We start from the raw sequence: 144,179 nt of genomic DNA on the forward strand, positions 1-144,179 counted from the left end.
GACTCAGCCCGAGACAGAATGGCTACATACAAGCAGAGAATCAGCAAATTCTACAACCGAAGAGTTCATGCGAGACCTCTCAAAATTAGAGACCTCGTCCTTCGGAATGCTGCAGCTGTGCTGAAAATCCAAATTCATGGGAAACTCTCAGCTACTTGAGAGGGACCTTATGAAATTTGTGATGAGCTTCAGTCTGGAACATACCGACTTCGGCAGTTGGATGGGGCTGAGCTGAAAAATCACTGGAATGCTGATGTACTTAAGAAATATCATGTGTAAACCCTTCGGGGCTGAACAATCTATGTAAGTGCATCTTCAGTTATTAATGAAAAGGCCTTAGAGCCACCATTTCTATAAATTTTGCAAGTTTTATTCTTTATTTTTCAGTCTTTTCCATTTCTCAAACAAGGGTCTTTCCTCAGCATTGTCTGAAACATCGCCCCCAAAGGCACTATGTTTCGTATTGCCGCTGAACCCGCCTAAAACGAAACACTGATCTCACCACCGAAGTATCGCCCCTCAGAGGCACTATACTTCAAATAGATCTGTTCTTGAGGGCAAAGAGGCCATAGACGTACGAGTCTGAGGTATTGCCTTAAATTGGCCCTGTACCCCAGATGGTTATTGTCTGAGACATTACCTTAAGCTGGCCTTGTGTCTCAGATAATCATTCTCTTGGATAAACAGAAAACAGGAAGAAAAATAGCAAAAATTACTAAGGTAAAAACTTCGTCTGTACCAAAGAGACAAAAGCAACCACCTTAGAAATCCGAAGACAGTGACTTCAGAATTCTAGGGGGCAAGGAGCACTCTGATTATCTTCATTGAAAATTTTGCGAAAAAATTTTGCTTAGAAAAAATTTGCGAGGTGTTACTTAGAAAAAATTTTGCGAATTTTTTTGAAAAATCAGAAAACGCAAAGAAAGGCTAAGCTACTATAACAAGGCAATGGAAAGAAGAAAACCAGTGCATATCATGAGAAAATACGCTCAGATACCAAGCTACATCAACCAAAGTGTTCAGAAATAAAAAGAGCAAATACTAATATCTGCAGCCGCCCACAAGCGAAAAATCACAGCTGTCGAACTACATACAACGACTCAAAACACAAAAACATATAAAGAGTTTGTACATCATGGCAAGTTGAAGCAAAAACAATCTAAGGCAAATATACAGAAGCGACAAATACAGAGTTAAGCACAGGTTGATCTGCAAGATTTTGTAGATAGCTGCCCGAGTTTTTATACTTCAGCAGAAAGATCAGGCTGAGCAGCAGCACTAGGACACTGGGAAGCTTTGACCCCAGCTGAAGAAGAAGCGGGATGAGCATGAGTCTTGTCAGACTCCCTTTTCTTGGCCTTATTTTCCTTCTTTTCAGCCTTCTCCCTTTCCTTTCTCTCATCCTCAGCTTGACGAGTAAGGATATCCATTTCAGCTTGGCTGGTATACACCATGTAAGGATTGTTGACATCGGCAGCCCAGATCTCACATTGGTCCCAGTTGATGTCCGGCTCAACATGATGGTCTAAACTCCTAGCCACATTGAAGCCATTATCATAACCCTCATCGTACTCAGCCTGAGTATAGATTTGGACCTCCAGCAGCTTCTAAACTTTGTCCAGCTTCTTTTGGACCTCTTCCAAACTTTTCTGAGACTGTACTAATTCAGTTGTAGTCTTAAAAGAGGCCTCCTACTACGCCTTCGGCTCATCCCTGAGTCGCTGAATTTCAGTTTCAAACTCAGTCTTGGCCCTCAACGACTCCTCTATTGCATCAGTGAGCCTCTGCTGAGACTCCTCACACAACATTTGATTCGTCTCTTGGGACTCCTGAATTCGGCGCTCCAGTTCTGGCATATCCTCCTCTTCATACCTCTTCACCAGGTCAGCCCATCAGTCCATCACCGGCCAGATGCATGTCTCCAAGTCACAAAGGACAATGCCAGCATTATGCTGAAACTAATCCCTCAAGGCAGTCACAGCCGCAAGATCCTCTTGTGCAGCCTCAGTCTTCATCTTCATCAGCTTGGCCTTGGCTTCAGCTTCCTTAACCCTCAGTTGAAGAACCTCAATCATCTCTACAGTAAGAGTCTGATTGTGCACAATCTGAAAATTTCAGCAAGGCACCAGTCAGCCAAGATTAAAAAAAAAAAAAAGAAGGGAGAAGAAGGAAAGAAAAGTCTAAGTACAAAATTAAGGTTACCTACATCAGCAGCCTTTGGTTCTCAATAGTTGAGTTTGGAACCCTTCAGCTAGGCTCTCCAATCCCAGCAATTGCTCGGACGGACCAGATCCTAGCCCTGTCTACCTAAGACAGAGCCGAAAGATCCCCGAAGTACTCCGTAGCAGCCTCTCTATTTTCGCCCCAGATAGTTCTTCGGACGTTCGCCGAGATGGTAACCAAGGGCGTTGAGAAGCCCATGTCTCTAGACTGGAAGGTCCGGAATGAAGGGATGGAGGACAAAGGATATTATTTTTGTTTAGTAAGGGCGTTCTCCTCCTTCATCTCCTCTATGGAGCCCATCTAAATTTCATCAAGGTTAATGATTTCCACCTCCTCAGCGGGCTGATTCACCAACAGGGCGTCAGCCTCCCGCTAAACATCTTCAGAAAAGGGGCCCTCGCTAGCCGCGCCGACCTCCTTTTCAGTTGCATCAGCGGTAAGATCTTCCTCGGCTGCATTTTTTGCAGCACTTTCTTTGCTTAGCTCCTCTGAACCACCCCCATTGGCTCAGGTGTCTTTTGATTAACCTCCACGTCATGTGTTTCGAGAGGTGACGGAGGAGTCTTGGGTGGACTTCCAGGAGGGGTCTTCGGAGGAGTCTTACTGTAGGGAATATTTCAAGCATCCCACACTTGAGCCCCACTGTGATCATACACTTAAGCATAGTGGCGTCCAAAGGGAAGGAAGCTAGAGTAAAAGAGTCGCCAACAAGTGTTAGGAACTTGTAAACCGTTCACAGAGTGAAGGTTACACCCCTTAACGATCTAGGAGATCGTTAACTCCAATAGGTCTGGAACCATGACTGGAAGTTCGGGGATGAAGGTACAAATCCAACCAAAAAGAGATTGAACATGCCCTAATAATAGGCCTCTACTTTATTCTTCTCGTATTCATGTGTGCTTTCTGACTGGCATACAATCAATAGATTAACCCTAAACCTGTTTAATCTATGTTGGTTGAATATTAATTCACAAGAAAAACTATCATTGGCGATCACTTGAATTATAATCATATTAGCCTAAACAAGATTATTAATTATCTTATTACGCGTGATTACAAGTACAAATTCCCTTTAAACCTGCAAGAGAAGGCGTGATCAAGCAATAACAAATAATAATCTACAATCATCATCATCTCCATCATAATCTCAACAAAGCTTAATAATAATAACAAGATCCTAGGCATGATACTAACAAGATTAATAACAAACCCTAGAATGTCACTAAACATTAAAGATCCAAGCTTTATCCTAGCATGATACTAACAAGATATAAAGAAAGAATAGGAAGCATCATAGAAACATGCATGATATTAGAAATATAAAAAGCATACTGGGAAACAATAATAATTAAAGCATGATTTCTATATCAAAATAACAACAATTGAAGCAATTACTTACTTCGATGCCTCGCATCTCTTTCTAATAACAAAATACACGCGTTAGTAACTTCAAGAAAAAGAATAAATCAAACAGTTAAATCAAATAATTGAAATAGAGATTAGGGACCAAACCTTCAGAAATTATAAACCTTTCATGTCTAGGGCGAAGGCAACTTCGAACTTGGCTAGGTGTGTCTAGAACTAATGAATGTGGAATTTTGTAAGAGGGATGGTTTAGAAAAAGAATAGAGAGGGAAAGCTTCTAGCTTTTAGAGAGAATAGAGAAAGAGATGATTGGTTGTGAATTGTTGATGATTGTTGATTGTGAATTCTTGATGATGGAAAACGGGGAGATATGACCCCTATTTATAGAAACGATAGAAAATACTTCAGTTTCTATACGGAATAAAACTGGCATCTGTCTCCAGGCGACAGACATCAGCGCTAAGCGACAGACATTAGCGCCAGGCGACAAACTCTGTCGTTTGGTGCTAATTAAAAGATAAAACGCGCTTTTTATGGAATCCTCTTCTTAATATGATTAAGCAGCAAATTCCGTGTTTATCAAATTAAAATCAAGTTTATCATAAAACACTTATTTTATTCCAAATAAAACTCTTTAAAATATAATTATCAATCCTAATACTATTAGAATTAAAAGGAACCTTCTAAATATTCTAGAAGATTAAAATCAATTCTAATAACTTTAGGAATAATAATTAATAGGCCCTCCTCTAGATCATTTGGCCACATATAAAATTCATTTCGGGCCAAATTTAGTTTAAGCCATAACTTCCTCATTATTCATCGGAATTGGGCTTATAATATATCTTGGAAAGCTCTTTTTGAGCCCAATCCAACTATGCCACTATTGGACCCTATCATGGACCAAACTAAATTGGACTGGCTATTTTCATAAATAGAGTAAGAAAAGAAACGTTTTCAAAAACAGAACGAGAGATATTTTAATAAAAACATCCACATTACTAGACTTTTCACACTTTCACTTCGTTCGATAATCAAATGACGTGAAAGATATTCATCACTGGGTTTGGTTTTGGGGAGACACATTTGGGTGTCTACAGAAGCCCCCACTTTGACTGAGTTTGGAGAAACGCATGTTTCGAAAACAAAAGTCAAAGTAGCGATAGGGACGGAGAATGATTCAGAACGTTATACGATCCTAAATTATTCTTGTAACGCCGATACCTGTAAACTAGCGTTAGTTAAACAGATAAAAGAGTTAAGAAATGCGTATCTTGCACCGTCGAGCACACATCTCTAGAGTAACCGATTTTGTTGCATTTTTGTTGGTGACGACCTCCAAAGTGCTTCGTGAACGCCATCTGAAGGAAACAGTGCCTCGCTATCTTCACTCGCTTGTGACAATTGTCCACAGTGCCTCGGGAACATCGTCGAAGGTGATTGTGCCTCGCCATCTTCAGGGTTATGGCAGTACCTCACCACGGCTGTGCCTCGTCGCTATAGACAATCTTCTCTTTGCTTCGGGACATCGTCGAAGACCGCTGCTTATAGCTATCTTCAATTGTGGACGTACCTCGCCGCTGTAGACAATCTCCTCTCTACCTTGGGACATCGTCGAAGACCGCTGCTTGTAGCCATCTTCAGTTTTCATGATGATAATCTTCTGAGGAAAATTATCGAAGACCATCGCTTGTTGATCCTCAGTGCTTTACTTCGCTATTTGCTTATTGTATTGATGCCTTGGGGGTGATGACAATCCTTTCTTCTTTAGGAATAGTTGCCAACACAACTCTTGAATGATGTACGACAATCCGATTTAGGGAAAGTTGTCAATGCTATGTAACAATCCATCCTAGGAAATGTTGCCACGATGAAGCGACAATCCGTATCTCGGAAATTTTGCCAAACTCCAAATTTGGGAAAAGTTGCCAATGCTTTGTAACAATCTGTCATAAGAACCTTGCTATGACTGACAATCCACGTCTTGGAATATAACTCTTGAAAGCAATCCACCTTGGAAATTTGCCAATATTATGCGAAAATCCTTTTGGGAAAATATTGCCACAATTGACAATCCGTGTCTTGGAACATTTGCAACAAAGAGTCAACTGACAATCCGTCTCGGGAAAATTTGCCACTACCGAAATGAATGACAATCCACGTTCGGGGAACCTTTGGCAAAATGTTAAGATGAATAGAGACCTACGAAAATCCTTTGGGAAATTTTTCCATAGGGAACTAGGTGTATGAAAATCCAATCTCGGAAATATTGCCAATGATTTGATGAATGTATGACAATCCGAAATTGGAAAAATTGCCAAATAGAGAATGAGCGCGACAATCCATGCTTGGAAACATTGCCAATTTGAGATGACAATCCAGTCTTGGAAAATTGTCGTTTTGGTGATGTGCTTCTTTATGAACCATTACTTCGGTGCTTGCGATGAGCCAATACTTAGGCGTTATAAGCTAAGTGAGACGATCATTTGTCAGGTCGATCACTTACTACTATTGTAATCGAGCCAACTATTAAATCATGTCAAACTGCTTATAAGGGCTAATTGGCGTACCAAGGAACCCAAAATCGCTGCATAAGGTCCACATAATCATTTATGGGGGCCACGCATCTTGTCGCCGCACCAGCGCATGCTGCTACGTTTTGTCGCTAGGATTTTGTTCCGTCGCCAGGCGACAGAGACCAGCGCCAGGCGACAATCTTGTCGTTTGGCGACAAAGTCGGTTTTTTTGAAATAAAAACCCCTTTATTTTCCATTTCCGCTGCTGCTGCTGTTCGTTGCTCGGTTTCGCTCCGAACCTTCAACTTAGTCGTTTCCTTTCAACCAAATCTACTCAAATCCTTTGCAAATTAAAGCTCTTCATCTCTAATTTACCAATCCATGTAAGTTTTGCTCAAACTCCTCTTATCTTGGAAGAATTTCATACGTTTATTATTCGCAGTTTTTCACAAAATCCGGGAATGTTCTTGCTCGCTTGTTCTTTGGAAGTGATAGCTTCCCATGCCTTGAAACTCTGTCGAAAACCCTATCCTTTAAGATTTTACCGAATCCAAGTTAATTTCCGTATAGATCTTTCATCTTAGGAAATTCGGGATTATGACCAATTACTATTTGATCAAAATCCGGATGCGCTCAATTAATCAGGCTGATCGTCAATCTAACTTCGATCAGGCCGACTCTAGTTGATTTGCTAAGCCATTTGCGTCCTTTTGCTTCAAATTTTTCGCAAAGGTTTCTCGTACCTGCATTTATATTTTGGACTATAGGACTTTGCTCATCTATTTTTTTTTTAGGGTTGACCTAAGGCTTAGTGTTGCTTAATTCATTGCATAATACACATATGACTTTTCATGACTCGGCTTCAAAGCGTTTTGACATACATGACTTGACATGACTCAAGGTATAAACTTGACTTAATGATGAGTCATTTCGTGTGACTCGTGTGTGCAAAGTGTCGACTTATGAGACTCGATGTGTACATGACTTATGTGTGCATTCGACTCGAAAACGCAGAAAAACAAAAATTTCCGTCATTTTTGTGGAGGGTACTGACTTTCCCCCAAAAAAGAAAGACGCAAAAAGAGAAGAGTAAAGTGTTACGATGAATGTCGAATGAGCTTTAACAAATGTATGTGTCGATGTCGTTTCTTAGGGTGTGTAACATCCTAGGCTATCTCCATGGTTGATTTTGGATGAAAGTATTTAGGTAACTTATGCACGGAGGCTAAGTACTTCATGACAAGGTATGCTTCCACGTTATGTTAAGATTTCGTGACAAAAGGTTCCTAAGGGAAGTATCATTCAGGCATGTATTTGTGACGTGTGTGAAAGTAATACTAAATTTAGGCTGCAAAGGCTAACGGTATGGAAAAATATTATTTCGAGAAGAGTCAAATGATGGTGACTCTTAGGCTGGGTAAGCTAATGATGTAGGGATCAAGCCCCCAAGTCTAGCTCTAAATGGAAAGGGATTAGCATAGGAAATTCCTTGATATGATCAATTATGAATGTAAATATGAATGCATTTTTTATTACGGCCACACCTCATTGTGAGGTTGCCCACGTATCCGTTAGGAATCAGGCCGAACGTAGCTCTAGCCGAACCTCGCACAAGTGTGTATATACCTTAAAGACGTCTTTTAAGGGCTGTAACGTGGTTAGGCGAAAGGTTGAAGAAGAAAGGGATAAAGGCTCAAGACCCTAGATAAGCCCCCAAGGTGTGCAACCTTGCTTTTGAATTTTTGTATTTGTATGCTCAAGGTTTCTCACTTTTTAACTCTTTTTTGTTTATATTTTTCTTTTGCATTTTTTATTTTTATCCAATTCTTTTTTTGATAAGTGTGGACAATCCCGATCATGCGGTCTATCACTCACTTGGCATTCATGTTTCTCAGGCACGGTACCGAGCACACGATAAGAGACGCAATCTGAGACGTGTTCATATCAAAGACATTGGAACACATGCCCTTTTGCACACTTTTATTATTTTTGCTTATTTTAATTTTTTGAAATTACTCAAGCTTTTAAAATTGCATAAGTTGCACACCGTCTCATCCCAAGGTTAAGTAGATTGGGTTGAAAAAATAAAGGTCTATCATAAGGCGAGGCTCAAAGTGGTTTGACAAGAAGCGATTGTATATTTGAAAGGTGAAAGGTGATATGATAGGCTACAAGGGGTTCCTCGAATCATTGGTATACCTTATGCTTAGTTCGACATGGTTTTTTTTTTTTTTTTTTTTTTTGCAATGATCATATGCAAGACAATAAATGCTCATTTTATTTAAAAAGTGAAGGGTAAAGATTTTACAGAATAAAATCTAAGAAAAATAAAAGGTATCTATGCTAGACTTATTAGGGAAAGAAAGAATAAAAGAAAATAGAAAAAAAAATCACGAAATCTTGTCGTTGAAGCTCGCCTCGTGTCTTTTGTTTTATTGTCACCCAGTCTATATGCCATTTAGAGGTGGTAGAAGCTTGTTATTATCAATTAGATATTGGATGACTTCTTTTAGCTTCCAACAGCTCTCAGTAGCATGACCCCTACCTTGATGGTATTTGCAGTGTACATTTGGATCCCAACTAGGCAACCTCTTCTCAGGTGGGGGATCTTGAATAGGTCCAATGGAAGTAATGAGCTCCTTGGCATGGAGTCGATCGAAAGCAGTATCATAGCTAATCCCAATAAGAGTGAATTCCTTTCTTAGTTGCTTTCTAGGTCCTTAATTATCCATAACTAAGACTTCATGGAGGTCAAAGGTACCAACATTGTTACTAGAGTAGGTGTTTTTGAAAGAAGAAGGATGGCTATTCCTCTTTCCTTTCCAGCCACTGTTGTTATTCCTACTAATCTTGGCCTTCTTGTTGCTCGGAGGAACATGAAGGAGATTTGAATCAATGAGGTCTTGAACACGATCCTTGAGGGCGAAACATTCTTCAATTGTGGGACCATGGCCTTTATGATATTGGCAATAGGATTTTGGGTCCCAATTGGAAGATCGTCTCTCAGGTACTGGATCTGGAATTGGACCAATAGGGTGAATGAGACCTTGGCCCTAGAGGTAGTTGAAAGCTTCGCTATAAGTCATTCCTATTGGTGTGTATTCATCAATGGCCCGTTTTGCCCTTGGCTTAGGAGCATTAAGATTTCATTAAATCCTTGGCGGGGGGAAAAGGAAAAATAGCGACCTCCTTTTTGTCCTTTCGGTCTTGACAATGAAAACCTTGTTCGATAACCATTATCCGGTTTGCTAGTCCTTCTATTGCACCCATAAGCTTGACAACAATATTGCGTAGTTCATGAACGTCCTCTTCTAGACTTGACGAATTTTCCCCGGTATTACTTAAGAAAACTTGTTCTTCACTGTCCATTATTACGACCCTTTCTCTTCTATCAAAGAGTGATACTTTAACAAAAAATGTTGTCTTAGTTAAACACTCTTCTCTCCTCAATCAAGTGCTGCGGAAAGGGAAGTTAGGGGTAAGTTTTTTTTTATTTTTGATTCAAGCTCTATTCAACATGCAACAGATGGGAAGAGAACATGGAAGGAAAAGAAGAATGATATGGATGAAAGAGAAATGCGGGAGAATCGGGAATAGAATAGACCCCCAACTCAAATGACGGAAATAACGACTCATGCATGAACCTAAGACATGGTCATAATGACATATACACAAAGTGTGTGCTAAGACTAGTGAGTGTGGATGACAGGTTTGACTCTTATATGAGACCATGAGACTATGTGCCTAGACTCAATTAAGGACTGAACATGATTACTGTCATTAATAAACTGATTAAACCGATTAAGCAAACTGATTAATTAAACTCGTCGTCAAGACTCGAGCTAAAACACGGACCATCGCCGGAGCAACAAGACTGTCGCCAAACGCTAAAGACCAGCGCCAGGCGACAATGTCGCCTGACGCTAATCATTAGCGCATGGCGCTACAGTCCAAACCTCTGCGCCATTGCTGGAACGTTGGTCTGGGACTGTTTCCAGTATTTTTACTCTAAAGGGACGAACCTAAAGTCGTACTAAGTCAAGTTTGATTAATTTATTTATATTTTGATCATTTATTTATTAATTAATTAATTAAGCAAAGTCCTTTAGTCATTAATTAGTTCATTTAAACTCATTCACAAGTTAACCAAACAGTTAGTGTAAACACATATAGGTTATGCACAAGCAAATAATGCACAAGTAGTCAAGTAGTCACAATATGATGCAATGAGTTTGCAACCTAACCATGGCTCTAGTTCTCTAAAGTTCGGGATATGGCTTAGTCAAAGAGGGTCCATGGTTATGAGTCCGGATGCACCGCGCGGAAGCCTTACCTTTGGAAGGGTTGGCGCGAGTGGATGGGACCCCGCAAATTAAGCTCGCTTCCACGGTTTGGTGAATTCAACAGACTCGGATGTGCCCTTCGTTGCCAGGAGCGTTCGATTGGGTAGATGGAGCGTGAATTCCCAGAGGGTTATGGCCACATGTAGAACACATATGGGTTTCAGATTAAAGGGAAAAACGCAATCAGGAAGTAAAACCGAGCAAACAGTTCTAGAAACTAGTCGAAACAAGAAGGTAGATTTCTGGCTCGGTATTGGAAGAATTCGGCGCGAGACAACAGTGCCTGTCACCAGATGATGGCACTGTTTCCAGGCGACAAAGTCATCGCTTAGCAATGGCGCTGTTTTCACAGCGCTAATTCCTACATGCCTCGGCAGCTTTTTGTTCTTGAATTATTCCAGTTTTTCGCAGCGTTATTTCGACTTTAGTTGTGAAAGATATTTCCCTAATTTCCTACGTGTAAAAATCCTATGTTTTTGACGCACTACATATGGTGTTTCCAATGCGGACCTTTTTATGCTTATGCCAATAATGTTAATCAAAATTACGTACATGAAATACTTAGAACTTTTCGAGTCTCATCCACTCATTCTAAATTATTGCCAAAATAAATTTTAGGAATTAGAATAGAAATCCTCCCCAGTGGAGTCGCCAAAAACTGTAGGGAATATTTCAAGCATCCCACACTTGAGCCTCATTGTGATCATACACTTAAGCATGGTGGCGTCCAAAGGGAAGAAAGCTAGAGTAAAAGAGTCTCCAACAAGTTTTAGGAACTTGTAAACCGTTCACAGGGTGAAGGTTACACCCCTTAACGATCCAGGAGATCGTTAACTCCAATAGGTCTAGAACCATGACTGGAAGTTCGGGGATGAAGGTACAAATCGAACCAAAAAGAGATTGAACATGCCCTAATAATAGGCCTCTACTTTATTCTTCTCGTATTCATGTGCGCTTTCTGACTGGCATACAATCAATAGATTAACCCTAAACCTGTTTAATCTATGTTGGTTGAATATTAATTCACAAGCAAAACTATTATTAGAGATCACTTGAATTATAATCATATTAGCCTAAACAAGATTATCAATTATCTTATTAAGCGTGATTACAAGTACAAATTCCCTTTAAACATGCAAGAGAGGGCGTGATCAAGCAATAACAAATAATAATCAACAATCATCATCATCTCAATCATAATCTCAACAAAGCTTAATAATAATAGCAAGATCTTAGGCATGATACTAACAAGATTAATAGCAAACCCTAGCATGTCACTAAACATTAAAAATCAAAGCTTTATCCTAGCATGATATTAACAAGATATAAAGAAAGAATAGGAAGCATCATAGAAACATGCATGATATTAGAAATATTAAAAGCATAATAGGAAACAATAATAATTAAAGCATGATTTCTATATCAAAATAACAACAATTGAAGCAATTACTTACTTCGATGCCTCGCATCTCTTTCTAATAACAAAATACACGCGTTAGTAACTTCAAGAAAAAGAATAAATCAAACAATTAAATCAAATAATTGAAATAGAGATTAGGGACCAAACCCTCAGAAATTATAAACCTTTCACGTCTAGGGAAAAGGCAACTTCGAACTTGGCTAGGTGTGTCTAGAACTAATGAATGTGGAATTTTGTAAGAGGGAAGGTTTAGAAAAAGAATAGAGAGGGAAAGCTTCTAGCTTTTAGAGAGAATAGAGAAAGAGATGATTGGTTGTGAATTGTTGATGATTGTTGATTGTGAATTCTTAATGATGGAAAACGAGGAGATATTAAAGGATTTATGTCTTCGTCGTGTGCAATTACTAGATATATAAATGGATCAAATTATGGAGATAATTAAGTTCGTACATTTGGGTCATCGTTTTATCATTGCTAGAGGTACTAACGATCTTTAGGCTAGTAAAATAGCCTAAAGCCCAATTGGACGGATCCTATAAGGTCACACAAAGGGTCTAGATCGGGCACGAGAGGACAAGGCCCATGATGGGCCTCAATTTCTAGTATGGCCGGCCACATGGAGTGGATTGAAGGGTTTTGGGCTTCCTAACCCTAGTCTAATTATAATATGATTATAAATAGACTAGGTGCCTGGGGTTTGCTAAGTAGTATGCAATTATCTGATCAGTGAGATCAAACCCTAATTAGCAAACACGAAACCAACCCCTCTCATACTCCTCTCTATCTCACGGCTCTCTCCTCCTCCCTTGGCGCCAGTGTGGTGGTTCGTGGTGGTTGTGGATCGTGGTGGTCGGTTAGTCCGTTAAAGGTGGTGATCGCGGTTTTCCTCAATCACTCGACCAATCTAGTATTGGTGGATGGCTCGTTCGAAGCTCGTGGACTAAGTAGAGGAGCAACGCTTGGGGCTATATTCTCTCCCTAATTTGTTAATCAAATTGCTACGTGGAATTCACGCTTCAAAGGTATGATTATGTGTCTTGTGTGTTATGCATGTGTTCTTGGGATTAGGTACTTTTATGAATATGATTCATGATTTTCCGCTGCGTAGTACCTATAAACTCCTACAGTAGTATCAGTTAGCCTCTTGCATGAACACGCTTGATCATAATAATACGATTATTTGATGTCCACGTTAATTTTATAATCAATTAAGAGGGAGAAATTAATTTAATTATGGTTCAATTGTTATATTTAATATGATTAAACTTTTGGAATTGATTAAATGTGATTTAATTATGCTCAAAATAGCCATGAAGAGGACCGAATTAAGCCCTAAAATGTTCGAAATTTTCGAACCCCCTAACCCTAATTCTAATTATTTTGAAAATTCATAGCCCTAAAATATGATTTTGTGCTTGATTTTTGATTTAATTCGATTTGTTTTATGATTCATAATTTTAATCGGATTGATTTATGCATAAAAATGTTTTGTGTATGATCATTGATTTAATTTTAAGAGTTAGAATTAAATTGGGATTAATTTTATGATGAACCCTAATTTTAATATTGAATGATGATTTAATTTTAATCTTTTGGACTGATTTAATTTAATTTTAATAAAAGTTATTTTAATTAAATTAAAACATAAAAAAAAAAAAAAAATTAGAGGCGACAGCCACAGCTGGGTGGCGTTGCCACGGTGGCTGCCGCCGCTGCTGGTCCAAGAGGGAGGGGAAGGGGAGGGCGGAGGGCGGAGGTCGGATGGTGGTTGTGGGCAGCAGTGTGCAAGCATTGCACGGCTGCTGCCACAGCTGCTAGTGCAAGCATTGCACGGCTGCTAGTGCTGCTAATTATTATTTTATTTTAAAATTATTTCAAGATAAATATGATTTATTTTGGATAAGATAAAATATTTTGAAAATATGATCTTTTATTTTAAAAGATAAAATCGGTTTTATTTGGATAAAATATTTTATTTTAGGATAAAATCAAATATTCAAAAGTTGTTATATTTGACATTATCCATATTTAAAGTTGTAAAATTGGTAATTATCGTAATTAAAATGGTTAATTATGGATAAGATTGATTAGGATATTCTTAGCATATTCCAAAAGGATAATAATTGATTTAAATAATGTGATTATCCCATAATTAGATTAGGATATAATTAATTTTAAAATTATTTGATTGGCTAGTAATTAGGATAGAATCTCCTAAATTTGTTAGGATAATCATGGAAGATTAAATATGATTTATCTTTCTAGATTAAAATATGATTTGATTCTATCTCATGACTAAATTAAATATATGATATTTTATAAACGGTCATGAATAATATATGATATTATCTAATTATAATTAAAATATAAGATATTTTAGGAAATGCGTTGCCTTAATTATGAACCATTCGATGTTGTAGTTTAGACAAGCATGTTGAGTGATTTATTATATGGCACTTTTATAATATACGATATTATGTTGCTATATATAGACTAGTATGGCCCATAGATTCTAAAATACGATCTGCGCATCGTGATGTATTTTTGTAATCTAAATACGGTCTGCGTACCGTTAAGTATTTTTGTAACTTTTATTTAAAGTAAATAGATTAGTTATTTAAATAGTGTTAGTCCAAAGAAGCCCATGAAGTGATGGCCCAAAGGAGCAAGGTGGATGGAGATCCATGATGATTCAAGTGGGAGCTTTTCATTTCTAGTGTTCTTAGGACTAAGGGGTCATACTATGTCATGTTTTATTGTATTAGTAGATGCGCTAGAGTTCACTATATAATCACAACATAAATGAATCTAGGTCCCAGAAATATTGAGATTGCTTTTCCAATTAAAAACCCAATGAAACCTTCAATTTTTATGATGGGTCATGCCAAAGCTGGGTGTCATATTATATCTTTGGGAAGTTGGGGTAAATCAAATTTTACAATTTTAATTGGTTATGCTCAACAAGGTTACCTAAAGAGTTTAGAACCTTGAAGCAAAGGGAAATAATTAACATGTGATGATTAATTATTCAACCAAGAGTTACAAGAGTTGTAATCAGTAAATAGTTTGCTCACCTTGAAAATGTAATGGTTGATGGTAGGGCCAAAGTCCGGTCAATTATTGCACGAATAAAGGGTCTTGGAATCACTTAAATTCAATTGGGATCAATTAATTATTGAATAGAGTGTTTTAAAGTTACCTAATGAATGCGTTTATGGAACTTTAATTTTAATTAAACATAATTATTAAACTTTGCCTTATTTTGACATAGATGGGTAGCCGTAATCACAATGACAACATTTACAATCTTCGACCATTCCTTGAGAAGGATAGGTTGACAGGAGAAAACTTTTCCACTTGGGAAAGAATGCTAAGGCTCGTTCTGAAATCTGAAGGTAGAGAGGATTTCATTGACACCCCATTGCCAGGACCTCTGCCAGAAAATGCAACTACGGCAGAAGTCAAGAGGCACAAGGAAGCTCATGATAGAGCTGTGCCTATCACTTACTTGATGATTGCTACCATGGAACCTAGTCTTCAAAAGCGTTTTGAGGATCAGGATGCGTACAATCATGCAAGAACTCAAAGCCTTGTTTAAGAAACAAGCAAGAGTTGAAAGGTACGAGCTTCATCGTGAGATTCTGGATTGTAGGATGGAGAAGGGTGCCATAGTTCATGATCATGTTTTCAAAATGATCGGCCTTATTCAAAGTATGGAGAAACTAGGGCACCCATATAGTGATGAGATGGCAACAGACATCATTCTCCACTCACTTCCAGAAAGTTTTAACCAGTTTATCATGAATTTTAACATAACTGCGACTGCAAAGACTATGAATCAATTGCACGCAATGCTGGTTAGTGCTGAAAAGCAAATCCCTAAGGAACCTAAGAAGGAAGTTCTTATGATTCAAAAGGGAAAGGGGTTCAAGAAGAAGGGGCAAAAGGCTAGTGCCAAGAGCAAGGGCAAGCAAGTTGCCAAGGCTCCTGAGAAGCCTAAGGCGAATCCAAAACCCAAAGCTACAAGTGAAAGTGAATGCTTTTACTGCAAGAAGAAGGGGCATTTGAAACACAATTGCCATAAATACCTTAACTTCCTCGAGAAGAATGGAGCATCAACCTCAGGTATTATGTTATAAACATTTTAACTTTCACTTAGGTATGTGATACCAAGTTGCAGTGCTTAACATTATTAATGTTGTACAGAAGCTGCAAAGAAGTGAGGCTAGCATGGAAATGGAGCTTGAAGGTGCACTAGAAGTGTTTGAGTGACCAGAAATAGCTTCATAGTCTTAATTTCTGAACATTTATCATGATTTTAGAACAATTTCCAGTTTTTGATGAGACAATTTTCAATGTTAGTTTGAATACTGATTTGTTTTTACGTGGCTTGGACAAATGTTGATCCATGACCAAGGTAATAAATTGTTTTCATTTTGCTATATATGAGTTATTTTGCTTTATGACATTGATATAAGTAGATCACAAAAGCAAAATTAGATGATTTAAAGTAAACTTACTTATAACAAAGTAAGATTAGGTCACATAAACCATTTTGCACATCCAAAGTTATATTGGGTGGACTCTTATTCTTGTATGATTATGAATCACTTGAGAATTAGAAGTCATGCTTGATAAGGTAAGATGACCAAGTTGCCTTTTAGTTGAAAGGGTAAAAGAGCTAAAATGACCTTTTGGAACACAAACATATGATGTATGTGGACCATAAGTTCAAGAATTAGCAAAGAGATTTAACAATTTTATTGCTTTTACTAACGATTTAAGTAAATATATTGATAATTACTTAATGAAGTAAAGCTTGGAATCATTGAAAAGTTCAAGAATTCCAAAATGAAATGTAAAATCAGTTTGAGATAAGCAATTTAACACTACAATATGATTGTTGTGATAAATATTTAACTCAAAATAAATGATCATCTAAAGGGAGTTGTTGAATTAGTTCACAATCGAGAAACATTACATTTAAAGTGTATGAAGAAAGAAGGAATCAAACTTTGCTTGCCATGGTTCGATCCTAGATTAGCTTTAATGATTTACAAATATCGTTTTGAGGATATGTATTACAATAACAATTGCAAATATACTAAACAGGAAACTTAACCAAAGCAGTAGAAAAGATGTCATAAGAGTTATGATTTGGAAATGTTCCAAAAGTTATCTTTTCTAAACAGGATTAAGGGTTATGAAATCAACATGACATAATGCACCCTAAATCAGACAATAGTTCTTCATGGGTTTTCTCATGGAAACTAAGAGGTATTATTCCTACAATCGCATAGAAACAAAGTGTTTGTTGCTCGCGATAGTGTCTTTATAGAAAGAAATCTCTTCCTACAAAGCCAAGTGGGAGTAAAGTTAGATCTCGATGAGATTCAAGATGAGCAAAAAATGGATGTGGATAACACCACATTAGAGACGAAGGCATATGAAATCAGCTAATTTAATTAAACCATGTGTCGAAGCAAGCTAATTCCACTAGCGAGGCTTCTATCGTCCCAATTTGAATGAAAGGCTTCAAAGAGTTGAAGAGAATAATTCTATTGTTGCTCATACCTATTGTAGGTTACTTGGGATCAAAGCAAACAGTTTGTTGAAATTCTGAGAAAAGGTGGATTTTAAAATTTTCCTATTAGAATGGTTAGAACCCACAACCTACAAACAAGCTTTGGATAAGTGCCAAATCAAGAAATGGCTTAAAGCCAAGAAATCCAGTATGGACTCCATGTCTGTAAAGATGTATTAGTCCATGATAATCTTACAAATAGGGTCAAACCTATTAGTTGCGTAAGCCTATTGGGATTCTTCTAGTGATTGCTGATTTCGATTACGAAGTTTAGCAATGGAGATCAAAATCACCTTCATGAAATGTTCTTGATGGATGGTATGATTATGATACAACCTAAGAGTCTTGAAATCCAGAAATCATATAAAATTTTGCAAACTTTAGAAATTCATTTAATGGATTGAAGTAAGCATCAGGGAGTTGGAACATTCATTTCGATTAGGCAATCAAACAGTTTGATTTCCTCAAAGAGCGAAAAGGAATCTTGTAGAGACAAGAAGTTTAGTGGGAGCAATTGGTTTGGTCATGTATGTAGATGACATGCAGTTCATATGAAATGACATATTAATGCTTGAATCAGTCAAGCAGTGGTTAGAAAGTTGTTTCTATATGAAAGACTTAGGAGATGTTCAGTACATATTGGGAATCAAGATCCACAAAATGAATCTTGAAGAATGATTAGAATGAATCGAGAGACTTAAGTTCATGAAGCAAGACTCTAAGAGAGGATGTTTTCCCATGTTTCATGGTAGTAGGCTCAGTAAAACTCAGTGCCTTCAAAAGCTAATAGAGTTGAGTTGTATGGATAATGTACCTCATGCTTTTGCAAAAGGGTCCATTATATGTTCCATGATATGTACAAAGTAAGATGTTACATGTGTAACAAGTTTCAAGTAAATTCAGAACAAGCATACTGAAAGTTGCAAAGAGCAAATCCTTGAGTACTTGAGAAGAATTAAAGGAATTTTTCTAGCTAATGGTGTTAAAAGTGAATAAGTTGTCAAAAAGTTATATGGATGCAAGTTTTCCAAACAGGCAAGATGACTTTAGATGTTGATCTAAATACGTTTTGTGGAAAAGGACAGTAAGCTTGAAGAGTTCAAACCACAGCACTGTTGCATACCCAATATCAGAATATATGCATGTAGCTACAGTAAGAGTAGTTAAGGAGGAAGTTTGGATCAAACTGTCTTGTGACTAAAAAGACACCTTTGCCAAAACAAAGGAGCAAGGGTCACATCACAAATCCAAACGAACAGATATGAGATATCACCTCATTTATGAGATCAATGACAAGCCGAATGTCGTGATCTGCAAAGTTTTATTATGAGTGAGAAATCACTAAACCCCTTCCATAGACTAAGATATGAGAGTCATATTAAAGACTTGGATTGAAGAAATTATGTAATTCAAGTTGTATATGTTTTGAGAAAGCATGTTACATAAGGAATGCATCAATTTGCAGAATTATGTTTAAAATAGAAATTTCATTTCTCTTATTTAATTATGGTTTTGGAAATTAAATAAAATGTCCAAAATAATTATGAATTGATGGGCTCATCAGGTTGATGACCTGGTGAACGAAACCCCACAGGTGAACGAAACCTCACAGGTGAACAAAATTCATATATTATTTAAGTTCCTAGTTCGAAATCTTTAAAGTGGACATAAATGATTTCAATGAATGGACAAGCATGTAAGGTTGATTGGATAGCGCAGTTTCATGGGCTATAGGAGCACAGTGATGCTCGGTCAATCACTTGGATATGCATGAATGATGCATGATCGAACTAATGACCTACTTTGAAGTTCAAGTGTAGAGCTTCCGGATATATTAGTGGATTCCTTTGACATGAGTGGAACATTGATTTCCTTCAATGGATGTTATGACTGTGGTACACTCAAACGTCTGCCCGTAACTGGAGATTATAAAGTGTGTTTCCCAATAATTTCAAAAGTTGAGTGGGAGCCTTGTTGCCACAAGATTGGATTGAGTCTACTTATTAAATTAGGGAATGTGTCATGGCTGCTTGAAGAGAAAGAATTCAGAAAATACGTGGCCGCGTTCAAATGCATTACTCAGTAATCATTTGGTTTTGTAATTCTAACTCAGAATTCAAGAAACGATTTGTAGATTAATATGATCTCGACATGTGATGCAATCATATTATCAAATCGACACATATTGACTTAAGGAATTTGAATATTACACACTTGTCTCAGACAAGTGGGAGATTGAAGCATTTATGTCTTCGTCGTGTACAATTACTAGATATATAAATGGATCAAATTATGGAGATAATTAAGTTCGCACATTTGGGTCGTCGTTTTATCATAGCTAGAGGTACTAACGATCTTTGGGCTAGTAAAATAGCCTAAAGCCCAATTGGATGGATCCTATAAGGTCACACAAAGGGTCTAGATCGGGCACGGGAGGACAAGGCCCATGATGGGCCTCATCCTCTAGTATGGCCGGCTACATGGAGTGGATTGAAGGGTTTTGGGCTTCCTAACCCTAGTCTAATTATAATATGATTATAAATAGACTAGGTGCCTGGGGTTTGCTAAGTAGTATGCAATTATCTGATCAGTGAGATCAAACCCTAATTAGCAAACACGAGACCAACCCCTCTCATACTCCTCTCTATCTCACGGTTCTCTCCTCCTCCCTTGGCGCCAGTGTGGTGGTTCGTGGTGGTGGTGGATCGTGGTGGTCGGTTAGTCCATTAAAGGTGGTGATCGGGGTTTTCCTCAATCACTCGACCAATCTAGTATTGGTGGACGGCTCGTTCAAAGCTCGTAGACTAAGTAGAGGAGCAACGCTTGGGGCTCTATTCTCTCCCTTATTTGTCAATCAAATTGCTACGTGGAATTCACGCTTCAAAGGTATGATTATGTGTCTTGTGTGTTATGCATGTGTTCTTGGGATTAGGTACTTTTATGAATATGATTCATGATTTTCTGCTGCGTAGTACCTATAAACTCCTACAGATATGACTCCTATTTATAGAAAAATAGTCCGGAAACGATAGAAAATACTTCATGTTCTATACGGAATAAAACTAGCATCTGTCGCCAGGCGACAGACATCAGCGCCAAGCGACAGACATTAGCGCCAGGCGACAAACTCTGTTGTTTGGCGCTAATTAAAACATAAAACGCACTTTGTACGGAATCCTCTTCTTAATATGATTAAGCAGAAAATTCCGTGTTTATCAAATTAAAATCAAGTTTATCATAAAACACTTATTTTATTCCAAATAAAACTCTTTAAAATATAATTATCAATCCTAATACTATTAGAATTAAAAGGAACCTTCTAAATATTCTAGAAGATTAAAATCAATCCTAATAACTTTAGGAATAAATAATTAATAGGCCCTCCTCTAGATCATTGGGCCACATATAAAATTCATTTCGGGCCAAATTTAGTTTAAGCCATAATTTCCTCATTATTCATCGGAATTAGGCTTATAATATATCGTTGGAAAGCTCTTTTCGAGCCCAATCCAACTACACCACTATTAGACCTTATCATGGACCAAACTAAATTGGAATAGCTATTTTCATAAATAGAGTAAGAAAAGAAATGTTTTCAAAAACAGAAAGAGAGATATTTTAATAAAAACATCCACATTACTAGACTTTCCACACTTTCACTTCGTTCGATAATCAAATGACGTGAAAGATATTCATCACTGGGTTTGGTTTTAGGGAAACACATTTGGGTGTCTACACTTACCCTCCTTCGGCTCTTGGATTTTGATGCCCCTAGTTGGCATCGAGGTGGTTCGAAATCTTCCAGGGAGCACAACTGCTCTCTTCTTCTTCGGTGGCTCCATCCCGTCGTCTGAAGAAGAACTGTCAGACGAAAGATCCTCGGCTGTGACAGGAGCTTTTCCTTCACGTCTCTTTCTGCCGCCTTCTTTCTCGTTAGACTACAGAAAGTGGGGGTGGGAATCAGGATAAGTAAAACAGAAGAAAACCTTAGGTAAAAAAAAATCAAAATATATGCTAAGGAAGAGTCTGGATGACTTACCGAAGTCTTCAACAAGAGCTCTTCTTCAGCAGCTTCGTTTTCCTCTTCTGCAACAGCGAAAGTCCCAACTCCACTTTCAAAAGCCTCGGCTACTGCAGAGACCTCAACAGATGTGGCAGCAGCCTCTTCTTCCTCAGGAGTTAGACGGAAGAAAGGGTCTCGCTTTTCCCACCAAGGTTTCAACTTTAGATAATCAGCAGTGGGAACGATCATAAACCTCTTGGCAAGTAGAAAGAGAGGGCGATCATTAGACTTGGTGATTTCAGTCTTGTTATTCGTCACAGTTCTACTGGCGTCAATCCCCAAGCTCTGATAGTCAAGACAAGAGTTGCCCTCGTGCAGCTCTGAAAAACAAAGATCAGATGGATCAGCAAAGCAGAAATAAATGTTGAAAACGCTGATAATTAAAGCAAATATCAAGAAAAATTAAGACCTCGGCCCCAGCCGAAGGTTCTTACTACCTCGGTACTTTCAGCTGAGGCCGAGGACAGCGAGCATGTGCTCCTTAAAGGCATAGTGGAAGTCAGGCAGCCAAGTCTCGGGCATATAATACATTCGGCCCGTTTCCCCAGGATTCCTCTTTTTGCCAAAGAGGGTCAGTTGAACGTAGTTGGGATCCCCGGCTGCCCCATCTTCTTCGAGGCCAAGACCCTTTATCTCCGGATCAGGCTCCGTCAAATATCGGGGAGCACCAAAAAAATTTCGGATGATCTAGATCCGAAGGAGCCCTGACCCAGATCCACTGGCCTCTCTAGTCCTTGTTTGAGGTGTCGTTCGGCCACATTGTGAGGTGCTTCCTCGCACTCTCAATTCGCCACCAGCCAGGACCATGGTCGCCATGGTCACTCTAAAGGTTCTACACGAGATTGTGCAGCTTCTTGAAACAGTGTAGGCTCGGCTAAAGGGCGTTGAACAGGCACACCCAAAGATATGTCATTATCCTTCGGATACTGAAAGGGGTCAACTGGCATAGAGAGATACGGTAGGAGTTCAACACCCCCGCAACAAAGGGGTGCAAGGGGAACCGAAGTCCGTACTGCAGCTGCCGAGTGTACACCCCCACATAGCTAGGGGGTGGACGATGAATTCTATCAGAGGCAGTGGGCATTCGGCACCAGTACCCATCCTCTTCCATGATGCCGTAGAAGAACTCGAGTTTCTCGGACAAAGCGATAGGTGGACCCATTCTCTACCCACCTGAACGTCATCACCCCAAAATTCTGCTGCACATCCGCCCATTCCTCAACCCCAGGGGGCAGTTCCTAAGGTGCAGCAGCCGAAGGTTCCATTCGGCCCGAGGTGCTAGTCTCCTCCGTTCCTCGAGGAGGCGCCGAAAATATCGACACGGCGCTAATTCTCGCTCTGCCAGCATAAGCGGTTGGCCTAACCCTAGAGCTAGGGTTTTGGCCACCTTGAGGGGGCCTTTCGTTCATCGGCCTGGCCTGCCGTTACTCAGGTTGGGGAACTTCCTCTTCCCCACCCCTCTCAGCATTCCTAGGCTGTCGTTCTTGACATTGAGCCATAATTCGACCACTCGAAAGTTCGAGAGAAAATTGGGAAAAAGAGGGGTACTTTAAAAGTCAAGGAAAACCGAAGAAAATTCGAAGAAAATTACCTTTATCTGAAGCGGAATTTGCCGACCTACAAGTTCGGAGCAACGAATTTTGGTTTTGGAGTCTGAATCTCAGAGAATAAGCGAAGAATTGGAAATCGAAAACTAGGGTGTGTGCGAGTTTGAGTATGAATTGGTGAAGAAATAAGGAAAGAGAGTGGATGAGTGGCTTTAATCTTTCCAGAAATGGAATTCTGAGAGTCTGCGCCACTAATATCCCACTAACTCCCCATTAAGTAACCGTTAAACACATTCCCTCCAAATTAACTACCCACTAATCCTTCCAACTTCCTTAATTACTCTCAAAGAAGCCGTTATTTCATTAATGACAACCAACTTCAAATTTTTTAAATTTGTTCAATAAAATCATTTACTTCCCTCCATTTTGCAAGTCAAAACCCAACCCGTCATGCTTCCAAATCGGGTCAAGGGGGCAAGTTGTTTGGGTCCAATTTAGTCCAATTGGGCCGGTCCATAAATGATTCAATCATAAGCCCAAGGTCCAAGGTTCAACTCTCCAATCCATGCCAAGTCAGTCAATGGCCCAGTCAACGTGGCCAGCCCACTTGACTCAAGGCTCATTCTCGCCCTTATGTCAAGGTATAAAAGCAATCAATCCTCTTTCTCTTCATTCATTCACTTAGAGCCTCAAGTAATTAATTCTCTTGCATAGCTTTCCCTCTCTAAACACTGTATTGATTTCGGCATCAGAGAGACCTTTCTTGACACAACCCCGGAGGCCAGTTTACGTGTGTTTGTTGTGCAGGAAATCCTCACCCCAGCTATCACTTGGACCGAGTTCAGTCTTCAGCCCACCAGAAAGGACCCATCCAAAGGTCCCATTGTTTTAACCCGAAACAACACGTGCTTAGTTTTAATCAATAGGACAAAATAATCCATGAGAACAAAGTTCCCTTTAGGAGTTGCCTGTAATTAATGTAAGACTAACAATTATTTGAAGCTTATAGTGTGCTTTCATAGTAGTTGATATTAACAAGTTGGACATATTAACAATTCCAACGCATGCTTAACATATTTCTTGGCTATTTATTTGGCTATAGGGTAATGCAGCTTTAAATATTATCCCTATCTTACATTTTCAAGGTTCCTCTTGAGGGAATTTGAAATGATTGAGTGGTTAGTTACTATCTCTATATGTTACACTATGAGTTTAGCATTACAAAGAATGTATCTCGATTTAACCTCATTTAAAAAAGCTTCATTTGAGATTTTAGAGCCTCTACAAGGAAAAATCTTGTGTAGACCTGGTTCACAATAAAATTATTGTCGACCTAAGTTTCATATGCTGACGTTATGTTGAACATAGTTACCCTAAATTTAACATAGTGATCCTAATTTTAATATAGTGACCTTTTTTTAAACATGTGTGACTTTGATATTATTGCAACCTGAATCGTACATGATGAGTATATTATATATACGATTTAATTTTCCAATTCACGGTCATTTTTGTGTTTATTTGAGCTCTACAAAGCTAATTTTATTACTAATATGCATTTGCTAGTGTTTTTATAGAGTTAATATTATTTGGTAGAAATTTACAAATTTACAGCAATTTCCGAGCTTTTAGAGCAACTACCAAGGTGTTGGATTATAGAGTGTATTTTTTTGACCAAATATTTAAAGCCCAAAACAGAGCTAGAGAAATTGAGTTCGGTGATTAAACGCTCTATTTATTAAAAAAAAAAAAAAAGTGCTTAGCCTGGAAGCCCAAGTGAAGTGGGTCAAGTAATGAGTTACAAAAATCAAGTGTAAACCTAGCTTAAAATGAAAGCAAATGTAGGAAGCCCAAGAGCAAAAGAGCCCAGAAACAAAGACCACCCAAGCGGACGGACCCAATCGGCATTTTTATTTATCGTATTCCATAATATCAACTTATTTATTTATTTATATATTTTTTTACCACGTAATATTGAGTTTTTTTTTTTTTTTTTTTTATTTTGAAACGGGATATGTAGTTGTATATTAATAAGGGAAAATTAGTGCATTGGTATGTGTGCGGGAGATTGACTACGTCAATTATTATGAGACGGAGGGATTAAATCCTATGTAACAATATACGAAGTATTTTGTAAGTTTATAATACTCCCTCCGTTTTTTCAAGTGTCCCATTAAATTGTGCGCAGAGTTTTAGACACAAGAGTAAAATAATATAAGCAGATATAGTTAGACTAAAAAATTTGACAAAGTAAGAAATATAAATGAGAAATATAAGAAACATAAATGAGATGCAAAAGTATTATATAATGATAAGAAGTCAAAAGGAAGAGAAATAATATATAATGTGAATGAGATTCTAAAATTGTCGTTTTTGGGAAGTGAGATAATTAAAAAAAATGGAGGGAGTATGTTACTAAAACTAGAGGTGATCAAAATACGGCTGGGCAATGAAATATCATGTCCAAACCTGGAAAAAGTGTTAAGACTTGTAGGGATTAAGCGAGCTATGTAGGCCTTTTTCAGGCTGGATTTAAGTTTTTAACTAAAATGTGTTTTTGGGCTTGCTCGAACCTAAACATTTTTCGAACCATGTTGATTCGGCTAGCGAGTCAAGCCATTGATAATCACCTTTACTTAGGGATGGCAATTTAGTCCGAATTCGCCCCTACTTCGATCTGATCCAAAGAAAAAAATCCGATCCGAATCCGAGAAATAATAGTCCGAATCCGACTTCGTTTAAAAAAACCGACCCCGACTCGGAGGAGGGTCAGAGTCGGAGTCTACTTAGAATCTGACTTATCCGATCCAACTCCGACTTTTCTATGTACTTATATACTACCTCCGTTAAATGTTATGTGCAACTTTGGGATATGATTTGTGAGATATAAAATAATCCAAAGTTGTACATAACATTTAACGGAGGTAGTATTTTTTTATTATTCAATTCTTGAATTTATAGGTCTTTGAAGTTGATTATATATAGGTTGCTATTGATAATTGTGTCAAAATTAAATTTAAAGTCGGATGAGTTGGAGTCGGAGGTTAGAAATCTAAGTCGGATCGGAGTCGGATTCTCGGAGTCGGACGTCGAAGGCGAAGGCGAAGGCGAAGGCGAAGGCGAAGGCGGAGGCAGATTAAAAATCCGACATCTTGTAGGGTCGGAGTCGGATTTTGCATAATCTGATCCGATCCGACCATTGCCATCCCTACCTTTACTAAAAACAATGATCAAAGTTTAAAAATATATTTAAAAAAGAAAGAAAAAAAATCAAACTCATCAATTATTATTCTAGAACGGAGGGAGTAATAAATCATAATTTAAAAGCTAATTAAGAAAACATTAGTCGTTGTAGCTAATCATTTAGACACAAACTAGCTGCAAAGGCTGATCCGATGCAACCTGTACGACTGCGTTGAGCCAAATTTTCCATAATATCTACTGTAACATATGATAATTATGCTTTATGTGGCTTAGTGGTTTACTGTCATTAGAAACTTCACAATTATTTGATTTAAATAGAAGGCAAAATTTGATACAGGGGATGACCTTATTAGAGATGCTCTTATAATGAACCACTAAAAGAATAGAGATAAAGTTTGTTGCTCACAAACCAAAATTTTCAAATCTCAGAACAAACAAATAAATCCAAAATCATTTTCTTATCCTCCACCGCCCCACCGCCTCCACCTTATCTCATCGTCGGCGACTGGCGCTCTTCGCCTAGTCGTCGTCGGCGAGTCTAGTTCTCCAGTCCGTTTCCTTTCTAGTTTTTTTAATTTTCGTTTTTGCTCTGTTGGTGAAGAATTCAGAGGTCCTCTTCGGTGGTATCATTTTATTGGGTTCATCGTCAAGTGTTTGCGACTAGCTTCAACAAATTAAGAACCAAAGGCTAGTCTTAACGCCGTCATCGAAAGAAATTTCGTAAATTAATTCCCGACGGTAAAGGTGAAGTTAAGGGTAGGGTTTCCTCGCACATCCAAGGTTAGGTGTAGTGAGGGGTTCGTTGGGTTGCCATTGACGATTGTTTTTGGTGTTGGGTTGGGTTCCTGCCAGTGAGGTTTGATCAGTCATTCGTTGCTTTTCCTCTGTTTTCTCGTCAGTTTGTGCACTTTTAGTTGTTTTTGGTTTTGCTTTGTTTTATTTATGTTGCTTTTGTTTAAGTTGCTTGTTGTTTGGGTTTTTGTTCTTAAATAATCCTCTTTCTCAGCTTGGTCATGAGTTAGAGTTCCTTAGAATAGTTCTAGCTTTGGAAGTTAACGAAGTGTTGTCGTGGTCTTTTGAGCCTTGTTGGTTGGTTTTAAGGGTTGTAAGATTAAGTTATCCCTTATTAGTTGGGTTGGTGGTCCTATTAGTAGCCTTGTTGGGGTGTGAATGTGTTCCCCTCGTAGTTAAAACTATTCTCCGAGGGGTGAAGTTATTTGCGCAGATGGATAGGTTTCCTTGCATATGGAATTTGCAGGAGGAGTGTGGTGTTGAGGGAAGAATTTGGTTTGCGGGTCTTGTTGCTTGGTTATGGGATGATATGGGCATTCATACAATTGCTATCACCCCTTTGTTAGTTTGGGTGATGACAAGGTCAGTCATCGTTGTTAATTCATATCTTGAAGGGGGCTACCCATCTTTGATGATCGGGTCAAGCAAAGTCCTCCATTTTCTTGCATTTTCTATTGGTAGAGTTGCAAGAAGAGAAACTGCATTTGGATGCATGGTTTCTCATAGAGTCGTTAAAGAAAATGACTCTATAGGTTGTGTTCCCAGACTCCTAGGATGCAGATGTGTTTTTCAACCCCTAGGAGTGGAATGGTGTTCTAGGTTCGTTCTTCAGCACCAGGATGCATATTTCGGGTTCTTCCGTCTCCTATCTATTTCCATCATGAGTTTCCTTCGCTGTCACTGCCAGTTCGGGTTCTCTTCAATGTTTATGATCTGTGCTCTTAGTCCATCTCGACTGTTTCAGTTAATTTGGCTTCTCTTGGTCCATGGTAGGGATGTGGTTCGGTTTTCTTGGTTGTCCGGGCTCAGCAGCTATTGGTTTGCTGCAAGACTCTTTCAGTGTGTTGTTTTCTTCGTTCTTCCTGTAATGGGTATGGTTATTAGTGTGTTTCTTTTAGGTTGTTTAGTGTTCAATTTTAGGTTGTAATACTGTTTTGCGTTAATAGTATCTTTTGTCAAAAAAAAAAAAAGAAAAAGATTAGAGATAACGTGAAAATGAATGAGAAAAACCAACACAAACCCCCTAACTTAAAAAAAACTAGCACAAACTAAAGAGAAAAGACTAAACTTACCTAACAAACCAGTTGAGCTGAACTGGAGTGTAGGGCTGGTAATTTCACCCGAACCCATGGATAACCGAACCACCCGATCCGATTAAATGGATGAAAACCCGACAAAACACGGATTTTATACGGATGATGGATGGATCGGGTGATGGATCGGGTCGGATTCGGGTGGAGCTTCATCCATCCATCACCCAACCCATCCATCCATCTACTTATATTTTTTTTACAAAATTTCAAATATTTTTTTACCTATTTGTAATACTACATAAGTATATACTTCATATATACTAGTAATATAAGTTAAACTTCGTATAATAGTGTGAATGTTGGAAAATTTAAATATTTTGTCAACTATGTATCAAATAATTAGTTTATGTATATTAGTATTATGATTAAAGGATGGTGTATTTTATTTCACCCATTATTCACCCGATCCATCCGCGGATGATGGATGGATTGGATGTGGATGAAGAATTAAATAGTGATGGATGGGTTGGATGACGGATGGATCGTTGGCGGATGGAGGTGGATTAAGCTCCATCCGATTCACCTCCGATCCATTGCCAGCCCTACTGGAGTGCAAGCTTCTGCAAATAGGCTCTTAAATGGGTTGTTGCCGGCGACAAGAGGAGCTGGAATGGCCGTCGACAAGCTGCCAATCAGGAAAGAAAAGTAGTTTGCTGCCTTCGTGGTTAGGATGGTTGGGAGTCTGCTGCCTTCCTGGTTAGGATGGTTGGGAGTCTGCTGCCTTCCTGCCAATCAGTAAAGAAAAAATTTGCTAACTATTTTTAACACTAGTCCTGTAATTCCATGAGTATACAAAACCAAGAATCATAATTACCACTAGCGATTAAAAAAAATGTACGTTGCAGATCAAAACACACGACTTTGCTTTCACATAAATTAACAAATTCAACTACATCAATGTGAATCAAACTACATTGACTACAAATTGGGAAAATTTTAAAATTAAGAATCCAAACAAAATCAGAAGCATTGAATTCACAAGTAAAGAACTTGAACAGGTATAATCTGCATTCTCTTGAGGGACTCAGGGGCTTCCATTTACGTTGCTCCATCAATGTCTACCTGCACAAAACTTCACAAACAACACTATGTTAGTATCAGTCAAAGTAAAAACACATTTACATAGAGCTATATACGAATGGCATGTAGCATAAAACAGAACGAAAATGCTAGAAATTCATCAACAACATTCAAACATTACTCCAATCAATTTGTTCAAAATATCAAACAAACTTCATAGCTTATAACAAGTCTATATTCACAAGGTTATGTCTGTCATGTTAATTTGTTGGTAAATTTATTTTCATCAACAAAGCAAAATGGAGTACTAGTAATTGACTTATAAAACTACATAACACTACGAGTTCTATGACAAAATTTTAGAATTATAGGCACGTTTAAAAAGAAAAAGGGTGTAATAAAACACTTGAGTACAGAGAATAAGGCTTCAATCAAAGTGGTATTGTGCCATTTGTCAGATTTTGCTTCCTCAACTTAAAAGAGGCATTTCCCCCTTCCCTAGCTACACTGCTGTTAAAGACTCCTAGTTAATCTCGATAATCAATAAGACAATCCAATTTATTTGGGCGGGTAGATTAGAAGTGTGTGGCTGTCTTTTAAGATGGTGCAAAAGTTATTAGTAGTGGTGGGAAGATCGATCTCAACCTCAAGTATTACGAGACATCAATTATAACAGTCTAACTCTGTTAGTACAGAGTATTAATTTGAGATAATTTAGTAACCTACTTAGTAATGAAATGACTCTTTCTGATACCGCCTAGAATTAAGGCTTTGTTTAGCACCGTAGTACTAAGATGGCAACCAACTAATTACAACATAACACGAGCAAAATTTACTAGTCTTCTAAGATGCATATCCAAATCTATACTAAGGGTCTGTTCTCATTGACTGAACTTAGCTAAACTGAACTGAACTGAGTTGAGCAGAACTGAACTGAACTTATTAATTAGTGATTTTTAACTAAGGATTAGTGATCTTTGATTATTTATTATTATACATATGTGTATATACAAATATAAATACTAAAATATTTAAGAAAAATATACTATATAATTAAAATATTTTTTTTTTGAAAAGGTCGAAGAACTAAACGATTATGAAAATGTGTATCAAAAAAATATAACCATTTGAACAATGAATTGTATCATTATTATTATTATTATTATTATTATTATTATTATTATTATTATTATTATTATTATTATTATTATTATTATTATTATTGTCATTGTTGTAATAAGAGGTTAAAAGAATGAAATTTGGCTTTATATCATTAGACATAAACTGAACTGAACTGAACTGAACTTATTAAAACTGAGCTGAAATGAACTGAATTGAAATGAACTGAAAATAAACGTATGAGAACAGGCCCTAAATGGGTCTTCTATCTTTTGGTGATTTTACTAATAACAAAATTTACTAATGATTGTGACAACAAAGTTATTTTAATGTTAGAGAATAGATATAAACTTGATAAATAAAGGAAGCATATAGACCTCATCACATTACATATCCCACTTCATGTTTTAACGTTGCAAGAGTGCATGCCAAGGTTTAAAACTTGACAAGTTTATAACAACTACCATCTACTTTTGTAAAGTAAAAACATCAATCAACTTCAGGTTTTTCTAACTTTGACATTAACAAGCAGATTCAAATGGCATTGGATTCCACATTTAAACTATATTAGACAAATGAACTTGACTTCTGATATACTAATGCAATCCTTCCATGAATTTTCACCATTTCAACCCATCTTATCCAACATTTCAATGAAAAGGACTAATACTGATAGGCTAAAGATGGCATCCGCGATATACATAATAAGTGGGGTATTAATGACTTACAACAACAACAATCAAAGTCTTAATCCCCAAAAAATTAATGCTAAGTAACATGTTAAGGAATTAAATGTAAGTAGATGGTAGTTGTTAAATTGTAAGTAACAAGATTAAATGTAGAATAAAAGACATAAAATACAGTAGTAAAAGATGAAAAAATTGATAAACTAGAACAGGTAAGAAAAAATAAATAAATAAATAAATAAAAGCTTTAGATTATTATCTATATTTACTAATAATTTATTTATTTTATATATAGATGGTACAAAGTCAAAGGTTTAGTAGTAAACAAAATTCATGTTTCTGTTGATGTCAAAGAGATTTTTTTTTTTTTATCTAATTGAGTTTATGTACGGCTCAACTTTTCCAAGCAAATGTATTGCTTATTTCATAATTCTTCATATCAAATTATATCACATCAAATCATTTTTGTAATTGTGTTTTTTTGTTAATGAAAATACTTTAAATACTTTAATAAATTGTAAATTCAAAAAAATTAATAAAATAAAATAAACTTAAATAACACATTCATACAAATTTAACATCTAATCTAAATATATTTCTTCTTAAAAATACCATATAAATAAACCATTTTGTCAAATTTGAAAATTAAATAGATTAGATTAGAAAATTCACATCACATCAAATTTAATTAGAAAAATTCAAATCAAATCATATCATATCAAATAAAATAAACAGACAAAATTAAAATAGACAGTGACAAGACAATATATCACTATTCATTAGAGATAGGGTCTACTTAGTATCATTCCTAATATGCAAGACAATACTTCACTATCCTAAACGGATATGGTCCACTAGTGACTAGATAAGAACAATAACCATCAAAACCTATCATCTTATTCAAACTTATGTTACGTGTTTGATGTCTCAGTTTTAGAAATTGTTTGGTTGCAATGGGAATTAACTTTTCATGATAATTTACAGTTTATGGGAAATTATTTCCTTCTTCAAATTCTTAGAAAATTGTTTTACTTTGTTTGATTGACATTAGGAAAATTACAATTCCTAGAAAATTTGAATGACCTAGGGGGAGGTGGGTAAGTGAATTCCCACATTATGTGGGAAATTGAAATTCCTAGGAATTTTTATTTCCTCCATTTTGCACTTTTTTGATTAACCAAACAACACATCAATAATGCATTTCCTAGGAATTTTGAGTGCCTACATAAAATTGTTACAATCAAACGAGACCTTAGAGTATTTATGTGGTTAAACTGCACCCAAGTCCTAACTTATTACTTCTCTAGTTCTCTCATGTAATCAATATAATACTTGTCAACTAATTTGTTTCAGTTGATTTTCCAATTGCCAATGATTTTGACGCATTCAATTTGCATTGAGTCACATTACACAAACATATACTCGTATTAGAGATAGCAATTAGTGGTCTAATAATTAATAACTCATTTGACCTTTGAAAGTCCTTATCACTTCCATATCTGGCATACTTAGTGTCTTGATCCAAACTTGGTGCCTCTCTTATGTCATCTAGCAAAAAATCTCAATATAATTAAATGTCTTTACAATGATTACTTGAGAGCATAATTATTATGTATATGCAGATCAAAATCTAGATTAAGTCACTTACAATTAGGCAGTGTGTTTCGTGTTAGGTTAGTTTCGTGGACAACTCTACTAGTTTCCAACTTTCTATCCATAATTCCAACCTTAAAAGTGCCATGTCAACTGCTATAATCATGATCCTAGGATCCTCTAGTATTTTAATATTTTAATAAAACCACGATCATAATTGTTAATTTGTTATATGGTTAATAACATAAAAGTTAGAGATCACTTAGAGAACATATTTATGAAAAATCTTTTGTGACATTAGTTTCACATGTCGTGTTCATACGTATTTTAAAAATCAAAGGAGTGCTTTCTATATAATTATAAAATTTATTCAATATTTTTATATTCGTCTTATTTGTTGTGATGAATGGTCATTTCATGATTATATTTACAAGACAGACTCCCTCGTTCGTGATTTGTTAGAATATTAATTAAAAAGAACATCCCACAAAGAGAAATGGTGGGGAAGAAGGCAGAGGAATCAAGTGTAATGAAGCCTAATAGAGGCCCCAGATAGAACCTTGAGAAAATTGGACAACCACCAGTTCAAAATGAACAGCTAAACAATGTAATCAAGATAAAGTCACTTTAATTCTTTCAAAGTTTACAAAGGACAAAGAAATGACACCACATACACTTATTATTCAACACTTTAAAAGTATAGTTTGATGGAATTGGTAGTGGCTGAAAGTTATTGGTTGGCCTATTGTGGGTACAAGTAAAACCTTAAAAGGATAGTGAGAATCTAAGGGCAATACAGGGGAAGTATGGAAACAAGAATTATACCCAAGATAACAAAATTTACTACAGCAAAACAGAAAAGAAACAACTGCTTGAACAGAAATAAAGAGACAATAAAAGCTGAAGTGACATGGGGATGAAGAAGAGCTTACAATAAAGGCATTTAGAATTATGTTACACAAGTAATAACAACCATAGATATGCCAAATTCCCAATTAGTCTAAGTTCTAAAGCACTTTTTTTTTTTTTTTTTTTTTTTGTCACAATCCTAAATATTCTAGGACTAAGACTTTGTTTTTGTAAATAAGTCCTACAATGTAAATTACATATGGGACTGAATGATTCAAACCTGTGACCTATCAAACACATTCCCTCAAATATAACCACTAAGTCGATACCTCATCAATGTAAATTCAAGGCATAATATTATAATAACACCTTGATTCTTCACTTAATTATCTATAATCTTCTCTATAAGAGCTGAGTCTTGGTAATGTCAAACTCTTATAAACATAACCAAGGGTCAAGAATCAAGATATTTCACTTACACTATGTTTCAACCTCTTATGTTGGGAACCTGACTCTAAGCCCAATGAACGACACTCTCACCATATAAATGGATACACGAAAGAGTTTGCAGCTACAAAGTTACAAACACATGCAAATCAAATCAAAGTAACATGAAAATTTTGTAGACTTACAACAATGGTAAACAACAATTTATCAAATTGAGGTCATACTGTCAAAGTGAATACCATTGTATAGACTATGAACATGCAGTCTAGTCTTTTTCATAGATACGAAGTATTTCATGACACTTTTTATTTTACAAATGATCTCCAACACGTGTTGTAGACCATAATTACTAGTCCCTTCTCTACAATTCTATAAAAATATAGACTTCCCAACCTATGCCTTGACTAAGAGTTCATCTTCAATTGCTATAGAAAAACATTAATCTTCAATTTAGGGCTCATTCAATATTAATATCTACAGCTTGTTTGACATCGTTTTTGGTTTTTAATTTTCTGTTTTTTTTTTTAAAAAAAACAAAAAAAGAAAACAAGAATCAAGAAAAAGGTGTTTCTTCTTTTTTATTGTCAGTTTTCAAAATATGATTTTTATAAGTTTGACTAATTTTTTATTTATTATATGACATATATCATATGGTTTTTAAAAAAACATAAAACAAAAAACCACTATAATGTCAAATGAGCCCGTTTTAGTTTTTTGGTTTTTTTTGTCTTTAAAGTCATATAATATATGACATATGTTATAAAATGATTCGAAACTAGTTTGACTCATTAAACTCATGATTATGAAGAAAACTGATTACAGAATAGTGAATAATACTTTTTATCATTTGATAATCTGATATGAGCTTTATGTTTCTCATTTGGTCTAAAATAAATGCTAAGAACCTTAAATAAAGTGAATTAAATAAAGCATTACATCTAATCCCCACTTTTGTCCCTATTTTTCACTCTATACAGGTACTCCAATAATTTATTTTTATTCTTTTAAGTTTTAATACTTTTTTACTTAAATATGTAGAGACAAGTCTTACTTTGACCACAATTTTTAAAAGGCGAGATTTGCCTCAACAACACGAATTTCTAACAAGGCGCACGTAACAACATGAACTTTGACTAATAACTATAACAACACAAATCTTTTCATTGGGTGCACAAAATATTATAAATGAAATTCAAAATAGAGATTTTTTTGAAGACAAGGATATAGATAGTCACAGTTGTATCTTGGCAAATATGCAAATTCAACTCTAGCTTATAAAAACACACAGCGGGAGTAATACTTTAAAATTGTCAAAAATCATCTCGGATTGTGTAACCTCAATTTGCATGCAGTAAAAATGAACATATAAGGTGTTTAGAGTCATTTTACTTGAGTCAATTTTAATCAAATTTGGCAAAAAATTTATCAAAATACATCAATTTACGTGCTATAAAATGTCTCTATTAAGGTCTTGTGTTAATTTGGACATGAAGGACTAAATTTGATGTCAAAATTTGCAAAAAATTAATAACTTTTTAAAGATTACGCGTCTTCAACAAAATCCACCTACATTGGGTTTCATTTATGATATTTTGTGCACCCGATGAAGAAGTTGATGCTTTTACGACTATTAGTCAAAATTCATGCTGCTGCATACAACTTGTTAAAAGTTCTTGCTATTTGGCCAATTTTGCCTTTTTAAAAATTTACTAGAAAAAAAAATGTGTGAAAAACATCCGCTTTAGATAACTACAATTAATTATTGGAGTACTTCCTTTGTTACAAAATGAATGCATCACTTTGACTACACACGGTTAAATGAAACATTATTTTTTTATTAACTTTATATTGTACAAGTAAAGCAAGTGAGTGGTTTATATAGGAATTTTTGTGAGAAACTATCAAAAGAAACCTAGATTTTGTGAGAAACTATAAAAAAAAAAAAATCTAGATTTTGTGAGAAACTATATAATATAAAAATGTTGTAAGAAACTATCTCTTAAAGGGTAAAATGCTGTAAAATATTACCCGTGTCGAATTCCATTTGTTTTCATTGTTAACCCACCTCAAAACATCATCGAAATCACCACAATGGTTGGCTTTCTTAGTAGTAACACAATTATAGGGTGGTTAGAGATATTCCAAGTTGGATGAGGTAGTTTCGAGCTACGGGATGGTGGATTTTGGGGGAAGTGCTAGTGGTTTTAGGGTTGGAGGGTGGTTTCAAGTGTTCAGGTTTTGTTGGTTTTAGAGATGAAAGCAGTGGTTTCGAGTGTGTTTTGAAATGGGTTAATGTTGGATTAGCGACAGAAATCCAGGCAGAGGTTGTAGTTTATAACATTTTAAATTTTACTTCCTCTATTTTTAAATACTTGCTTCATTTCTCCATACGCAAAATTTTAGGAGAAATTATAAAATATGAAGGTAGTGGGGTAGGTGGAAGAATAAAAAATTATAAAAAACAAAAATAGTTGAGAGAATTGAAGTAGAGAAATTATGAAATTAATAAAATATAATTTATGTTGGGTCCAATAGGTGAGAGAATTGAATTAAAAATTATAAAAACTTTCCAAATAAGAAAATAAAGCAAGTATTTAAAACGGCCGAAAATGGAGAGTTGAGCAAGTATTTAAAACGGAAGGAGTATTAAATAAGTAGTTTCTCACTACATTTTTTTATTAAATAATTTCTTACAAAATTTCTATTTTAGTAAATAGTTTTCGACTAAAATCCATTTATATTCACATATTTTACTATATTGCAACAAATGTCTTTTATAGCAAGTTACAAATATTGCAACGTTACCTTTTTTGTACATATTTTCTTTCTTTCTTTCTTCGTCACATGAGTCAATCTTTATTTTTACGAAAAATGGAAATAAATAATCCCACCTTTGGGTGGTTTGACAATAATAATCCCACCTTTTGATTATTACGAGATAATCCCACCTTGGTATGTATGTTATTTTCTTTTAATAGACCTTGACTTGTTGGTGACCTATTTTTATAAGTTATATGCCACTTGTTAGATTTTAATAGGTTCATTTTATTTTTTAAAATAATACAAAAAAACAAAAATTAAAAAAAAAAAAAAAGAACCACCACCCACCCCACCGTGAAAACCTAGCCCCTACCCGGCGGGCCGCACTCTTAGCCATCAAAAACGGCCAGCCGGCACCAAGGTTGTGTTTTTAGGGCGTTTAAAGAGGATTTTCGAGGCTGAGATGGGGGTTTTCTGTGTAGTTAAGGAGGTTGGGTAGGATTTTTCGGGCTGGGATGGAGTTCGACGGTGATGGTTGTGGTGGTTATGGAGGTTTTCGGGGTGGGATTTGGTTCAGGGATTGATTTCGGTGGTGGTTATGGTGGTTTCGGGGTGGCAATTAGTGCATGGGGGTGATTTTGGTGCTGGCTATGATAGTTATGAAGGTGGGATTTGGGTCAAGGGGTTCTGGCCGGCCGTTGGGGGGTTTAGGGTGGCGGCCGGCCGATTTTTGGTGGGGTTATGGTTTCACTATGGTTTCACGGTGGTTGGGGAAGGTTGTGGGTTTTTTATTTTTAATTTTTTTTACTTGTTTTTGTTTTTAATTTTTTTTTATTTTGGCCAATTTCTAGGCGACACGAGGCTTTACAAAAAATAAAAAAAACATTTAACCTGTACCTGTTTAAGAGGTTGTGGGTAAAAAGGTCTGTTAAAAGAAAATGACATATCAAGGTGGGATTGTCTCGTAATAATCAAAACGTGGGATTGTTATTGTCAGACTACGCACCGGTGAGATTATTTATTTCCATTTTTCCTTATTTTTATCTATTCTTTTTTTTTTTTCCCTTAAAATCCATTACCCATCCCCAAATTGCAATTTTTTGAGAAATTGAAAATTATAAGAAAATTTTTAAATTACCACCCAAAAATTTATCCATTTTCAAAATAACCATCCGTTTAAATTTTTATTTTAATTTACCACCTCTTAAATTAAAAAACTATTTAGATTTCCACCCATTTTAAAATTCCGGTGAATTTTTGTTATGTGGACCCACCCAACGGCAACTAACGGCTATGCCTAAGCATTACAATCAGCCTTGTTTTCACTCCACCTCTCTCTTAAACCAGTTTATTGAGTACAACACAACCTAAAACCAAAAGAAAACAACTAAAAAAACCAAGAGCTTGCTGTCTGAATTGCAACTACTACTACTACTACTGATTGTCTTCTTCCTGTCACCACTAAGAGTCATTGGGTGGGGTCCACATAAGAGAAATCCACCAGAATTTGTAAATGAGTGGTAATTTGAGTAGTTTTTTAATTTAAGGGGTGGTAAAATAAAATAAAAAATTAAACGCATGGTTATTTTGAAAATAGATATATTTTTTGGTGGTAATTTAAAATTTTTCCAAAATTATAAAGTCAACATATAACATATTTTAATGTTTTTTTTTTTTTCCAATGTATGTACTTCAGTGTTATAAAAATGTATACAAATAAAAAATTAAAAAATAAATAAAAATAAATAAATAAAATAAACTTGTACAATGTAAGATTATATGTATCCTTTCGAGTAAAGGCTAAGATTGTTTTTTCTTTTAATGATTGTGGGAACCGAAGGCATATCTTTGAGGACCTAGAAAGAGGACTATAACAAGACATCAAATTAAAATGGGTTCTAGGGTGTTAACTTTAAAATAAAAGTTTGAAGGAAAAATTAGTCAAGGAAAGATGTTTTAGGTTCAACTCAGTGTAGACGGCAGTACATCAAGGAAGAACCAAGCTATTAAATATTAATGGTGGCATCTGGGACATAAATAAAATTAGGTGCATTCTTGTAGATTTATTTTGATCTTGTACGCCCGTTAAATTGTACAATAATATTTTTATCAACCAAAAAATTGTACTCTGTAAAAATTTTGAAAAACCATAATGCATCACTTTTGTCGACCGGGCTATAGAAAATAAATATTGCTTTTTAAACGAGTTAAGCTAGAATACGGTTCCTCAACTTTAGTATTTATAGCATTTTGATCCCTCATTTTTCAAACGAAACAAATTAGTCCCTCAACCACCCATAACTTACTTTTTCGGTGGAAAAAAGATGAGTCACCAAAGTTTAAGGAATAAAGTGCCCATGTGGCAAAATATAAAATAATATTTAAAAAAAAGTTTAGAGATCTATCCTAATTAGCAAAAGTTTAAGAACCATGATTCATTAAATTTTTTATTTTTATTTTTTTTTGTCAGGTTTTGGGAATCTTTTAACTAACATTAATTTTTGTTTTCCATCAACATTAATATTTTGGTTATGATTTGCATTAATAAAACTATAGAATTTCCGAAAAAAAAAATAGGATTTTCCACCTTTTCTCACCCCACATCACCAATAACCTGCCACAAACACACAATCCCATCTCCACCAGTATGTAGCCTCACCACCGTCATTAATCAACCACGCAATCCAAACCTCCGGTTCGGTCGAACTATATTGCGCATGAGCTTGTATAAAATTAATAAAATCGGGAGGCCAAGATTAAATCACAAAATAAATCAAAGGCTGCAATTAAAAAATGGTGATTGCTGATGATCATTAATGAGGTGCAAAGTAGGGGATTATTTCCCCCAATTAGAGCAGCCAAACCGAAAGAAAAGAAGTGAAGGCTGACCCTTTTTTTTTTTTTTTAATTTTAATTTTCTTTATATTTTTTTTCCTCTTCCCTTCTTTCTTTATTTTTCCTTTTCCTATTTCTTTAATTCGAAGTATTTAATTTTTTTTTTGAAAGAAAGTCGAAGTATTTAATTTTTTAAGTCATTTTTAATTTTCTTCTTTAAACCTTTTAAGACATTTTTTTTAAAAAAAATGTTATTTAATGTTTTAAAAAAGCAAAAAATTTGGGTATGTTTTCTTTCATTTTAATCAAAATTTGTACATAATAAATAATAAATATTAGTAGCTGACCAAAAAAAATAAAATAAAATAAAAAATAATGATTTTTAATCCCTAAACAAATGCTAAATAGGATAAGTCCCTTAACTTTTACTTAGTTGGCAGCATACATCCTCAAACTTTGCTGATTTATAAGTTTCTCCACCAGAAATGGTGAGGCAAGGGTGGTAGAGGGACGAATTTGCCTCATTTGAAAGATAAGAGACCAAATATGCAACTAATGTCATAGTTCAAAGACCGTATTTTAGCTTATCTCCTTTTTAAACTATTAGAGAAATAGGTGTTACTAGTGTGATTAAATGATATTTACTCAATACAAAATAAATAACAATTCTTTAAAAGGTGAAAGTCGATTCAAACAATCTATAATTAATATACTCATTCAAAATCCTATTCAAGATGAAAGTCGATTCAAAAACTCTATAATTAATTAACCCATTCAAAATCCTAATCGAGGTGAAAGCCGATTCAAAAACTCTATAATTAATTAACCCATTAACAATCCTATTCAAGGTGAAAGTCCATTCAAAAACTCTATAATTAATTAACCCATTCAAAATTGTATCAGAGCACTGGATTTAACATGTGTAGAAGAACATACCAACCAATGACTAAAACAAGGTGGTTGCCAATTAATTACAAACACACATTGCAAACACATTGGGTATTTCAGACAAGAGTTTAATTGGGGAGCATATGTCATTGGGTTTCTAAATCCAACTCAAACCCCATATCTTCTGTGCAATTCTCTGTAAAGGTTTATTGGGTCACAAGGTGGATTATCAACACCTGTTTACTTACAATCTTATTTTAGGACAACAATTCAGCAACACAAATTTAAAATTCCAGACAACTAGCCGAATCCTAATCACCAAAATCCACGCATATAAATCATATAAGACAAACTATATAGTATAACAATAAGCATTTATACTTTGATAAAATACAACAACAATTATACATTACCAAATAACAAGAAGGTTTATTTATATTTTAATGATTACCAAAAAAGCTAAGCCTTTATTTTCACAGTACCATGAATTTATAATACGTCAATCCAAAAAGTAATAATGCAACAAGCAACTTTTGAAGGATCATATCAGAAAAATATGGCCCACAAGTGGAAAGTTTAGCAAAAGACTATCAATCAAACTGGTTAAATTTTACAGAAATGAAAAACAGTAAGACATTAAGATAAAATTTTAAAATAGGTTAAGGAAGGGTAGAACTTACAAACTGAATATGATTTGTGAAGAATTTTCAGTTCTTTCCTTTCCCCTTCTGGTCTGATAGCCGGTTTCCGTCACTGTAATAGAGCTGCAACCCTGGTGGCTGAAACTGCTGGTGGTGGTGGTGGTTTTCGATAATCGTTGGTGACGCGGAAGAAACTGTTGCATTGCTAAGGAAGAAGGGCAAGCTTGATCCGTCTGTAGTAGAAAACCTTTGGAGGTAAGGCAACAGAGACGGAGAATTGGACTGAAGGGTCCCCCTATTATTGAAACCAGCGGCTAAGCTGGGAGTAGGAGTAGAGGAAGAGGAAATGCTGAAATTTAAGTTATAGTCATTTCCTCCCCCACTCGCTCCGGGTGAGGCCGCTGCGTTTGCGACTTGTATTAGGTGTTGTTGGTCTGACATGAAGGGGAAATGCTGGTGTTGGTAAAGTTGATCATGGTGAGACTGATGCTGATGATTTTCCGACCCCCCAAAGGATGAAAGGGTCATCACTTGGGGGAGTGATGATGGATTGTTTCCCATTTGGATCTGACCTGCCCGAGATGAGGATAGGCCCATGAGTCCGGTCCCAAAGTAATCTGCCATAGGAGTTGTACTTGCAGCAGCTGCTGATGATAACCACTGATTGTTGTTACTGCCTCCTCCTCTTGAGTGTTTATGAAACAAATCTACTTCTGAATCTACACGGTGATGAGGCGAAGGGCTCGAGCTCGCTGCTGCTCCGTTGTTACTTTCATTCAGATTGCTCATACCTGCCGTCAATAACTGAGTGAAAGATGATGTTTGAGGCATTGAGCTTACATTCTGATGGTGTTGATTATGTTGATGGGAAGCAACACTAACCCTTGATGGTTCACCATCTCTTTCCTTATCCTTCGCCGTCCTCCTCTCCCTCGCTCTTTCCCTTGCCTTAACTCGGTTCTCAGACCGACATAGCGACAGACCAGATCCTTTACTTGTTTCCGAATTGTTGCTACAACACCCTGATTTTGTACTCATTTGTTGCTGGTTCTGACCATAACTAGGGTCACCATCTAACTCCACATCTGCTGAATCTACACCATTTAGAACAGGCTTACGTTCATCACTCAACTGCCTCGGAGTCTCCGGCGGAAAACTGCTAGTATTCAAAGACGGAAGATCGTTGATAGCATCTGCAGCCGCTTTAATCAGCCACTCAACCGCTTTACTTGGCTGGTCATACCCCAACCTGTCTTGCAGATCATAGAACTGGATTGCAGTAGTAACAGACAGTCTAACACGACGATCTCTTGGCCCTTTCGCCGTCAACACCTTACTATGACGGTCTTTCCCTCCACTCGCCCTTGAAACCCTAATTATCCTAGATGAAGGTTGCCACTGCCTCCCAAACCTGTTACTACTCCCCACTTGCATATCCCCTCCTACCCCTCCGCTGCTGCCGTTTCCCGTTACAGCAACGGGGTTGGTGGAGGTAGTGGTGGTGGGCACGATAGCCCGGCGGAGGTCTGTTTCCTCTACTTCATCTCCTCCTCGGCCGGCGTTGTCGTGCCCACCACTACCTCCCCCTCCTATCTTAGAAGTATCAATTCTACCATTAGAATTAACCCTAGAGTACTTGCAAGCTTGTTGTGAACTCTGAATCTCGTCCACCTCCATACCATCCCACTTTCATAATAACCACAAATAAATATCAGCTTTTTTTTCTTTCTTTTGCTCCTCCTTCCTACTTGCCTCTTTTCCTCCCAGCTGTCAGAAGTGTGAGCAATAAAAGTAAAAAAATAAAAGAAAATAGATATTTCAGTTTTTTTCTCTCTTATTTTTTTTCTTTAGAATTTTGAGGGTGGTGAGGCTGTTATTAGTATGTCCTATCTCTTATGCATTGATGACGATGTATCAGAGTTATTGTGGCTTTTTCTGCAACAAAGAAAAAAAAAAAGAAAAAATAAATAAATACATAGAAGAAAAAACATAAAACGAAAATATAAAAAATGCTTTAATCACAATTCAGAATTCAGTATGTACTGCTGCTGAAACACTGCTACAGTAAGCAGCCTCTTGTCTCTTTAAAGCAAGCTCTTTTTTATTTTTCTGCAGTGATAAATAATTAATCAACAAAATTCAAAACAAAAACTGAAGCACTTCAACAGCACACAATAACCACTAACCGCACTCGGTATTGTATGTTATTATTACATTACAACAATGTAAATTTATTATTTTCATTAAATGCAATAAAAAATAATTTCTTAAAAATAGAAAATGTACAAGTATTAGTACATTTTTAATAAAAAGAATGGAAATGAAAGTATAAAAAGGAGCGTCAGATACTAAGTTAACAATAATAATAATTTATAATAAAAATTCAAGCAGTACAAGTACTAAAGAGAGTGTAATAAGCTAGTATGAAGTTGGTTTCAAAAAAAAAAAAAAAAAAAAGGCTATTATGAAGTTATTTTTAGTTTAGACATAGGTAGATAGCTAAGTTAGTACAGTAGCTAGTGAGGTGTAAGTTGAGATCTGAAATTGTTTATAGTTAAGCACATACCTAAAACCAAGACTTTTTTATGCTCTCGAAAAAGCTAATTAACCCCAAAAAGCCTATTTTTTCTCTCCCTTTCTCTCTCTAAGCTAAACAACAATAATATTAATAACCTTTGATCATCATCATATTATCAAAGTTTCTTTCAGCTTTTTCTGGTTTAGATTGGGATTAATGGCTATGATAATTACTCATATTAATTTAGCTAGCTTAATTAGCTGTAAATATTTTTTTTTAAAGACGACAGTGACGACGACGAGGGCATTAATACAAGCTTTAAATTTACCTGCGTAATTACTAGCTCTCAGGTTCTTGGATCTACAACTTTCGCAATACTCTTTCTAACCTGTTGAACCAAAATTTTAAGATTATTATTTAGAATAAAGATCTTAATTAAATTTTAATATAAATGGGAATTTCCTAATTAAAATTAAGCTCCAAAAAATGCGGAAAGATAGAAAATAAAATTACCCAAATAAATAAAGCATTAATGTGAAGAGAAATCAGTTAATTCAGTTGTAATAAGGAAAATGAAGAAAGAAAGGGGAAAGAGTAGGGTTTGAAATTTGAATGTTTTTGTTGTGTCGGGAGAATTAAATTTTAAAATTAATTAATATTTTTTATTTGAATTAATAAAATGAGTTGCCGGATAATGAGTGAACAGTAGGAAAAATGAAGGAAAAAGAGAGAAAGAGAAGGTGTGTTTGTATGTATATGTATGTGCTCGAGGATCAATGCCCTAAGCTTTCCCCCATTTGAGCAACCACCGGTCTTATCGGGAAAGGACAGACGACACTTCACCGTTTCTACCCCCTTAAATATCTCTCTTTTACATTCCGATTTTGCCCTTTATTATGTTATTTTTACGGGTATTTCACCAAATGCCACTAATTACTTACAAAATTCACCAAATGTCATTAAAGTTTTCAAAGTTCACCAAATACCACTGACAAACAATACAATGACACCTCGTGCGACTAATAGCATATGGACGTTAGTTTTCCGTTAATGCAATTCTTATTTCACCAAATGTCATTACTTAGGAAAATTATTTCATCAAATGCCTTTACTTTTTAAAATTAATACACAATAATTATTTATTTTAATGAATAAAAATAATACTTTTTTCGATTTTCGTGACGAATATTGTTCCGGTAAGGTTTTGGGGGTCATTTTGACCCTTTATGGATACAAATTAAACTCGAAATTGGCAAAAAAAAAACGTAAATACCCTGTTTTGCATTTTTTTCCGAAAAAAAAAATTACGATATCGACATACAAAACGGGGCATATATGTTATTTTTTAGTCAATTCCGAGCTTATTTTGTTATCATAAAGGATCAAAATGACCCCCAAAATCTTACCCGATCAATTTTGATGGTTAAAAAATAACGACACGTTAATCAAAATATTTTTCAACACACAAAACGGAGCATTTACGTTACTTTTTTTGTCAATTTTGAGCTTAATTTGTACCCATAAAGGATCAAAATGACCCCCAAAACTATACCCGAGCAATTTTTGCCACAAAAATGAAGAAAAAAAATATTATTTTTATTAATTAAAATAAATAATTAAAATGAACCAATCATATTATAACACGTGTCAAGATTTAATCTTAATGACTAACGGAGTTAACGGCCGTTAGTCATTAATGTCATTTGGTGAATTTTTTAAGTACTCAGTGGCATTTGGTGAAATAGTCGTTATTTTTAAGATGTAACAATAGAATTTAAACAATTAGTGATGGTAAAATAAATGGCTTTTTGTCAAAAACTACCTAATACAACCTAAAATTTGTGAAAAACTACCTAATCAAAAAAATGTTGTAAGAAACTACTTTATAAAAGGTAAAATGTTATAGGGTACTACCTTTGGCCAAATTTCCATCGTTAATCTAATTTTAGGCGATAACCTACCTCAAAACACTCGAAAAACCACCAAAAAGGTTGCTTTCAAGGTGGTAAGGTTATTTTTGGGGTGGTTAGAAGATATTCCGAGTTGTTGAGGGTGGTTTAATTTCGTGATTCGGGATGCTGATTTTTGGGGTTAGAGATGGTGGTTTTGGGATTGGAGGGTGGTTTAAGCTTGGTGAAGGCAATTTCAAGTAGATTTTGTTGGTTTTAGGGTGAAAGCGGTGGTTTTGGGGTGTTTTGAGGTGGGTCAATGGTGGATTTCCGGCGAAAGTAGTATTTTACAACAATTAACATTTTGTTAGGTAGTTTCTTACAACATTTTACCTTATATTAGGTAGTTTTTTACAATATTTTTTTTATTAGGTAGTTTCTCACAAAATTTGGGCTTTATTAGGTAGTTTTTGACAAAAAGTCCTAAAATAAAATGGCAAAAAATTAAGTACAATGATTTAGAGCAACTTTCCCTGTTTTTTTTTCTCCTTCCTTTTTTTTTTCTTTAACGAAATTTTGAATTTACTACCAAAGAAATACAAATTGCTTTTTTACAAGCCGAACTTGTATCACCAAAAATAAAACAGTTTCACCATCACTATTTCACTAATATTAGGGATGAGCAAAAATTGAGGGCACTTAAATTAAAGCTCCTTACCCCGTTGCTATTGCTTTAAGACTTGTGTGTTGTTTTAAACCTTTATAGATATTGTGTTTGCCTTATTTTAAAGCATCCCCACCAAACTAAGAGACCCTCAAAAGACGCCCTCATCTCGTCGGTCCCGCTTGTGCCCGCTTTGAAGTATCTACTGTCACAAGCCCCGACTTCGCACCCGTTGTTGACGAGTGCTTCCTTGAGATACTTTTGGTCCGTGTTGCTGTGTGCTCACGAACCTCTCTCGTTCTACGCTTGTGTCCTTGTCGCCAATACACAAGAGCGCGCAACACGATTCAGTATCCGAACACTCGGACCGTGACAACCGGAACCTGCGGTTCCTCTCAGGTTCCAGATTCAGAACTTGTAGATCAGGTTCAAGGTAATGAAATTGGGAACCTGTTGTAACAGGTTTCAGTTTCGGGTAATAAAATTTTGGACTCGGAACCTGTAGGGTACCCTGTTAGTACAGTTTTCCTGTATGATACAAGAAATCGGAACTTATCATTTAAGCCCAAATATAAAACCCCTATATCAAAATTGTATAAAAGTCGTCACCTATCTCTCTCCCCCATTTAATTCATTTTTCATCTTAATCTTAAAGGTTTAATTAATGATTTTAATATAATAAGTATTTGTAATTTTGTATTAAATATTCTTGACAATCAGTGTTGAGTTGTTATATTTTTAGTACTGTATTAAAATTGTAAGTTTTTGCTGCGAACATCCATTTTTATTTTCAAATTTTGTAATAATTTATCAAGTAACTATTAAGCTTACAATGAAAGACAAGATACCCTATTTCGGAACCGGAACCGGAACCTGCAGCTTTCGGTTCAAGTTCCTAATTTTCTAGGAACCTGTTGAACAAGTTCCGGTTCCGGTTCCTTTTTTTAAGAACCTGTTACAAGAGGTTTCAGTTTCAGGTCCTGAGATTTTTACAGGATACCCTGTTACGCTCACTCCTAATTAATATATTCAATTTAGAAGGTCCTGTTCTTTTGAGCTTCTAGTAGAGATTTTTAGGAACTTGTTACAACATGTTTCGGTTCCAAAGGTCCTGAGATTTTACAGGTTACCCTGTTACGCTCATTCCTAACCAATATATTCAATTTAAAAGGTCATGTTCTTTTGAGTTTCTGATAGAGTAGAGTAGATTTCAGTAAAGCAGAGCAGGGTATGACTTCCACTACAACCGGTACCATTTGCAAAAAAATAAAAAATAAAAAATAAAATTCTGACATATTTATCAGAAGGTACCGTAGAATGGAAAGTTTATTTGCTTTGGGCTAAACCTTAGTACTCAACTTGCAATTAAAGGCTTGTTCACTTCAGTTTAATTTTAGTCCAGTTCAATTCAGCTTCAATCAGTTCAGTTCAGTTCAATTCATTTCAGCTCCTAATTTCCTTCTTTCATAAAATATTCATTTCAACTCTATTCGTTTCAATTCAAGTAATTTAAGTTCAGTTCAATCAATTCAGTAAATATAAATAGGCCCTAAGTCAAAACTTCATCACCCTCTATTTGCAATTACTTATTTCCTCTCTCCAGTTCAAAACCTAAGCTAGGTAAGGTAAGACACTTATCTACCATTTTCTCTTTAATAGTTCAATCATATAAGTATTTTACTCATTTTTTTTTTTTTTTAATTTCATTTTCCCTTTTATCGTTACTTTTCGATCTAATTTTTATTTTAATTTTTTGGTTGTTTTTAACAACCTCTTTATTATTCTGTGCCTTTTGGTTTATGGGAAATTACGTATAAGGGGGTTCTTTTTTAATTGACTGTTTTGGTTGCTAAATTTCAATTGAATTGAATTTAAAAATTGTCATTTTTTTGGTATTTAAGCGGAATCTTTAATTGGGTTTTTTCTCTTTCAAAATTTTCCCATTTCCTGTAATTAATTTTGCGGGTCCTCAATTGAAATTTCTAACAAAGTTTTTTTTTTTTTTTTTTATTTTTTTTATTTTTTATTTTTTTTATTTATTTTTTATTTTTTATTTTTATAAATTTGGAATATATGAACTTTAGAAATTTTTTTCATGGAAGCCAATTTCACCGATGTGGTTTAGTATGTACGAGTATTATGTTTTTCAATTTTTTATTCACCTTTTTGATTTCAAGGGTCTGTATTTTTATAAAATCTACGGTTTTTTAACCATATACCCCTGAGTTTTTTGTTTATTCACCATATAGCCATGAAAATTTTTAAATTCATCATATACCCCTAAGTTGTTACAGTAATTCACTATATACCCCTAATAAAAATAATATGAGTGAAATTTGGTTAAATATACTTCGAAATCACCTTAGATTTCTCCCCCTCATCCCAAAACCACTCCTCTCCTTTTTCCAGCTCTCGAAACCACTCCAAATCTCTATAACCATATCCATATGATTGATTTTGAGGATGAGAAAATGGAAATTTAGGGTGGTTTTAGGGGTGGAAAAAGGAATGTAGGTGGTTTCGGGGGTTGGAAAATGTATTTAGGGTGGTTTCTGTTCATAATTAACTCTAATGATTGACAAAATTAACAATCATTAGTCATCAAGGTTATGTGGTGTATTTTTGTGAAAACTCGGGAGTATATGATAAATTTAAAAAAGTTAAGGGGTATATGGTGAATAAACAAAAAACTCAGGGGCATACGGTGAAAAACCCGTAAAATCTATACTAATATATTAAAAGGCGTTTATAAAAACATACACGTGCCACGTAGATCCTTTTAAATTACGCCACGTTACTTTATAAATATTTCATGACGCCACATCACCTACCAAACATCTCTTTATGCCACATCATCGCTGAATTAACCTTAATCATTACGCCACGACACCCATATAAGAATATAAGGTTAAGGGGATTTGAACACCCAACCACCTACAACAAAGTTGGGTATTTAACCATTTTAGCCCATTACAGCATGTTATAAATATGAAAAAAAAATGTAAATAAGTGTAAACAACATGATTTAATTAATTTAAAAAAACACATTCAATAATTTCAATTTAAGATTTCAAAATCCTTTAAAAAAAAACCAATTGCACAATTACAAAAGTAGCAACTCGGGGCAACGCTCGGGCTACTCACTAGTTAATTAATTAATTATTGGCATACAGTATTTGATCAATTAGTTGATAAAAATGATTTTTTTTTTAAAATTTTTTTTATTTTATTTTTATAGAAGTGATAATAATTAATTTTATTTGGAGGTAGTTGTTTTTGGTAAAAATACCCTTGCTACATGGCCCAATCAGAGAGGGACATGTGTCATCCCAAGATAGGGTCAACATGGACCACTCACCAGTCGACCCGTGGCACCCTCAGATGGAAAAGGAAATGGCAATTTTCAGGGCCTAATTCCCAAGAACGCCGCAAAACGGTGCAGCCCATTAGGTTAGAGTGACCTAAGAAAGGACACATTTTTCAACGACCTTATAAATAGGGAGATTTCCTCCATTTTTGGGGGACATTCACACATTCATTTATTACAGCATCTAAATTCTCTCACATCAGAAAAACACCTGATCTCGAAATCCGAGAAGATCTCACTTTACCTTTTTCGCACCGTTTTACTTTCTCCGAACACGTTTCGACTTAATTTTTGGAGGCGGAACTCCATCCACCCGAAATCTCCGTTGTTTTGCAGGTACAGACAACAGGTTTCCAGTCTTGGTGACATTACTCTCCCGAGGGACACAAAAAGCCTCAAAACATTTGGCGTCGTTTGTGGGGAGAGTAACTCAAAGATGGTTTTAGAGTCTGTACCGCCTCGTAATGAGAAACAGCCTCGGGCTGAGGTAGAGGTCAATTCGGACCATGATACAGAAGAAGACATTAAAGTCGAAACATATGTGGCCTCTGATGGGTCATTTAGAACCAGGTGCATCCGTCCCAGGGATAACTCAGAATGAGGCAATTAATAGCCAAGCGGGTCCGAGTAAATCATCCGTACATCCAATTAGGGATACCCAGGCGGCAAGAGAGAAGGCTCCCGTCACCAGAGACGAACTCATGAAATTCATGACTAGTTTCAAGGGGGAGATAAAGGACCTAATAAACAAGAGGACATCTGGCTCTAGCAAGGGTTAGTCAGCTAGAAAATCTCCTCACGTTGAGAGGAAAAGCCAATTAGGGACCGACAGCCTACTCCACACCCTACTACTAAGGAGAAGGCTCAGACCTTGATTGACTAGTCCAAGGTTCGTCTGCCCTAGACGGACACGAGGAAAGTCATCTGACAAATCCATCCGGATGGCAGCAAAAAATAATTCTCTGGTGCTCGATATATCATCGAGCAAAAGAGAAGCCAACAGCTATCTGCCTCGGCTTTCATGTCGACCTTCCAAGATAGTTTCAAGAATATCTTGGCAAGGTATTCCCAATCAGTAAATAAGAGCCAGTCAGGCGGCCAGTCCATCTATACAGATTCTCAAATGATTGGATCAGCCTCGTATGTGCCTTAGATGCCACACGGGCCATATGCCCAGCCATACATGCAGCCGACCCTCTTCGAAGGTCAGGCGGCATTCAACGTCCAACCTTTAGACTAGAAGCTCTGTTTGCTGAAACTTGGTGAACAACCCTCTGCGTTCACCAGGGAGATAACCGAGGTAGCACCGCCTGTCAAGGTTAAGAACATCATGGTGGGTACCTATGGCGGTACCACCAATCCAGAAGACCACCTCATGGCTTATACCAACCTCATGTACCTAAAGGGGTTGGATGATGCTAGTTGGTGTAGGTGCTTCCTAGCTACATGGAAAGGCGTTGCCCAATAATGGTTTGGCAACTTGCCGACCAGATGTATTGACAACTTCAAGAGGCTTGCCTTCTCAATGAACATCCCTGCCAAGAAAACAAGCCTCGACCTGAGCACAATACGGCAGGGAGAGAGTGAAGGGCTTCACTCATATGTTAGACAGTTCAATCTAGTGAGAATCTAGATTTAAGGACTGTCTGACAAGGTTGTATACACAGACTTCTTCAAGGGTCTGAAAGACAGGTCAACTTTTAAGTTTGACCTTGCCAGAAAGAGAGTTTTCACTCTTTAAGAGACGTTGATGGAGGCGGAAGCCTATATACAGGCAATCGATCTCTATTCACCTAGCAATCAGTCAGACTCCAAGAAGTCTAACAAACAAAAAGAGAGTCGGCCTGCTCAACCGGCTCACAAAGCTGAAGAGAACAAGAAGAGAAAAGAAATCTTGGCAGTTGATGATTTTGATCAGCCATCCCAGAAGAAAAAGAAAGAGTTTAAACCGTACGTCCCCAAGTACGAGTTTAACAAAGACTGCTACTCCATCCTCGTAGAGATCAAAGACCGGGTGACCATAGAGAAGCCCAGTGCAATGAAAGGTTTTGGCAAAAATCAGAACAAAAACAAGTATTGCCACTTCCATGAGGATATTGGCCATGATACTAACGACTGCTATAGTCTTAAGCGGCTGTTGGACCGTCTGCCTGATCAGGGGGTGTTGAAGTCCTACATCCTCAAGTCAAAGGTTACCTTGAAGACAAACCTAGGGCAGTCATCCAAAAAGACAGCCTAACCTACTAGTAGTTCGGACATTGATAAAGAGCTGATCTACACAATATCAGGCGGCTTTGCTGGAGGGGGTGCTATCATCCAGGGTACCAAGGACCATATGAGGAAGATGGACGTCAACTCTGTTAACGAGGGTCAAGCGTCTACCAACACATTTCCTGAGGTCATCATCACTGAAAAGGACCGGGGCACAGTTCGCTGGCCGCATGATGACCCTGTCTTCATCGAATGCAAGGTTTCCAACCAGTTGCTTGGCCGGATCTTGATAGATAGTGGTAGCTCGTTTGACATCATCAGCTATAAGTGCTTGTACTGTCCAAGCTGAAGTACAAGCCTGACATCATGCACAAGGTCACTCACCCTCTGGTTGACTTTGAGGGGGGGGGGGGGGAGTTGTGTACCCAGTCGGTCGAATTGATCTACCCATCCGGCTGGGAGAGAAAGGAAAGGGAAGCCACATAGTCGTCTAATTCTTGGTCGTAGAAGAGCTGACCAACTCTAAACGAGTCCAAGGCCGTCATTATCTCATTTTGGGTTGTCCAACTCTAAACAAGTCCAAGGCCGTCATTATCTCATTTTGGGTTGTCCAACTCTAAACGAGTCCAAGGCCGTCATTATCCCATCCCTCATGCTGTTAAAGTTCGAAAGGGATGATGGTTTTGTTGGTTCCCTGAGCGGGAATCAAAAGACGGCCAGGGAGTGTTATCTCTCTAACGTCAAGCCTACAGTGGCCGCAGTTGACCAGGGTGAGGAGCCAATAAACCTTGATGATGTCAAGGATCCCGAACCAACCCCATCGGTAGCGGGAAAGAAAAGAAAAGCTGATCAGCTGGTGGCGGTGAAAAAAGAGAAGCAATAGCAATCACTGACCGAGGAACGGTTAGATGAACTCCTTTCCCAGCCGGCTGGTGATCATATTGATATTGCTCTAGGCGAGAGCCATCCAGAGCGTACTATTAAGGTGGGGACGACTGCTTTTTCAAGCTTGGTGCAGACTTGCACCACCTACTGAAAGAATTCAAAGCCATTTTTGCCTTTGAAGGGGAAGAGATGCCAAGCATCAGCCCAGATCTTGTTGTTCACAAACTCGCCGTGGATCCAAAAAACAAGCCTATCAGGAAAAAGAGAATAAATCACGGCGAGGAGAGAAGTCAGGCGGCAGCTGCCAAGGTTAAAAAGCTGTTAGACGCTGGCTTTATTCGGCAATGTAACTTCCCTTATTAGGTTGCGAATGAAGCCAAATGGTCCTTGTGTTGATTACACTAACTTGAACAAGGCATATCCGAAGGATAGTTACCCACTTCCAAAGATTGACATCTTGATCGACTCTATAGCCGGGCATGCCTTGATGAGCTTCATGGACGCCTATTCAGGCTTTCATCAGATTCCCCTGTGGAAAAAAGATCAAGAAAAGATGACTTTCGTCACTAATCAAGGGTTATTCTGTTATATTATAATGTCGTTTGGCTTGAATAATGCGCCTGCTACTTTCCAACAAATGATTAATACAGTCTTCATTAATCAGATTGGGAGGAATGTAGAGGCGTACATTGATGATATGATAGTCAAATCCAAGCTACAAAAAGATCATCTTGCTAACCTTCGAAAAACCTTCATCACACCTAGGCGGCACAAGGTCATGCTCAATCCCAAGAAGTGTATCTTTGGTGTTGAGGCAGAGAAGTTTCTCGGATTTCTGATAGACCAAAGGGGGATAGAGGCTAACCTTTAGAAGATACAGGAGGTCATTGACATGAAGTCACCCCGCACAGTCAAAGAGGTTGAAAAGCTAACCAATTGTCTGGCGGCCTTGGGAGATTCCTCAGCCGGTAAGGTGACAATTGCTTTTATTTCTTCCAAGCAATCAGGAAGAAGACTAGATTTGAATGGGGAGATGATGCTGAGCCGGCCTTTCAAAAATTGAAAGAACATCTGCACTCTTTGCCAAGGCTTATTAGTCCTCTGCCCAAAGATATGCTTTACATGTACTTAGCTGTTTAAGATCATGCCCTCAGTGTTGTTCTCCTTGCTGAAAGAGACGACAACCAGCTCTCGGTCTATTTCATTAGCCATGTTCTTCAAAATGTTGAATTACGGTACCCTATGGTTGAAAAATTTGGCCTTGCTCTTTTCATGGCTGTCAAGAAGTTGAAACTCTACTTCCTGGCACATTCGGTTGTGGTCTACACAGACTAAGCCCTCAAACGGCCAATAACAACCTTGGAGTCATCTGGTAGAATGCTCAAATGGGCTATTGAAATGCAAATTCTTGAAATCACTTTCAAACCAAGGAAGACAGTGAAGGGTCAAGCGTTTGTCGACTTCATTGTCGAAATGACAAGGCTGGCTGCGTCGGACAATACTGATCAGGTTTGGAAAATGTACGTAGACGGGAGCTCTACTATGAACGGCTGTGGTGTAGGGATTATACAGTCTCCTAAAGGGGACAAGTATGAATATGCACTACGATTCAAGTTCTAGGCCTCAAATAATGAGGTAGAGTATGAAGCCTTACTAGCCGGTATCCGCATGTGTAAGGCGGTAGGGGCACCAAAAGTTGACGTCTGCTCTAATTCTCAGTTGGTCGTTAGCCAATACCATAGTGATTATGAGGCCACCCATTTGGCTATGATCAAATACCTGCAGGCAGTCAAAGATGAAGGTGGGACACTTAAATAATTTCATCTAAGTCAAGTGCTCAGATTTGAGAATAATCAGGCCGATGCTTTGTCAAAACTTGCATCATTCGCCTCTTGTGATACGCCCCAGTCAGCCTTCTAGGAATTAATGGAAAAACGAAGTACTGTTGAGGAAGATCCCATTAGAGTACTTGACCGAAGCTCAACCTAGATGGATGGCATCCAGGCTTATCTGCTAGACGACACCCTGCCAGATACATATCCAGAAATGGTCGCAATCAAAAAGCGTGCGGGAAACATTGAAATAAAAAATGGAGAACTCTTCAAAAAGGGATTTTCTGAAGCCTACTTTGAAGTGCATCACCCCTGAGAAGGAGCATGAGGTTCTGGAAGAGCTACATTCGGGCTACTGCGTCTCTCATATAGGCGGCAAGGTTTTAGCAGTTAGGGCTAGGTGGCAAGGCTACTTTTGGTTCACGATTGAGGCAGATGCCATGGAAATGGTGAAGAAGTGTGACAAGTGTCAGCGTTTTGGCAAGCTAATCCGCCGTCCGACAACTGATCTGACGGCCATTCATAGCCCGTTCCATTCTCCAGATGGGGCATGGATATCCTGGGCCCGTATACTCCTGCGCTAGGCGGACGACGGAACATTTTAGTTTCTATTGACTATTTCACCAAATGGGTGAAGGAAGAGGCGGTCAAAAACATTAAGACAAAGGATTTCATCTCTTTCATCTAGAAGAACATCATCACCTAGTTCGGGATACTTATGTTTATGGCCTTTGACAATGACCCTCAGTTTGAGATGCCTACCCTCAAAAATTGGTTGGGAGATCAAGGGATCTCACATTGTTTTGCATCAATCGGCCTATCCCAAGCAAACGACCAAGTTAAAGCCTTCAACAAGCTAATCTCATACGGCATCAAAAAGAAAATTGAAAGGGCTGACGGCTTATGGGAAGTGGAGTCAACTCATGTCGTATGGGCCATCAGAATAACTAAAAAAGGGACAACCGGTGAAACCCTGTTTCTCATGGTGTATGGTGCAGAGTCTATCTTGCCTCTTGCCTATTGAGCACTATGAACCAACTCTTCGAGTCATGCTATATGACGAAGAAGCAAACTGGGAGGCCATGCGGCTTGCATTGGACTCTCTCCCGAAGTGTAGGGGAAATGCCGCCTTGTGTCATGAGATTTACCCTCTGAGAATGACAAGAGCCTACAACAAAAGAGTACATAAATGACCCTTGAAACTTGGGGACTTTGTGTTACGAAAAATGGAGGCAACCGGTAGGGCCAATGAACAAGGCAAGTTGACGCCCAATTGGGAAGTTCCCTACCGAATCCGTGAGGAAGTAAGAGGTGGTACTTACCTGCTGGAAACCCCAAACGGAAGGCACCTGATCTAAACTTGTAATGTAGACAACTTAAAAAAGTACTACTTCTAAGACTTGTAAATTTTTGTAAATAGGAAACTATCAATGAAAATACTACTTCATGTTTTCAATTATTTATTGCTCTAATTACAGACATCTTCCAATGGGAACATCGCCTGTGCAATGTACATGCGGCTAAATCTAACAAATATATTTCAAAATCTTAGCGGCTAAACAATCATTTTTAGACATCATAATGAGGCCAATGGCCGGATGATATATAAATATTCAACCATCTGCTGTGAATGCATCGCAGAGAGCATCTCCCATTTGGTTGGTACATTGCTCTATAAACATGTACAAACAGCCAAATTGAATGACCTAATTGGCCAACTCATAGCCGTTTGACTTAAGTAATCTAAAAGGAACACAACTGGGGTTACAAGAACCGTGTGTCAAAAGACATCAGCCGGACGTTTGAGTAATCTAAAAGCGTAGTTCTAACTTAGATTATATTTTGAAATTATGTAACTCTGAAAAGTCCACCTAATGGGGCAGAAGGACGTTTGAGTATATAATTGGAGTATAACTCACTACTAAAATTCGGCCAAATTGTGACCGCCTTTGACGGTTGTTGAAAATAGCAAAAACGGTCGCTGAAAATAATTGCGACCGTCAACGGTCGTAACGTGGTGGTCGTTGTTCATATGGTCATAAAAAAACATAATTACGACCGTTTGACGGTTGCAAATTTTTTGCGACCGTTTTTAATATTTTCAACGACCGCATGGACAACGGTCGCATATATATATAATTGCGACCGGTATAAGAAGCGTCGCAAATCTGGAAATTAGCGACAACTTAAGGCCGTCGCTAAAAGTTTAAAAAAACAAAAAAAAAATAGAGAAAAAACGCACCCACTTTCCTGTGAATACATCCAGCCCCATCACCTTTACCCACCCTAAAACACCTTTACCCACCTTAAAACACCACCAGCCACCTCGTAAATCTCACCCAACCACAACAATTTCCATCCCTTTGCCGTGAAAACCCCAATCAGCCACAACATAAGCCACCCCTCAACAAAATTTATGAAAATTAAACCCAATTAGACTAACTAAAATTAACGAAAAACAAATCTAAAAATAACAAAAATCAAACAATAAAAATCAGTAATTTCTTTCGTACAAAAAAAAAAAAAAATCAGTAATTTCAAGGAATTGAACCACAAAAATCAAATATAAAACAACCAAAATCAAAAATAAAAATCAAATCAACCAAAAAACAGACATCAAAGTAAACCCATGAAAAGACCAAAAAACAAACCACAAAATTTAACAAAAATCAACCAAAACAAAACGAAAATCAACCAAAACTCAACCAAAAACGAAACTCAAAGTTGACCAAAAACAAGAAAACATACCTCAAACCCCAAATGGACTTCAAACTTCACTTCGAATTTGGTTTAATAAGGCCAAATTCGACTATGAAAACTCTAGATCTAGACTTTTCATGGTCGAATTTGACCTTAAAAACCATGAACTATTAACACCAGGCCACCAGCTAAGCAACGAACCAATAGAAATTTCCAAACTCCACAACACCACCAACGCTGCAAGAGAAAAGGAAAGAATTTGGACATAACCTGAAACAGATCTGGAAATGAAGAAGAAAAACAGAACGAAAATGGAGGGGAGTGAGATGCGAAGACATATGGAGATCTGAAAATTGGAAAGAAATAAGAGAACGAAAATAGGGATATGAAAATGGAGAACAAAAATGGAGAGGAAGAAGAAAGGAAAGACAAAGGAAAGAGGAGGGAGAGCGAAAAGAAAGAGATGACTGAGGAGAACGAAAATGGAGAGGAAGGAGAAACAAAAGAGAAAGAAAGAGGAGGAGAGATAAAATAAAGAGGAGAGAGAGCGGTGTGATGAGTGAGAGGAGAGAACCTTAGGGGTTTGAGAATAGGATCTTTAATTACCATATTATTTTTTTTTAAAAAAAAAATCCCTTTTGCGACCACTAAAGGCGGTCACAAATTTCGATTTACTATCGTTTTTGACGGTCGCAAAAGAGATATTTTAATTTAGAATTATTTTTAATTGTTTAAACATCCTTGCGACTGTTTGAATGCGACCGTATGAAAGGCTAAAAACGGTCGCAAATCTGCGACCGTTTCCAAAGCATTTGTAATATTGCGACCACAAAAAAACGGTCGTAATTTTCAATTTTTACGACTGTTTTCTTGACGGTCGTAGAAAAACGGTCGCAATTTACCGAATTCTAGTAGTAACTACCCCAAGTGGTGGAAAGGATAATTTTTTAAAACTACTTGAATTGCCTGGGGGCCAACAACCTACCCGTTTGTGCATTGGACGACTGTGTACTTGGTTTGGGGCAATCACTACTGTAATTAATTGACTTAGGAACGTGCCATACACTTTAAAGTATCAAAAGTTCCCAAGTCAATCAATCAAGGTTTGAAACCAACCACACAGCCGCCTAAAAGCAAAAGGCCAGTCGGGTAGTTAGTTTCCTTATGCAATTAACAAGTTGCGCAAGATTCAAACATATACATGCATAAATCAAGGCAAATAAAAAATTGCAAAAAATCAAAGCAAATTCAGCAAAATCGACTCAGTCGACAATTTCATAAAATTAACCTGACCAAAAGGCCGGGAGAGATTGTTAACCGAATACACATCCGAAAAAAGAAAAGATTGTTGAGAAATTAAATCCGAAATACTCGGCTCACAGGCCAGAATACATACGGCTAATTACCGACTAAGAAGCTAAGACTGCTGGGATTGCTGGGTTGGAGGCACTGTCTGGTCTTGGCCAGGTGGGAGATCGGCTTTAGTATGTCCAGGTTGAACTTGGTTAGAGTCAACTGGGGCCTAATAATTTTGCTCCTCGTGATCCTATTCCTCCTTCACTTCTTCCTCGTCATCCGAGGCAATATTGGCTAAGACTAATGGGATTGTCGGGTTGAAGGCATCGTTTGGTCTTGGTTGGGTGGGAGATCGGCTTCAGTATGTCCAGGTTGAACTTGGTTAGAGTCAACCAGGGCCTGATCATTTTACTCCTCGAGCTCCTCTTCCTCCTTCTTTTCTTCCTCGTCATTCGAGGCAATATTGGCCCACTCCTTAAATGGAGCTGGTGCCGCCATGCCTAAAGTCTGGGCATCATACACCGCATTAGCATACTCATACCTCAATCGGAAGTATTCAAAGTCGGCGCCCGGATGAACGAGATCCCAAGCCAGCATCATGCGCTCTCGCAATCCTTCTCATTCTCAGCGACCAGCTGGTCCTGTTCCTTGGAAAGCTCAACCATATGACCGTTCTTCAGTTGGATGATCTTATAATTTAGCCGGCTATTATTTGCTCGCATTTGGGTATTCTCCTTGTCAGCCACCTCTAGAGCCTTCAGATCAGACTGGGCATTTTTAAGCATCAGCTCAAGATTATTGGTCTTGTTGTTAGCCGTCTCCACAACAGCCATGAGCTCCTTAATCAGCTCATCCTGTTTCATCTCACGGGCTTTAGACTTTATATCATCCTAAGTGTTTCTATATTAAGCTGAATTAACGGTTTGGGTCGCCCTTGCACAGGCGTCTTTTACCTCCTCATACTTCTTCCTAAACGGGGTTTTGAGCCCTTCTACCCTCAGCATCTCCTATAAAACACATTCGACAAAAGAAGGTGTATAGGATAGCTCCATACCGTACACCTATAAAAAAGGGATAGAGTCAGCCCGCAGGCTGACCAAGTAGGACTCTCCATAAAGGAGATCGTACACCTATAAATAAGGAATAAAGTACAACGAAAAAGAAGTTAAACAATCATTCTATTACATCATCTATCTCTCTTCTAAGTACACTTTCTTTCTCTAAAAAACACATTCTAACTTAGACATTGGAGGGGGGTTCCTCGAGCCACCCTCGAGGGTAGTTCACGTGTGTTGTCCTTCGCAGGTCATCAACGGGACTCAGCTCGTGCCATCAGAACCCTCGGATCCACACCTAGAACAATTGGCGCCAGAAGGAGGGGAAGGATCACCTAACCTTAGGTTCACCAGCTGAGCAAGGGACTAGTTGACAGACCCCCATGGCCGGAGGAGAAACTGTAAAAACACCAGTCTCTAAGGCTATCGAAACCAACCAAACACCATAGAAGACAGCGTCAGTAACTCTAGATCCAAAAGGATAAACTGAAAAACCCAAATCTAATATCTCTTAGAAATATAACCTCATCGGATCGACGTCTGCTGCAACCAAAGCCGCGGCGAAACTAGTAGATCCGGTAGGGTCTAGCTCTTCTTTTAAGTTCGGAATGCCATTGATAGGCGCGAACAATGAACCCATCATTTCAACACCAATGACCCAGAAACCGCAGCCCGTCAATATGACAGCCATCCTGCAGATCCTCTCTAAGTGCAGTAAATAGCAGTTGGCAGCCATGACAACAGTCCTTACTAATTTCGGTAAAGGAATAGTGTAGGCGTCGTTTGAAGTGCGCCTACGTTAAGCATGCGTGAATATGCTTGGCACTCATAGGAAGTGGGAATTGACATAATACGATTAGGGACAAAGCAAATTAGGGAGCCGCTAACAAGTTTTTAAGGAACTTGTAAACTGTTCACGGATCATAAAAGGCAACCACGAATAAAGGGACAACGATAGCCAACAACCATTGACCCGTGAAGGTTACACCCCATTCATAATCCATGAGATTACTAACTTCATATGGTTCGGAACCACGAAAGGAGGATTGGGGATGATGGTACAAAGTGAGTCATGGAGTCACATTCGCCCGTATTGGCCTCTACTCGATTCTTATAGTGAAAGACATTCCTATGATCTCAAAGGCATACAAACAAAATATTCAATTCGCTCCAAACTATTATTAGGCTAAATTGGTTGAACATTAATGCAACAATTCTAAAATATTAGTGATCACTTTAATTATTAATAAGATTAAAAAGGAACCTCAACCGGTCGTCCAAAGTATCTTATTAGGTGTGATTTTCAATTACGTATTCCCTTGAAACATGCAATATGGTGATCATACTAACAATAGAATAAACATTAATATTGGAAGCAATTCAACAATAATCCAACAATTAATATATGACAAACATAATAAAAATTGTTAGAAAAATAATAGAAATAAAAGGAACATGATTCCTTAATTTGATTTTATTTTCTTGCAACTACAAAATAATAAACGCGTTAGTAACTTTAAGGAAATTAGTAAAACAATAATTAAAATTAAATTAAATAAAGTTGATTTGAGGCCAAACCCTCAAACAGTTCTACCTTTCACACCTTGGTTTAAGGATGGAATGTCGTGTAAAGTATGAACTCCTTGGAGTGCTTGGGGGAAGTATTGTGAGAGAATAGGGAGGCTAGTGTTTAGGCGAGAGTATAGAAGAGAGAATAGAGAATTGTTTTATGCCCCGAACTGCAGAAATGAGGCTCGTATTTATAGAGGAAATGAGCAGGGGATCACACGGAACCCTAGAAAAGATAAAAACCCTAATTTGGGGCACCGTGACACGGTATGTCTGCCGCGACACGGCAATGAGTGCCATGGCACGGTATGTTACACCGTGGTGCAGTACAGAATTTGCCCTAAAATGATAAAGCGCGTGCAGATGTGTACACGGAGAAAACACAGAAAAAGCCCGTGTCACGGTATGTGTACCGCGACACGGCACTGGATGCCGCGACGTGGCAATGTCCACCATGGCGCGACACATGGCGCCGTGTTACGGTGTAAAGCTTTTCCATATATGCGTCCAAATTCACTTTTAACGTAATTACGCTCGGTATATTTAAGTGTCGTTTCATAATTTCGAGTTATTTAGGTTTATTATTCATTAATCGGGCTCAATAAATAAATAATACGAAATGAATTAAAAAGAGTTCGGGCCAAAATACAAATTGGATTATGCTTTGACCAAAGATTAGGACTAATCCGTTGACTATTTTGCGAGCTGAGTTTTATTGAACATGGACTTTAAGCACTCTCGGGATTAAATACTCAACCCGATAAATAATGGCGGTGAAAGGTTGTTCATCATCGGGTTTGGTTTTAGGGAGACATTTTTAGGTGTCTACAAAAGCCCCCACTTTGACTGAGTTTGTAAAAACGTCAGTTTTGAAAACGATATTCAAAGTAGTCGTTTGGGACGGAGAATGATTTAAGACGTTCTGCAATCCAAAACCACTCTTTATACGCCGATACCTGCAGAAAAATGTTAGTTCCACAGATAAAAGAGTAAAGGGATAGAATACGTATCTGACACCAGTGTATCAGTGGCAAACGAGTTTGGTAGTTTTCTGAAGAAATCCACGGGATGATGTTTGTTGAGATACTTTCCATGCTTGAGAAAAGTCGACAGATGATATAATCGCTGACTTCTTCGTCTTGAGAGATGGCAACGACCGACAATTTTCCATGCTTGAGGAAAAACTTATCTAATGATGAGATTACAAGTCTCTGTGTATCGAGAACCTTGCACTATGAATCGTCTTCGCTTTGGGAGATGATCACTAATGATGACAGTTGGATTGTCTCCGAACGTGGGCCGTAGATGGTTCGCTTGTCCCCGAACGTGGGCCGTAGATGGTTCGCTTGTCCCCGAACGTGGGCCGTAGATGGTTCGCTTGTCCCCCATCATGGGCCGTAGATGATTATACCTTCAAGCCGACTTTTTAACTGTATTAGGTGCTTAAAATATGACTTTGATGCTTGCTAGTGGTAAAATGGTAATTTTGGTACCATTTAAATATCAGTTAGAATTTCCCGCGAGTTTTTCGGTGGAAAAATAATTGTCAAAAGCTGCAGAAACTTATTCAAACTAGTCAGCAAAAGCTTTGGAATATTCGCTGAAAATTCCTGAGCACGTGGAACACGCGCTGGACACACACGTGCACACGTGGCTTAGTGCCGTGACATGGCATAATTTGCCGTTAACCGGCGTTCGTTTACATGACACGGCGTTTTTTCTTGTTGCTAAATTAGTCAAAAATACCAGGAATATTCGCTGACAAATTCCAAGAGCACACGCGTGCACCGTGTCACGTGGCTGGGCGCCGTGGCACGACAATTTCTGCCGTCCCGAGGTATTCTTTTTCGTGACGCGGCATTGTTTCCTGCTGCTGAATTAGTCACGTGCTTTCTTTCCTTTTTTTCAATTATTTCTTGCTGCTATTCTGCCCCATCACGTGGAGACGCACCGTGACACTGACGTAGGGAAAAGTAGGTCATTTTCTACCCTTTACTAGAGCCAAAGAAAATTTATAAACACTCTAACAACCTAATAGGAGTATATGGTAAGTCAAGGGTCGAACCCAAGGGAATGAGTAGGTGCAAGCTATAGCCTAGGTCAAGCTACTTCGAAGATTGTGGGAAGATGCGGTTGGTAACTAAGGTATTGAGAAAACTAGATTAATCGAGAAATTCAATATACTAAACACTAGGGATATTGGTTCCACATGAAAGCTCAATGATTATGCTAATTGAAGGATCACTCAATCAATTCAAATGTTGTAGAGGAAAAACAATAGTTGCAATCAAAGGAATTCAAGAGCTATCTCCTATAAGCCAAGCTAGGGTTCACTATGAATGGCTAACTAGGAAAATCACAATCAAAATCAATTAATTAAAGCAATTCTCAAATCAAGGGTTCATGTCATTGAAATTTGCAATGCAATCTAGATTAATCTTATAGGTTGATCACTCCTAGTCTAACTAATTACATGCACAACCATGTTAACCAATTTAATTGCAACAATTCAATCAATCAAGGATCATCAACTAGCAAAAATCTTTAATCTAGCATGCTTCCCCTTCTCCCTAGCAACTAATCTACTCACTAATCATGGTGAAATTGAAAAACAAAACAAATTCAATCAAAATCATATTCATTTCAAGTTTAATCAAGAAGGAATTCAATCTCTCAACAATTTCTAAAGCAAAGAAAGAAATTCAAATCAAACATTCAAAAATTAAAGGAAATTGCAATAAAAGTAAATTCAAAGGAAAGAAATCTCAGAAACTTTCATTGATGAGAAGAATAAATCCAAGATCAAGTTGAAATCCAAGATCAAATTCAAGTACAATCAAGTATCTTAAGCTTCTCTCTCTACTAATTCTGGAAAAAAATATGCCAAGTACAAATTGAGTCGTGCCCTCCAAAAGGAAAAGTTTAAGAGTATAAATAGAAGAAACAAGCGAAGGGGGCGGGGCTCCTGGTGCGCGCACACCACCTGGCCGCGCGCGCGCATAGGTGGGTCTGCGCGCACGCACCCCCTGTGCCGCGCACCCACCCCTGCTCGGTGCTCATGACCTTGCCTCCCTTGCTTGCTTAATCAATCTCTACGCTCCCGAGCATCCCCATCATTGGAGCACTCGAGGCAATGCTCGTGAGAAGGGCAGCTCCTTTATCTTCCAAGCATTTGAATGCCTCAAGCCAAAGCATAACTTCCAAAGCCCTCGAGTTCGCGGAGCTAACTTGAATTGCGTTTTCGAAATCCCGACTTTTGCTCCATTAACTTTCTTGAATGCGCTTGAGCTTTCTCCTTGGTGATCATACCTCGGGAAACTCAACATACCTACAAAACAAATCAAGGAAACAAAGAATAGAGAGAAATAGTCGAGAAATGAACAAAATGACAAGAAAACCATTAAAAGCATGAATTTCTCTAAACTTACACACAAACACGCAAAGCAAGCATTATTATGTAAAAACACGGCAAAAAGGACAAAAAATGAGAATAAAACTATAAAGAAAACTTAGCCTAAGAGTGCCATAAATGACACTCATCAGACACGACATGGTGTATCGTGTCACGATGCCTTGGTTTTGTCTTTAAATTCAAAAAACCACGGCTTCTTCCTCATTTCATCTTCATTTCTTCGCTCCCTCGCACCTGCTGCTGTAATTTTCGAGCTTGTTCCCTTGTTTATTCATCAAATTCACTCAAATTTCTTGTAAATTTTCTCATTTTTGAACTTCTTCAAGGATCTATGTAAGTTTTCTTGCCTCTTGTCTTGAATTTTGCTTCAAATGAGCAATTTCATATGAAAACCCTTAAAAAATCAAATTGGGGGGTTTTTAATTTTAAGCTTTTATATTGAAATTCTTGCCATGAATTAGCTTGTATATGAATGTATGTTGGTTTGTGAGCAATTTGAGACCAAATTTGCATGAGTTGGTGAAGAAATGAGCAAATCACTATTTTTGGTACTACTTTGTGCATGAATGGTGTTCTTGTTGTTCCTTGTTATTTCTTGCGCTTGAAATGATGATATAATTGTTGTAGTTCTTGTAAAACATTCTATGATGTGCCGATCTATTGTTTTTGTACAATTTCGAAACATGCTATGTTTTGTACTACATTGTCATGGAGAACATAGTATCATGGGACTAGGAGAACTGTAGTATTATTTTGTCATGGAGAAACTAAGTACTGGAAATGATTTTATTATTTTACTAATTTTTAGCCTTGAGGTAAAAATTTAGCGCATAATGGGAAATGCAACTTGAGATAGCCGTTAAGCTGTTTTGAATAAATAACCAAATAACTTAGGAAATGATGCTAAGAACTTAGATTTTTATCTTTCTTTTTTAACATAATAGCATGCCTAGACAACGAGACCGAGATATTTCTACTCGTAGCCGGCATCAAGCTTAGAGAGAGGACACTCCCTCGATTCCTGAGGATATAGAGGATGCATTGGAGCCCGAGCCTCGCCCCTTTACGATCAGGGGTAGGTGGACCCTACCCTCGTGGACACCAGACTAATTAGTTTTCTATCGTGAGAACCATGTTTCTCACCATCCACTTGTCGGATTAGTCGATGGTGTACTTCGCCATCATGGTTCAGGAGTTGGAGACTTGATTCCCCGGCTATACAGGGTCATCATAGGAGATCCTGTTACCAACGCATTGTGGGAGTCTGCTGGTTTAGGCGATTTTTATTCAGCGGTTGTGGGATTTCACAGTCCTCGAGGCTGTGGTTCGATAGTCGTCCGAGCGTTGTTGGAGTATTTTTGGGATACTACCAACACTTTCCACTTCGATTGGAGGGAGATGACGGTGACTCCTCTCGATTTCAACATGATGTGCGGCTTGCATTTCACTTATCGGCCAGTTCAGCAAATTCCTGACCTCACTTTGGGAGCGAGTGAGGTAGTGGACTTGTTAGGTCTTGTCGTTCACCATATCAAGACTCGGCTGGTGTCTCGGGGTGGTCCTTGGAGTGGGCAGTCAGAGTTGGCTTCTATTCTTACCCATGGTTTTGATATTTCTAAGACGACACCTGAGCAGCGAGTACGGATCTTCATCTTGATCCTTATTTCCGGGACTCTTTCTCATGATTGGAGTTCTCGTGCGCTCCTTTGTTACTTGCCGTCTTTGACTAGGATCACTGAGATAGGATCCTTTAGTTGGGCTAGTCTAGGGTATGCTGATCTGTTCTCGTCGCTGCGTCATGGCTGTAGGTAGCTGAACGATCAGTCCCCTGTTGCTGTCTATGGTCTTTGGAGAGTGGTAGAGGTGACGATCTTTTTTCTTCGTGTTTTGCTTTTACCGGTTAGGCTCATGTACTTAAAGATTATTCTTGTTGCAGCTATGGTTCCATGAGTACTTTCCAGGATTAGCCCCTCGATGACGTCGGACGACTTTCCTATTGGTGCCAGCTGGCGTGACCGAGGCGAGTCTCGAGTGGAGTCAGTACCGAGTCTGCGAGGGTTGTTGTGTCGAGGTACCACCACAGTTGGCGTAAGGAGCGAATTTTCATTGTATTTCTTTCATTTTTGATATTATTTCTCGGCATTCACTGTATTCTTTTATGGTTTTTACGTCCCAGTCGAGATTTAGTATCGACCTTGGGCTGGCTTGACTGACCTTCCCGAGGCTTTGGAGCGCTCGACGTGTCGTACCGTCTTCTTTGGTACATCACATCTTTTCTGGTACCTTGGAGAGCGTGTAGTCCGTCAGCGCAACGTTGACTGCTTTGTAGTGCCATTGCCTCTGTCTGCGTCGATGTTGCACTCACGCTTGTTGCAGGCGCTTATGAGCAGAGGAGAGCGCTATCAGTTTTCTTGGCGAGTGAAAGGAATAGTGTCCTTCGAACAAGTGTATTATTCCGATAGGGGGTTCGGAATTATTAGAAAGCTAATTTTTCAGTAAGGTCAAGTGATCGGAATCCCTGGGTGGAGGCCGCTTCCGATCAGTAATATTAATGCATAATTAATATTGCAGCTTAATCTTGACTGAACCCTTCGGGTCACACCCAAGCAACTAACGAGCCGAATCGATGAATTAATTAGGAATTAATTAATAAGTCGACCGAGTAATTAATATTTAGACGTCGGAAATTCGAGTTTGGAGCGTCGAAACCGAGCGTCGGAAGTCGAGTCGAAAATAGTAAAAGACGAGACGTGAAAATAATAATAAATCAACAATGACCAAAATACCCTTAGCATCGGATTTCCGATGCTAGGGGCACGACAAATGCTAGCAGCCCACACCAAGTGCGGGGCTAGGCTAGCATACCGTAGCTAGTAGCCAGAACTAGTGTGCGTGGCTGTGCTAGCATACGACAGCTAGAAGCCCGCACACTTGGTGCGTGGCTTGCTAGGCTGTGGCAGCTAGCAGCCCACGATTTTGGGTGCAAGTGAGGAGGGCCGAAGCCTCACAACCGCACCATGGAAGCCCACAAGGCAACCATGGGTGCCCAAGTGAGCTGCCATGTGGCCGAAGCTAATTGGAAGGCTTAGGGGTTGAGGTGGCCGATTATGGGAGTGAGAGTGGGGAGCAAGTTTGGTCCCCCCTCCTCCAAATGATCCTCACCTACTCCTCCTTATGAGCTTGCCACTTGTTAATTTATTATTAGTTTGATTATTAATTTTATTTTAGCTTTAAAATAAAATGGGAAAATCAAATTCTCCCACATTGATAGGAGAGCTTTTCACACTCTTGCATTTCCCTATAAATACCCAACTTGGGGTATTGGGAAAGCATTTGAGTAAGAGTTGGAAAAGGCATCACTAGTAGTGAAAACCTTTGAACTCAAGAGTTGAACAAGGCATCACCATTGTGAAAACCTTTGAACTCAATTACTCGGGTTTAGGTCGGGCCTTGCTAACTCCAAGGCATTGGACCCTTGTCGGTGTTCGAGTTGTGGGTGGACTTCCGTTGGAGGTCGTCGTAATTTCGAGGCTAGCTTTCGAAGTAAGAGCCCCTCGAGGTCGGGCGAAGCACGCGTCAAAGGTATAATTATTATCTTAATCTTGTCATTAAGTTAATTATGTTTATGGTTTTATTTATTGCGAGTGCGGTCTTGTTTTTGGGTTTGTTTCCGCGGTATCATTGCATGAAAGTAATGTGCATAAGTATGAGACGTATTGGATTGGAAGGCCTCTGTGGACCATTTCTGCGAGTAAGCAACCTCCTCCGCCCTTGTATAGTGCATATAAATCATGGTTGAATCCTCGAAGTAGGAGAGAGCGAGTTGGATCATGTAAGTTTGACGGTGATGTGAAGGGACGACTTGAAAGTAAGAAGGCACCTCCTAAGGATCGTCTTGGTCCGAGAATACAAGGAATTGAGTTTAAGACTTCTATCATGCCTAAGAAAAAGAGTTGGGTAAAAGGAAAGGATAAAGACAAGATGGTGTATAGAGAGAAACAACCTAAGAAACCCGAGAGCGGTGAAAGGGGTGAAAGCTCTACTAGGGGTGTGACAGTTCGAGCTACGAAGGACACACTAATGGTGAAGGCCGAACTAGTTGAAAAGAAGAAAGAAATTCCTAAGGCTAAGAAGGATTAGACCAATATTTCTTTGCTTTCATAATTTAAGTTTTAATTTTTAAATAAGGCGTATAATGCCAATAGTTATAGTGACATTTACTTCATTAATAATAGCATATTAATTTTTGCCTTAATTAAAACTTATAATGACTTATTATTATTTTTTTATTGAATTTATCCGAGTCAAGAAGTCGAACACAATGGAAGAATAATAATACTTGTCAAATAAAATAATCATAAAGCAATCAACAAAACTACAAAATCCTAGAAAAACTGTCTGCCGTGACACAGTACGTTGCGTCGCGTCACGATAATCCTTGCCGCGTCACGGTAATTTCTGCCGCTACACGGTGCTTCTCTACTGTATATTTTCACCAAAATTCCACCATGTTGCGGTAAGTTCTGCCGCGATGCAGTGTATTCTGCCGTGTCGCGGCATTTCTTGCTGTGGCGCGGTGCCTGTTGCTTTGTGATTTTCTATGTTATACGCTATAGTTTTGTTGACATGGAAGGGATTTTTGTTTTTAAAGTGGCCGAGCCCCATTGAGGGGTTGCCTACGTATCCTTAAAAGGAGTTAGGCCAAATGTAGCTCTGTCGGGTCGTGAACCCATGCAACTAGGCATAAAATTTCTTGAGTTGATCCAAGTTGGTTAAATTATGGAAGCCGTTGCCATCCATGTCTATTAATTGTGCCGCTCCGCCCGACAAGATGGACTTGATAATGTATGGACCTGACCAATTTGGTCTAAATTTTCCTCTTGGATCTAACACATTTTTGCGAAGTGCCTTAAGCACTAAATCACCTTCTTTGATATTCCTAGTCTTGACTTTTTTATTGAAATGTCGGGCCATACGCTGTTGGTAGGTTTGGACGTGTGCAAAGCTCCCAAGCGTTTTTCGTCAAGTAAGACTAGTTCATCATATCTCGCTTTAATCCAGTCGACTTCATCTAGTTGGCTTTCTAACGCAATCCGTAGAGAAGGAATTTCAAGCTTTATTGGTTGTAGGCTTAAACTCCATAGACTAAAGAGAAAGGGGTAGCCCCCGTTGATGTACAAACGAAAGTTCGATAACCTCAAAGAGTGAAATGTAGCTTGCTCGGCCAATCTTTGAAATTTTTCGTCATCTTTTCGATGATAGTTTTCACATTCTTATTGGCCGATTCAACCGCACCATTCGTTTGTGGTATGTAGGGTGATGATATGTGATGCTTGATATGATATTTCAGCAACAATTCTGCGCACTCGGCTTGGAAATGCGTCCCATTATCACTTATCATTTTGTGCGGTACACCATAGCGGTATATGATGTTTTTCTCGATGAATTGAGCTACATGTTTTGCTGTAAGTTTAGCATATGAAGCAGCTTCGACCCATTTGATGAAGTAGTCGATTGCTACAAGAATAAACTCATGTTCCCCTTGTCCTAGTGGCGTTATCTTCAGATGTCGATTCCCTAAGTAGAGAAAGGCCATGGAGAAGTGTATGTGTAGAGAAGCGAAGGTGGAACGTGGTGTAAATTTGCGTAGACTTGACACTTCATGCATTTCTTGACATATTCATGGCAATCTCTCTCCATGGTAGTCCAAAAATAACCTTGTCGTTGAATCTTTTGGACTAACATCTTAGCATTCATATGCGTTCCACATATTTCGGCATGAAGATTTTCTATGGTTCTGTGCGCTTTTTTCTTAGCTATGCAGAAGAGGTTTCTCCCTTGTGCTGTCCTTTTGTGGAGTTCTCCCCTGAGGAGCACATACTATGAGGCTAGGAGCCTCAAAGCACGGCGTGCCCTTTTATCAGTTTTAGGAGGGTATACCATGGCTCTTCATCTTCTTCTTGTGATTCTTGTTCATTGTCAAGTGCGTGAACATAAGCTGGCTCATACCTTCTTTCTATAGTTCAATGGCATTCTGACTGTGTCTCTTGGTATTCGCGCCATTGATGCCAACTTAGCTAGTGTGTCGGCAAACTGATTCTCTTCTCTAGGCAAGTATGTGTATTCCACTTCATCTAGTTGCTTCGTGAAAGTTTCCAAATGAGCTTGATACGTAGCGAGACTTTCACTTCTCACTTTCCATCTCTTAGAGATTTGGTTGATGATTAGTGATGAATTGCCATAGATTCTGAGCTTCGTAATTCCCAAGGCCATAACTGTTTATAATCCCTTATGCACGCTTCATATTCTGCAGCGTTTTTGATGACATCAAAATCGAGCTTCATGGAAATTGGGATTTGTTCTTCGTTGGGTGATACGAGTAAGACTCCTACACCACAACCCTTTTGGTTCGAAGCTCCATTGAAATAGGGCGTCCAGCTATCATCTTTGGTCATGAGTAGATCTTTGTCAGGGAAATTATACTCTTCTTCTTCTTTCCCAACTTCTTCCAGTGGGAAATCTGCTAAGAAGTCAGAAACTACAGAACCTTTGATGGCCTTTTGTGGTACGGATTTTAAGTCAAATTGAGCAAGGTTGTCTATCCACCTTGATAATCTGCCATTGAGTGTTGCCTTCTCGAACAAGTACTTGAGAGGATCCATCTTTGATACGACATGCACTGTATGAGTGAGCATGTAATGTCTTAATTTCTGTGCGGCCCACCGGAGTGCGAGACACAACTTTTCAAGTGGCGTGTATCAGGTCTCAAAACCTTGAAGCTTCTTACTCAAATAATAGATTGCATTCTCTTTGCTTTCGATCTCTTGTGCTAGCATTGCTCCCATCATTTCTCTTGTGACCGTAAGGTAGAGTCGAAGAGGAAAGTCAGGAATTGTGGCGTTAGCACGAGTGGATTTTCCAGGTATTCTTTGATCTTGTCGAAAGTTTTTTAGAAATCGTCATCCCATGTGACTGGAACATTCTTCTTAAGTTTCTTGAATATATGTTCACATATCGCAGTGAGTTTGGATATGAACTTACTTATATATTACAACCTTCCGATAATGCCTCGAATTTCCTTCTCAATCTTGGGTGGTGGCATGGCTATGACTGCTTTTACTTTTGTGAGATCTATTTTAATCTCTCAAGAACTGATCACATAGCAAAGAAGTTTTCCAGATGTAACTCCGAATGCACACTTTGCCAGATTCAATCTCATATTGTATTTGCGGAGTCGTTCAAAGAACTTTACAGAGTGCAATAATGTGGCCTGGTCTATCTTTTGACTTGACGATCATATCATCAACATAGACCTCCACTTGTTTGTGCATCATGTCGTGTAACAATGCTGTTGCTACTCTTTGGTAGGTGGCACCCGCGTTTTTCAACCCAAATGGCATTACCGTATAGCAATATGTACCCCATTGTGTAATGAATGTGGTTTTCTCCATGTCTTCCTCAGCCATCAGTACTTGATTATATCCAGCATAGCCGTCCATGAAGGAGAGGAGTGCATGGTTTGTTGTGTTGTCAACTAGAATGTCGATGTGAGGTAGAGGGAACCCATCCTTTGGGCTTGCCTTGTTGAGATCCCTGTAATCAACACACGTTCTAACCCTTCCATCTTTCTTTGGAACTAGAACCACATTAGCTATCCGTTCTGGATACTTGGACACTTTGATGAAACTTGCAGCCAGTTGTTTTCTAATTTCTTCCTTGATTTTAAGGGCCACATATGGTTTCATATATACGCCGTAGCTTTTGTTTGACAGGCTTCATAACTGGAATGAGTGGTTCCGTGTGATTGTAAGGGCCACATTCAAACGTATTGGCCTCTACTCGATTCTTATAATGAAAAGCATTCCTGTGATCTCAAAGGTATACAAATAAAATATTCAATTCGCTCTAAACTATTATTAGGCTAAATTGGTTGAACATTAATGCAACATATAATTCTAAAATATTAGTGATCACTTTAATTAATAACAAAATTAAAAAGGAACCTAAACCGGTCGTCCAAATTATCTTATTAGGCGTGATTTTCAATTACATATTCCCTTGAAACATGCAATATGGTGATCATAATACCAATAGAATAAACATTAATATTGAAGCAATTCAACAATAATCCAACAATTAATATATGAAAAACATAATAAAAATTGCTAGTAAAATAATAGAAATAAAAGGAACATGATTCCTTACTTTGATTTTGTTTGCTTGCAACTATAAAATGATAAACGCGTTAGTGACTTCAAGGAAATTAATAAAACAATAATTAAAATTAAATTAAATAAATTTGATTTGAGGCCAAACCCTCAAACAGTTCTACCTTTCACGCCATTATTTAAGGATGGAACCTCGGGTAAAGTATAGACTCCTTGGAGTGTTTGGGGAAAGTATTGTGAGAGAATAAGGAGGCTAGTGTGTAGGCTAGAGCATAGAAGAGAGAATAGAGAATTATTTTATGCCTCGAGTTGTAGAAATGAGGCTTGTATTTATAGAGGAAATGAGCAGGGGATCACCACAGAACCCTAGAAAAGATAAAAACCCTAATTTGGGGCACCGTGACACGGCATGTCTGCCGCGTCACGACAATGAGTGCCGTGACACTGTATGTTACACCGTGGAGCGGTACAAAATTTTTCCTATAATGATAAAGCGCGTGCAGTTGTGTACACGAAGAAAACATAGAAAAATCCCATGTTATAGTATGTGTACTGTGACACGACACTGGATGCTGCGACGCGGCAATGTCCACCGTGGCGCAGCATGTGACACCGTGTCACGGTGTACAGCTTTTCCATATTTGCGTCCAAGTTCACTTTTAACCTAATTACGCTCGGTATTTTTAAGTACCATTTCATAATTTCGGGATATTTAGGTTTATTATTCATTAATCGGGCTCAATTAATAAATAGTACAAAATGAATTAAAAAGGGTTCGGGCCAAAATACAAATTGGACTATGCTTTGACCAAACATTAGGACTGATCCGTTAACTATTTTGTTAGCTGAGTTTGATTGAACATGGATTTTAAGCACTCTCAGGATTAAATACTCAACCCGACCAATGATGGCGGTGAAAGGTTGTTCATCATCGGGTTTGATTTTGGGGAGACATTTTTAGGTGTCTATAAACAAACTCCCCACCAGTAGCTACAGCTACAAAGCCAGCCGTAAAGATGGCGACACCAGTAACTCTCATCCCGGAGAAGAAGGAGCTGGTCCAGCTGAGGAAAAAGGTGCTGGAACTAGAAGCTCGAAGTCTGAATCGAGAATGGAGTGTAGAAGAGGCAACCCAAGATAAGGGCAGCCCGAAGACTCGAGTTGCTCGCAGCAGGTCACCAGCCTTTGAGAGAGGACTAAGTCTGGATAGGGAGAAGAGAGCACAGATCCAGGTGATTCCAGATGATTCCTATTTTGCGGGGAGATTTTGGAAGATCCGATGCAGAAAATAAAGATGCCCATCAGCTGTAAGTACAATGGTACCACAACACCTAAGAACCATGTCTCAGCATTTGAGAACCACATGGTACTATACAGTATGACAGACTCTAAGGCATTTCCACCGACCTTGGAGGGGTTAGCAGTTGAGTGGTACGGAGCCATCCCGAAAGGATCTGTTTATTCTTATAATCAGCTGAAGAGAATGTTCATGGAGCATTTCGTCGCCTTGGTGGATCGTACAAAGATGACCACCGAGCTGATGTCATTGGTTCAAGGGTAAGATAAGCCCCTACGGGAGTTCATTACCAAGTTCAACAAAGAGGCAACAACCATCCCAAACATGAGCCAGGAAGTAGCGTTGCTGGCGATGTAAAGCGGCCTATTACCGGGCTCACCATTCAGAGCGTACATGGGGCGAAAAAGCCTCAAAACATTGGCTAAAGCGCTACGCAAAGCGCATGAGTTCATAAAAGTAGATGAAACTAACAGGGCAATGTTGAACAGAAAAGCAGCAAGTGACCCAACTAAGCGAGCTGAAGCCACCCGGGTAGAAAAACCAACCAGGGTGGACCAACCCAGCAGAGCTAAGCAAGGTCGCAGGGATGCAGACAAGGTCGTGGGAGTAAGAAGATCATACCAGAAACGAGGAGTCAGGGCTGGAAGGTTTAATCAATATACCTCGCTGACTCATTTGAGGTCCCATATCTTCAGTGTGAACAAACACTAGTGCAAAATTAACCTTAAGTAACACCAAAAAAGTGTTACATAAAGTGGTAAAAGTGTTATTATAGACAATAAGTAACACTTTATTGGGTGATACTTCCACCCATGTTCCCTAAAGTCTTATGTAACACTTTAGGTAATGTATGGTAACTCTTTTAAAAATGTTACTATAAACCCTTTTAGGTAACACCTTTTATATTATTAGTATCATTTTTAAAGTGATGCTTTTTATTTCTTAGGTAACATTTACTTATCTTTAATAACACTTTTCAATCATATAGTAACACTTTATCGGACATTATGTACCACTTTATCGGACATTATGTAAAACCTTATAAAATAATAGGTAACATTTGTTATTATTATTATTATTATTATTATTATTATTACAAGTAGAAAAGGTGTAATGGGCACCAGTGCCCAGCCTTAACAATAAGGGCATCGATTTTTCCCTTGAACCGGTGCTCTTTATGCCAAAAAAAAGTAGAATTGGTAAACAAACCATTATATATATATATATATATATATATATATATATATATATAACTTAGATTTTTTTTTAACTAATAAGTGCTTGTTAAACTACAATTTAATCACAAAAAAATAAATAAATAAATAAAAAATAAAATAAAAACACTTACAATGCTTAAGGGTAAGTAGCTGTAAAGCACAACATAAGCAAAAGTAGTGCTGAAACACAATCTTTCACAGCCTCCTCCTTCCTCTTTCCTCTGCTATCTCTTTTTCTATGAATACTGGCTGCTAGGATGGGAGTCACATCCTCTGGAATGTAGACACAAGTGCATCAGTACAAGCCTACAAGGTTCATCAAATAAAATAGAGATTCTAAGCACACTTAAACAGAAAGGTCATTATTAATTCACTACAATCCCAGTTCTAAGAAACCTATCAGTCATTTTGGCACTGAAAAGTACACAGATACACTAGGAATTGAAGTCCAGTCTTAACCAATCATAATACATGAGAAATTTTAAGGCTAATGCTTAGATAAAATTCACATGCTGCAAAGGTTGTACCATGATCGCCCGGCACTGCACAAATGGACATATCCATCTAAGAACTAATATCAGGATCAACACTCAACACTTGTGACAGTGTTGACGTCTCGTATATAATATCATTGAACTTTATTAATAAAATCCTGCCTACGCCGTAGTACATTTTTATAAATAACACACAAAATTTAGTAGACAGGTGAACTGTCAAGCACTTTCAACAAGTTATTTATATTACTTAAGCCAAAATTCAAAATGGGCCCACTTAAGGTGAATTATATTACTTAGAAGTAAAACAAAACCTTGATTATTACCATTATTTCTCCAAAAGGTTATTAGTTACATCCAATACTAGATAACTAATGTCAGGCAGTCAGAGTGGAGGGTATCCAGCAACAAGATAATGCTAGGAATACTAATCTTGTGTATAATGCTCAACTATACTATATAGTTCTGCAATATACTAGCTTAATCGACAGTATGCTTTCAGAAAGTTTGAGGTCCCCTGGATCCTCTTTATTTGATAACAACTTGGTTTAAGATTCAACAAAGTTCACTCGAATAACTAGTATGTATTGACATCAATAAACAAGTTATCAAAGATCAACGATAGTTTACTTAATCAATAGTAATTAAATACTCAATAAAGCAAATAGCACATTCTTGTATGACTTGTAAATTTTTAATTAGACTTTTATGTATTGGACGCTGGTTAGTTAATAAGTAAGTTCCTCCTCAATTAAGATATCATGATATGACGAAGAAAAATGAGCATTGATGGGCAAATATTTTATTAGCATATAAGGGTATATCTTGATTTAACATACGAAGTATAAATCTTGTTATCTCTCCTCATCTTTCTTCTTTAAGACAGTCTACTATTCATTCAAGATATAGCCTTTATGCAAATACTACCCTTCTAAATGCAAGCGGAATTCTCATATATTCCTACCATTAAACTGAGGTAGTTCCTTCAAGATAAAAGATCATTTTTATAAAGCTATAGCACACTATACAAAATATTTTAATTGTATTAGATTAGTCCACAAAGATCAAATTACAAGGTAAATCAAATAACAATAATTGAAAAGCACAAAAGTAAAAAAATTCCAAACACATCTAAATACTTTAAACAATTCAAATGCTTGCAAATTTCAGTATGAAATTATTGAAATTGAAAATGTTAATAGGCAAATTCAACATCAAACTAACAAATTACGGAGTATCAACAAGATCAGAGAAAGGGAGTTGAAACCTTAACTTTGTAATCATGGAAATGACTAATTTTGCAATCATATAGCCATTTTGAATTATTTTATCCTCATGCTAAAATAGGATAGACAGTAGTGTAGGACAACTAAGCACCTCAAAACAAGCAGAATTCACAAAACATCAATACTATTAACTATTAAAAAGTTGGTCCATATAAACCCTTATAAAAGTAATTGGAAATTACTTGAATCATAATCCTTGTAATAATAATCAATCATCAATAATCATAAGTTTGACAATAAACCCAAATACTAATTTAACAAAAATCGATTAAAACCGCAAATGAGAAGAGAGATAAAAACCCCTCAAATGAGAAGAGAGATACAAATGCAAAATCGATAATTCCATTTTGTGTTTTCGAGTCCAACTAGAAGCTAAAAATAAATCTAGAGCTAACCTTGATTCGATGTTCTTGAATCCAAATGGAAGCTAATAACCCGGGAACGAAGTAATACGTATAGACAAAAAAAAAAAAAAATGTATGTTATAATTTACATAAAGGTTTAAAAAAATGTAAAAGGAAAAATAATATAAGTCAAATAGTACATAACTAATTTGTATAAATATATTAATATCACCAACTCACCATCATTGAAGCAAGGCTTGATTATAAACATAGCTTATCAGAGTACTACGATGGCATATAAGAAAATAACTTGATGATTTTTTATTAGTACAAGACTTAGCTTCATAGTGTATATTATTAAATATAATGATACCGCATCTTATACAAAGAGACAAATCACAAGCATGAATTGAAAAGTCCATGTAATTCTAGAAATTAAAGCATATTATATTGTTATAATTGGAAATCAAACACAAGCTTTAACCTCTAAGTATTCTACTTTTATAATAAATAGATATACTATTAGCCCTTTGATTCCATGTTATATATATAAAGCTCCACAACCTATAGTTTTTCATACAAGTCAATAAAAATTGCAGATGAGACAATACTTACCTTCCACCATGTTCAACAACTTATTATGCATACGAGTTAGAAACCAAAAAACAGAATGCAGACAAAATATATTTTGATCATTGATCTTTAAGTTGATTGATATCTTTATTGTCTTATGGTATAGCCTTGATTATTTTAATGACTTTTAATTTAATTCCATTCTGAAACTCCTTTACAAATGTGGGTTCTTAATGGCTGCACCACTAACTTGGGAATCCCTCATTTCTTTCCAGACACTCCAATATCTGATTGCAGCATTGCATAGTTCAACTAAAATTAACGTTTCAAACGATGATTGCCATACAGGTATTTGAATGGTTTTGCTTTTCTACATCTTAATCTATCTGAACAACCTCTTTGAGAATAACAGAAAAAGAAAAAGAACAGAGTAAGATGCTATTAACAATTTGAACAATTTTATTATTACACCTAATTCAAGTAAGAATCAAAAACCTACACATAAAACCCTGATTAAAGCTACATAAATCAATTGATGCACTACATTAAGCAACAAAATAAAGCCTACATTCATTTGTTGAACAATATTTCTCTAGTACAACACCAATTGTCCCACCTAATGAAACACTGATATTCCCATTTTAATTGATCAAAGACCTTATCAAAAACCAATAATTAAACATAATATCCTAAACATATTTTATTAGTCAAAAGCTAACAATTTCATTATAAAATACAACAATGGGTAATTCCTGTTTTCCAATTAAGAGCAATCAATTCACAGATTAAAAAAAAATTGGTCATCTATTCCTTAATTTCAATCATAACCTATAATAACACATTAATCTCAAATTTTTTAAGGTATCCAAAAATCAATTAATTAATAGAATTGATGAATGAGATTAAGAGAGTAGAAATAAACCTGGTCAAAGATGGAATGATGGGAAAGCTTGTAATCTTGGTAAAAGGGATGTAAAGACCAGCAGATGAAGCCAGTCATGCGTCTGCAAAGTTTAAAGCCAACATATGTCCTTATTCTCTCTCTTCACTAAAATCATCTCCTTTGGTTTTCTTCTAGATGCGATGTTGCTGCTGTCTTTGTTGTGCTACTGCCACTTTATCAACTTGTGGCTCTCTCTTCTAGCTAAAATTAACCACTTGATTGATGCTGCTCGTTGTTGACGTAGGTGTTGCCTTGATTTATCAATCATCTTCTTCAAAAACTCACCTATCAGCATAGTTTCTATTGACTATTTATCTAGGGTTCCCAACAAAAAGCCCCTTTCGTCACTCAACCCGTGTGCTCGTGGGTAACTGTTATGGGTAAAATTTTGTAAGTCAGAGTCAACGATGGTCAGCTAGAGTTAACGACGAAATCAAGCTCTGACGAAGACCAGGACTTGACGAAGGAAAGCTGACCTCGACGGACGAAAGAAACATCCACTACTCTCCTATTTTCTAGGGAAGGATAAACGTGAAGGACTAAGTCCATGTTCAGCTGTACATTACCGTTAGTGGGCTAAACAGAAAGGAGATAATGATGAGTTAGCTTCGGAAATCAAGGAACCGAATCTATCACCTTGCAACGGCTAGGGATCAACCCTAGAGACTATCTATCTAAGGAGAAGGCATCCTCAAACGAAAAATACATTGCAACCTAGCTACTAAAACACTCTAAGCATATATTGTAAACCGATCCTTTTGATATTTCTGCATAGTGAAAGTTTGGTAGACCCTCATTCTACCCACAGTTTTTACCTTCATTAGGTTTTCCGCGTCAACAATCCCTTGTGTTATTTCTTTGTTTTCGCATAAGCTTTATTCACGGTTTTATTTAGTTGATCCGTAGCCTAGATTTTGATATTCAATCCCACTTGATGAAAATTAGCATAAACAATTTGGCGCCCACCGTGGGGCTATAACTAGGTAAAACCCTAAATTACCTAATCCAACTTTCAATATGAGTCCCGATGAGATGACCCCAGAACAGCTGAAAGAAGCTTATGAGAAAGCTTAAGCTGATCTCATGGCAGCCTGAGAATCCAACGAGCGCCAGAGCAAGGAAAAGGAAGCGTCGGAATCTGATGCAGCTACCCTTCGTCAGCAGCTAGAATCTGCCCAAAGCTACCGTCGTCGCCGTCCAAGGAACCTGGACATTGTGCCGCGTATGCCAACGTTGGATGTTGTAAAGTCTCTACATGATACTGATACAGAGTCCAGTGACGGAGATATGGAGACTGAGCCCCCGATCCGGAACGTTGGGCAGCAAGGGAATTTCCGGACTCCAGGAGGCGAGCATCAGTTCAATGATCGTGAGCCGAACCAGACCGAGATCTTGCTCCAGAGGTTGGCCGCTTTAGAGAAGCAGAATTCTAGAGTGATGTCAATGATGAAAAAGATGCCAGGTGTTCCGATCCCTGTCCAGAGAGAAGCTCATGACGGATTCGCAGCGACCTCGTTCAACGACGAGTTGTCCAGGGCCCGTATTCCTAGAAGATTGTCCCTTCCGACATTTATCTCGCTCTATGATAGTACAACATGTCCAGAGTAGCATGTCGAATACTACAAGTAGCGAATGTGGCAAGCTTCGATTCCGTTCGAGTGCTAGGAGGCATGCATGTGCAAATCCTTTGGCGCGACGCTGACTAGTCCCGCCCTCAAATGGCTTGGCAAGCTCGAACTAGATAGTATCACTAGCTTTGCTATGTTGATTAACAAATTTTATTCCCATTTTGAAAGCAGCAGGTAATTCCACAAACAAACAATCGAACTGTACCGGATCGTCCAAGGACCAAAGGAAAGCATCAGGACTTATTGGTCCAGATTCAACAAAGAGAAAGTTTCGATCAAGAAAGTCGACAATAGGACTGCCATTGAAGCGTTCCACTGAGGACTGCAAACAGACTCAGATCTGTAAAAAGATATGGTAAAATATCCCTGCTCAACGTTTGAAGAGGTCCGGACAAGAGCTGTGGCCCAGATGCGTTTTGACGAGGATATCGCCAATCGAAGTTCCGGCAGAACGTCAAGAGTTTAATCGACCACAAGGCTACAAGCAACCCGCGAGGATCATGGAGACATCATCCATATGAAACAACAGGTAGATCACGGTCTATTAATAGTGTGCAGGTAAAACAGATCATCGATGCACCGCAATATCCAGAGATATCCGAGCATGGGTTCGACGTGAATATTGTAGCGGTGGTGAAAGAGATGGAGCCTCTAGGTAGCAAAGTTTGATGGCTAATGAAGAGCAATAAGCTGGATTCAGAAAAGGATATGAGCTAGTGGTGCGAGTTCCATAGCAACTATGGTCACAACGGAGGATTGTTATGCCCTACGGAGAGAAGTCGCCTTCCAGCTAAAGAGGGGTAACCTCAAGCATCTGCTAGGAAAGAAGAAAGGCAATGCAGCCAGTAACGACAAAGCTGCAACGGCAATCAGGCCCCCAAAGCCGCCCGTACCTGAGGTAGTAGTTAGTGTTATTTCTGGAGGTTCTGATATTTGTGGACTAACCTACTATGCAGCCAAAAGAATTGCAAAGTCGCCAACAGAAAATGCAGACGTCCTAGAAGAGTTAAGAGACCCTTTAGAAAAGAAGCTAGAAGCTATGGCCATCACTTTCGACGATGACGACATCAATAACATCAATAAAGAGCATGAAGATTCCATGGTGATTTCTCTGATGGTTGGGAATTGTCTACTTCGAAGGGTGCTGGTCGATGGAGGAAGCTCCACAAATGTTCTTTTCCGGAGGATTATGGAGGATATGGGGCTGAGAGATAGTGACGTCGTCAGAAGGTCGACAACCTTGGTCAGTTTCAGCGGCGAGACTATGTCAACACTAGGTGAAAAAACGAAATTGGCACCGGTTCAAAACCCCTCAATGCCACCGGTTTTGAACCGGTGCCAAGATGGGGGGTGCTAATTACTTGGATGAAAAGCCATCGGTTCAAACCGGTGGCAAAAATGGTTATTGGCACCGGTTAACCAGTGCCAAAATGACCCCAAAATTTTTTTTCATTGTTTTTGACACAGGTTAACCGGTGCCAAAAGTGCCCAAAATATTGTTTTTTTTTTTTTGTCTTTTTTCACTTAAAAATTAAATAAACTAAAATAAATAAGAACACAAAATATAAATCCAATATCAATCAATAAAATCAAATCTCTACAATATATAATCAAATTTTTTTTACAATATATATCAATAAAATAAATCAATTACAACATATAAATAAAAAAAAAATTACAATATAAATAAAAAAAAAATTTACAACATCACAATAAAAAATAACCCCATACAACATCTAAATCAATATAGTTGCATCTTGATTCTTGCATCAATATACCTGCACCAATTAAAACAAAAAAAAATCAATTAAAAGAAATTATAGTAGCTGCGAAAAAAATATTAAAAAAAACCCAGAAAATAAAAAAAATAAAAGAAAAATCAGTTAAACACCCACAAAATAAAAAAAAAATCAAATTAAAATAAATTACAAAAAAAATATTGATTAAAATAAAAACAAAAATCGAAAATCAGTTAAAAACCCAGAAAATAAAAAAAAATCGAATTAAAATTGATTAAAATAAAAAAAAAATCCAGAAAGTAAAAAAAAAAGGAATTAAAATCGATTAAAATAAAAAAAAAATTCGATTCAAATAAAAAAACCCAGAAAATAAAAAAAAACGAATTAAAATCGATTAACATAAAAAAAATCGATTACAACAAAAATCCAGAAAAAAAAATGAAAAAAAAATCGATTAAAATAAAAAAAGCCCAAAAAAAAAACGAATTAAAATCGATTAACATAAAAAAAATCGTTTAAAACAAAAACCCAGAAAAAAAACGATTAAAATCGATTAAACCTCGAATAATTTTGGACTAAACCCTAATCTTGCTCATGCATGTATTCTTGGTGGTGGTGGTGGTGGAAAAGTCGGTGTTGCAAACGAAAGTGGTGGTCTTCGAATGAAAGAAAGGAGGAGGACACGAGGGAGAAGGAGATGAGGGAGAAGGAGATCGAGAAAGAGAAACAGAACGAGAAAGAGAAGGAGGATATCTAGAAAGAGAAAGAGAAGGAGGAGATCGGGGAGCAGGAGAAGGAAAGAGGAGGAGAGGAGAGAGAAAGAGGAGGAGAGGAGAGAGAAACGACTGAGAAGAAATTATCTAGGGTTGGGGGGAGTTTAAAGGGCCGCGTTTTTTTTTAATAATTAAAAGGACCGGTTCATAAAGGCACCGGTTCAAACCGGTGGCCTTTATGTTTTTGCCACCGGTTTGAAGTGAACCGGTGCCTTTTATCCTGGTTCAGCTTCCCACCAATTTTTAAGGCTATTTTTGCCATCGATTTGGACTGAACCGGTGGCAATTAGGGGGTGCCTTTTTGATATTTTCTACTAGTGCAACTCTCGGAGATATAACCCTACCAACCTATGCAGGTGGCCAAAACCCTCAAACAAAATTCAATGTCGTCGACTGCCCTTCAGCTTACAACACCATCATGGAAAGACCATGGATCCACAAACTAAAAGCCATTCCTTCCACCTACCACTAGTCAATCAAATTTCCAACCCCATGGGGAATCCGAGAGATTAAAGGAGAGCCCCATGAAGCCAAACATTGCTACAAAACAACCATGAGAACCGCATAGCAATTACAGCAAGGCCCGACACCAGACAATCCCAACGACCTCGAGATCGATGGAATACCCTTAGATTCCGAAAAGCCAGGACAAACCGTCCGTGTCGGAGCCAATTTAGCACCTGAACTCAAAAACACTATCCTAACCTTTCTCCGAGAGAATAAAGACTGTTTCTCTTTGTCTCATGAAGACATGACTGGCATAGATCCGAGCATCATCTCGCACAAGCTGAACGTCGACCCAAATCATAAGCCTGTAAAGCAGAAGCGTTGAAAGTTTACTCCGGAACGAAATAAAATCATCAACAACGAAGTGCAGCAGTTGGTCGATACAGGAAAAATAAGGGAAGTTAAATATCCAGATTAGCTTGCAAATGTTGTCGTTGTCAACAAAAAGAATGGCAAGTGGAGAGTTTTCATCGACTTCACCGATCTCAACAAAGCATGCCCAAAAGATCCGTTCCCGTTGCCGCACATCGACGCCATGGTAGATGCAACAGCAGGTTATGAGCTCTTGACATTCATGGACGCTTATTTTGGATACAATCAAATCCTAATGCATCTTGACGACCAAGAAAAGACAACCTTCATGACCGACAAAGGTATATATTGTTATAAAGTTATGCCTTTTGGACTAAAAAATGCAGGTTCGACGTACCAGAGATTAGTCAACAGGATGTTTAAGGACCAACTAGGGGACATGATGAAGTATACATCGACGACATGCTGGTAAAGTCCAAAAAATCAGAGGATCACGTCGACCACCTTTGTCAAACATTTGAGGTATTGCGGAAATATGGTATGAAACTTAACCCTACTAAATATTCTTTTGGAGTATCTCCTGGTAAATTTTTGGGCTATTGTAACGCCCCGACTTGTAATCGGCGTTACCGGACCCTACTTAACTTGTCATTTGCAGCAGAATTAATTAACCACAGATAAACCATTCTTTACTCATCATACGCAGCGGAATCAATTATATAGATAAATCTTATAACCACCTGTGGGTTATGGGCCCACAACTAAACATAGTCCTTAATTATCAATATTCCTTTGAAATAATACAACTTCCAGGAAACTTCCAGAAATAAAAATAATTTATCTCTCAATAAATCGTAATTCCACAATACATAAACCTTCATTTCATAAATCCTCAATACTGTAAATTCCTTTAATCACTTGGCCTCTTGACTAAGTTGAGCTCTGTCATCATCATTCCTGTAATTATTCATAAAAATAGAAAACAGAGAAAACATAAAAAAATTCCAAAATAATGAGTGGAAAACTCAGTAACATTACTCTAACCCGTAAAATAGTGTTTCTTTCAAAATCATTTGAACACATATTATGCATACTTAGTTGTTCAGAAATAATCTAACATCATTATCTTTAAAAGTTGAGTCGGCAAGGATCATTCCCTTTACATAAGATCATAGGTAAGCACAGGTTTTGGACATAACATAACTTTCATTCGTGTGGGATTAATTCCCCAGTTTCATTAACATACTTTCCTTCACCTATAACTCACCCATTTACCATGTTTAGTTCATTTTCCAATGCCGACAAAAGTAACATTGTATCATATTAAAACATTTCAGAACAACTTAATACCTCATATAAATTTATAGCACGTACATTGGCACATTTCATAATCATTCATTCGTAACACTTAAATAGAATAATCATAATCATTAAACATTTACCAGGGGTAGGACATTTCCTACTATCAGACTTATCAGGGGAGCCAGTACTCCTTACGGGGAAGCCATTGACTCAATCATCATACATTTCGACATATTGTAATATAATATTTTTGTGAGTTCTCATAAAGTCTTTTAATAGAATTCATGTATTCATAATCTTTTTGGTGGACATGCTAGTCGCTGGACAGTATAACATGGCGGAATGTCTTCCGCGATGGCAGGTGCCTATAACATAGAGCAGGTCAACATAGTTGGGCTAGTGCCCCATGGGTACATGCATTGCATGACTGAAACATAACATATACTGCCAGACGAACTAGGTCCTCACTTTCATTTATTATGTTGTGTATCATTTAATAAGTTATTCGTAGATTATTAACAAACTTTCGAGAGATCCCTTAATCAATAGAATATTGTATATATATATATATATATATATATATATATATATATATATATATATATATATATATATATATATATATATATATATATATATAATCATTCATATAAATCATAAAACTAAAATACATCAATAAACATGTTTATCATCTCGCAAATCATTGATACAAAGATATAAAAGATCATGTCATGTCATTTGCAAATACCATGCTTTTAAATCATAACATGCCAAACATATCATACATCATACATGTGATACAATAACAGGCCATACATTAAAGTTACACACGTGCACTCATAATAACATAGATAAGTCACACATACAGGTCTAAACACAATCGCTAGACATAATCATATACGGGACTGAACACAATTGCTAGACATAATGGTTACACATACCGGACTAGACATAATTGCTAGACATAATGATTACCTCATACGGGACAGAACACGTTGCTATACATAATAGTTACCTCATACGGGATAGAACACATTTTCTAGACATAATAGTTACACATACAGGACTAGACATGATGATTACCTCATACGGAACATAACACATTTGCTAGACATAATAGTTACCTCATATGGGATAGAACACATTTTCTACACATAATGGTTACACATACAGGACTAGACATAATTTCTAGACATAATGATTACCTCATACGGGATAGAACACATTTGCTAGACATAATAGTTACCTCATACGGGATAGAACACATTTTCTACACATAATGGTTACACATATAGGACTAGACATAATTGTTAGACATAATGATTACCTCATTCGATCATCCTTAATCATCTCACTTAGCTTATTCTCCCATAATCACCATCCGAGCTCTTAACCTCCGTCATTAATTCACCTTTGTCATTACACTCAATCATATCCAGTAATAATTAAATACTCATTAGTAACTTCTCAATTCAAAACCTTTGATAAAACAAGCATAAACTTATTTTTATATAATGAAACAAGTATTAGCTCATGTAGAGTAAAATAAGCACTACTTTGAATATAGATACTACTACTATTCATACTAGAAGAAAAATAATAAAACCAGGCCATATACCTTAGTTATTATTATTTAGCATTGAATTGCCAAAACTTATTTCTAGAAATATGTATTACGTAGCTTTTGGTAAAAGAAAAATAAGTATGCTACTTCAATATGAATAAAAACAAGTATTATCACTAGTTCTTTTTACATATATTAAAATAAAAAGCAACTTCTATAAGTTGACAGCAAAAGTTGACATAAAACAAGTATTAATTAAAAATGAGTAAAACAACCAAGCTCATCATAATACAAATTACGTGACTATTTGCCACAAGATTCTTGCTTTTATAAAACCAATACAACACAATCATAATTAAGAAAGCTATATAATTAAATCTTTATACAAAGTATCATAAACAAGTGCCACTTACTTTGGGTATATATATAAACAGGTTTAAGAGCTTATTGGTTTCATGAAACCAATCTTTGTCTTGGCAAGAATAGTGCACGTAGCACCCAAAATGGTGGAAATTGGTGGGTGGCTTTGGGCGGTTGGAGGTTACGGAGTATAACTTGTTGCAAGAACTTGAAAGAAAAGGAAGGATATATATATATAAAAGATGAAACTTGCTAAAGTGATAAGCATGGGTATTGAGGAACCAATTATAAAGGAGCAAAAATTAGACTTTGTAACATGAATTTCTTAACCGTGAAGAATAATAAAGAAGAGGTGTAATTTGTCTTTTTGTTGGAAGGGGATAAGCTCATGGTTAGGGTAAGTTTCATGAATCAATTTTTAATATGTTTGAGCATGTAAAATTAAGCAATAGGTAAAAGAATCAAGCTAAACCGATTCGGCTTTCAATACTTAGTCATGAAGCAGAATAGGTAAATGGAAGAGGTGGGTTTTGTTTCTTATGGTTAATGAATTGAACAAATGAAAGAAAAGCAAATGGCTTTCAATCCCCATTTCTTAACCGTGAAGGAGGAGAAGAAATGAATAAGGGTATTTTGGTCATTTTAAAATTTCAGGTAAAAATACAGATTTTAATGAAAATTATTGAACAAAATAAAATTTTACTTTACCCGAAATACATTTTAAAATAAATAACTTTTCTTCGTAAAATTAGCTTCCGAAATAATCTAATCTTATAATAAAATTTAAGACTAAAACATTCGTATTGAATAAATAGAGATTAAAAATCAATTAAGCTAATAATATAAAATTAGAGTATAATAAATCAAGTTTTAAAATTTCGGGTATTACAGCTATGTAGTAACACAAAGGGGAATTGAAGCCAGTACCGACCAAGTCAGGGCCGTATTAAATATTCAATCCCCCCGAAACGTTAAACAGAAATTGACGGGACGAGTGGCAGCATTAAATCGCTTTATCTCTCGATCGTCGGACAAATGCCATCTTTTTATAATGTTTTACGAAAAAATAAAGGCTTTGAATGGACTGATGATAATGAAAAAGCATTACAGGATTTAAATAAATACTTAATGACGCCACCCTTCCTGTCGAAACCCAAAACTAACGAGCCTTTGCAGCTTTACATTGCCGTCAGCGCTGTCGCCGTCAGTGCAGTTCTGACTAGGAAGATGACGACGCTGGGCAGCTACCGGTTTACTACGTAAGTAAAACCTTGCTCCCAGCCGAGGTAAGATATTTGTCTTTGGAAAAATTAGCTCTTGCTTTAATTACTGCTGTTAAGAAATTGAGGCATTATTTTGAAACCCACCACGTAGTGGTGATGACTAATTATCCACTTAAGTCTGTTTTGAGAAAGCTAGAGTTGACAGGACGCTTAGGCAAATGGAGCATCTCCCTAAGCACAATGGACATCGAGTACCAACCTAGGAAAGCAATCAAATCGCAGGCTCTAGCCGATTTTGTGGCTGACTTCGGCCCCGATTTACAGGCCATAGCCGACAAAGAGGTAGAAGAAATCAACAGCGTCGACAAAGAGAGCAAATGGATCCTGTTCGTCGATGGCTCGTCCAAACAACGAGGAGCTGGCCTGGGAATAGTGCTAAAGTCGCCACAAGGGGACATGATAGTACGATCCATATCTTGTGATTTCAAAGCAACTAACAATGAAGCAGAATATGAAGCTTTGATTGCAGGGATGATTGTCGCTAAAGACTTGGGAGCAACAGCCTTAGACGTATACATCGACTCCCTCCTTATCGTCAGCCAAATAACAGGAGATTTTGCTGCAAAAGATTCTAAAATGACAGCCTACCTCGAAATAGCCAAGGAAAAAGCCAAACACTTCAACCCATTTACAATCCAACTAATTCCACGAGACCAAAATGCCTAAGCCGATGCACTTTCCAACTTAGCCTCTGCCTTCAAAAAGACCACCTTCACAAATATCCCTTTAGTCCACTTGCAAAAGCCGTCCGTATCCACAAAAGTAATCCTTCCCGTCGACGATGTTAACAGCGATCACGACTGAACCAAACCCCTCATAGATTACCTTACCAATGATATCCTTCCCAATGACACAGCAGAATCTCGAAAACTAAAGTACAAAGCCTCCAGATACCATATCGTCAATGGAGTCTTGTTCCATAAATCAGCATCAGGATTATCACAAAGATGCATCCAAAACCATGAACAACAGTTTATCCTTAGCCATCTACATGACGGCATATGCAGCAGTCATGTTGGAGGTAGAGGACTAGCCAAAATCGCAATGAGACAAGGATACTTCTGGCTGACGCTCCATGAAGACGCCATGCAATATGTCACCAAATGTGATAGTTGTCAATGATTTGCCAATACCGTGTATAAGCCTTCGGAATCTGTACACCAAACCTTATCTCCATGGCCTTTCATGAGGTGGGGAATGGATATCGTCGGGAAGTTACCTGCCGCTCCAGGGCAAAGAGTTTATATGCTAACACTAACTGATTATTTCTCTAAATGGATTGAAGAAATTGCCTTGAAATAGGTGACGAACAAGGAGGTTATCTCGTTCATATGGACTAACATTATTTGCAGGTTTGTATCCCGTCGGTGATCGTCTGTGACAACGGATCATAGTTTATTAGCGACAAAACTCGTGCATTTTTTAGGAAATTCTGCATAGAGTTAAGAATGTCGACGCCAAGATATCCTCAAGCCAATGGACAAGCTGAGTCCAGTAACAAAGTTGTCATGAACGTCATAAAAAAAAGGCTAAAGGTTGCGAAAGGTAGGTGGGCCGACGAGCTCCCAATAGTCTTGTGGGCCAATTGAACAATGTCGAGGTCAATAACGGGGCATACACCTTTCTCCCTCGTCTACGGCTGCGAGGCCGTCCTCCCAGTCGAAGTTGATTTTCCAACATCCCGCTTCCGTCTCATGACGGAAGATAGGAACCAGGAAGAAATGGAAGACAGCTTGGACGCAATTGAAGAACTAACGGAGACAGCACTAATAAGGATGGTAACATAACAATAGATCGTCGCAAGAAGCTTCAACAAAAATGTCAAGGCAAAGACGTTCCAACTAGGCGACTGGGTACTAAGGAAAGCATTCCAGAACACAAAGAATCCCACCGACGAAAAGTTTGCTCCCCCATGGGAAGGTCCACATGAGATCACCCAAGTCATCGGAAATGGCGCTTATCGGCTGACTGACCAGCAAGGTAAACTCGTTCCACGAAGTTAGAACATAACCCATCTCAGAATATATTCACTAGTAGAAAATACTAAATGGCAAGCGGTTCAAACCCCCTAATGGCAAGCGGTTTTGAACCGCATGCTCTTAGGGGGCTTGCCATTAGCCTTTTAAATGGCAAGCGGTTCTGAACCGCTTGCCATTTGTAGTGAATGGGCAGCGGTTTTGGCGCCAAACCGCTGCCCATTATGGCTATAAATATTTTTTTTTTTTTTTTTGTTTTTGCTTTTTCACTTAAATTGAAATATAAACACTTAACATACATAATAACATAATTTTTTTTATCAATCAATTGTTATAATATTACATTTTCATAAAAAAAATAATAATAATAATTAACAAAAAAATCTGCAAGTGCATCACAAGCACAAAAAACTAACAGCAAAAATTATACATCTCAATATAATTAAAAATTACAATTGTATTTGATTAAAAAAAAAACTAGATCTAAATTACTATAATACATCTCAATAAAATTAAAAATGTTGTTGTTGTCGGTGCTCGTTGGTGTTGTTGGTTGTGCTCGGTGTTGGTGGTGCTCCAAAAACCAAAACCTCATGAAATTTGAACCCAAACCCACGAAATCGAACTCAAAAAATCTGCCACAAAATCCAAAATCTTAACCCACAAAATTGAACTCCAAAAAACTGCATCAAAACACCAAAATTCGAAACCCACAAAATCGAAATCCATCAAAACCCCAAAAATTTAAACCTATCAAAACCCCAAATATCTGAACCCAAAAATCAAAACCTACAAAATCGAAACCCAAAAAAGTTAATTGCTCGGTGAATCGGTGTTGCACGGTAGATTGCTGTGGTGGGGGTTGCTCGGTAAGTCGGTTATGGTGGGTGTTGCTCAGTGTGTCAGTTTTGGTCGGTTTTGCTGGGGGTTGCTTGGTGGTTTGATGTTGGTGAGATGAAGGAGATGAGAATGGAGAGGAGGAGAGAGAAAGGAGAAGTGATGCGTGAGAAGGAGAAGAGGAGAGAGAAAGAAGAAAATGAGAAGAGAGAGAAAGGGAATGCGTGAAGGGAGAATGAGAGTGGGGTGGAGGCGAGAGAAAGTAAATGAGGAGTGAAGGCCCGTAAAAATTTTAGGGTTTATTTTAAATGGCAAGCGGTTTGGGGTTGAACCGCTTGTCATTATAACTAATGGCAAGCGGTTCAACCCCAAACCGCTTGCCATTACATATAATGGCAAGCGGTTCAACCCAAAACCGCTTGCCAATCTATATCAGAAGTTTTTTTTTTTAAAAAAATGGGTTTTTAGAAGCGGAATTTAAAAACCGCTTGCCATTTGGGGCTTCCCATTTAGTTTATTCTACTAGTGATTACTTATAATAAAAAGTCAAAAGTGTTCGTCGATGAAAAGGTAACACCCAAGCCATTATAATTCAATTTCTTTCGTTTAATTATTTACTTTCAATTATGAGTTCTGACTTAAGCATCCGAGGGCCGTTAGCTATGCTTACGACCAATGGTACTCTAACCATCTTGGTTTTATAGAGTAAAGATCGACGAAAGGTACAGCGACGAATGCAAAAAGCTCTAGTCATGACCTGCAACCCAAGAAAACGACAGAAATAAAACGACGAAAGAAAAACAATCGACGTCGGCTACACTAACATCCTTTAAAAGGGTGAGGAAAGCTGCCGTTCAAACGAAAACAGTCGAAGAAAAATGAAGCCCAGGCTAAAAATCTGACCTTAGCGTCCGACGCCAAACACCCGATACCTGTATGAACTAGTCTTCAGTGTTTAACATCGACGCTGGGACACAAGGGGCATTGGCAAACAACGCAACGAAAGGCCTAAAACAAAAGATAGAAAGTCTTTTTAGCTTAAGTCTTTGTGTCCAAATGTACTTCGAAATCAATAAAGTTTATTAATCACTTATCTTAACTATAATTTTTAAATCACTCTACCATAACTTTTTAGCTTGTCGCTTTTTCCTGTTTTTAACATAGTCATGCTTTGAATAATGTTTTAAGTTATATTTTTTGGGGATTCACAGAACACACAGCAATGACAACGAATAAAAACAGAAGACAAAGTACCATAGCAAAAAACAACGTCAAAGCTACAAAGATGTTCAGAAGAACCACTTGCCCTCAAGTGGAACAAAAACAGAAAGCAAAGTTAAACTAAAACAAAGTCTTCTAGCAAAAGCAAAAGTTATTCAAAATACACAAGCAAAAGATATAAACCATCACAAGCGATGACCTTCAAGCATCAGCATCATCTTCGTTGGCATTTAGGCCTTCGATGACATCCTTGATCACTTTGTCAGCTTGAACATTGTCATCAATGCCTTCGTTCGTCAGAGGCTGCGTCTCAGCACCTTCACCAAGTTGGAGTCCACTCTCAACGACAGCCGACGGAGTTGGCTCTGAATATGCAGTCGAAGCTATTGCAACATCCTCCCCAAGTTCGTCAAGAGTTCCACCATTGGCCAAGAAGCGGTTTATCTCCTCCCGAGGACGCCACTCTGAAGCTTTTCCTTGCAAATACTACCTCATTAACCTAGCCCTAACCTTGATTTTCGACTCTGCCAAATCATCCAAGGCATCGTCCAATTCCTTCTGGGTAGTCGCCAACTCTTCTTGTGCTTTCGACAAGGCCTCTTCCTTAGCATTTATGATTGCAACCTTGTCCTCCAATTACTGAGCTTGCTCTTTCAGTTGATCCTGCAGCCATTGAGTTTACTCCATATTCTTCGATTGACCCTCAAACTGGCCTTCTTGGTCGTTCACCTTCCTTTTTGTTTCATCAAGCTCTATCTTGGTCGTCTAGAATGTCCTTACTACAGTTTGGTGTTTTGCCTCACTGTTTTTGGCAGCATCATCCAACATTATCATATCCTTAGCCATCCCAATCACCCTCTTCCTCAGTACCAAAGAACTCTGCAAACAATGACCAAACAACCAACACATCCCACGTCACAAACCTAGAAATAAACAGGAGCAATTGAAAAATCAAACTAAACAAACACTTACGTAAAGATGAGAAGTAGAAGCCTCAGAAGCGATATCTAGAGCAGAAGTCCCAGCCAAACTTTCCCTAGAGCTTAGGAACATTAGTTGATTCAATTGAGGAAAAACAGGCTGACGCTTCTCCCTATGTAGACTAAGGACATCTGCAGGAAAGCGCACCTCGACATCAAGAAGCACAGGCGCATCGTCGGTCTTCTGCCTTTTACGCGGAGGAGATGGTGACAGCGTTACAAGCATAGACGCGTCGCCAACCTTCTTGGGCGACGAAGCACGAAGATGTTCCGTCCTGTCGATTGTTGACGGTTGCAGTTGCTCCTGAGGTGCCAAACCCCGCTTTCTTATCATCCTAGCGTCCTGCTCAGCCCGGGAAAAGCTTCGTCCGCGTCGACCTCCTTGCGCTGCTGACTCTGACAAAATACAAACACAATGAACAACCGCTTAGTAAGAGAACGACAACATTAGTAAATAACAACGCTGAAGTCGACGAAACGTCGAAGACTCACGAGTAGACATCGTCTCTTCCTAATCCTCGATTCTTTGAGATATACTCGGTGGAACTTTGTGCTTCTGACTCGACGACTCACCTAGAGGACGTTTTGTTCTCTCAAAAGTCCTCTTCTTTCTATTGATTCCAAGAAACCGCTGAACCTTACTTTGTGATTCTTCCGAAGGCTCGAGAAAATCAAGAGAAAGCTCTGCATAATTAAAAGCAACATCAAACATTCAGAAAACCTTAGCTCAAAAAAACCAAATCGCCGAGAAACTAACTTACCATCTTCCGGCCACCCTTCCGTCAACCAAGATCCTTCAACACCCAGTGAGGCGTTTTTGACATAGATGAAATAGTTAGCCCAACCCCCGTCATTGACATCGGTGTTCAACACCAATGGCTCCCCTTTCTTAAACAAACTCACAAAATGGTCCTTCCTCATATGTATGTCATAAGCCTCCACCAAATCTTCTTAAGTGAATGAATCCTCCTAATCTTTAGTAACCTCCTCTATGACCGACAGAATTCTCCACCCAGATGGCATAAGCTGCCCAGGATTTAGCCATAGTAATTCGAAAAAAGTTCGGGTCAAAGGTTTGAAAGGAAATTGAGCCCCCGTCTCTAAAAATGCGTACCTAAAAAACACCACGAAACCCTAGGGACAATCCTCTACTTTTTTGCCCTTTCCAAGAATGTGAGCAAAAGCACTTTCGGGGAACCCAACCATCTTCACCAGTTCATTCTTCATATCAGGCGTCACTAATGACTTCGCTTTAGTCCCCATTCCTTGTTCTAAAACAATCGATCCCCTTTTTAACAACTCGGAGTGAAAACCTAAACCTATTCTTGGGAATTCTACTCGACATTTGCTAAGCTGAACTACAAAAAAGAGAAATTAAAGTAATTACCTGGCAATTGAAGTTAACAAGAGCGCAAAATCAAGGGTTGTCGCCTTTTGCCGCTTCTGGAAACACCAGGGAACTTCGGCAAGAAAGAGACAGAAGAGAGAGAGAGTACATTAATTTTGGGGAAGCGCGAAATGTGTAGCAGTAATAAAAGCTTTGAAATGACGGTTAATGAAGAGGTGGGAAGTTGAAATAACTTCTCAAGGGTAAGTGCGCCAAAGTATAAGGACGACTTTGCCCTTAAAGTATGTTTTTCTTATTTTTGTTATTTGTTTTCCCTTAAGCAATTCTGTCTTTAGGTAATTGCATAAAATGTACATAGCTATCCATATTTAGCAATTAGGGGCAAATTTTTATGGGTAAAATTTTGTAAGTCAGAGTCAACGATGGTTTGCTAGAGTCAACGACAAAATCAAGCTCTGACGAAGACCGGGACTTGAAGAAGGAAAGCTGACCTCGACGGACGAAAGAAACATCAACTACTCTCCTATTTTCTAGGGAAGGATAAACATGAAGGACTAAGTCCATGTTTAGCTGTACATTACCGTTAGTGGGCTAAACAGAAAGGAGATAATGACGAGTTAGCTCCGGAAATCAAGGAACCGAGTCTATCACCTTGCAACGGCTAGGGATAAACCCTAGAGACTATCTATATAAGGAGAAGGCATCATCAAACGAAAATTACATTGCAACCTAGCTACTAAAACACTCTAAGCAAACATTGTAAACCGATCCTTTTGATAATTCTGCATAGTGAAAGTTTGGTAGACCCTCATTCTACCTGCGGTTTTTACCTTCATTGGGTTTTCTGCATCAACAATCCCTTGTGTTATTTCTTTGTTTTCACATTAGCTTTATTCACGATTTTATTTAGCTGATCCGTAGCCTAGATTTTGATATTCAATCCCACTTGACGAAAATTAGTATAAACAGTAACCACCTTCGTTGGCCAGTGGGTGGCCGGTGAGAGAACTTCGTTGGCCATTGGGTGGGCGTCGGTGTCAACGTAGGGTGGTTGGTGAGGCGGTGAGTAAGAAACTGAGTTTTTAAGAGAGGGAAAATTGAGATTAAGGAATTGGGAAAGAGTAGGGGAAAGAGAGAAGTCAATAAAAAGTTTTTCTTTTTCTTTTTTTTCCCAACATATGCTATTAATATCAAAGTGTTACAAGCAAGTGCTACATAAAATCAAAGTGTTACAACTAAGTGCTACCTAATATAAAAGTGTTACAATTAAGTGTTACATAAAGCTAAAGTGTTACACGAGTGTTACTTATATATCAAATAACTTTATAACTTTGAAAGTGTTACTATTTGGTGTTACCTGACGTTACTTTTGTACTAGTGAAAGTTGATGATAAATGGCAGAGACCACCCAAGATGGTAAACAGAAACCGTGACCCTAGCAAGTGGTGTGACTTCTACAAGGACCATGGACATACCACCGATGAATGTACACACTTGAAGGACAACATAGTGGACTTGGTTCGGAGAGGATACCTGAATCAGTTCAAGCAACATTCTGACTCCTCCAGGCGAAGGGAAGAAGAAAGGTCTGGCCATGACCACAGATGAGGTCATAAAGGCCCAGCTGAGGGCAGAGATCGTGATAGTAAGCTAGAAGGCAAAGTATATGTAATCAATGGTGGAACGGTACATGGAGGAACTGTGATAAGAGCAAGGGCTGACTTGCGAGCAATGACCCATCAGATAGGTTACAATGAAAGGCGCAGATGACAGCCACTTCCTCCACAGCCATGAGCTACATTCTAAGATTATGACCAGAAGGGCATGATCTACCCTCATGACGACCCTCTGGTAGTTACAATGAGAATTGTAAACTGGGAGGTGGATAGAGTACTAATCGATAGTGGCAGCTTAGCCAACATCATATACATGAGGGCGTTCAAAGAGCTGAAATTGGATAAGAGAGACTTGAAAAGGGTGAGCTACGAAGTCACCGGGTTCAACGGGTCCAGACTAATTCCTGAGGGCATAATTGAGCTGTTAGTCCGTGTTGGAGAGGGATCAAGGCGGCGTGATATTCGAGCTGAATTCTTAGTGATAGACTCCCCATCACCCTACAATGTGATCATGGGAAGGCCGCTCATCCATAAAATAGGCGGAGTGGTCTCCACTTATCACCTTGCCATGGCATACACATCCAATGATGGAAAATCTGCAAAGCTCAGGGGAAGTCATAATACTGCCTAACAATGTTATATCACAGCCTTGAAACAACCAACTAGGACCAGGCAACAACCAAGCCTAGAGCCAAGGTCCAAGGTCCAAGGAACATGCTAAAAGGAAATCGAGAATAAGGAAGCGAGAAGAATACCATAAGGAAAAAGATAAGAAGAAGTTAGCAATGGAGAATTTTGAGCCCGCAAAAGAAGAGGTAGCCAGGCTGTTACCTAGCGGGGAACATGTAACCATCAAGCTCACAGAGGGCGATAGCTCAAGGACAGTTAAATTTGGGAAAGACATTGACCCTGGAGTAGGAGTGCACCTCATAGAGTTGTTAAGAGAGAATAAGGACATTTTCGTATTTTCAACAGACGAGATGCCAAGAATTGACCTGGCGGTGTAGGGAATATTTCAATCATCCCACACTTGAGCCCCACTGTGATCATACACTTAAGCATGGTGGCGTCCAAAGGGAAGGAAGCTACATCAAAATAGTCGCCAGCAAGTTTTAGGAACTTGTAAATCATTCACAGGGTGAAGGTTACACCCCTTCACGATCCATGAGATCGCTAACTCCATAGTGGTCTGGAACCATGACTGGATATTCGGGGATGAAGGTACAAATCTAACCTAAAAGAGATTGAACCTGCCCTAAATAAGCCTCTACTTTATTCTTCTCATATTCATGTGCGCTTTCTGACTAACATACAATCAATATATTAACCTAAAACTTGTTTAATCTATGTTGGTTGAATATTAATGCAAAAACAAATCTAGCGATCACTTGAATTAAAATCATATTAGCCTAAATAAAATTATTAATTATCTTATTAAGCGTCATTACAAGTACAAATTCCCTTAAACCTCCAAGAGAGCGCGTGATTACAAATACAAATTCCCTTTAAACCTACAAGAGAGGGCGTGATCAAGAAATAACAACAATATATCAAGCAACAATCATAATAATATTGATACAACAAATCATCATCATCAAAATAATATTCTCATCAAAGCATAATAATATTAGCAAGATCCTAGGCGTGATACTAACAAGATTAATAACAAATCCTAGCATGTCACTAAACAATAAAGATCAAAGCTTTAACCTTAACACGATACTAGCATGATAAAAGAAAATAGGAAGCAACCTAAACGTGATACTAGAAAGCAATAAAATAATCCTAACATAATACTAGGAATTAATAATATTTAAGCATGCTTGCTAAAGTAATAAAACAATAAAATAACTTACTTTGTTTCCTCGTATCTCTTTCTATCAAAAGAATACACACGTTAGTAACTTCAATGAAAATATCAAATCAAACACTTAATTTAAATAATTGAAATAGGGATTTGGAACTAAACCCTCAGAAATTATCAACCTTTCACGGCTAGGGCGAAGGCAACTTCGAACTTGGCTAGGTGTGTCTAGAACTCACGAATGCGATATTGTGTTTGTAAAAAGGCTAGGCTTAGAAAGAGGGAGAAAGAACAAGCTATTAGCTTTTAGCGAGAAGAGATTGGAATTAGATGATTGTTGATGATTGTTGCTGATTTGAAAACGGGGCATAACACTCCTATTTAGTCCCGAAACGATAAAAAAAAGACCGAATTTATTCGGAGTAAAACTGCTTCCATTGCGGCGCAATAGGGTCCATCGCCGCGCGACAGGCTCCATCACGGTGCGATAGGCTCCATCGCCGCGCGACAGGTTCATCGCAGCACGATAGGGTTCATCGCCGCGCCACAGGTTCATCGTCACACGACAGGGTCCATTGTCGCGCTACAGGTTCATCGCGACGCGATAGGTCCTATCGTTTCGCGATGGAGAACGCATTATCGAAATCAGTACGGAATCCTTAATATAATTAAATTAGATTAATTAAAGTATGTACTAATCTTTTAGAATCTGATTTATCCTTTCAAAACACTTGTTTTATTCCAATTAAAATTCTTTATTTTTCTAAAAGATATAATTATTAATCCTAATCCCGCTAGAATTCAAAATAACCATCTAGATTATCTTAGAAGATTAAAATCAATCCTAATGACTTTACGAATATTAATTAATGGGCCCTCCATTTGATCATCGGGCCCAATCCAACTACACCATTATTGGACCCTTATTATGGACCAAACTAAACTGGACTGGAAATTTTCCATAGCGTACGAAATATTTTCGAAAACAAAAGGAAGTATTTTTATTAAAACAACCGCATCACAAGACTTTTCACATTTTCACCTTTTTCGATAATCAATGACGTGAAAGATATTCATCACCGGGTTTGGTTTTTGGGGAGACACAATCAGGTGTCTACAAGCGGTTATGGTTCACAGGCTGAATGTGAAAGAAGACATCAAGCCAGTCAGGCAGAAAAAACGAAGTTTCTCCACGGAGAAAAATCAAGCAATCCAAGAAGAGGTGGACAAACTACTAGAAGCTGGGTTCATTGAGCCTTGTGATTACCTAGTGTTGTTAGCCAATCTGGTGATGGTAAAGAAAGCAAATGGCCAGTGGAGGATGTGTGTTGATTTCACAGATCTTAACAAAGCATGTCCAAAAGATTGCTATCGTTGCCACAGATCGATCAGCTGGTAGACTCAACTAGCGGTTATGCCTTGTAGATTTTCATTGATGCTTTCTCAAGGTATCACCAGATCAGCCTACACAAGCCAGACAGGTAGAAGACAGCATTCATCACTAAAGGGGGGGGGTGTACAATTACATAGCTATGCCCTTTGGGCTGAAGAACGGGGGCCTACTTTTCAGAAGACAATGGATAGGGTGTTCATGCACCAAAAGGGACACAATGTTGAAGTATACCCATTGGTAGAGAAGCTGGCCTTCGTAGTGGTAATGACAGCAAGAAAGCTAAAACCCTATTTTGATGCACATACAATCCAAATCCTTACAAATCATCCACTGGAAAAGGGCTGTAGAAAATGGACACTTCAGGCAGACTCCTGAAGTGGGCGATAAAAATATCTGAGTATGAATTCGAGATTAAGCCTAGGGTAGCCATCAAAGCTCAAGCCCTAGCAGACTTCATAGTAGAAGCCTCTTACGAGGAAAAAGAGGATGAGGTTGGAGTATAGAAGGTGGCAGTGGACGGATCTTCAGCTCAAACAGGAAGCGGAGCAGGAATAACAGTAACATCCCCAGAGGGCAATGTATTCGAGTATGCCATTAAGTTCAAGTTTAAGGCATCGAACAACGAGGCAGAGTATGAAGAAACTTTAGCAGGTCTAAGGATGAGTATTCTAGAAGGAGCCAAAAAGGTGCACCTGTAGACTAACTCTCAGCTGGTAGCCAGCCAGTTGAAAGGGGACTATGAGGCTAGAGATCCTACAATGCTAAAATACACAACCAAAGTAAAAGAGTTAGTGGCCCAACTAATGCATTTTCAGATAGATATGGTCCCAAAAGTGGAAAATTCTCAAGCTGACACATTATTAAAGTTAGCCAGTTCCACTCTCCAAAGCCTCACAAGGACAATCATGGTAGAAGTCCTAGAAGAAAGTAGCATTGCCGAAAGCAAGCAGGTGAATTGCACCAGGCGGTAGCGAGCATGGTTCTCAGACATACTGACTTACAAGGTACATGGCTCACTGCCGGATGACGAGGCATAAGCCCAGAAAGTTAAGAAGGATGCCAATTAGTACGTGGTGATGAACGGGGAGCTCAACAAAAAGGGCTTCTCCAAGCCACTACTGAGATGTATCCCAGAGTGGGAGCAGGGGAAAATCATGGAAGAAGCACTCTTAGGAATCTGCGCCAACCATATTGGCGAAAAATCCCTGGGAGTTAGGAGCATATTGGCCAACCCTAACGCAAGATGCCTTAGCATACGTCAGAAAATGTGAAAAGTGCCAAAAGTATGCTCCAGTTATAAACTAGCCAGCAAACGATCTGACTCCAGTTCTCAGCCCAATCCCGTTCGCTCAGTGGGGAATAGACATATTAGGACCTTTCACCACTAGGTCAGCGGACAGGAAGTATCTCATAGTGGTAGTGGACTATTTTACCAAGTGGATTGAAGCTGAACTCACCAAGTACATAAAAGCGACCCAAGTAAGAACGTTTTTATGGAAGAAAGTCATTACAAGATTTGGGGTGCCACAGTGCATAGTATTTGACCATGGGTGTCAGTTCGGCAGTGACACCATCAAGGATTACTTGGAAGAGATGGGTATTAAGTATGAAAGCGCCTCAATCTGCCATCCGCAGAGCAATGGCCAAGTAGAAGCAGCAAACAAGCCAATCCTAACAACCTTATAAAGGAAATTGGAAGAGCATAAAGGCCTCTAGGCTTACCTAGCCCCGGAGGAATTATGGGCAAACAGAACAACAGAGAAGGAATCTACTGGGAAAATTCCATTCACCCTGGCTTATGGAGCAGATGCAGTAGTTCTACTGGAGGTTCAAATCCCCAGCCTGAGAATCCAGCACTATGTGCAGTAAGGGAATGAGAAGCGTCTACTGGAAGAGTTAGATTTCCTTCCCGAGATACGATTAAAAGCAGCCCTCAAGCTGGCAGCCCAAAGAGCAGAATCTCAAAAGCCTTTAACAAAAGAGTCAAGCACCGGGAAATATAGCCTTTAGACTTGGTTCTCAGAAGGACTGCAGTAGTAGGAAGGGGAAATCAGCATGGAGAGCCGTCAGCCAATTGGGAAGGCCCTTTCATCATCCATGAGAAAGTAGGGCCAGGTGCTTTCCTCCTCATAGATCAAGAAGGTCAGGTCTTAAGGAATAGTTTCAACACAGATGTGTTAAGAAATTTTTTGTTTAAAAGGCATGTGGCTTAGTAGAAACTGAAAAACTTTGTTTAAATTATGCAAGAACTTTGTTTAAAATTATGCGGTGTTAATCAAGGCAATTTAAGCCATTTGAATTCAATGAAATACGAGCCTCTACGTGAGGAGTATACTATATGAGCTTGCCTAAACATGTTTATTTGTTAAATTATGCTTTAGCATCGCATACTAAGATGCAGAAAATACCATACAAACATTAAAGTCAAAGCAGAAAGCATCAAAATAAGGTGCAGCATGACATCGTTAAGCAAGTAAAGTTCACAATTCCCTAAGTTTAACCTACCTGGTCAAAGCAAAACAGGGCGCCACCTCGGGGATTCCTGAGGAGGAGGCCTAACACGTTAAGCTTGAGTAGGGAGATGTGAACGACAGGCAAAGGAACGGGCTGAGCAGACATCACCGAGGTTCTCTTGGTCCCACCAGCTCACCTCTTTTGTAGGGAGAGAAGAGATATATCAGTAATAAGCCCTTACAAAAGATAAGTAAGGATCATAAATAATAAGTCACAACTAAACAAGCTGAATGACATACAGATAAGTCACAGCTAAACAAGCTGAATGACATACAGATAAGTCACAGCCAAACAAGCTGAATAACATACGAATAAGTCACAACCAAATAAGCTGAACGGCATGCAAATAAGTCTAAGAAAAAGCTAACTAGATGACATAACGCACAAGCCTTCATCATAAAGAGACGAACGACATAAAATTTGACAGTTCCCACCAAGTTTAATAAAGGGCAAAGAACTAATGAAGCCCTATACTGCCAAGCTAGGGAACAAAGTTAGGAAGCAGTAAAAACAAACACAACAGGAAAGCCCAAACTACAAGGCTTTACCTAGTATAGCAAAGGGGTTGCTGAGTTAAGGGTTAGGCGCCACTATACCATGACTCAGCAGCAGGTTTGAGCAAGCATACTGGCAGCAAGACAAGCAATAAACGAAATACCAGAGAAGTTATCAAATGCATATATTAACAGGCTGAACCTGTGCCCACCAAGATAGAGTTAACATTCTGCAAAAAGTTACAACATTCAAGAAGCTGAACCCCCATCCACTAGGATGAGGAAACATTCAACAAGATAGTCAGAAAAGCAAAAGGATTCAAGTTAATTTGGACAAACCCATCAGATAGAAAAATAAAGTATTAAGTGAAAACACACAAAAAATACAGTCTTTGGCTAATATACACCCCAAAGACAATAACAAAAGCTCCTAGTAATTACAGACCTAGGTAAGGGAAACTCCGATGAACCGCTGGAGGAAGAGGGAGACATCCGCCAAAACCTTTATTGCTCGTTAGCCAGAGTCTCCACTCCAATGGAAGCAGCAATATTAGCGCATAAAGACACATCCAAATTCAGCACAACATGATTGGGGACCTTGTAATTAGAAACACGAGGGTGGTCAGCAGGTAGGTCGTAAAATTCAACTTCTCCAGCAGCATCAACCTTAGCCTTAAAGGCGTTGAGCCTGTTGCTCCCACTCCCACCATAAAGACCACTCAAGCAGCGAGCTGCGGCCTCCCAGCCCCCATCATGACGATCAGCGAACAACTTAGCAAAATTTGGAGAAAGCAAAAAACATCTAAGTGCCTCTTTCTTGGTAGCTTTAAGCTCATTCTCCCTCCTAGCTCGAAGATCGGCCATCTCAGCCTCTAACGCTTGCACTCTGGCTTGAGAACCTCCCAATTGCCCCTCACAGTCTGCCAGCTTAATTTTGGTGAGCTGGAATTCTCCAAGCTAAAGTTGCAGGGCATCCTGTCATACTTAATACCCAGCCATCGCATCCCTCTTAGAGCGAGCCAATTGATCTTCCTTATCCTTCTGAACAAGGGCTGCAATCTGATTTTGATACTCCTTCTCCATTGTAAGCAAGGCATTAGCCAAGTCACCAACAGACTTGGTGAGCTGCAAACAGGCAAAACAATAAAAATGAGCTAAGGCAAATAAGCAGAGCAATGCCAGTAAGCTAAGGGGAATAAACTAAACCGAAAGAAATGAAAATAAGTTAAGGCAAAAAGCTAACCTTCTGCAAATCATGGCGCACAGTGGTAGCTGCAAGGCTGAATGAACCACTGGTAGAGTCACCAGGAAGGCGAATGCCCTGAGTAAGGCGATAGCCTAAAGTGCCACCTTGCTGCGGATTGTCCACAAACAAGGACTCTTCAGGCCGGACATTCATCAAAGGGCGAAACGGTGCATCCTCAGCCCCAGCAGGGCACACCAAAGGGCGAAGAGAGACATCAATGGGCACCTCCCAAGACTCTATAGGTCCAGTAGGACGGAAACTACCTCCAGCCGAGATCGAGGTTGTAGAGAGAGGGTTCTCAAACGCATCACTCAAAAACAAGTAAACACAACGGTTAAGTTCACTAGAGTTATGAGCACCAGTCTCCTTAGTAGCATTCTCATCAGGAAGCCTAGTGTTGGAAGAGTGAGAGGTAAAAGGATCAAGGGAAAAAGAAGTACGAGCCTTTTTAGCAGCGGGCTGATCCGCATCACCTGAAGGAAAGACCACAGGATCATCCTCCAAGTTGATAACTGGATGATCCTGCGTGTGTGAACTCCCTAGTTGAGAGTGCCCTCCCCTGCTAGCACATCGCAGACAGCCTCGAAGACCAGTGGAACGGGGCGTAATCTTGGGAAGCTCCATGATAGTATCATCAGGTAGCTCAAAGGCAGAAGCCTCAACAGATGGAGCGATAGTGTCCTTAGTAGCAATGGTAGTACCAATGCTTGGAGAACAGTGCAGAACATGCTCAGCAGAAGTTGTGGGCTTCTCACCCACCGCAGCATTAATTTCACCTTCCCCCTCAGGGGAGAACTCAAAAATGTCGTCAGCAAAGTTATCAACATTATCATTTTTGGGTTCATTAAAAGCTCGATTTAGTGGCTCATTTACTACGGTGGGCTGAGGTGCCACCTGGCCAAAAGCCGTTGTAGGACGCTTCTCAGAAGAAGAAGCACCCTGCGCCACTAACGCCTCAGACCCTGAAGTAACATCCATCGGCAGATTACGAGTTTCCCGTCGACTCCCAATGGTGGAAGATGAAGACTCTACCTCAGCACGACTAGACCCTGCATGATCAGCAACAGTCACAGTGCCAAAGACAACTCTTAGCTCAGCTGGAGCCAAGCAGATCTCACCCTTCAAAGAACCAGCATACACCTCCGAAGTCTCAAAAAGATCTGGAGGATTATCAGGATTCCAGTTATCTTTCAATCCGAGAATGCGCCTATCCAACTTGTCATAACCTGAAAAATTAGTTAGCAAAAAAAAAATGACAGCAGAAAGAGATAAGAATACAGCGCAGGCAGAAACAAAGGTAGGAAAACACTCAGAAAAATAAGAAAAAAGGACTTACTAGGCTCATGAGTAGAACACAAGCACATAGCAGAACGCTGCGCATTGCCCACAATGTATAAAGAGTTGGGCAGCCAAAACTTGGGAAACTTCGAATCACTTGTGCCTGCTCTCTATAGCGCATCAAAAGCATCTATATCACGAGCAGATTTAGAGGGAGAAATAGTAACTACAGCCATATTAGAATCTCCCAAAAATTGCGCGGCACAGAAAAAGTGGAAGGAACTGCAACTTGCCAGTCCAGTCCCTAAAGCGACCAATCTTAGGATAAGACAAGACCCTGCCCTCTTTGGGAGCCACATAGTACCAGCCAGACTCAGAACCAGAAGATTTTAGGCTCATCAGAGACTTGAACAGATGCAGCGATTCTGGATACCTCCGAAACTGCAGAAACCACAATAAGAATATCAAGGTATGCAAGGAGGCAGGGTGCAACAAGGCAATAGTAAGGTTGAAGGCACGAAAGACCTTATCCAAAGTAGGGTCAAGGGGAAACCGCAAGCCCAAGTCTAGTTGAGAAGCAAAGACAGCAATGTGACAAGTAGGAGGAGCAGACAGTTTGGAGCCCTCAACTGGAAAAACTAGCGTGTAACCCTGGCCAAATCCATAAAAATTTTATCCCACAGCAGCCAGATCCAACCTCTTAGCGTCCTTACGCCAGTTGGAGTCCAGCACGCAATTTTTGGGGCCGTGATACCTTTCATTCAGGAAAAAAAATCATATTTTCCTCCTTTCACGGGCTCCACCACGTAAGTGGGCCGACGGTCATGAAATGCGTGCTCACCGGGAGACTCAGCTATCCCGCTCGTATTCGCAGCGGGAGAAGGAGATGGTGAAGAAGTTACAACACTAATACCCCGCACTACATAATGATCAAATCGATTCACATTAGCAATGTCATCAAGCTAAGCAAAACTGTTTAAAGGCTGAACATGGGAAATGGGGCTAACAAGAGAAACATCAGGAGGATTAGCCTTGATTTGGTCAGCTAATTGCTTATGGCGCATCGCGCGCATCCTCAAGCGGGTAAGATGGGAAAAAGGAATCCCATCACACATAAGTACTCGTTCACAATAAGGGTCAAAGAAATCAGGATGAGGCCTGGATCGAAAAGGCTGAAAAACACTGCCATCAACAGGACGACTACTACCCGATCCAAGTGCAACAGGAGGATTCGCAGCAGTACTCGCCCTGGTCTCAGTAGGAGCGTAGTCGAAAGGCATAACCATTTGCAAAGGAGGAGGGGAGAAACAGGAGAAGTAAAGGAAGTGCTTACAGAGTGCTCACCTGAGTGAGATGACTCAGAAGGAGAGCCTAACTTAGTGGCCACAGAAGGGTCACTCACATTTTTACTGTCAGTAACGTCAAACATCCTAATATCTACAAAGACAAAAAAGCCCCACAAAGAAGCTAAAGAAAATGGGGTGCCAAAAATCAAGGATCAGTCAAATCCCAAAGAACAAGCGTAGAAAAAACAACGCAAGAATTGGGAAAAAAGAATTGCGAGTACAAATACAAAAACAGAAAGGGAAGAATTGGACAGAGGTAATCAAAATTGGTCAAAAGACGCCATCTTGCGAAGAAAAAATGCAAAAAGAAATAAAATTGGGCACATACACATAAAAAGGCACAAAGAAAGTACCTTTACCACAAAAGTTGCAGAAGCAACGAAGCAAAACAACAATGGTGACAACAGGAAGTCAACCGAAGAACAAGGTTTCAAGCTACAATAAAAAAAAATCAAGAAATCTCAATGAAAATGAAGAACGAGAGAAAATAAACAAACAAAACAGATTAGTGGAACAAAAACAAGGGCAAAAGAAAACAAGGAAGACAAGAACTTACAACAATAACGGAGGAGCGACGCGCGTTTGTGAAGAAGATAAAAGGCAAAAATTTTGAAAAGAAAAGAGGAAGATTAAAAAATGAATAAGGTAAAAAGAAAAGGAAGGGGACAGTGAATTAAATGGGGAAGTAAATGGGCGGTTGAATAGGCAATAAAGCCAAACCGCTATGTCACTTCAATATAAATAATCTGACCCTCAGATGGCTGACACATGTCCCACTTATGCATAACACTATTCCCGCTATAAAAAAAAACTTTAGCGAGATTAATCGAAATTCCTCCTTACAAGCTCGTCATTTCTCAGACTTCTACGGGAGAAATCGAAATTCCTCCCTACAAGCTCATCATTTCTCAGACTTCAGCGGGAGTAATCGAAATTCCTCCCTACAAGCTCGTCATATCTCAGACTTCAGTGGGAGTAATCGAAATTCCTCTCTGCAAGCTCATCATTTCTCAGACTTCAGCGGGAGTAATCGAAATTCCTCCTCACAGACTCGTCATTTCTCATACCCCAGAAGGAACAATTCAAGTTCCTTCTAGGAACTCTAATATCCCTCCAACATCAGCAAGAATAAATTAAATATCCCTTGATAAATGGAAGACATACACATTATAGGCAAAAGAAAGCCACTATCAACAAGCAATAGCATAACGTGTCTCCACCAACTTACAGCGTGACCTCCCAAGTCTCAGAATCGCACAGTCAATCTAGAGACTTGAGGGGCTAGAGGTACGCTAGGTAAATTAGCCAAAACGACTCGTTGAGCAACCACCGATAATGTTACACACTCAGAAGGACTCTCCATAAAGGAGATCGTACACCTATAAATAAGGGATAAAGTACAACAGAAAAGAGGTTAGACAAACATTCTATTACATCATCTATCTCTCTAAGTACACTTTCTATCTCTAAAAAACACATTCTAACTTAGGCATCAGAGGGGGGTTCATTGAGCCACCCCCGAGGGCAGTTCACGTGTGTTACCCTGTGGAGGTCATCAACGGGACCTAGCTCGTGCCAGCAGAACCCTTAGATCCACACTTGGAACAGAAGGGTTAGATGATATACTTCCAAAATCAACTATTTGAAAGAAAATCTAAGTTACCTTAGCCAGCGGGGCTAGGATGCTGTCAAAGTTGACTTGCTGCAATCCAGGCACTTGGTCCCTCTTTGACTAGGTGAGTGATGAGTGTCATTTATGGCACTCATTTAGCCTCTTTAAGGATGAATTTTGATTGCTTTTATAACTCTTTTATCCCTTTTTTTTACTTTATATGACTTTTTCTCTAATTTGTTCTTCCAATTTTCTTTCATTTCTTAAGTTTATTTTTCTTTTACTCTTTTATTTGTTTACTTTTCCTTGATTTCAAGAGATTGGTGATGTCTAAGGAGCTCAATGGCTTTTTCTCGGGATTTGTAAGGCTCAAGATGCAAGCCAGTCTCTCCCCTTGAAGCTCAAGTGCTAAGGAGTGCAAAGTCCAAGTCTTCTAGGTCGCGCTCTCAAGCTGTGCGGGCATCAAAAATGGTGTTGAACCCACCGTGGAGGCCTTTGGAAACTGCCACCCCCAACATGCATCAAGTGGAGCGCACGGAAGCATCAATGAACGCACGAGAAGGAGCTGCCCTGCTCCTAGGCGCGGGCGCGTAGTGCATGGGCGCGGCCGCGCAGGTGGGAGGTGCGGCCGTGCAACCCTGTTTCCCCATTCCGTACCCACTTTTTTGCGGCCGCGTATATTGAGGAGAGGGCGCGCTTATTGGGGTTCTTTTTGTACGTTTAACTAACTCCTCCTTTGTTAGTTTTGCTATATATAGAATTTCTTCCTTTTTAGAGAGAGAATTAGACTAGAATTTGTTTTAGATTGGATTTTTAGAGAGAGAAGCTCAATTTGGGGGAAACTTTTGTTCTTAGATTCTAGAGAGAGAAACTTGGTGATTATGATGAATGCTACTTTTAACCTTCTTCCTCTTGATTTTGATCAAAGTTTTGTAAGAATTCTTTAATCTTTAATGCAATTTTAGTATTTGATTATTGATATTTGGTTGAATTTCTTGTGGTTTGTTGATTTGATTTTTGATAGCTTGAGTATAATTGGAATACATTGTTGATGATGAAATTGGTGATTAGTTTAGTTTTGTTATTCAATTTTGCAATGTGTAGTGAGTAAATTGCTTGTTAGGGATGTGGTGAAGCATGTATGAATGATAATTCATAGGTAATTGAGGGATTTTGATTGATCAATATTGTGATTAAATTGGTTGGTGAAATTTGTGCATGTGTTTGATGATTTGAGGAGTGATCAACCTTAACTATCAAGCTATATTGTATAATAATTTTCATTGATACGACACATTGATTTGGAAGCTATTATTATCGATTGATCTAGTTTTGCGATTTTCCTTGATTGTCATTCGTAGGGACCTCTAGTTTGACCCTAGGAAATATCTTTACAAGTGATTTTAGTTGCATTTGCTACCTTCCCTCACTTATTTGATTGATTGAATTCTTGCCCAATTAGTATGATTGTCGTGAATACTTGCGGATCCTTATTCCTTAGGATCCATAATATCGTTCTTGATATTTATTAAACATTGTTTAGTTTTTTTAGACCAACCATTACCTAGACTTTGGGATAGCTTAACTTGAGACTTTAGCTTATACCTCATTCCCTTGGGTTTGACACGGACTTACCCCTATACTTAGGGTTGAGTTTGGTTATAAATTTGGTTTGATTGGGGGGATTCTTAGAACTTAACGACTAGGTTTTTTCCCATAAAAAATGGTGTCGTTATCGGGGACTAGCATAGTTATTTACTATTGTTGATTGAATTTATTCCATCTTACTTGAAAATACAAAAATATTTTCTTTCTTTTAGGCTACATTGGTAGCCGTGCTACTAACCTTTTCTTTGAGATTGTATGTGTAGATCTTGTGTTCATTCTCTATTGCCTTTCGATTCGGAAATTGAAAGGGCAAAAACAAAGTCGAGAGTTTCTAGATGTTCTCCAAGGAAAGAAGAAGAGCAAGTCATCATGGGAGATAACCAAAGAGTGGCATTAAAGGAGTTGGGAGTTTCGGGAGCCTATAGGTATGAGAGTGGGATTGCTCTACCTACGACACCGGCAAACAACTTTGAGATTAGACCAGCCATGATTTCATTGATAGAGAGGCGTTAATTTAGTGATGCAAAGCATGAGAGTCCCCTCAACCAGCTTAAGGAATTTGAAAAGTATTTCAACACTATCAAAGTAAATGGGGTTTTTTAAGAGTTTATTCGCCTTAAGCTTTTCCCTTTTTCTCTCATTGGACATGCATTGGAGTGGTTGGACAAGGAGGTGAAACCAAACTCCTTGAGGACATGGGATGAGGTGACAAAAGAGTTTTTATCTCAGTTTTATTCTCAAAAGAAGACGGCCGAAGCAAGAGCACTCATTTAAAGCTTTAAGTAAAAACCCAATGAAAGTCTTTATGAGGCATGGAAGAGGTACAAGGAATACCAAATAGAGTGACCAAACCATGGGATTCCTATCTATCAAGTCATCCAAATCTTCTATGGCGGTTTAAGCCCTTGAGGAAAATCTTGCCTTGATGCGGGTGCCGGAGGCCCAATAATGAACAAGATGGAGGAGGAAGTGGTGGACATCATTGAATATGTAGTGAGGCATTATATGGATTGGTAAGATGATGAGCGTGAAACAACAAGCAAAATTGGTACTTCGGTGTACTCGGTTGATCATATCAATGCCATCAACAACTTGTCCTCACAAATCTCGAAATTAGGGAAGGAAATAACCTCCATCAAAGCCAAACTTGAGAGTGCTTCATCTCAAGCACAGATTCTTCCCTCCAAAAATAAGGGGAAAGGTACATTTCCTAACTCAAATCCCCTTCCCTATTCTAGCAACATGTCTAGTGGCTATATATTTTGTGATTTGTGTGATTCATATGATCATGATGCTTCAAATTGTCCTAATGCTTCTTTTGATGGATATGATGACTATGTTGGTAATGAGAATGAACATGTGAATTATGTGTCTAATAACAATGTTGGAACTAGATTTGATAATCAAAGGAATAATGGGAATAGGAACTATCATAATGGGAATTTTGATAATTATAACCACAATGGGGGTTATAGAAACCAAGGAAACCAAGGTTTCCGAGGAAACTATAACCACCAAGTTTATGGTGGTCAAAACCAAGGCCAAGGATATGAAACCATAATCAAAATTATGGTTATCATAACCAAAATGGCCAAAATCAAGGTAGGGGCAATTGGAGTAACCAAAAGCGGGGCAATTTTCAAAACAACAATCAAAGGGGTCCCCAGCCCAGTTTAACTCCCAAGGCTCAAGGCCAAAATGATAGCTCTTATGCCCAACCATCTTTTTCTAAAGGTAGTTTGGAGGATGTCATTGAAAATCAAATCAAGGTGTTGAACACTTACATGTCATCTAGTGATAAGAAGTTTAATGACATGATGGCTCATAGTAAGATGTTGGAGAATCAAATTTCTCAATTAGCAAATTGTTTGAAAGATCATGCTAGCCCTTTTTCTTTACCATCTCAAGGTTTAGATCCCAAGAAACCAATTAATGCTAATATGACAAGAAGTAGTAGGATTCTTGAGAATGTAGTGCCTAAGAAGAGTGAAACTAAGGAGAGTCCTAAGGAAGTTTTGGTTGAGGATAAGGAAGGAAAAAGCTCTTTGAGTGAGGATGTAAGTGAGAAACCAATTGAAAAAGAAAAAGAGAAAGTAAGAGAAGTTGTCAAACCCAAGCTCCCATATCCCCAAAAGTTCAATAGGCACTAATTAGATGAACAATTTGGCAAATTCATAGAGATGCTTAGGCAACTTCATCTTACCCTTCCATTTATCGATGTCATTAACCAAATGTCGAATTATGAAAAATTCCTTAAGGACGTATTGAGTTGAAAAAGAACTTGTTATGTGGTGAATACGGTTAGCTTGACCGAGAATTGTAGTGCAATCATTATGAACAAGATGCCGCTCAAATTGAAGAACCTTGGAAACTTTTCTGTCCCTTGTGCTATCTATAAGATGCAAATTGATAATGCCTTGTGTGACTTAGGAACTAGTGTTAGCCTTATTCCATATTCGGTTTATCAAAGACTTGAGCTAGGGGAACTTTTACCTACCAATATTACCTTACAACTAGCCGATAGATCAATTAAGATTCCAAAAGGTAAGGTAGAGGATGTTCCTTTGAGGGTATGAAAGTTTTTAATTCCGGTTGATTTTGCTGTTATTGAAATGGATAAGGATGCCAATATTCCTATCATACTTGGTAGACCTTTCCTTGCTACCTCGGGTGCCATGATTGATGTTAAAGGTGCTAAGATTTCTCTCAAAGTTGGAGAAAAAGTCATTGAATTTGATTTGATTGAAAGCATGAAATATCCTTCTTTTTCACTTGAAAATTGCATGTGAGTTGAAATCTTGGATAATATTGTGAATTCTATGCATGAGCGCTTGCTCACTTCTAATGATTCCACATGAGTGTGTTTTGTTGAATAAGGAAAAGATAGGTGAGCATGGCAAGGAAAGGGCTTTCTTTGAGAGAGTCATTGATGAGATCATGGAAGAGAGTGATGATCATATTTGCATGGGAATCTCAAGTCAAGATGCATTGTAAGCGGCCTCAACCAAGGAAGGTAAAGGTGTCCCATCAAACCACTACCATCACACCTTAGGTATGAATTCTTGGGCCCCAATTCTACTTATCCCGTTATTGTTAGCTCCTCCTTGAATGAGAGTCAAGCTCAAGAGTTATGTGGTGTTTTGAGAAGGCACCAAGGTGCTTTGGGTTATACAATTGATGACCTCTAAGATATAAGCCTGACTTTATGTTCACACCATATCACTCTTGAGGAGGGCGCCTCACCTATCATTAAAAGGCAACGAAAGCTACACCCTCAAATGGGGGAGGTAGTTAAGAAGGAAATCACTAAGCTATTGGATGCGGGAATCATATTCCCCATCTCTTGCTCTAGATGGGTTTCCCCGGTCCACGTTGTCCCAAAGAAAGGAGGCATGACCGTTTTAGAGAATGAGAAAGGTGAGCTCATTCCTACAAGAACGGTCACGAGATAGCGAATGTGTATAGACTATCGACGTCTAAACACATTCACCAAAAAGGATCATTTTCACCTTTCCTTCATTGATCAAATACTTGAAAGACTAACAAGGCACAAGTATTATTATTTTCTGGATGGATATTCCGGATTTTTCTAAATTCCTATTCACCCGGATGACCAAGAGAAAACAACTTTTACTTTTCCATATGGATCTTTTGCCTATAAGAGAATGCCATTTTGGCTTTGCAACGCCCCCGCCACTTTCCAACGATGTATGATGAGCATATTTGGAGATATGTTTGAAGAAGAAATGGAGGTGTTCATGGATGATTTTTTGGTAGGTGGTGTTTCATTTGAAGCTTGCCTTGAGAATCTTGAGAAATGTTTGGCTCGATGTGAGAAGGTGAATTTGGTTTTGAATTAGGAGAAATGTCATTTCATGGTTGAGGAGGGCATTGTCCTTGGTTACAAGATCTCCTACAAAGGCATAGAGGTGGACAAGGCGAAGATTAAAGTGATTGAAAAGCTTCCACCTCCGGTTAGTGTGAAAGGAGTGAGATCTTTCTTAGGGCATGCCAGGTTCTATAGAAGATCTTTCAAGGATTTCTCTCTTATTGCAAAACCTCTCAATGATCTTCTTCAAAAAGATGCCGTATTTGTATTTGATGATAGATGATTGGAAGCTTTTAACAAGTTGAAAAAATCTTTGATCTTTACTCCCATTGTCCAAGCCCCGAGATAGGATTTTCCTTTCGAGTTGATGTGCAATGCTAGTGACACGGCCATTGAGGGAATTCTAGGTCAAAGAGTGGATAAGAAGCTCCATGTCATCTAGTACATGTAAAAAACCCTTAATGGAGTTCAAAGGAATTACACAACAACGGAAAAGGAATTTTTGGCAATTGTGCATGCTTTTGAAAAGTGTCGTTGTTACTTGTTGGGTTCTAAGACCATTGCCTTTACGGTTCATGCGGCTCTCAAATACCTTTTTGCTAAAAAGGAATCCAAGCCTAGGTTGATCTGTTGGGTGCTCGAACTTCAAACTTTTGATATAGATATTAGAGATAAGAAAGGAGCGGAAACTGTTGTGGCGGACTATCTTTCTCACCTTGAAGATTCCCAAATCCAGTTGGTTCTCCAATTGAGGATAGGATGTTTGATGACTCCTTGTATGCCATTGGTGTGAAGGAGCTCCCATGGTTTGCCGATTTGGTCAACTTCCTTGCATGTGGGGAGTTTCCACCTTCATTCTCCAAGAATCAAAGAAAGAAGCTCAAGAGAGAGGTTAGGCACTATGTGTGGGATGATCCCATCTTGTACAAACGAGGGTTGATGGCTTGCTAAGGCGTTGTGTTCCAAATAAGGAGGTGCCAAACGTTTTGAAGATGCGCCACTCGTATCCTAGTGGTGGTCATATGGGTGTTTCTAAAACCGCTACTAAGATTCTTCAAAGTGGTTTATGGTGGCCTCATCTCTTCAAGGATACATGGGGTTTTGTCAAGTCATGTGATTGATGTCAACTATCCGGGAACATCTCAAAGCGAAATGAGATGCCTCAACAACCTATCCTTGAGTTGGAAGTATTTGATGTGTGGGGAATTGATTTCATGGGACTGTTTCCTTCTTCTTTTGGGAACCAATACATTCTTGTGGTGGTAGATTATGTGTCGCAATGGATTGAGGCCATTGCCTCCCCAACTAATGACCACAAGATGGTGATGAAATTGTTCAAAAAGATCATTTTCCCAAGCTTTGGTGTTCCCAAGGCGGTGATAAATAACAATGGCTCGCATTTTGTGCACAATTCCTTTCAAAAGATGTTGAAAAAGCATGGAGTTCATCAACTTTTTGGCCTTCCTTATCATCCTCAATTTAGTGGACAAGTTAAGGTGTCCAATCATCATATCAAGTTAATTCTTGAGAAGACGGTTGCTAGAAATAGGAAAGATTGGGAGGACAAGCTTGATTGATGCCTTGTGGGCATATCGAACGGCTTTTAAGACTCCTATCAACACCACTCCATATCGTCTTGTCTATTGCAAATCATGCCATCTTCTGGTGGAACTTGAGCACCGTGCTCTTTAGGTGATCAAGAAAATCAATTTTTATTTAGCAAGTGCGGGAGAGGAAAGGTGGCTAAATCTTAATGAGTTAGAGGAGCTTAGGCTTGATGCATATGATTATGCTAGCACTTACAAGGCGCATTCTAAGGAAGCTCATGACAAGCTTATCGAGAAAAAGGAGTTTTGTGTTGGTGACAAGGTCCTCCTCTAAAATTCCAAGATGAAGTTATTCCCCGAAAAACTCATGTTTAGATGGTGTGGTCCTTTCTTAGTGCAAGGTGTTTTTCCTAATGGTGTTATGGAAATTTCTTCGTTGGATTCATCATCTTCTTTCAAAGTCATTGGTCATCGGCTCAAGAAATATTTCGATGGTGCTTTTGTCGGTCGTATTCACAAAATGACTCTTTATGATCCACCCTGAGAAAGAGTAGAGAACGTCAAGCTAATGACGTTAAACAAGCGCTTCTCGGGAGGCAACCCGACTTTCTAAACTTCTTTCCATTTTTCTTTTGATTTTATCTTTATTCTTGATGTTTATGGAAACCAATTTTCTTTGTTAGTTGTGATTTTTGGTAGTTTTAGTATGATGAAGTTAGTTTGCCAACAATCTTGGTATAAATTTTGAAGATGAAGTATTTTTGTGCTTATTGGAAGTTTTGAGTAAGAATTGAGCCTTGGTGGGTGCAATATGGTGGGTTCATGAAATATGGATGTTGAACCCACTGCCAAGGGGTTTTGAAACTGCTTATGTTCGTGTTTATCATCATCATAGGCGTTGTGCTCATGAAAAGGCTCAGAAGCATGAAGAACCTCAAGTTGTAGGATAGCGCGCGAGTTTGGCGCGGGCGCACAACCTATAGGCGTGGGCGTGCAGGTCTGATGCGTGCTCCCTTAATGCACCTCCTCTCTTTTCTCTCTTATTATTCATCCATTTTGTTTCATTTTTCATTATAGTATTCAAGCAATTTCCCTATTTTTTCCATTATATTCTATCAAAAGATCATCACTGTTCATTTTCCTAGGTTGATAATCACTTTAAATCCCCAATTTTATGCTTTTCAATTGATTTTCTCTCTCCAGAAATTGGGAATTTGGGTATTATTGATTGGGTTTTTGAAACATGCAAGTTTAGGATTGATATCTAGTAGTTGTGCTTTTTGCTCAATTTCATTTAAATTTACCACTCATTCAAGGTATGAATTCTATATTTCACTTGATTTTCATGATAAATTTCTCACCTTGTATTGTCTTGTTCGATTTAAATGTCATGGTGTATGCTTTAATGATGATTATTGATGAATATATGAACTTATGTTGCTATGGTTTTGCTTGATTGAACTACAATTTTGTTACCACCATTGTTGGTCATCTTCCTTAATATGGTCATAGATGCTAGTAAGAATGTTATTGCTCACTCTTTATTCTTCATGGCTTATGAATCCTTGCTTACATTGAAGATTGAATGTGCTTTCATACTAGTTATGTGTCAATTTACTCATTCTATTTTCAATATTGGTTGTGGATTCATTCATTTTTGTTATGCAACTTGTTGTGAGCACCATATCTTTCATGCTTTTGAAATATTGCTTTGTCTTGTTTATGTTGTAGATGGCACCGCTCCGACGTCCCAAAAGAGCTCGTGGTTCTAGTTCTCGAGGGGTTATGCCACCTCCTCCAAATGTGAGCGAAACTTATGACATAGAGTTTCCCAAGCATGAGAATTAGGAGAACTTCATCTGTCTCTCCTCTTAAAAGATCCTCTCAACAAGATTCTATGATCAATCAACAACAACAATGTTAGGGATCGATGATGATGTATGACGGTTGGCTCGGATCTTGGGGATGGAGGATTTCATAGGCCTAAATGCTCTAACTTATGCCCATCTCACCTTTGAGGTCCTTTCTTCTCTCGAGGTGCATGAGGAGAAAGAAGGTGGGGAACTTGTTCGTACCTTGAAATTCCAAATGTTCAATAATGACCACTCTATCCCGCTTTCTTACCTCAATGAGATATTCAAATTCCCCGCGCCTTTGGAAGAAACCGAGTACATCTACCCGGCCTTTGAGGAATTGCAAAATAATCATAGGTATAACGAGGGTCATTGGTGGAGGCATATATCGGTGGAAGGGTTATATCAACCTCAATATTCCAAAGCGGCTTCAATCATTCATCCGGCTTTGAAGTATTTCAATAGGTTACTTACCTATGCTTTCTTCTCGAAGGAATCCCTCGGCGATATCTCTAGGGAAGAGTTAAGTTAGTTATGTTTGGCGAATCAACCATTTGGGGATGTCGAGGTTATCGACTATGGGATTCAATTGCTTGATTGATTTATCGATATTCGTAATGGTGTCTTCCTTTCCGGGAGCATCCAATTGGGAGGATTGATCACTATCATTGCTCTTTATCTCAACAAGAAGTATGAGAAGATGATCTTGTCTCTTGAGCCCATCCGGGGCCGCCGAGAGAAGTCTCCGTCCTATCTCCTCAACACTTATGCTTTGATTAACCAAAAATTCTTAGAGCGGACCACTAATGAAGATTTGTACATTTGGAAAGTTTCAAGAACTACCGATTGGTGCCCGATCCCTCATCAGGAGGCCACGCCTCAGTGCTTGGACACCCCTCTCCCTTGGCGGCCCAACAAGTAGCCTATCGACCCATCTCTCAATAGGACTCCTTCGCCCAATCTGCGCATCAACCCACTTGCTCCTGTTCGTACTCTCTCTCATGATTTGCCTCCAGTATCTCGGGGAGGTACTCTTATGATCTCTTCTTCTTCTTCTTCTTCTTCTTCTTCTTCTTCTTCTTCTACTTATCAATGTGATTTGCCTACTTTGCATGCAAAAGTTGATTCCATTGCCAATGTGTTGAACGCTTCCCCTATAGGAAATGACTTTGTTCTTGGTTATGACTATGATGCTAGCAAATTTATGAGTTACATGTAAGGAGATGAGAGATTTAGCCATATTTAAAGTATCCCTAACTCCCTGTCCAACAAGGACCCGTACCTCAATTGGTCCCTTACGATCCGGACCATGGGCCATCTTTGTGCTATCCTTATTGGGAGGGGCCCCATGTGCCCCCAATGCAATTAGAGGGACCACCCCAGCCTCTTATGACTATAAGAGGCTCGGGGGTTGTGAGTTTACCTATGACCCGGCTAACCCTAACCCCTTCCCTAATCCCGAAACCTTTGGTCGATGGGGGATATCGGGTGAGTCGACTCTTAATGATTGGTCTCACTATTTTTCTATGGATAAGGCTCTGAAGGACAGTAGGTTGAAAGTTAAAGGGCCGATGGTGGTGGATGATGTTGTTAGCCAAGTCTTTTCTGAGGTCGGTGAGGGGAGTACCCATTCTACCCCTTACCATAGCGTTGAGTGATACCATATTAGCTACCCTCCCTTATGTGCTTGCTTTGCATTGATGTTGTTCTTTTGCCTGCTTGTTTCTAGAATTATAGCTTTAGGGGGGGGGGGGGTGTTACTCATTTTACGCTTGGGGGAGTATTCTTATAATTTAATGTGCTTCTTTGGTCTCCCCTTTGCTTCTATGGTTCACTACGGTTTTGTCTTTGAGTTTCTGTCTCATTTCTAATGATGATTTCTGATGATGATTTCTGTCTTATGATGATGATTTCTGATGATTGATGTTATGATATTGGTCTGTTGTTGATTGTTGTTTTCTTGCTGATTGATTGATTTTCTGGTTGGATGAGCTTTTTCTCTGCCTTTCATTCTGTTTCTCTAATTTTATGATCATTTTTGTCTCAGCATAGTTATATCGTGGTTTTGCGTGGAAGTTACTAACAATTTTTCTTTATATATAGTATTTTTATTTCTCACTTGGCGTATTATCCTTGCTTTTGCTTTTTGGAGCATCGTGACGGTTTATGCTTTTTCTTGTTTCTCTACATTAGCATTGCTTGGAGTACCTGGTGAGATCATTTTATTTCTTCTCTTCCCTTTTTCTTTCTTTTTTGCTTAGAATAGGATTAGTCTAGGAAGAGTTTATTGTTCGCGGATGCTTGCCTTGTAACACCATTGAGTGTTTGGGGTCATTGGCGATGTTGCCGAATGATCGCTTGTATGTCGATTGGGTGTTACATGTCTTGCATTATTATTCTCACCTTTCTTTCTCTTTTCCTTTTCTTTCTTTTTCTTTTCTTATTTTCCTTTTTGCTTTCAATTTTCTAAACAAAAATGAAAAAGACAAAAAGATTTTGAGGCTTTGTTTTCGTCTTTTTAATTGTTTTGCCTTCGAATTTGGACATAATACCATCCGAGCTTTTTCTTTTGAATGAATAATTTCCTATGTCGTATCGGTGTGCATGTTTAGAGAGTATCTTTGGTTGATTCTAGGATAGGGTATGATAAGGTAGCGGTTTAGACCTTTTGGGACCTTATGGCCGGATTCTATTTGTTTGTGGTAAGAAGGAGTTGCTCTCTTTAGTGAATTTGAAGCTAATAGTGAGTTTTTGCTACAACCGTGTGAGGTTTTTATTCTTCTTGCTTTCAACATTTCTTGATTAAGTGGCAGATGGATCCTTGACTATTGCTTGCCTTATCTAGAATTTGACTCTCATCTCCCGAGATCGCGACCGAGCCATTTAGGAAGGACAAAGGCATCTTTTTAGGGTGGTGATTTTTTCATTTTCTAGGATAGTTTCTATTTCTTTATTTTGGCTTTTCATTTACCTACTTGCTAACCATTTGAGCCATAAAACTTCTTTTGAAGCCATATCTTTAGACTTTGAGCCTTTTGTTTCATTCTTGTTTCCATTCTTGGTTTTTGTGATGCAATTGTTCATTATTGTTGGAGATTGTGGTGGATTAGTTTGAATATTGGTTCTTATAATGTAAGCAAGTTTGTTTTGTGTATATTTTGTGAATAAAGGCAAATGCCAAGTTGAAAAATTCGTCCATAGTTAAAAGAGGCGAGGACATTGCAATAAAGTGAAAATTTTGAAAAATGAAACAATGAGAAAAAGCAAAGCACATTCAAAATGATTTGGCAAAAGTGAAAAATTTTGAAAATGAAGAATTACAAAAATATTTTGATGTAAGTGTTTTTCTCCTTATTTTGAGTATTGAGGACAATGCTTCATTTTGGCTTTGAATAAGCTTTAGGGTGTTGGTGTTTTTTTTTTTGGTGATTACTTGGTTTTGGTGTTGAGATTTGGTAAATATTTGCTTCACAATTTAGGTATACCACCAAATTTAAAATTTTAGCCTACCTTCACCCTTTTCGCCATTACATTACAACCCTTTTTAAGACCTTTTGACCTTTTTGGTTGAGTCACAAGTCGGTTGAGGGAGATGTGAGTCAAACCTGTGGAGCGGTGTGCATAGTCAAGATGTCGAGTAGCCCTAAAATCTCTTCTTTTCCGGTTCCTTTGAGGAATCATTGAGATGCTCACTAGAGGTGGATTTGAAACTAGTTGGGAGAAAGTGGTAAGATTGTTTGGGATGAAGGTGAATTGTGTCTCATTATTTCTCTATGCTTAGCACATCTTATGTTTCAATCAACCTTGGATATCTTGGAACGTGCATACCCTTATTGTATAGAGAGTTGTTTATTCACTAGCATTTTATCATTTGTAAAAGTCCATTTCAAAAGCTATTTGTTTGGATTTTTCCTTTTTTATTTTACTTTCTTTTTATTGATTTGCCTCATTCTTACTTTCAAAAGTTATGAGTCAAACTCTTTGGATACCCTTACAAGACCTCACTCGTCCTCATTGGCGACTTTTGCGTTTAAAGGGCTTGTTGTTGCTAAAATCAACTGTGATTCCTACAAAAGTGAGTTTTAGTGTATTTTATTATCTTTTTCTTCCCTTTTTCTTGTTTGAATAAATTTTTCATCCTATTTCCTATTAGCTTTTATTTTGCTTGAGGACGAGCATAAGTCTAGCTTGGGGGAATTTGATGAGTGTCATTTATGGCACTCATTTAGCCTCTTTAGGATGAATTTTGATTTTCTTTTATAACTATTTTATCCCTTTTTCTTTAGTTTTATATGACTTTTTCTCTAGTTTGTGCTTTCTTATTTGTTCTTCCCATTTCCTTCCATTTCTTAGGTTTATTTTGCTTTTACTCTTTTATTTGTTTACTTTTCCTTGATTTTAAGAGATTAGTGATGTCTAAGGAGCTCAATGGCTTTTTCTCGGGATTTGTAAGGCTCAAGATGCAAGCCGGTCTCTCCCCTTGAAGCTCAAGTGCTAAGGAGTGCAAAGTCTAAGTCTTCTAGGTCACGCTCTCAAGCTACGTGGACATCAAAAATGGTGTTGAACCCACCGTGGAGGCCTTTGGAAACTGCCACCCCCAACATGTATCAAGTGGAGTGCACGGAAGCATCAACGGAAACACGAGAAGGAGCTGCCCTGCTCCTAGGCGCGTGCGCACATTGCATGGGCGCGGCCGCGCAGGTGGGAGGTGTGGCCGCGCAACCCTGTTTCCCCGTTCCGTACCCACTTCTTTGCGGCTGCGCATATTGAGGAGAGGGCGCGCTTATTGGGGTTCTTTTTGGACGTTTAACTAACTCCTCCTTTGTTAGTTTTGCTATATATAGAATTTCTTCCTTTTTAGAGAGAGAATTAGACTAGAATTTGTTTTAGATTGGATGTTTAGAGAGAGAAGCTCAATTTGGGGGAAACTTTTGTTCGTAGATTCTAGAGAGAGAAACTTGGTGATTTTGATGAATGATACTTTCAACCTTCTTCCTCTTTGATTTTGATCAAAGTTTTGTAATAATTCTTTACTCTTTAATGCGATTTTAGTATTTGATTATTGATATTTTGTTGAATTTCTTATTGTTTGTTTGATTTGATTTTTGATAGCTTGAGTATAATTGGAATACAATTTTGATGATGAAATTGGTGATTAGTTTAGTTTTGCTATTCAATTTTGCAGTGTAGTGAGTAGATTGCTTGTTAGGGATGTGGTGAAGCATGTATGAATGATATTATTCGATTGGTTGAATTCTTGCCCAATTAGTGTGATTGTCGTGAATGCATGCGGATCCTTATTCCCTACCATCCTTAATATCGTTCTTAATAATCATTTAGTAGCATTGTTTAGTTTGTTTAGACTAACCTTTACCTAAACTTCGAGATAGCTTAACTTGAGACTTTGGTTTATACCTCATTCCCTTGGGTTCGACCCGGACATACCCCTATACTTAGGGTTGGGTTTGGTTATAAATTTGGTTTGATTGGGGGGATTCTTAGAACTCAACGACTTAGGTTTTCCTCTCGTCAGTGAGAGTCCTTAGCATCCCGTTTGGAACTCTGCTGGAGGTCTGGCCGGCTTGAAGAGGCATCTGCACCATAAGAAGGATGTGGTGAGAAAGCAGCATAAGCGGCACCAATATTGTGCCAGCTGCAAGATGAATCTCCCAATGGGGTGGCTTAAGTTTTGACTCGCATATAGTCAAGCAGCCACGAGAGTTCACAGTAGACATCCACACCTTGGTTTTAAGGCTGGGAGGTCCCTCCACCGCCAGCAGTTGTAAAGTTGGTTGCTGCATCGAGTGGCGTGCCACTCTTCGACGCCGTAGAGGAGTTCAACTTTTTTCCAGCCAACTCTTAGCTTTCGCTTAGAGCCTTCAACGCCGCCAGACTTTTATCTCAGTTTGTAGGCAGTTCTTGGTTTGACGGCGCTGTTGATGCCGACTGGGTAGGTTTTTTCTTCATTACCTTTTGGCAGGGTTTTCCCCAGCTCATCACCTGTCCGTTTGAGCATCTTTGAGATGGAACGGGGGATGACCTTGCAGCAATCTTGAAAGTGAAACAAAGGGGTTACAGCCGGCAAAGATTGTTATAATTTAAATTCAAGCAAGTGCCAAAGGTAAAAGTAGCTTACTCCATCATTTTTGGTGTCCGAAGCCGCCTTCCTCCTTTCCAGCTGCTCCTTCTTGATTTGTGCAGCAGGCTTGGCAGGCATCTTAGCTCCGTCCACCATTTTCAGAGCGTCTTCTGTCAAAGGAAGCCGGTTGGTTAGATACATCACAAAAATATAATAATAAAAATGGCAAGACAATGTCTGCTAAAATTGCCAACACACGTCTATCAAACATGGTACTCAGACCACAGGCGGAGAGAAACACCACATCCTTCAGCCAATTCGGATGGGGTACCCAATTCATGGGTACTATTATTTGTGTTCCATCATCTAAGGGCCCAGTAGTCGTTTTGAAAAGCTCCGGCTACATGATTTCCGACCAAGCCCTCTATGGAATACGATAGAGGGCACACTTTTTCCCTAGAAGAGCCGAGTCTTTGTTATACCGGCGGAGGAACTAGTTGTATGCTAGAGACGGGGAAGAGACTAGATAAGACTTATCCTTCCAGTTGAACCACTTTGACGCTTATCCAGCGTCATCATGAACTCCGAGTGTGTGGTCAAAGTGTACCGCCTCTTGGGCCTCATAGTTGGCATCTTCCTGGAATGAGGTTGACTCTTCAGAACTAGATCGACGGGCAGCCGCTTTGCTACATTGTTCAAATTCTTCTTGAGAGACAGAGACGGAGGCGGCCTCTTCCCTGTCTCCGTGGTCTGACTCATAAATTATCCCATCACTGGGAGTGGAGGGTGTGCCCTGAAAGGACTCCGACTCTTGCTCATCTAGCGCATCATATTCCCCATCCGGAGTAATCTCACTCGCTGGCACTTCCAAAGTGCGCCTTCTTCTTTTCGTCTTTGTAGCCGTCTGTTTCACCCTCGCCATTGTGTCCTTCATAGACATAGAAACGGTGGGATTCGGGGATGAGAAAGGTAGATCCGAACACCCAGAGACAACACCCCCAGTCCTAGACTCAACCGTACTAGGAGACTGGCTATTTGCTAACCTAGGTTGTGCCGTGTGTGTTGATGGTTAATCCATTTATTGATAGCTATACATATATATATTATATATAAATATATATATATATATATATATATATATATATATATATATATATATGAAAACAGAAAAAAGTTTGAAAGAACTGAGAAGATGAGAGACGGTTACCTTTATGGAGTTTGCTGAAACACGTCTCAAACAGTGATTGGTTGTGTCAACGAAAAAGCAAACAGAGGTTTTCACGAAAGCTTCTATAGGTGGTGATCCTCTAGAATTCTCTCTTTTCTCTCTCTAGACTTTTGTGAATATCAAAGATGAGAGGGGAGGGGGTAAAAGCCTATTTACAAAGGGGTAAAAACGGGGGCATCCCCGTAATTTTCTCATAAGTTTTTTACAGAGTGACGCGTGTCATAGGCACCACGTGGCACGCCACATCACCCCTGTGAGGGGCAAATGTTTTGGGTAAAAGTACCCTTGCTACGTGGCCCAATCAGAGAGGGACACGTGTCATTCCTGGATAGGTCCAACATGGACCACTCACTAGGTGACAAGTGGCATGCACCCTCAGATGGCAAAGGAAATGGCGGCCTTTAGGGCCCATTTCTCAAGAACGCCGCAAAACGGCGTAGCCCATTAGGTCAAAGTGACCTAAGAAAGGGCACATTTTCCAACGACCCTATAAATAAGGAGATTCACACATTCATTTATTAAAGCACGGGAATTCTCTCACATCAGAGAAAATACCTAATCATGGGGGACATTCACACATTCATTTATTAAAGCACCGGAATTCTCTCACATCAGAGAAAATACCTGATCTCGGAATCCGAGAAGATCTCACTTTACCTTTTTCGTACCGTTTTACTTTCTCAAAACACGTTCTAACTTAATCATCGGAGGAGGAACTCCGTCCACCCGGAGTGTCCGTTGTTTTGTAGGTACAGACAATAGGATTCCAATCTTATTGATGTAAATCTCCCGAGGGACACAAAAACCCTTGAAATAATAATTCTGTCAAACACTAATACTAAAAACTACAATAAAATTTCCCAAATTGGAATCAAATTGAATCGTACAATGTGAAAGAAGAAAGAAGAATCTAACCTCCCACCTAACCACCAAAAATATTTTCCATTTCGATTAAAATCCTTGATAAATAATCTGGCAAAAAAGGGAGAGAAATATAAAGAAAAATTAATGTACCTGGGAAAATATAATACGATCAAAAGAAAAAGAAACAAAGTGGGAAATGTGTAAAACGAAAAATGAAAATGAAATGGAAATCAAAGGATTAGAGAGGAGAGAGAAAGTAGAGGAATGTTGTTTTTATAGTAGTCGTTTGAAAAATGACTACCATATTATTTTATTAATATACTATATGATTGGTTCATTTTTTTCACCTTATAAAATAGTCACAATTAGTCTTATTATATCTACAATGCAAATATCTTTTTCGAAATTCTTAATACAACATAAAATAATTATTTTTCAAGAAACTATAAAATAAGAATAAAAATTACATAAATGAAACTAAAAATTTGATAAATCAAAAAATTGTTGATAATACTATTTTATACCTAAAATAAAGTAATAAATAATTACTTAGAAAAAATATGCTAATTATAAACTACATAATCAGGAAAACATTATGGTAGTCATATTTCAAATGAATACTGTAAAATTTTTAGAGGAATGTGGGATTGGTGAAAGAGGAGAGAGAAAGAAGGAGAAAAATTGAAAAGTGTGAAATGTAAATGAGTTTTTTTTTTTTTTTTATTTGTTGGAAACTTGTTGTAAGAGGTTACCACCGGAAATATTACCTGAGTAGTACCTTATTTGCTACTACTAAAACTTCAGCACTCTAATTGCAACTTTTCTCAAATTTCAGTACCTTATATTTTACTTTACTCGTTCATTTCATGGATTCGTTAGTGGGGTCCATCATCTGACGTTTTACTTTTATTGAGCTTGATTTTTACGATGTTTTTTTTTTTGCCTCTTTAACATCTTTTACCTTGATTTTATATGGGAGAGTACTCCATTAATCAGCCTGATATACATGTTGTGGATGAGATGAATTTGTTTTTTACAGCCCGAGATTATGTATACCTGGTGGCAGAATAGGTAATTTTTTTAAAAAAACTTGCTTTATTTTTCTTTTTTTTTAAAAAAAAATATAGAAAAATTTGTCTTCCACCCACCGTATCACCATCACAGCCACCATTAACATCATAGCCAAAACCATCATATCCACCACCATCTATCACATCGAAAACCTCACATCCACCATAAATTCGTCCTCTTCTTCCTGTCTTCTACCCGACGTCGTCATTATTTGTTTCTCAACAACAATGGCATCAGCGTTAGCCCCTTTGCAACAATAGAATAAAAAGACACCCTAGTAGCAAAGAGTGTAAACTATGGTTATAATAACCCCTTTGCTAGGGAAACATTTAATTCGCGGTGGCATCTCCATCTGAACAACAATGGTGGCTTGTGGGGAGGAATGGCTCGTGGGAAGGAAAAAGGTGGAATGTTAAAAGTGGATTTGAGCTTCCATGGTCATTTGTGAGAAGAAAAATAGAAGAAGAAAGGATTAAAATTACAAATATACCCTCAATTTCAATATTGAAATGACTAATATAATCCCTGAACTTGGTGTATGAGGCTTATAAAATTGATTTTTCTCACTTATATGTATTCCAAAAACAATTTCACTTATTTTTTTTTTTTGTAAATAAAATATGACAACGACAACTTCTAATAATGGATGTTTTCATTTTCTTTACAATAATAAGTAAACATAAAAGTTAACAATCAAATCAAAATTGATTTAAGGATCGTATTAAATAATTAATTTCTGGAAGGGAAAATTAGGGTTCATGTTCAATTTGAATTTGGGAGTATGACTTGATACTCCCTCCATGTTTTATTTTTATTTTATTTATTTATTTAAGTTTTACACTTACAAAATTCAACCATTTTTTTAAGTGTTACACTTCCTTTTTTGGCATAAACTTACTCCCTCCGTCCCTAAATATAGTTCCTATTTCCATTTTTGTGGTTCTGAATATAGCTCCTAATTTCTTTTTTTACCATTTGATGTTCCTTGGAAATCATCCATTTCAATTTTTAGTAATTAGTTAAAGTACAAAAGTACCTGTAGACATCTAAAAATATCTCCCCAAAACCAAACCCGATTTTTAACAACCTTTCACCGTCATTATTTGTCGGGTAAAGTATTTAATCTCGGGAGTGCTTAAAATCCATATTCAGTCAAACATAGCCTGCAAATCAGTCAACAAATTAGTCCAAACATTTATTTAAACATTGTCCAATCCACATTCTAGCCTAAACCTTTTTAATCAATTTCACTTTATTTATTAATTGAGCCTGATTAATAAATAATAAAATCCTAATCCTAAAAAAAGTCTAGAAGGCGGAAATGATGCCCAGTTATCCTGTACTTAATGCTAAACAAAAATATAACAATGAATTTAGACGTAATTCCAGAACAGCGATTTCCCGTGTCACGCAAAATTCCGCCGCGTCAAAGCAAATTGTGCCGCGTCACAACAAATTTCGCCGCATCACGACACATTCCACCGCGTCTTAGCAAATGCCGCCGAGTCACGGTAATTTCTACCATGACACGACAATTTTTAAGGTTTGTATCTTCGTGGTGCCTCACTTCTAGGGTTCCCTAGCTTACCCTTCACATTTTCTCTATAAATACGAGGCTAATTTCATCAGTTTTCGGGGTACCAACACACATTCTAATTTCTCCTTCTAACATTCTAAGCCTAAAGCCAAATAATTCTCTCTTTCTCTCTTATGATATAGCTTAAACACTGGCCTTCCCAATACTTACACCATACATTTCTTAAGCACACCCCGGAATCTGTACTTTATTCGAAGTTCCACACTAACCAAGGCATAAAAGGTAGAATTGTTTGAGGGTTTGGCCCCAAATCAAACCTAATTTAATTTAATTTAATTTACATTGTTGTTTATTATTTTCCTTAAAGTTATTAAAGTGTTGCCAACAAATGCAATCAAAGTAAGCAATCATGTTCCTTTCATTCCTGTTACAATTCTAACAGTTTTTGTTGTGTTTTTCATATAGTGATCGTTATTAATTATGGTTTAATTGCTTCCAATGTTAATGTTGATTTTACTATATTTATGATCACCATGTTGCATGTTTAAAGGGAATATGTAATTGAATATAACGCCTAATAAGATAATTTTGATGACCGATTTAGGATCCTTTTGACTCTTGTTGTTAATTTAAGTGATCACAAAACTTTAGAATTATATGTTGCATTAACATTCAACCAATTTAGCTTAAATATAGTGTACCTTGGAGGTCACAGGAATTACTTTTTGCAATAAGAATCGAGTAGAGGCCAATATAGGCGAATGTGACTCCATGACTCACTTCGTACCATCATCCCTAATTCTCCTTTCGTGGTTTCGAACCATATAAAGTTAGTAATCTCATGGATTATGAATGGGGTGTAACCTTCACGCGTTAATCGTTGTTGCTTTTCCCTTATCGTGGTTGCCTTATAATGATCCGTGAACGGTTTACAAGTTACTTAAAACTAGTTGGCGACTCCCTACTTTGCTTTGTCCCTAATTGTATCTCTAATCGTATGTCAATTCCCAATTCCTAAGAGTGCCAAGCATATTCACAACATGCTTACTTAGGTGCGCTTCGAACGACGTCTACAATTTAGCGACTCCACTAAGGAGGATTCTTGGTTACTTATCGATTTGAGTGGTCGGTATTTAATTGAGATGAGTGGGTGAGACTTGAAAGATTCTTGAATCGTATTCCTATGATCAATTTGCAATTTTTTGCATATGCGTTGACGTTTTAACTTCGTATTTAGGTTTAAAAATTGAGCTACCCGATTGCGATCGAAAAAATAGAGGCATTGTTGAAATTTTCTAAGTACCACGCAATGGCAGATTTCTGTGACACGGCGTAGAATACCGTGACACAATGATACCTTCCAAGGCACGACAACTTATTTGGGTATTTTTAGCAAAGCCATGTGGTCGAGTTAGAGCGTGACATGATAAGGGCCTACCAGGACATGATAAGTGGCAGGCAGATACCCCAAAAGAAATGGCGGCATTTAGGGCCCATTTCCCAAGAAAGGGCCACAAAACGGATTAGCCCACAAAACCTAGGTTAGAGTGACCTAGGTAAGAGCACAATTTCCAATGACCTTATAAATAGGGAGATTACCCCAATTTGGGACACGTTCATTGATTACACCATTTGTTATTCTTACAATAGAGAAAACACCTAATCTCGAAATTCAAGAAGATCTACTTTTACTTTCCACTTTTTACTTCAAACACGTGCTAATTAGATCATCGAAGGCGAAACTCCCTTCTAGAGCTTTCGTTGTTTTGCAGATACAGTCGGCGGGGAATCAGACTTATTGACGTAACTCTTCCGTAGGACATCCAAAAAACCCCAAAACATTTGGCGTCATCTGTGCGAAGCGTACCTCTAAGATAGTTTCTTAAGAGACTGTACTGACTCCTATAGAAAAGCAGCCTACGGCTAAGGTCTATTCAGACCACGATACAGATTTTGATCCAAAGGTTGAAACATATACGGCCATAAATGGATCCCTCATTAGCAAACGCGTCCGTTCCCAAGATAACAGGGAACGAGGCGTTGGTCAAGTAGGTCTGACTAAGTCATTCGGCCAGCCCCAAGCGGCAGGACAAACTGCTCATATCTCCCGAGACGAGTTCATGAAATTCATGACAATTTTCACGGGAGAGATGATGGACGTGATGTCTAAGAAGGCAACTGGTCCCAATAAGGATAAGTCGGCCAAGAAGCCCTCTCATTCCGAGAAGGCTAAGTTAGTAAGAGACAAGCAGCCCACTCCGTATCCTAGAAAAAAGGAAGGGGACCGGCCTTTTATTGATTGGTCTAAGCTCCCGCTTCCCAGACTAGGAGAAGAGGAAAGCCATCTAGCATACTCAGCCGGATGGTAGTAAGAAAACTATTTCTGATGCTTAATTCATTATTGGGCAAAAGAAAAACCAGCAACTGTCTGACTTTGCTTCAACATTGACCTTCCCAAACAACTTTCGGAATACTTCAATGAGGTATTCCCAATATGAACTGGAGCACCTGTCAAACGGTCAGTCCGCCCACACAGGTCCTCAGATGATTGGCTTGGCCCCATATGTGGACCAACAACCATGTAGTCTGTATGCCTAACCTTACCAGCAGCCTACCCTCTTAGGGGGTCAGGTGGCATATAACGTCCAGCTATTGGACTGGCATCTTCATCTGCTAAAACTTGGAGAACAACCTTCTACGCTCTCCAAGCAGATAACCGAGGCGACATAGCAGGCCAAGGTTTAAAATGTCATAGTTGGTACTTATGATGGTACCATCAACCTATAAGACCATCTGTTGGCATACACCCACCTCATGTACCTGCAAGGGTTGGATGATGCCGCATGGTGCAGGTATTTCCCAGCCTAGCTGAATGGCATTTCCCATATAGTGGTTCTACAATTTGCCGGCTGGGTGCATCAACAATTTTAGGACGCTTGAATTATTTTTTGCCTCAAACATCTCCATGAACAAACCCGCCAAAAAGACAAGCCTTTACTTAGGCGCGGTACAATAGGGAGATAGGGAGGGGCTCCATTAATATGTCAGGCGATTCAATTTAGAGCGAATCTAGATCCAAGGACTATCTGACGATGTTGCTTATACATACTTCTTTAAGGGTCTGAAAGACAATTAGACTTTTAAGTTTGATCTCGTTCGAAAGAGAATCTCAACTCTTCAAGAAGTGATGATGGAGGTTGAAGCCTATATAGGCGACTGAACTTTGATCCACCAGCAAGCAGTCAAACTCAAAGAAGTCTGACAAACTAAAGGGAGTCGGCAAGAACAATCGGCTCAGATGACTGAAGAGAGCAAGAAAATAAAAGAAGTCAAGGCGGTCGATGATTCAGACAAGCCGTCCTAGAAGAAAAAGAAAGAGTTTATACCGTACGACCCAAGGTACGGGTTTTACAAGGACTGCTACTCCATCCTCATGGAGATAAAAGACCGGGTGACAATTGAAAAGCCTGCAGCACGCCAAAAACCAGAACAAAGAACAGTACTTCCCTTTCTATGAGGATATTGGCCATGACACTGATGCATGGTAATCTAGGTCGTTGAAAACTAAAGCACCACCAATCAAACAATTAAGAAAATCTAACTTATTCCTAGTATAGAACAAGTCCGAGTCGAACCATGAGGCTATAGTCTATGGTCAAGCTACTTTGAAGAATGAGAGGTGAAATGAATTGTAACTAAGGTACCAAATAGCTAAACAAATCAAAGAAAATCAATATGCTAAACACAAGGGATATATGTTCCACATGCAAGCTTAATGATTGTGCTAATTGATGGATGACTCGATTGATTCAAACATTGCAAAGGACAAACAATAGTTGCAATTAATAGAATCCAAAAGCTATCTCCTATAAGCTAAGCTAGGGTTCACTAAGAATGACTAACAAGGAGAATCACAATCAAATTCAACCAATTAAAGCAATTCTCAAATCAAGGGTTCATGTCATTGAAATTTGCTATGCAATCTTGATTAATCTTATAGGTTGATCACTCCTAATCTAATTAATCACATGCACAACTATGTCAACCAATTTAATTGCAACAATTCAATCAACCAAGAATCATGCACTAGCAATAATCATCAATCAAGCATGCTTCCCCTTCTTCCTAGCTACTAATCTACTCACTAATCATGGTGGAATTGAAAAACAAAGCAAATTGAATCATATACATCATCATTTCAGGCTTAATCAAAGAGAAAATCAAACTCAACAAATTCTCAAACCAAAGATCAACAATCAAATCAAACATTCAAGAATTAAAGGAAATAGCAAGCAAAAGTAAATTCAAAAGAAGAAATTCTCACAAACTTTCATTAATTGAAGATGAAATCCAAGCTCAAAGATGAAATTGAAGTACAAACAAATAATCTCAAGTTTCTCTCTCTACTAATTCTGGAAATAAGTCTCAATTACATATAAAATCGTCCTCTCCTAAAAAAGGAAAAGTCAAGGGTATTTATAATAAATCGAGCGAAGGGAAACAGAGCAGGCCCGTGCGCACGCACCGCCCCCCTCCTCCCGTGCGCACACACAGCAGGGTCTGCGCGCACGCACAGAGGGGCCTACGCGCACGCACCCATGCTGTGGTGTTGCGTGTGCTCGGCTTCCCTTGCTCGCTCGTAGATCCTTGTGCAAAGCCTTTGCTCTTAGCGCTCTCGTGCATCCCAATCGTCGGTGCTCTCGAGGTGATGCCCGCGAGGAGGGTAGCCTTTAATCTTCAAATATTTGAACATTCCCGACCTAAAATCAATGATTACATCCGTAAGAGAGTAGCAAATAAGAATTCAAAACTTCACTTGCAAGAATTCAAGTAAAAGTAAGAGAGAAAGCAAAAAGAATAGAAATTAAACTAAAATAGCTAAATAAGAACAAAAATTATGAAAAACTCATAAAAGTAAACGAAAAACCAAGATGAGCTATAAAGACAGAAAATAAAAGAAAACTAGAAAGATTATAAGAAAATAAAGCGAGAAAATATAGAAAAAGGAATAAAAAAACTACTCTATTGAGCTCCATAAATGACGCTCATCAGACACCTACGACTGATATTGCCTCAAGCGGTTGTTGGACAGATTGGCTGATAAGGGGGTGTTGAAGTCTTATATCCTCAAGTCTAAGGCAACTATAAAGACCAACTCCAAAAAACCGTCCAAGAAGTTTGCAAAGCCTACTAGTAGTTCTAACACAAATCAGGACCCGATATACACTATAGTGTTGAGGGCCAGGCTTCTACCGATACTTTTCCTGAGGTCATCATTTTTGGAAGGACTTGGGAAAGTTCGCCGGCCTCATGATGACCCCATTTTCATAGAATGCAAGGTTGCCAACCAAAGGGTTGGCCACGTCCTTATTGATATCGGTAGCTCGTCCGACATCATCGGCTGGAAATGTCTATCCAAGCTAAAGTATAAGCCAGGCAGCATCCACAAGGTTACTCACCCCCTGGTTAGTTTTCGGGGTGGAGTTATGCACCCTGTCGGCTGAATTGATTTACCTATCCAGCTGAGACAAGGGAGAAGGACACTATATGGTTGCCGGTTCTTGGTTGTAGAGGAGATAACCGCCTATAATCTCATTTTAGGTCGTTCGACTCTAAATGAATCCAAGGTCGTCATTATCCCATCTCTCATGCTGCTAAATTTTGAAAAAGATGATGGTTCTACTGACTCCCTAAATGAAGACCAAAAGAAGGCTCAAGATTTCTCTTAAACGTCAAGCCCACGGTTGTTGACAGGGATGTGGAGCCAATAGACCTTGATGATGTCAAGGAGCTGGAGCCAACCCCACCAGCAGTCGGCAAGAAGAGAAAGGCCGACTAGCTGGTGGCTATGAAGAAAGAGAAGTAGTTTGTTAGGTAATTTCTAGGTAATTTAATATTTTGATGAATATTTACAGTGTAATTGTTAGGTGATTTTCAAAAAATCACACCTAATATAAAGTAATTAGAACATTTATTTCAACTTATAAATATAGGTTAAGATCATTAAATCACTTCTCAATTGAAACACGCAAAGTGTATCTTCTATCTCGAACTAAATCTCTTTGTCTAAGAAGTTAACTTCAACGGATTTTCCTAAATATCTTTTGATTTTGCTATGGAAAATAAAACCTATAGCACTTCCAAGTCTCATCAAAAGGGGGATATAGAGGTTAATCCTCGAAAAATTACCTATTGAATTCTCCTGAGATTTTGATCCTAGATTTTCACCCAACACTTTTGATTCTTTGGTGAAATTGATGTTCTAGAAACATTCTAATCCTTTTAGGGTTGTGAAAAAGCAAAATTCTGCCCAGAAACGCCTGTTTTGAGGGATTTTTTTATTTTGACGAAAAATTTTAAACCTTTTAAACCTTGAATCTTAATGGCATATTAATTGTGATTATTTATTTGGTTCTTTCCTTTATGCTTCTGCATTTTTAGACCACTTTTGAGCATGATTACTATGTAGTAATTGGTGCTTAATGGTTGGCTTAAATTTTCACATATTTGCAAATAAATTACTTTAAGTGTGAAAAGTTTGTGTTTTGAGGCTCTTAAGTACTAAAGATCCAACTGACGTGGGGAAAACTATGTCGTTGAACTAATCCTCCCTACGGCCAAACAAATTTATAATCACTCAACTACCTAAATACAAGTATAGAGGTAAGTCAAGGGTCGAACCACTAGGAACGGTTATGTTCAAGTATTTCTAATTAACGCCTAAGCTAGGTCGAAGTCTAAAGTGAAAGGTGACATTATTCTACTTCCTAAATCAAGAACCAAACAAATGAAACACTAGGGAATGGGGATCAACATGTATTCATGATAACCAAGGTAATTAGGGAGTCAAGCAATCCAAGCAATGCAAAGACAAATAGTAGGAGCAATTAGAGGCATTCAACTAATCATCCTCACACTCTCTAACATAGATTTCTCTAGTGCTAAACAATATGAAGAAACATAATCAAATACTCAACTAATTATGATCAAATCGATATCAAGTGGTCATGTCAATCAATTCAATCATGCAATCAATGCTAGCAATCATGGTTAGCTACTCCAATCAAACTTATGCAACATGCAAACCTCTATGAATCAATTTAATCACAACACAAGAACTATTCAAATTCCCAAATCAATCTCAATCCATCAATCACACATGTTTACCCAAACCCTAGCAAGTAAACTACTCAAGAAACATGATCAAATCTACTATCAACTATAGAGAACAAGAATCAACAAAATATCAAGAACAATTACTCTAATCAAACATCAAATATCAAAATCAAACCAAACAAACATCAAATTAAACAAAGCAATTGAATGAGATAGAGTTTAGAAATTCTCATTGATAATTAGGAAGATCTCCAACACAATTGTCACACTTGCATCTTCAATCTCTCAATCACCATTGAAATTCTTCACTTTCTCTCTCTAAAACTACTCCTAAGCTAGCCTAATCTAGAGAGAGAAGCTCTCAACCTAAGAGAGAGAAAACTATCCTAAAACTAAAGAATTACATGAATGAAGAATAAAGGAAACCAAAAACTATATAAACAAAAGGAGAAAAGAAGCTTAAAATCGTAAAAGACCCAGAAACCCGCGCCCGCGGAGAAATCGGCCGCGCCCGCGGAGGAAGACGGAAACCCCGATAGCCGCGCCCGCGGCCCAAGCCCGCGCCCGCGGGGCCAAGGCCCGCGCCCTCGGGGAGCCCTCAGGACAACCGCGGGTGCTTACTGCCCAAAAACGGCAGTTTTGGAGCTGCAGCAACCCCGCGCCCGCGGGTACTGTAGCCCGCGCCCGCGGCAGAATTTCAGGGCTAACTTCGGAAGGCTGTAACTCTCAATATATGAATCGTATGAGGGCGTGCGACCTATCATTGGAAAGCTCTTTAAGTCTAGTTTCCAACCCAACTTGAATCACATCATTCCGAGTCGTAGAACTTGAGATATGGCTGAAACAATGAACAAAGGTCCTATTTGAAACTTTGCAATCCTTCGTTTTCCTTTGTTTCAAACTCAAATTCAATTCCGAAAAGTGCATATTGATGCTAGTGGGTGCTATTTTCAATTTCCATGCATATAGCCCGCGACGTACCTACAAAACAACACAAAGAAACATAGAAGCAAGAGAAATAGCCGAGAAATGAATAAAATGATAAGAAAACCATTAAAAGCATGCATTTCTCTAAACTAACACAAAAACACGCGAATCGAGCATTATTCTCTAAAAACACGACATAAACGACTACAAAGGAGCATAGAAATAGAAAGAAAACATAGCCTAAAGGTGCCATAAATGGCACGGATCAAATTCCCCCAAGCTAAACTTTTGCTCGTCCTCGAGCAAAACAAAATCCAACCCAAGGGAAAAATGATGACATTATTCAAGCAAAGAAAGAAACGAGAAAATTAGAGAAGATGGGAATATACACTAACTCACTTTCGTAGGAATCACGGTCAATTTTAGCAACTAAAGACAAGCCATTTAAACCCCTAGATCGCCCTAGAGGACGAGTGATGCTCTCGTAAGGGTATCCTAAGAGTTTACCCATAACTCTCATAATAATACAAACAAGGCAAAGCATGAAAAAGAAAGCAAAATACAAGAAAAGCAAACAAATGTTCATGAAAGGACTTTTGCAAATGTACAAGCACAAGTGAATGCAAATCTTTCTAAACAAGTAAGGGAGTGCACGCTATAAGATACCTAAGGTTGAATGAAACATAAATATGCTAAGCATAGAAACTAGTTATCACACTCCACTTTCATCCCAAACGGTCTTACCGCGTTCCCCCTACTAATCTCATATCTCCCCTTAGTGAGCATCTCATAGATTCCGCGAAGGAACCGGAAAAAAAAAAAAAATCAAATATTTGGCTAATCGACATCTTGACTTCGCATCCCCTTTCCTTAGGCAATGACCCATGATTCCCTCCCCCGATTAGTGACTCAACTTTCTAGGTCGAAAGGTCTTTCCCCAAGGTTGTAACGTAAGGCATAAAGGGTGAAGGTAGGCTAAAATTTTTAAAATTTGGCGGTTTTCCTAAAAAGTGAAGCAAAAGGGTGATCAATCCTTAACAACACGATCAAGAAATCACCAAACAAAAGCAACACCCCCAAGCTTATTTGAAGCTATACTCACAAGACATATATACAAAAAGCGTAAACGCTTCTCCCCCAAGCTTAAATGAAGCATTGTCCTCAATGCTTAGAAGGAGAAAAGAATACATCAAAATATTTTGAATTTTTACTTTTTTCAATTTTTTTTCTTTTTTTTTTATTTAACTTGCAATGTCCTCGCCTTTTGCTAAATTCGGACGGCTTTTTCTATAATGCAATTTATTAGTCCATGCCTTTTATGATTAAGGACGGCTTTTACTCAAACACTTGCCATTATTCACAAAGAAGACTTAACACAATCTTGCACTTAAAAACCAAACATCCAACTTCACCACCACAAACTCCATCCAATATGATCAATTTGCTTCACAAAAACAAGAAAAGAATGAAAATGAAACAAAAGGCCAAAGATCTAAAGATGTGGCTTGAAAAGACGGAAATAGGCTCAAATGGTTGCAAGAAGGCAAATGGAAACTCAAAAACAAATATGAAACAAACTAACCTAAAAATGAAAAATACCACCCTGAAAAAGGTGCCTTTGTCCTCCCTAGATAGCTCGGTCTCGGGTTTGAGAATCATACATCATGCTTTATAGATTAGGCTTGCAAAGTCAAGGATCCATGCCGCTCATGCAAGAGTATGATGAAAGCTTGAACAAATATAAATCTCACATGGTTGTAGCAAAAACTCACTAAGGTTGTCAAATCGAAGATATGGAGCAACTACCAAACATGCCACAAACAAGTAGAATCCGGCTTCATGATCCCCCTAGTTCTAGACAACTACCTTAGCATGCTTTATCCTAAAATCAACCAAACGTAATCTCAAACCGTGCACACCACTACCATTTAGGAAGAAAAGCATTCAATTATACAAGTCCAAATGTTATTATGTCCAAAGCAAGAACAAAACAAAACACATTGCAAATTTGCCTTGATAAAAACAAAAATCTTTTTGGAGTTTTTCAAAATATAAGAAACATGGAAACGCATATACAAAGGTGCGTAGCATATATGAATCAACATCCCACCAAACATGATAGAATACCCTCCCCCAAGCTTGAATGAGACATTACACTCAAACATAAATCAAACAATCCAAGGGAGGGGAAAACAAGGAGATCAATCCAATCAAACCAACATATGTCGAACAAGTCATCATCCACTAAAGAAAGAGCAAGGAAGGATATTACCGGATATTAGGTGGGTGTAAATACCCGCAAATGACCCAATTTTACCCTTTCAAGGCTAACAACCTCTAGTATCAAATTTGCCTTCCTTATGCTAGCAAAAATAGGAGTCAACCTTCCTTGATTCTTGATCCATATTGAAGCACCAAAGTATATCAAGTCATGTACCTAGCAAAAGGCACACAAACATTTCCATGAGATAAAAATCTATTCTAAAAAGAAAATAAAATGAAAGCAATAAACCACGGGTTACTTCCCGAGAAAGGCTTGCTTAAGGTCCAAGCTTGACCGCTCTAGAAAATAATAATTCAACGCACGCAAGAGCTTGTCAAATGCACTACTACACATTTCATATGATAGAAGGTAGGCAAATGACGGGATAAGAACGTGCAACAAGATCGTTGCACGCAAGTGAGAAGGGAGATGCCAAAAGAAAGAAGAAGAGGGATCAAAAGGAAAAACAAGAAAATAAGAAAAAGAAGAAGAAGAAGGGGGAATAAAAGAATGGAAAGAAAAAGAAAAAGGCAAAACCTCCTCACTAAAATATTTTTGGGTGGCAACATCACCCTTTTCCTCAACAATAGACGAATGAGGGAAATTAAGATCATCATAGACAAGGGAGTCCCCAATAGGTTTATCAACAAAGGAAGGGAGAAAAATAGGGCAATAGGGGATGTGGTCAAACCTTTGAGAAAAAGGGGTATGAGAATTAGGCAAAGGGTTCGCGACTCCCTCAACACAAGGTCTCACATCGCCAATGAGGGCATGAAAATCAATCATAGAATCCTCAAAAGAAGAACACTCATGATCACCATCTCCCTCAAACATCCAACTCCTAAGAGGAACCACATAATCTCCTCCACTACCTTCATGAACAATAGCTCCCTCAACTTCCTTAAAGCCTAAAGTCTCAAACCCATGCATGAATGGATGTAAATTCATTTCAAACTCATCTCTCTCACATGAAGCATTCTTAATAAACTCACTCAAGAGGCTATGGGTTTTCATTTGACACTCAAAAAACATATTAGACATAACCTCAATTGAATCTAAATACTCATGGATAGAAGAATACCAATCATGCACTAGAGACTCGTCAATATGGGAAAGAAGGATAGGATTTTCAAAATCAACACTCTCTTCATTCTCAACTCCTTCACCATCACTCAAATGCTCACAAATGGGATCCTCACACTCTCTTGGTTGCTCAAAATCATCATCATCCTCAATACACACATTAAATTGGGATTTTTCACAAATTAGCATCAAGGATGACAATTGGCCTTCTAACTCTTCTTTTCTTCTCTTTCCCTCCTCAAGACGCTCCTCACTCTTTTTCATTATCTCTAATTGACCTCTCATAGAATTAAGAATCATCTCCTTACTAGGCCCAAACTCATTATCAAGCTCAATGTGCCTAATTTGAGATTCAAATACATCAACAAGAGATTCAAAAGATGTAGAAGGTTGAGGTTCAACAAGAGGAGAAGAAATACAACCAAGATTGGAAGAATCAACATTAAGATCATGAGCATATACATCACATTGGGGAGTGGGGGCACAATCAAACACATGAGATTCATCATCAAGGGAACGAAGCACATCACGAGAAGGCATGGTAAATAATGAAGAATATTGAAACACACCATTAGCATCAACTTGAGCATGTACTTCATCATTATGAACAAAAGGGGAAATAGAGTTGAAATCATGTGTTCTAGGTTCACTAATGGGATCACGTGACAAATCATGGGAAATCATGCTAATATTAGAAGAATCAACACATTGCATATCAATATTAGGATCATGATTACCCCTATTATAAACATCCCTAGCAAACCAAACATAGAAATCCCAAGCATCATCAATTAACAATGCTCTAAATTCACCATTATACATGCATTCAACTTCTTCCCTAGTTTGCTCATTCAAACCAAAATAACAAATCTCACAAGCTTCCCAAAGGCTACAACAATTACAGCCAAGAAATCCCTCTAGTCTATTAAAATATTCACAAAAGGGGTCATTGTCAAATTGAGGAAATGAGAGACATGCCATTTTTATAAAGCAAACAAAAAGAAATAAAAGAAAAGTATACACAAAGACCTAGACTCAAGCAATTAAAAACACTCAAACATAGACACCTGTAGTATAGTGGTAAGTATTCCCGCCTGTCACGCGGGTGACCCGGGTTCGTTCCCCGGCAACGGCGCCATTTTGACGTGGGGAAAACTATGTCGTTGAACTAATCCTCCCTACGGCCAAACAAATTTATAATCACTCAACTACCTAAATACAAGTATAGAGGTAAGTCAAGGGTCGAACCACTAGGAACGGTTATGTTCAAGTATTTCTAATTAACGCCTAAGCTAGGTCGAAGTCTAAAGTGAAAGGTGACATTATTCTACTTCCTAAATCAAGAACCAAACAAATGAAACACTAGGGAATGGGGATCAACATGTATTCATGATAACCAAGGTAATTAGGGAGTCAAGCAATCCAAGCAATGCAAAGACAAATAGTAGGAGCAATTAGAGGCATTCAACTAATCATCCTCACACTCTCTAACATAGATTTCTCTAGTGCTAAACAATATGAAGAAACATAATCAAATACTCAACTAATTATGATCAAATCGATATCAAGTGGTCATGTCAATCAATTCAATCATGCAATCAATGCTAGCAATCATGGTTAGCTACTCCAATCCAACTTATGCAACATGCAAACCTCTATGAATCAATTTAATCACAACACAAGAACTATTCAAATTCCCAAATCAATCTCAATCCATCAATCACACATGTTTACCCAAACCCTAGCAAGTAAACTACTCAAGAAACATGATCAAATCTACTATCAACTATAGAGAACAAGAATCAACAAAATATCAAGAACAATTACTCTAATCAAACATCAAATATCAAAATCAAACCAAACAAACATCAAATTAAACAAAGCAATTGAATGAGATAGAGTTTAGAAATGATCATTGATAATTAGGAAGATCTCCAACACAATTGTCACACTTGCATCTTCAATCTCTCAATCACCATTGAAATTCTTCACTTTCTCTCTCTAAAACTACTCCTAAGCTAGCCTAATCTAGAGAGAGAAGCTCTCAGCCTAAGAGAAAGAAAACTATCCTAAAACTAAAGAATTACATGAATGAAGAATAAAGGAAACCAAAAACTATATAAACAAAAGGAGAAAAGAAGCTTAAAATCGTAAAAGACCCAGAAACCCGCGCCCGCGGAGAAATCAGCCGCGCCCGCGGAGGAAGACGGAAACCCCGATAGCCACGCCCGCGGCCCAAGCCCGCGCCCGCGGGGCCAAGGCCCGCGCCCTCGGGGAGCCCTCGGGACAACCGCGGGTGCTTACTGCCCAAAAACGGCAGTTTTGGAGCTGCAGCAACCCCGCGCCCGCGGGTACTGTAGCCCGCGCCCGCGGCAGAATTTCAGGGCTAACTTCGGAAGGCTTTAACTCTCAATATATGAATCGTATGAGGGCGTGCGACCTATCATTGGAAAGCTCTTTAAGTCTAGTTTCTAACCCAACTTGAATCACATCAATCCGAGTTGTAGAACTTGAGATATGGCTGAAACAATGAACAAAGGTCCTATTTGAAACTTTGCAATCCTTCGTTTTCCTTTGTTTCAAACTCAAATTCAATTCCGAAAAGTGCATATTGATGCTAGTTGGTGCTATTTTCAATTTCCATGCATATAGCCCGCGACGTACCTACAAAACAACACAAAGAAACATAGAAGCAAGAGAAATAGCCGAGAAATGAATAAAATGATAAGAAAACCATTAAAAGCATGCATTTCTCTAAACTAACACAAAAACACGCGAATCGAGCATTATTCTCTAAAAACACGACATAAACGACTACAAAGGAGCATAGAAATATAAAGAAAACATAGCCTAAAGGTGCCATAAATGGCACGGATCACCAACCTTTAATTATTTTAGTTGGTTGGAAGTTTGTGTTACTAAATTACATGATTGTTTATTGAATCTTCTTGATTTAATCATTTATTAAGTTGATTAGAATCATAAAGTTTCAAACTTGTGATTGAAATTTAATTAATCTTCATATTGAAAGATGTGATTTTTCAAAGATTCACTAGTTAAAGTTGGAATTTTTCATTGAATGTTTATGGTCATTATTCCAAATCCTTTTAATTTTGTCAAATCTCATGATTAATTTATGTTGGTTAAATTAATATTGAGAATAGCCCCTCAATTTTGTAGCATCAAGTTGAACCAAATATGATTTAAAGAATAGTTCTTGAATTAATTTGTTTGTGCACTAAAATTGAATGCAATTAAGTTGGACTTGTCACATTTTCAATGTTGCATTAGTTTTAAAATCACTTTAGAATTAATTTTAAAGTTACGCAAAAATTCGGAATAAAAAATTCTGAAGCACAAGCATAAAATCAAAGCATAAGCTTCGAGCACCAAACTCGGCTAACATGGTCTGCTCATAAAGCCCAGCATGTTGCTGCCAAGACATGGTGCACGTGTGCGAGTGTGTGTGTGTGTTACGAGCAAGTGTAGTGCGTAGGTGCATAGAGTGTAGGTGTGTGCCATGAAGGCCGGGCTGTCCAACATCACTTGCCAACCAGCTAGCGCACTAGGACCAGCCAGCCTAGAAGCACGCATGCATCCCATACATGCTATGCGGCTGCCAAGGCCAGCAGGTGCTGCACTGCTGAGCTCCATGTGGCCAGCATATGCCAGCAGTGAGCTGGGCTGCTAGGTAGCACCATGCTCAAGCACCAACAAGGCTGCTCAGCTAGGCAGCCTAGCAGCACCCCACTTAATTTTTTGTGCTTACTCTCGTCTATGATTGGGAAATTATTTTGTTCTTAGCCGATTTTAATTATATTAACAGTGTTTATTTATTTTTAATAAATTTTAGAGGCTAGGCCTCGGGTAAGAGCGGCATTTGCAAAATTTTATTGGCAAAATTTTGGGTTTACCAGATGCGGAATTTAGTGGAAGTTTCATTATTTATTTAAGCTATTTTAACTGTGCTTAATCTTATAATCGGTTAACAACTTTAACTAGTTTTAATTAGGCGCTTTAATCGAATTAACAACCTAAGTTAGTTACTAGTTTATGCGTATTGATGCATTGTTACTTGTTTTTCGTTGTAAAATGCATGGGCTATTCACATATAGTGAATGGATGAATGCAATGTATATTGTCTCACTGGTTTTATGAAATGAAAACTAGTGGGGCCCGATTAGGATAGGAAATACAGACTGCGTTCTATCATGTATTTTTGTAAATCTAAATATGGTATGCGAACCGTTGCGTATTTGTGTACCTTAATATTTAGATTAGTCCTAATCGTAGATAATAGTAGTTGCATTATTTTGGTTATGTCTTGAAGACGGAGTTTCTTGGCAGACGAAGCCATGAAATTGCAAATCAAGACCCTTGAAGACTTGAAGACTCAAGGGATCATGCTAGTTGCCAAATGCATCGTTTACTTATATTTTCAATATATTTTTGCTTACATATATGAATGATATGTTAGATGCATGTTTAGGATTTCGAATGTTGCGATGATTAATTAAATTCACTTAAATCAACCAACGTAGAAACCCTAGGTCCCTAAAATAATGAGTAAAATTTTCCATTCTAAAACAACACTTACCGAACTATTGAGAATAATGATGGGCTACGCCAAAGCGAGGCATCACTACTTTCCTAGGAACGTAAGGTATATTGATGGGTTTGCCAAAGCAAGACATCATAATACATGTTGGTTTAGGTTAGACTCAACGATATGAGAGATGGAGTCCCTAACATGTCGTGCCAAAAGAGATAAATTGTCACAAGAGTATTAGATGCGACGATTTATCTAACCAAGAGTGGCTTGGAGCCATTAGCAAAGAGTTGCTTACCGTAGAGTAATAAGTGTTAAGATAAGCCAAAACATGCTTAATCACTCATTGATTCTTTGGATTTTGGAATCGCCTTATTCTCGCCACATGGGGAAAAAATTTAATGCGTGGATAAGGCGAATACTAAGATTGAAAGGTTGCATGTATGCTTTTAAATTTCAAACATATTATGTTATTATCTTGATAAATGGTTATACTTTGCACTTATATTTGTAGTATTCTAAATCAAATTATATTGCTTTCCATGATTGGTAAAGGAAATATTT

At 38.3% G+C, this 144,179-nt stretch overlaps 3 protein-coding genes and 1 long non-coding RNA gene across 7 annotated transcripts; 2 read left to right on the forward strand and 2 right to left on the reverse strand.

Annotated features, from left to right (window-relative positions):
• Positions 1–29,209: 29,209 nt before the first annotated feature.
• Positions 29,210–44,464, reverse strand: LOC145580166 (transcription factor TCP2-like). Of its 3 annotated transcripts, none has more exons than XM_081637552.1 (5): positions 44,240–44,464; positions 44,055–44,114; positions 43,252–43,317; positions 41,248–43,143; positions 29,210–29,432 (listed from the first exon to the last, which is right to left on the reverse strand). In XM_081637552.1, exon 4 carries the CDS (start codon positions 42,883–42,885, stop codon positions 41,275–41,277), a length of 1,611 nt encoding a protein of 536 aa, XP_081493678.1. In that variant the 5' UTR covers positions 42,886–43,143; positions 43,252–43,317; positions 44,055–44,114; positions 44,240–44,464; the 3' UTR covers positions 29,210–29,432; positions 41,248–41,274. The 3 variants fall into 3 exon arrangements, with proteins under 3 accessions (XP_081493678.1, XP_081493676.1, XP_081493677.1); XM_081637550.1 differs by having other exon boundaries at positions 29,210–29,442; positions 44,240–44,462; XM_081637551.1 differs by lacking the exon at positions 43,252–43,317 and having other exon boundaries at positions 29,210–29,442; positions 44,240–44,462.
• A 19,496-nt stretch (positions 44,465–63,960) lies between these two features.
• On the reverse strand, positions 63,961–79,290 carry LOC145579098 (uncharacterized). 2 transcript variants are annotated; one of them, XR_014099016.1, is made up of 4 exons: positions 78,908–79,290; positions 77,464–77,495; positions 75,420–75,561; positions 63,961–64,522 (listed from the first exon to the last, which is right to left on the reverse strand). It is a non-coding gene; the product is annotated as an uncharacterized LOC145579098 (long non-coding RNA). The 2 variants fall into 2 exon arrangements; XR_014099017.1 differs by lacking the exon at positions 77,464–77,495.
• Positions 79,291–88,576: 9,286 nt separating this feature from the next.
• LOC145577920 (uncharacterized) lies at positions 88,577–89,062 on the forward strand. The gene has a single exon (XM_081635338.1). It carries the CDS (start codon positions 88,577–88,579, stop codon positions 89,060–89,062), a length of 486 nt encoding a protein of 161 aa, XP_081491464.1.
• A 7,556-nt stretch (positions 89,063–96,618) lies between these two features.
• LOC145577921 (uncharacterized) lies at positions 96,619–97,005 on the forward strand. The gene has a single exon (XM_081635339.1). It carries the CDS (start codon positions 96,619–96,621, stop codon positions 97,003–97,005), a length of 387 nt encoding a protein of 128 aa, XP_081491465.1.
• The last annotated feature ends 47,174 nt before the right edge of the window (positions 97,006–144,179 follow it).

This window comes from Chenopodium album, chromosome 14, assembly GCF_948465745.1.
Source record: "Chenopodium album chromosome 14, dcCheAlbu1.1, whole genome shotgun sequence".
NCBI classification, from domain to species: domain Eukaryota; kingdom Viridiplantae; phylum Streptophyta; class Magnoliopsida; order Caryophyllales; family Amaranthaceae; genus Chenopodium; species Chenopodium album.

What these genes read in the sequence shown, in the direction of transcription:
- LOC145580166 (XM_081637552.1), bottom strand. Translation starts at nt 42,885, where the DNA reads ATGGAGGTGGACGAGATTCAGAGTTCACAACAAGCTTGCAAGTACTCT.
- LOC145577920 (XM_081635338.1), top strand. Translation starts at nt 88,577, where the DNA reads ATGGACATCGAGTACCAACCTAGGAAAGCAATCAAATCGCAGGCTCTA.
- LOC145577921 (XM_081635339.1), top strand. Translation starts at nt 96,619, where the DNA reads ATGAGAATTGTAAACTGGGAGGTGGATAGAGTACTAATCGATAGTGGC.